The sequence below is a fragment of the Platichthys flesus genome, chromosome 20 (assembly GCF_949316205.1).
Source record: "Platichthys flesus chromosome 20, fPlaFle2.1, whole genome shotgun sequence".
NCBI lineage: Eukaryota > Metazoa > Chordata > Actinopteri > Pleuronectiformes > Pleuronectidae > Platichthys > Platichthys flesus.
In genome coordinates this window covers 16,339,319-16,461,831 of record NC_084964.1, presented here as the reverse complement: position 1 = coordinate 16,461,831, position 122,513 = coordinate 16,339,319, and the positions used below count along the sequence as shown (strand labels likewise).

The following is a 122,513-nucleotide window of genomic DNA, read 5'->3' as shown; positions in this document are numbered from 1 at the left end:
TGAGTGCAAATATGTATTTTGACAGTGCAGATAAAGACCTATACAAATGTAAAGGTCGGAACGTTATGTAACGTTTCACAACACATGCTGCTGTTTTCTTACTGCACATTTTCTTTGTTCTCAGCGAGGCTGGAGTTAACTTTGTCCCTATACAATGTTCACGTGTGGCAACTTTTATTGAACATTATTTGTGGAAATATCATCAAAACTCTAAACCCCACCCATAAACTGTTCGGGCTGCTGTCATCTGGCCGACGGTACCGCAGCATCCGGGCCCGCACCACCAGGCTCAGAGACAGTTTCATCCCCCAGGCCATGCGACTGTTAAACTCCTCCACTCTGTCATAATTCCACTAACTCTTTACCTTAGCATATTTGCACTATTGCACATATTTGCAGTATTTATTTTGTCTTTAGGTATATCTATATTTAATATATAACTATATTTCATTTTCTATAAAAGGCATTGTTACAAGAGAGCCTGTGACCCAAGCATTTCATTGCCAGCGACTGCTTAATGTAATTATTGTGCATATGACAATAAACTCTTGAATCTTGAATCGAGAAGATTCTTGAACAACAGAAACAACTAAATAACATACAAACAAATGCAGATTAATGCATAACTATACTTCTGCTGTCCTGGGAGTTAATAGCGTAAGTAGATGTCAGCTTCATGATCACGGAATAAAATAGGGGGCCAGATAAGAAGTGACTTTATGGAGGATGCTAAATGTAACATTTACTTATTTACTTAACTCTTGAGCTGACTCCTTATCATTAGTCACATATACCATAAACAAATCTGAAGCCTCTTATACTTAACAGGTTAAGTATAAGAGGCTTAAGTAAACTTAACTGCTTACACAGTAAAGTAAAAGCATACACACCTACGAAGTTCATATCTGCTGCTTGAGACGAGAATCAGTGATGATGTGAGGATGTAAATCTGTTAAACAAGTCGATTGAGTTAGAGTCAGTTACCTGCCGCAGTCTGTGGAAAACTTTCGTGAGGAGAGAATCTCAATGAGGTGGGTTGGTGAAAGAGTAAATAAGTGAGGGCTTGAGATCATGATGTACGATCAGAGAAGGAAGTTAAAATTAGACACAAATGTCATTTTGGTTTTGTTAAGATGATGAATTTGTTGGTTTTTCCTTACGTCTCGTGCTGACACTTGAATCCAAGTGGAATGGGGAGCGCCTTAACCCGTTCTGTTGTAGCTGATGTGAAACAATCTGTTGAGTTCCTCCATTGATCAATTATTTGTTTAGTATTTAAAACACTGGGGAATCGTGAAGCATTGATATCATCGGGGTCCAAGGGAATGTCGTGAAATTTCTTTTTTTCCTTGGCTGTCTGACCCAGATTGACTTTTTCAGCGACAAGAAAAAAAAGCAACAGGCGTCAGAAAATCCGAACCCTGCTTATTGCTGCAGTTATTTTTATCTGTTGTGTCTGTAAATCCACAGTAATGTGCGTTCTTGTGGCTTTACATTTTCTCTTGAAAGCTGCCAAGTGTGGGTTTTCATACCTTGAGCAAATTGTCTGTTGTATACTCGTTAGAGGACAGATTTTATACTACCGAGGGCGTCACTGTGCTGCAGGACTGTGAATCTAGAAAGCAGTGGTGGGATATAACAAAGTTCATTTATTCATGTATCTTTACTTAAGTATATTTGTTTTCAGGCACTTTTTCCCACTTAAATCAGCAAATATCTGTACGTTCTTACAGTGTACTGTTACATGAACGTATTGAAAGAAAATATATGTTATTAACATAATCAATAGTGTGTGTGTGTGTGGGGGGGGGGGTTGTTCCACTGATCAAATAAGAGCAGACAGGTCACATTAGACCGAGCAGCATCACTGCAAGTTACTCTCACTTCCAATACTTACAGTATATTTAAGTACCTACTGTGTAAATGAGAGGTTGATCAAACGGTTTTAAACTTAGGAGAAAGAAAGTGGAGTTTTTGAGGGAGTCCATCAAGATTTCCTTCGCAGCATCATGGGAAAAAGAAGACAAACAGACCCTCAGTTATTTTAAATGAACAGAAATTGACATGTAGCCCCATCTACTGGTACGACTCTGTATTGCTTCACCAACATTTGATTTACTGTACATTAAAGCTTTTTTTAAAGCTTCTGTGGACTTAAATCCCATTTGACAAACAGCACTATTCAAATATACATATGGGTGTGTGTGTGTGTGCGCATCAGCATCACAAAAAATCAAATGAAGCAGAAAAGTGACTTTTGCTTTATCCAGTATCAAGCTGAGATGAGACACACATCCAGTCCCGTTTCTCAGAGAAACACAAATACTGTGGGGGTTAATATCCGGCTCCAGTTTGGCTTCACCTCAGCAGAGGCCTTGAATTTCACTTGTAGCACACTCTATCCGGCCTTTTCTTTCATTCCCCCGATCGCTCTCCTTCGCCTGACGTTGGTGAAGAGCAGTGCGAAGTTGACGATGTACGTGGACACGCAGACCATGCAGAAGTCCCCCAGGACGAAGGCGAGAATGGACGCCAGGTAGAGAGAGCCGGCCACCGACACCCAGGAGAAGAAGACCAGCAACTTTGCAGCCTTCCTGGACAGTGACAGACCTGCAATGAAGACAGACACCCAGGACTTCAGACAATCGATAAAAAGACACAGTGGCAATTCAAGGAAACACAGCAGAATCTATCACTGATAAGCTTAACTGATAAGCAATCAAATCGTATGTTGTGCTTATACCTTACATTTACTTTGACCCAATTTACAGTCATCTGGACCTTTGTGTCACAAGCGGAGCTACAGACGATCATTCACACCTTTATTCTCATCCTCAATGAATCATCTATGGAGCCTCTTGATTGTCCAGGCCAGTCGCAACTCGCTGCTTCTACCACACATCCGTTTAAAAAACTACAGGCAACTGGGCTTTGTAAGTTTTGGCCCCGTTATTATTGAATACTCTTCCCATAGATTTGCATTCGCCAGTAACTGGAAACCCAATTATTCACACTGATTTGTTTGTCTCACCGTTTACGTTTCTTTGAATCCTTGTGTTTTTGTTGTCTTTCTGAAAAGCACTATGTGACGTTGGTCGGGGAAAAGTGCTTTATTTAACTAACTAACTTACGTACTTTACTTTCTAAATTTACTTTTAATTTACTTACTTTATTTACCAACTTACCTTGCCTTATTTAATACTTTACTTACTAACTTACTTGACTTTCTAACTTTACTCACATCTCTTTAAGGGCCGGTCATGGTTCATAGAAAGGCTGGAATGTAAACAGTATCTTCCCGAAAAGCACTGAGCTATAATCAGCTGAAGATGATGACAGACTAACCGAGGCCCATCTGCAGAGTGTAGAATATGATGCCGAGCAAACTGTTGGGCTGGTTCAGAGGGCTGTCCTGGGCCACGAAGAACTGGACCAAACCAAAACCACGTCCCCATCTGCCAAAAACAAAACAAAAGGACACACATGACAGGGGTGGTGAAAGGATAGCCCGGCTGCATTCCACTATATAATTCAGAGATTATAATTATTGTCGTAAGGAAAAGTCCAGGGAAAATCACTCGGTTGTCTCACTGTGTGCAACAGTGGCTGAGGAATGTAGCACGTGGCACCGAAATGAATGGGACTGGAAGAATGCACATTTCACAGTTTACAGGCAAACGTTAGAAGCATGAATGACCCAATGCAGGAGAGAGACGAGCTCGAGGTGTGCTGCTGCTGCTGCACCACAGGCTCGCACCAGTAGAACCTAAAGAGAACCAGCACAGGGGTGAACAACCTACCTGGAGGTGAAGACTTTGGAGCAGCTCACCGACTCCCCCAGGTCACACATCGCTCTGTAGGCTGGGTTCGACTCTTTGGACACCTCGACGTGGAGCGCGTAAACTGACAGAGCCAAACCGAAGACGCACAGGAAGACGCGCACTTTCCTCTCCCACCGCGGCATCTCACCGGCCATGTTTAAAACCACACGAGTCTGCAGAAGAGTTAGATCAATCTCAAATGAGTTTTTGCTGCTGCAGAGTTTTTCTTTCCAGCTCTTCTACAGGGGACGTGTTGGAGGCCAGATTCTCTCTTCTGATTGGTTGGGGGAATTTTTGCAGCTGCTTCTCATTGGACAGCTGGGTGCCGATGTTGGACAGCCAGGATGAGGGGGTGTGTACTGTGTGTTTACTGTGGACTTCAGTCTCTGGGGCCTCTAAGGACATGGAACATAACACTACAGGTTTAAGCATCTGCAGTCTTTAGTTAAAAATACTGTAATTATAATAAATTAAACCATAGGACCCAGTAGTAACATGTATATGACCAGTGGTAGATGAACTAACTCACATTAATCATCAAGTTTTCAGTTAAGTATTGTTGGTGTTTGATACATGTCACACAAGAAGAAAATAGGGGTTATGTCGTTCCAGGAGAAAGATATGATACAATATGAATGAATATGAAATATGTGCTATATATTAAGTACTTGTTGGACATGATATTGCAGTATTGTTTTAGCAGGATTTTAACAATTGAAGAAGAAGTTTAACTACTTTATACAACTGACCTATGTTGGAGATTATACCCCCAACTGCACCAAAGTTTTGATGCATTTCATCTGGTTGTATTTACTGTACTTAATTACTCGAGTATATTCTTACATACTATGAATATTTGCACTCCCCCCCTTCTGATGTCCATCCACAAATCCATCTATCTATCTATAACTCAGTCTTATTGATACAGAAATTAGAGTAGTTATAAAATAAATAAATAAAATATATGTTAGCAAAGTATCTGAATTGTACTATTCACTTATATGTATATCTATCCATCTATCTTTTAGTGGTAGTAGTATTGGTGGTTATTCTCCTACCTATGTAAGTATTATACAAATAAAACAAGTTAAGTATTTCAATGAAACAGTTTTTCTTTGTATTATTCTTCCAATTCTTCTTTCTCTATATACAGATATAAGTAGTTATTTGAGTATTATTGACAGTAGAAGTGGTTAATGTTATACACTGTAATTATATTAGTGTAGGTCCGTTATACAAAGATCTTTAAGTGTTACAGTTTTTGTCTGATAAACCTCTGGCTCCTCCTCAACTAAATAACTTCTGGAAAATTGCGTCATCACGTCCCATAAAAAAAAAAACACCAAAAAACAGAGAGCCTACTATTCAGAGCGACGCCCCGCCCTCCACCACGTCCTCTGCTCCCATTGGACAGGCTCTTGTAGGTGCTCTCATCTCTTTGGTCCGCCGCCCGTCACTCAAACACGACGCGGAAGTGCAGCGCGGAGGAGGCGGCGGACAATAACAAGAGAAACCAGCTCTACCACGGGATCGCGAACACACTTACACGTGTTGTGGTTACTTCACATGGTGGACCGGTGCTCGGTTACTCACAGGCTCGTCTCCGGGATGTCGCAGTCCGGTTCATGACCGAGAAGGAGCCGGTTCAACGCTCCTGGGCTGAGCTGCAGGTAAGCAGCCTACGCCCCTGCGTCAAAGAGCGGGTGAGGTATCATGGAGTCAGTGGGTGTCCCTGGAAAAAGGTAGCAGCGGCTCAAAGACAGCTCGTCCCGGGTTGGTTCTCTGTTCACCGCCGCTGTGTCGTAGACTGGTGTCCGGACCGGGAGCCACAGGTTTCGGTCCCTTGTCATCCAGGCCTAACGGGTCAGGTCCCGGCTTGTCACTGTCCCACCACCTTCTGCTAATACATAGAATAACCGTTAAATAGCTGCACATTCACCTGCTGTGAAGTTTAAATCTACTGTACACCTGTGTAACTCAGGTATCAGGGAATCCTGGGGGCCTCACTGTGGGGTTAAACTCAGGTATCAGGGGCTCCTGGGGACCTCACTGTGGAGATAAACTCAAGTGTCAGGGGCTCTTGGGGGCCTCAACGTGATGTTAAACTCAGGTATCAGTAGATCTGAAGTGGCTTCCGAGGGCCTAACTGTAGAGTTAAATGTAGGTATAATCGTAAGTGGCTTTTGGGGGCCTCACTGTGGAGTTTGGCTCAGGTATCAGCAGATCTAAACTCAGGTACTAGTAATCCTGAAGAGGCTCCTGGGGGCCTCACTGTTGAGTTTGGCGCAGGTACCAGTTATCCTTAAGAGGCTCCTGGGGGCCTCACTGTGGAGTTTGGCGCAGGTACCAGTAATCCTGAAGTGGCTCCTGGGGGCCTCACTGTGAAGTCTAGTAAACTGACACCAATGAACAACTCTCATGTTGTTGTTTTTCATTCTTTACAGAAAATGTCGACCAAGGAGGACGGTGAAGGTAAGAACGGTCAACCTGTGGCCATGTCGCCCGAAAGAATGTCCACCGACAAAAGCAGAGGAAACCAGAACGAGTGCAGAGTCGAGGCGACGGGTGAAACCACAGAGACCAGCACATCAGCAAAAAACCTGGCCCTGCTCAAAGCTCACTCCCTGGATGTGAAGTTCGACGTCGGAGAGGAGTATGACGTCATAGAAACCATCGGCACAGGGGCCTATGGAGTCGTGTCATCTGCCAGGAGACGGGACACTGGTAGGGCTGATTTACTGAAGAAGAAAAAAAAATCTAGTTTTGATTTTACCACCATTCTCAGTGATGAATGAGGAAGTCCTTTTGATTATTTCTTGAATCATGTTTGCATTACACAGGCCAGCAGGTGGCGATAAAGAAGATCTCCAATGCTTTTGAAGTGGTGACGAATGCCAAGCGCACTTTGCGAGAGCTCAAGATTCTGAAGCACTTCAAACATGACAACATTATCGCCATCAAAGACATCCTGCAGCCGAACCTCCCTCACTCTGCCTTCAAGTCTGTGTATGTGTACAAACACAAAAACACACATGCCTCAGACCAAAAAAGTCTGTAAATTCATTCATATCAAGCTGACCTGATTTAAAATAATTAATTTACCCATCAAGCTGAGGATTCAGTAATATAGATTTATAAAAAAAATACACAAATATATTTCAAAAATGTGGATGTGAAATAATTAGCGGAGAACAAAACCCGTTCTCCAGTGTATATTTGACATTATTGTATTGGTGGGAATTGTACTAAGAATGTTATGTAACTGGGAGACATCATATTTCAGGTGTAAGACGGTTATATTTATTTAAACTTGTATTAAAGGAGTATTTATAGGTTTTAAGATAGTTCATCAATCATTTTATGGAGCAATAGCATCAGAGGATAATAATTCCACATAAAACCGATATGTTTATGTGTCCCAAGTTCACCTCAGTACATCAAAATGACCTCGCTTCCTGAGTATTGAGTGACCCCCTTTCTAAAGCTCATCTCTTTTCCATTTCCCATGTCCACAGGTACGTGGTGCTGGACCTCATGGAGAGCGACTTGCACCAGATCATACACTCTGCCCAATCGCTCACCCCGGAGCACACACGCTACTTTCTGTACCAGCTACTGCGTGGCCTTAAGTATGTGCACTCAGCCAACGTCATCCACCGTGACCTCAAACCCTCCAACCTGTTGGTGAACGAGAACTGTGAGCTGAAAATCGGAGACTTCGGCATGGCAAGGGGTCTCAGTTCGCACCCCGAGGAGTGTCATTCCTTCATGACTGAATACGTGGCGACGAGATGGTATCGTGCTCCTGAACTCCTGCTGTCTCTGAATCACTATACTTTGGCCATTGACTTGTGGTCGGTGGGCTGCATCTTTGCAGAAATGTTGGGGCGTAAGCAGATTTTTCCTGGGAAGCACTACGTCCATCAGCTGCAGCTCATTCTGTCTGTGTTAGGCACTCCTCCGGAGGGTTTAATCGGTGCTATCAGGGCCGACAGAGTACGCTCCTACGTTCAGAGTCTTCCAACGAGGTTGGCCGTGCCTTTGGCCAAGCTCTATCCACAGGCTGAACCGGAGGCCTTGGACCTGCTGGCGGCCATGTTGCGCTTTGACCCTCGTGAACGAATAAGTGTGACACAAGCGCTGGAGCATCCTTACCTGGCCAAGTACCACGACCCAGATGACGAGCCGATCTGTGTGCCGGCTTTCGACTTTGAATTCGACAACCTCCAAATGAACAAGGAGCAGATCAAAGAGGCGATTCTGATGGAGATCCAGGACTTTCATAAAAACAAAAAAATCACCCGTCAGAGACTGCAGTTCAGGCCTCTGGTCAGGGTGAATGGCGGAGCTGCAGCGCAGAGCAGCAACCAGTCTAACGCTCAGGCTTCCACCGTCACCAAATCAGCATTGGTTCCCATGGCACAGCACTCACAAGTAGCACAGATACAACAGCAGCAAATGAGAGAAGTGGAATCTCATCAGCAACAAGACCACACACCAGCAAAAGGGAACTATGCATTTACAAATGACATGCAGACCTTTAATAAGCCCACATCACTCCTAGAGGTTACTCCACCTCGTGTGACCCATAATTTGCCTCTGCTCTCTAAAAATGAGAGTGGCCCAGTTGATGTGGACATGCCCAGTGCCAACTCAGACTGCAGTCAGCTGGAGACCATAGATTTAACAACACCAGTGTCTAGTCAGGAGGCCCCCTCAGAAACAATGAGAGACAGTGAGGCACAGGAGCAGCTCACCAGCAGTCAAGCTCCCCTGACTCAACCCATCCAGAGCCAGTCCATGACCCAGGTTCCCACCAGTGTTCCTGCAACACCAGCACAGACCATGACACCCCTACCCACCACTGTGCCTTCCCTTTCCCTGTCTGTGGCACAAGCCCAGTCACTGTCTCAGTCCCTCTCACAGTCACTGACCAAGAACGCCAGGCCTCCTCCTGGTGCAGGAGAGGGAACCAGAAAAGAAGGAGCCATTTCGGAGGATACTAAAGCTGCACTCAAAGCAGCTTTATTGAAATCCGCTCTCAGAAATAAATGCAGGGGTGGTAAGTGTATCGTCCTCAGTGTATTAAGTTTTTAAATGTACACCGTTAAAATGTCATGCTTACACTTAATTTGTTGTCTTCATCACAGATGGAGGTATGTCTTTGCTGGATGCTGGTGGCGGAGGTATATTGTCCTCCCTGTCATCTGTTCAGGACTCGCGTCGGCCTGTCACAGCCCAAGAGCGTCAACGAGAAAGAGAGGAGAAGAGAAAGAAGAGGCAGGAACGAGCCAGAGAGAGGGAGAGGAAAGTGAAGGAAAAGGAGAGAAGAGAGGGAAAACAGGGGGACTCTCTGGGCGGGGTTCTACTGAGTGACAACGACAAAAGCCTTTTGCAGCGGTGGACGATGATGATGGACAGCCGCAACGAGAGGGTTGTTGAAAATGACTGTAACTCACACCGGGGCGTGGGGATCGCTGATGGCACTCAAGGAGCTCTGAGCAATAAAACAGACAAGGAGCTGAGGAGGATTTATATTCACAAACAGTTAATCTCTCGAGTTAAACCTAACCAGCCGAGTTTGTTCCAACCACCCAGCAGCCAGCAGGCATCATTACTTTTACCCATGAGCCAGAGGAAACCTCCTGCAGATCTAGTTGTGAGTGGAGGGATAGATATAGCGAGTGTCACTAGCAGCTTCGTTAAAAACAGCACGCTCAAACCCCACAACGAGGGCAATGGACAAAGTGGTTTCAACTGTTTGGGGAATTGGAGCGGGCAGCAATTAGCGACAAGGCCACCTCAACAACCACAACAAAACAGGAAACAGCAGACGCTACCGTCAGGCTTTCCTCAGCCGCAGCTCCAACCACAAAGCCAAACCGACCCTCAACCTCAGCTGCTCCCGCTGGAGAGTTTTTTGACTAAGGCTCCAACTCTGACCAGCAGAGAGACAAATGGGAATGTGGACATCAGAGGCCAAAATAACCTCAACTCCCACCCGACTACAAGGGCTGGGCCGATGGAGAAGCTGTGTCCCACCGCGGGAGAGAAATCGGGGACACAGCCGACAAACCCTCTCTGTGGGGCTTTAGGGGTCCCGTCACAGCCTCATCCCAGCTTAGGATTCACTGATACAGGACAACATGGACCCTCCATTGCCCCTGACATCCACACAGTAACACTGCAACTGTCAAAGTCCCAGGTTTGTGATATATTTTTGTGTTTTCCAAAGAGACGATCAGTGTAGTATGTATTAACTGAACTGAAAAAAACATTTTCTTCTACATACATTTATTGATATACGCCTTAGATGTCACAATTTTCTTTTGCCTTGACCGGATCTGAGGGATACGAAGTTCTTCTGACCTAATATTGTACCTGTTGTCCTGTCAGGTGGAAGACATCCTACCCCCGGTGTTCTCAGTCACCCCTAAAGGTAGCGGCGCTGGGTACGGCGTGGGCTTCGACCTGGACGACCTTCTCAACCAGTCTCTCACAGACCTGCAACACTGTGACCGGGACAGGTGAGGTCTTACTTGTTTCCTAATGTGAACAGCACCAGTGTCAAGCTGCACTGTGAATAACTGCTAAAAGTCTCAAACCAGCGAGTGAAAAACATTTAGTTCTACAATGAATATACTTTTGAATGATCAGAAGGGCCACTCTTAATGCTTTCTACATTCTCCTCCATCAGCTACGATTCGGCTCCCCTCTCGGCCTCCCTCTTATCTGATTGGAGCGAGGTGCACCGCATGACTCCGGCTGATCTGGAATCACTGCAGCAGGAGTTGCAGCTCGGCTCTCCCATGATCCTCTCTGATACCATTCCCCCTGACGCCTGATTTTCCTTTTCCTTTAATCTGAAAAGATGAATTTTGGATTTGTGTAGAAGTTATTTACTTTTTGAGCATGAAAACCGTAAATGAAGACTTATCAAATTAATTTAAACACGTCTTTTTAAATTTATTTCATCGTTACTACCAAGCTGTTTTTTTACCATTTTGACAAGCTGTCTGTTCTTTGTAATAAAGAAAACTTTCATGTTTCTGAATATTTGATGAACTTCAGACCATTTTAAAACTACCTTCATTTCAATCAAGAAAACATTCAAAAGGGCTGTGCACACAAATTGTTTTATTCTTTTTCGTAATACATAATCGAAGGGAAACATTTACAGGTGAGAGCAGAAGATGATTTCGTACAGTAACGGCTTAGAGGTTAAAAGAGCACTGATGATTTCAACAATCAAATTAACAATTTATTTCAAATATAGAACACATAATTTATTTAGCTATTTTTTCTGATTTAAAATACAAACCTATCAAAGCTACTTAGACTCAAATATGAATCAGTTTCATTACAAAAAATGTTTAGGACACTCAATATTAAATATGGCTCCATGTGCACATCACATTAGGTGAACTATTCAGGATCACTTTGGACATAAGTCATACATTTACGATGGACCTGGTTTACATTCTTCCTCCCTGGGTTTATTTCTGAAGCAGGATCAGTAGAGCGGACAGGCAGCTGACCACGATGGCAGCCCTCCCACACCAGTTCTGATCCGCTCGGCCGTACAGCCTGATCTCTGGTATCGTGTTGCTGATGAAGCTCGTGTAGCTGGTCATTCTGGTGTACACCCCTGGCTTATTTCGATGAGCACAGCCCAGTCCAAAGCTCACCACCCCGGCCTGCACCCATGTTCCATTTATCATTCGGCATACTAGAGGCCCTCCTGAGTCACCCTGGAAACAAACAACATACACATTCAACTTTCGCCACTGGGAGGTATCAAAGTTCTCAAAAGGAATGTCCTTACACACTAGACCGTGAATGGCTGCAGAAAGGCAACAATCCAGGTTATTGTCAAAGCACGTTCTTGTATTCGCTCATCTAAACATGCCTTGTGAACGTCAACACGGCAGCAAGAACAGTTGATCCAACAGTACCTGGCAGGAGTCCTTGCCGCCCTCCTGGTATCCAGCGCAGATCATGTCATACAGGATGTCCACCTGGTCCGATGGGTTCGTCTGGTACATGCTCTGACATGAATCCTGAGAGATGATTGGCACCTGCACGTCCTGCAGAGTCCCGACTCCTGACAGAGGGACTGAGGGGGACACAAGGCCAGATGGAGAATGAACAACAAAGTGAGTACGAGCCTCTTAAATGTCTGCAGCAGGAACAGGTGGCAGGAAAGCTTTGTTCTACTAATAGCAAGGCTAAATGGGCATGTTAAAGGTTTAAATCTTTTATGATAAAGGGTTGGAATGGGTCTTTGTCTAGAAATAACCAGGGTATCAATGCAAAGGACACACTTACATACATGTTACTGTGATCAAATGCATCAAATCTAATCTTTAGTCATTCTGCAGGAAAACTGTTGAACAAAGCAAAGAGATTTTCAGGGTTAGGGGCTGGTATGTCCTTGACTGGCCGAGACACCTGATCTCAGTCCTACTGAGCAGCATTCCACCTGGTGAAGACCACACTGACGGCAGAGAGACCCCACAACAAGACACAAAGACTGCTGGTGGGTGTGGGTCAGAGACTTTTAAAAGGATTTTACACATAATGTTAAATTGAATGAGCATATGATGATAATTACTATGAACCCAGAAGTGGGTGCAGAGGTCAACGAATTATACAATGAAAAAGGAGATCAGGAAAAATAATGAATGTTCAAACCAAATTTACGCCCTTGACACCAGTTTTCCAGATAAACAAAACAGATATTTGTGAACTGTTGAAACGTTGGACTGCTTGATAAAATAATGTAAAGAATCCAGGATGTGCTACCGTCGTCCCTGGTGTGCCCCCAGCCGCTGACGGAGCACATCATGCCACTCGGGAACAGCGTGTTTGATGTCGGCAAACAGACGGGACGAATGTGATCCGACCAGGTCAACGGGCTGCTCAGCTGCACCAGCGCCACGTCCTTCCCGTTGTTAGGGTCGCTGTAACCGGATGGGATCACCACCCGTCTCACGCGGCGCGATAACTCGTTCTGGTTATAGCCATTCAGCTGGTACCGGCCAGCGTAGATGATGTAAGAGCTCACGTCCGAGGGACTGAAAGGAGAAGAAGAGGAACATTGAACAGAACCTGCTAGATTGGACATTAAGGGGACTTTGAATGTTGATGTTTGTCATATGCACTTCTTACTGACGCCATTGCTGTGTCTGTTTATCAGCAGGACTATGCAATAAAACAATTGAACCATTTTTTCCTGACGTGGAATTGATTTATAAAAGATTTGGGGATTTTAGTGGATTTTTGAGACCAATATCTATGAGTGTGTACAATTTGATGGGACTTTATTGAATTTAATGTAATGGTTGAGAATGGCGGAGGCATGCGCTCTACTGTGTGACATTTTAGTTTAGCTCCTCAGATACTCATCTGGTACGAATGAGATGAATCACCTGTAAATGATTAACATAATTTTTGATTCCTCACAGTCAGTTTGTGTGTGCATACACTTGATAAATATTATACGTGGAGAAACGAATTATGCAAACGGGATCGATTTAGAGTTTAACGTGATGAAGTCAGTTTCCTGATTATGCACATTTCAAACATTCTCCTCGAATAAGTAGACTTTCCTTGAGGGGCTTTCTGCAGTGGCCCCTGCCAGGATTCAGACAAAGTGATTCAGACGGCTCGATAAAGAAGAAGACAGCCTGTGTGTAACTTCTCTTACTTGGGGAAACAATGCGCGGCTGATAGGACCCAGTTCTCCGTGATGATGGAGCCTCCGCAGATATGACCATCACCCTCTGTCTGGAAGCCGAGGGGAGAGAGGGAGTGAGTCACTGCAGCATCACAGGCAAAAGCCTCTCTCAGCAAGTTGGTATTCATCAACAAAACCCTGACTAACCCACTCAGAGAGCTAGCCACAGGCAGAAGTAATACTAGAGCTAGGCAATAAGACTATCAATAATCACAATGACGAAATGGAACACATCCACGCACTACCAAACACAAAACCTCTGAATTTGATTTAAATAGAATGTTTTTGCTGTTTAACTTGAGCAAAAACATGTCAAAATATTCAATTTACATCAAGAAGAAGCAGCAAATGATCAGATATGAGAATCTGGAGCTACTCAACTTTTCAGCTTGGAAAAATGACTGATGGTTGATTATTTGTCTGTCAATCATCTCAGTGGTTTTTCAATTAATGGATTCAGCTCAGCTTCTTAAATCAGATGTTTGCGATGGCGCACATGACAGAACCCTAGAAGACCAAGCCCTATTTGGTCCGTGGAGCTGTTTTTACACTTATTACGGTTATTTAGCTTTGAATCTGTATTTATATTTGGCTTCAATACTCTGCCTCGGTTGCTTGTGTCTTTCAATTACCTTATTCTTAAAAATATTTGTATTGTCAATATCTCCAAGAGCACATACGTCATTACAGTGACAGCTTGGTATTAGTTCTGGTGGCTGGACTTCCATCTCACCGCAGTGAACTTACTTTTAACTTTTATTGTTCTTATGCTCTTGTGTTTTGAATGTTCCGTGTGATACTGGCTGCATGAATTTCCCTCGGGATCCATAAAGTATCCATCTATCAATCTAGTGTTCTGTCAATCGTCTTATTATTACCAAGCATTTATTTTGATCTTTTAAAAACTTAAAGGAAATACCATTATTATATGTAAATTGTTACGTTGATGTACTTTTGGGCCACAAGTTCCAACTGTATAGCACCAAATCATAAAATGCATTATCTCAAGACCTTAAAATGAAAGAGAAACCCCAGATTGAGTGAGCAGAGTAAAATGGGTGAAGAGAGGGGAGATAAGAGAGAGAGATAGATAAGAGAGAAAGAGAGAGAGAGATAAGAGAGATTAAGAACACAGGAACAGTTGTGCACCATCACGTTTTAGCTCTGACAGACTAGTTGTTAGAATGAAAACAAACAGGAGTGATGATTGTGAAATGACGAGCTGTTTAACATCAGACTGTTGTTGATATTAATGAAAGTGGATCTGAAACACGAAGGTCAGAAACGGCATCAACACATTCAGGGAAGTGCACATCTTCACAGACCAGAACAGGAAACGAAAGACCCACCTGCACGTCCACCTGCCAGGGCCAAGCCCCATCCTGGGCGTCCATGCCCCCCACGATCCGGTTCTCCGTTAGCGGTGGTCGGCCACATTCTTGGGCGTAGGAGGCCAAAACCCCTGCGTGGAAAACGTAGAGAACATTTCTGAGTCGCTCACGGGGAGGAATTGGGCGGGGGACGACGACGACATGTTTCAGGTGTACGGAGTTAGCTGGGAGAAAGCAGGGGGACAAAGACACGCCAGACAAAGAAGGAGCAGGTGGGTGGAGGGGGGTGGAGGCGACACTCACCTGTTGTGAACCAGAAAATGGCCGAAAACCGGCAATTCGGCGACATTTTGGGACGTTTCGCGGGCACCGAACGTGTCTCGCCTTGTTTTTTTTAAGCGAAGAAGAAGAAAAACAAATCTGAGGGAAGTTTCTTTCTGAAACGTTTCTTCTTCCTCAATCTTCTTCTTCCTCTTCCTGTGTCCAGCTACAGGAACTCAGACCAGCCTCCAGGTGAGTTTCATATATTCTTAACAGATCTCTGTGGTGGGAGTCATCAGATCCATGGCCGCGGACTCGCTCCTGTAACGGATCCGAGTATCATCGTGAAACGGTTTCAGGCGAATTCCTCCCAATTCACTGTCAGCTGACTACCTGTGTGCTCACCGTCGCCCAATCAGAGCTCATGTCCCGCCTCCGCAACGCACCTGAACCAATGGCGTTGAAGAAATGCTGCGGCAGACCAATCAGATCGTCCCCAGGTGAACTAAGGGCTTCAGTCCTCAGTTCACCTAATATATTATATTACTATTACCCATTAATAGTAATATAATATAATATATTGAAATTACATCTGCATAATGGGCACTTATTTTGATACTTTGATACATTTACTGATTATACTCTACACATTATAATTTCCTTTGGAATAGTATGGTTATGGTAGTTTACTGTATTATACACATGACTATACACAGGTTATTTTATTTGAGTTATACTTCACCAGGAGTTATAGTCATATATGGAAATAGAAATGTGATAATATTTTAAGCCCAATAAGATAAATCTTTACCTAAAAGAGTATCTGCTGCTATGGTGAAATTGTTGGATGCATTGCTTTTATAATTGCATATACTTATTTATTTGTTTATTTTATTTATTTTTTACAAATTTGCAGATACATTTGGACATTTCAAAGCTTTATAAAATCAAAAAAAGGTAAAGGCCAGCATATTTTAGGTCTTTGGGATTAAAAAAAAGGAGCCTCTTCACATGTGAATGTTTAGTTTAGTTTAATAATATAATTTATCTCTATACTTTACACATCAGACTTACACTTAACATTTAGATGCAATTTATAGCAATTTATTACCACAAGTGTGACCTGGGTTAAATCATCAAAAGATGCAGTAAGCTTGTATTATGTTCTTCTTGGAAATTATTACTCTGCTGATTTTGTGTCACTTGTCATATCTCAATAACTATAATAGGCCCTGCATGAATTACATTCCCCTCTTTGGGACATGATTGTTGAGGCGTTATTGTAACTTTAACTCAGGGCTTATAGGGAGAAAGGAACACTCACGTCTTCCTTGCTCCTTTTGAAAAATACAAACCAGTCTAACAGGTCCAAACTGGTGGAGAGATGACTGGAACATAGGACAAAGACGGTTAATAACATCTGGGTCAAAACACTCCTTTAAATTGGGTAGGTGTGTATGTACACAGTCATTATGTGTTTTTAATGTTTCCAATGATACATTATTTAAGTGTTGTATATTTGTGACTGGATTGTGATGTGACGTTAACATAACTTGTTGGTTTTTTCAGAGTGTGCCACACATCTGGGCCGTGGTTGTCCTGTTTTTAATGACACCAAAAATGTATCCCTGATGTCTGTCTTTAAAGCTGTTTGTCTGTCTCCCGTTTTCCTCTCTCTTCCTCTTTTCCCTCCCTCCCTCCCTCCATCTCTTCCTCCCACCCTGCCTCCCCGCCCCAGGCAGTGTGTCTAGTTTCACAGAGCAATTGAAGGTGACAGGGACAGAGAGAGAGGGAGAGGGAGGGCGGGACAGAGGGAGGACACATCACAGTATCGCCTGGGGCTACACAACAGCAGAGGAAGAGCAAGAGATGGAGGGACAAAGAGAGAGGAAAGGAGAGACTCACGAAAGTACTCACAGGGAATTCCATAAACAGGTAATGTAGAGATAAAGTTGCACAAAAGCAGTTGAAGAAGTGTGTGCAAGTAAGCAAGTGTGCGTGTGTGTCTGCGTGTGTGTGTGCCACATGCATTTGCCTCCAGGTCAGCTGATATTCACTTTTTACCACTGGCGGCATATTTTCATGCGTGAGGCCCTTACACTCGGCTCCTCTCACTCATAATATATGAACGCATTATAGGATCCAGTCAGTAAGAGCAATTATAATGCACTCCCGTTTGTTTTTATTTTAACGACTTGATGAATATTTGTCATGGCATTGTAACCATGGCGACTGCCTCCACCGCCGCCGCCTCCCCCGCCCTCCCCTCCCAGCCCCGTCCACCGCCCCTTCCCCATCCCCCCTCCAGCGCTGAAAAAGCGAGGGATGGCGAGGGAGGGAAAGAGAGGGAGAGAGAGAGAGGTGACAGGAATGAACTAACAAGATGCACTAAAAAAAAAATGCATGTCCTGGAGCTACATGAATCTTTGCAGTGAAGCACGCGCCGTCACACACACACAACTCAACGCACACACACACACACACAAACACACAGCATTGCACTCAGCACATCGGGATCACATAGGTTAGGCCACATTCCAACAACTGGAACACAATAAGATGTAATCATGATTTCTGAGTAAAGGAAAAAACAAAAGAGTAACCGGCTGGAAAACAGGCAGTGGGAACAGAGGTGTATGTTGTCGAGCTCAGATTTAAATTAACCAAGCGGTTGTGTTACTCAACTTTCCCTTGTGTACTTCATTTTCTTTCCTCCCGTTTCTGTGCTCTTACTGAAAAATGTATTCAAGTGGTACAAATAGGAGATACTTACTTCCAGTTTCCAGCTTCTTTATGCTTAATTTTCACTAGAGAAACACAGCAAGTTTTACTCTACCTCATTTATTAGACATTTACTTGTAGTCATGACGTTGTAGATTTTTATTTTGAATAAAATATATCATGAATTTATAAAATGTGTCATTTAAAAATAAAGACAAGATAAGAAAATCCTTTGTTGATCCCTATGGAGGGAATTCTGGTAGTACAGCAGCCCAAGTACAGAGTAATTACAGATAAAAACAATAGAATAATAATAAAATAGAATAAAAATAGAAGACACAGTGATGATGAAAATACTTTTACATTTAGTAGCTTTAATAATTTCCACTTACAGATATTACAATGACAGATAAACAGTATATTTATGCATCAGAAATAATAATACATTAATACAATATATTTTATTATACCTGCACAATAAGGACTTATTTTCATACTAAGAGTAGATTTGCTGATACATCTATACGTTTATATTGTTAAAATGTTGATTAGTGGCCCCTTACTTGTTAGGGATAGGGTTGAGTATTTCACTAGTATGATTCCTGTGCTTTTACTGTACTTTTACTTCTTCCCTTGCTTTTACTCCTTTTCTTACCTTTGAACTTGTCAAGTCCTTTCCTTTCTCCAAGGCACGTCTCGGAGGAAAGTAACAGAGGAAGGGGGGGGGGGGGGGGTTAGAGAGACAGAGCAACGGGGGCAGCGGAGAAAGAATAGCAGAGTATGAAAGAGAGAGGGAGCGACAGAGAGAAAGGGAGCGCAAAGTCTTGTCAACCGGAAATAAAACAAGCTGGCACCCTCCCCATCCCCAAGCCCCTACACCCACCCCAAAGTCACATACTTCCTCTTCACTCTCTCTGTCTCTCTCTCCTCTGCCTCCCTGCTTCCATCTTCTATCTCTCTCTCCTTCTCTCCCTTCCGCTGCAGAGATATATTTAAACCCCGGTTCTACTCTGCTCTCGCTCTTTGACTCCACAATACATACCGTCATACCTGCGTCATTACCTCACATCAAACCTTGTGTCTTTATTGCCGTGGGTTTCGGTGTGGTGCTCCTCCACTCGGGGGCCATACAGTGCCATTGTTTATTGTCCCCCTAGCTCGAAGCTCAGTGTTTTATAGCAGGAGAACAATACCTCTGTTGTGAGAGGACAATGCTCAGGTGTTCTGAGGAAAGCTGCGACTCCAACTCTGTGAAACAGCCCAACAGGCCACATGTACTGGTGCTGGGGTTTTGTTACATGCATCATTATGAACAGAGGCTGATCTGTAGCTATTAATCAAATTATCAATTAGATGATCAGAAAACAGATCAACCACCAATAATTTGTCAAGCTAAAACATTTCCACTTGCAGCTTCTTATATCTGATAAGTTGCTGTATTTTCTTGATGTAAACTGAATATTTTTGGGTTGTAGACTGATCACCAATAATAGCAAAATGACAAAAACTGTTATTGCTATTTTACAATATCTTAGTTGCTTTTTAAAGACATAGATACAGAGCATTATTTTGTAAAACAATTGAATCAAAAGGGATGAGCTTTGATTCAAAAATTAACATCAAGATATAAATGTTTTCTTTTCATTTTGAGTGTGTAGGTTGAGTGAAGGTTGTGGTTTTAAACTCTTATTTATCTTAATTATGAGAAAAATATGACAAGCACTTAATAAACAACAAAACATTATATAAATCTGAGGTGGATCAATTATGTGTTAGACCATCGCTGTGCTTTCATAATGTAAAAGCAATAAATTATATTGTTATATTGTTATTTAAGAAAATTATATTGCTGTAACTATTGATATTGTTTTGTCTCCCAGCCTTAAGATACTATCCATACCATGGTTTTTAAATTATATAACATCATATAATATGTATTGTAACCTTTACATAGCAAATGTCTGGTAACAAATAAATCCAATGTGTTTCAAAAGCTAAAGATACAGACTGGAAATCTTTTGCGACATCATTTCTTATGTCGTCTTTAATAAATAAACTTTATTATAATTTTAAACCTAATATTGCTGCGTATTACTATCTTGAAATATCTCTTTCTGTCCTCTCGTTTTGTAACGTCTCAGATCTCACTCAAGCAAATAACCAAGTAATGTTTTAATACTACCAATTATTTTAATAGAGAAGTAACTCTTAATAAGATAAGTTTGTTTTATCATGATTTATTTAAACAATAAGAAAAATCCATATGACCATGTGATAGGCCTGATGTTAATGTCTACGTGCGGCTGCAGATTTGGCAGTATTTCACTATCGCGGCACAATGAATGCAGTTCGACAGCAGACGTATGTGATCTTATAAAAGCTTTATCAAAGTTTTAATTGATCTCTCCTGAGCTTGTAAATGAGGATCAGTGGACACAAGTCCTTAGTGTGAACATGACATTTAATCCGATAATCTCAGTTGTCTGGTTGCACGTTTCAGTGTAAAAAAAAAAAGACAAACACACTTGACTGACAATTGTCCTCAATACCGATGAGCAATTTATGGCTAAAATTGAATTCCATCATCTATTTATCATCCACTATCTCTCCATTATCTGGGCTTTTTGCTCGACTCTCTCGGCCTCCCCTCCTCCTCTTGCTGGCATTAAGTTCAAACTTGACACTGATGTTGACTCACTTTGTCACCCCTCGGTGGCTCTCCCTCTCTCTCTCTCTCTCTCTCTCTCTCTCTCTCTCTCTCTCTCTCTCTCTCTCTCTCTCTCTCTCTCCAGCCTCCATCGCTTGGAGGACAAGAGTGCCCGCAGACGCATTTCTCTTCAGAGCACCCCCCCTCCTCCTCTCTCTCCCTCTTTCACTCTCTCTCACCCTGTCTAACTCTCTCCATCTCTTTGCTTTACACACACACAGTATTGTCAACAAAGCTGGAGAACAAGGGAGCAGGGGAATAAAGGTCCACGGAAGAGGAGAGTTACACACAGGACCCCCTGCATCATTTCATCTGGACACCTGGTAAGTTTGCAGAAATTGTGTGTTCAGAGGGGTTTTGTGGGTTTTCGCTCTGAGCTGTAACTTCTTTAATCCTGACTTCCCTGGAGGCTTTGGGATCCACTATGCCACCCACTCTATCATGTATATTTCTGTAATTTAATGAAAAGCAGATGAGTAAATTGTTGTTCAGGGGCTGCATCATCCAAATGAATGAAGTTTGACCTTTGACATTTTGTGCCTAGAGTAGCTAAGATTCGACTCAGTATCGACACATCGTCGTTTTCATTTCTGATTCTGCCTTAAGCTAATTTCAATAAAAAATGTGAATATTAGATAAGCCGTTTTAACGTCAGAATTATAGACACGTTATCAATGTTTATGGATGTACTGCTGCTCTTAGACAGGAAGTTAAACATGGGCTTGGTTGAAAGCTTTTACCCGATTTTTGTGCAAAAAAAAAACGACTGTGTGCGTTTGGATGCGTGAACGTGTGTGTTCATGATGCCAGTTTGTGACTTCATATAAATGCACTGTCTTTTCATGCATACGTGTGTATGTGTGAGTGCAGACTCCGGCTTCCCAGCAAAAATAGGGCTAAAAGCAAGTAGCATGATCAAAGTGGGTTCTAATGTACCTTTGCTCCCCACAGTATACCAGCCTAACAATGTATAACACATACACGGTACGACAGCGCACACATAACTAACTCCATTTCTGTCTGTCATCATGAGGCTAATTCACCACAATGCCGACCATGTGTGAACTCATGCGATATGAACCCCTCCTTCTCCATCTTCTTTTCCCTCCGTCACTCACCACCCCCCCTCTATCCACCCTCTTTTCACAGAGAAGGAGCGTGAGGGCTGAAGGAGGGAGTGAGGAGCCAAAGGTGACAGTAAACAGGAGAGACACGCACAGGACAGCGCAGGACGTCTCGGCTTCTTTTCATGCTGTTTTGGACACTCGTAGCATGTATGAGAAGTTAACCATGCTGAACCTGCAGAGCGGCTCCAACTGGAGCGGGCCCAACAACTGGTACCATGACCCCACTGGAGTTCAGACACAACACAGCACAGGTGAGGGGAAATTTCCACATATGAGTGTTCACACATCCTCACAGAGAAATCAGAAGTAGCCTCTGCACTGTGTCACCAACTTGTTGTCAGCTCACAGTGTTAATCTGCCAATCTGTGACGCGCCATCGGAGGGATTTTTTCCTGGCAATCACACGTCTCTTTTGTCACCTTCCTCTCTGCCAGTGTCTGAGGGCTGTCTGCTGGACACCGAGGGGAGCATGGGGGGAGAGGCCGGGGGTGGAGGAGCGGGCCGAGGGGGAGGAGTACCCGTGGAGCGGGACGAGGGCGAGGAGTCTCAGCTGAGGCTGCAGCTCAAGAGGAAGCTGCAGAGGAACAGGACCAGCTTCACACAGGAGCAGATCGAGGCTCTGGAGAAAGGTCAGGCCAATGCACGCACGCACAGCACTCTCTTCTGCTCTCCAGCCAATGACCCTCCAGAGAGCGGCATGACGCAGCTCGTCCTGACAACACTGTTGTCATTGGACTGTAGCCTTTACTCCTTGTTTAGAGCTTTTTGGTGAATGACAGGAGGCATAAATATGAGAATTCTCAAAGAATCCAGATCTTAATCACGTTTTCTAACTGCTTGGATATTTTAGGACACTTTTGTTTAATCAAACCCTGCGAGGGATCTGGGCTCACTTCCAGATGCATATTTTTCAGAATCCAAACTCTCATGGCCTCTGGCAGCGAGTGCAGCCGAGAGTTGTGATAATGCATCTACGTGGTTACATTATGCAGCGAGATCTGAACCCTCGCACGCTGACATCCACTGAGAGCGATCAGGAAGCCACCCTTGACTGGATATGGCTGCAGCGGGCCCCTGAGCTAAATAAGGACGCAATGTCCGCTGTGCAGCCGAGTGGAAATGTATCAGTGTGGTCACTCCGTGCAAATGACATTAATGAGGTACCCTGACCTCAGTGCATGGCCAAGGCACAATAACAATCATGTGTTGACACAGACGCCAATTATAACCAAGCCAATTAGAACAATTTGTTAGACAGACTTAATTCATCGGGCTGTTGTCTTTGTGCAATATGGATTTATTAAGCTTGTGTTACCAGTGTCACTCGCAACAGAGGTTCTGCGTTCGTATCATATTCTCAGCAATATAAAAAAACATAATTACATTTCCAGCTGCCGTTTTTCATGCAATCACATCTGTTTTAAACAAATCATTAAGTGATTTATAGTTTCTCTGTCGACATGTCATTGACACGTTAAACAAATGCTAAGCATCATGAGTGCCGACAGTTCAATCTGTAAAAGACGTCTCTGTGACTGGACGAGTTCTTCCGAGTGACTCAGACTGTCAGTTAGAAGGAGAGGCCAGCTCTTGTTTCGACTTGTCAACAACAAAAATGTCAGCAGTTTGTCAACTATGAATTAGCTGCCACGATGAGAATTGATACTCTGCTACAGAAAGTCTCTCATACATGAATGTTAAAGCAACTATAGCACGAGGATTTAACTCTCAGTAAGACTCTGTCTGTTATATACTGTGCAATTAGTCGACTGGGGATTTGTTCCACACACAAAATGCAATTCAAGATACTTTTTAATTCAATACGACAAAAGACGACAAGATTAGAACCCTCTCAGGATTTTTCTTCAGTTTAGCTTTAGTCCCTCTCCTTGGAAACGAAGTGCTTAAGCAGCTTCTCAACTTGAATCCTTTCATTTGAACTTTCCGCATGTTCCATAATGGTAAATAATTTATACAAAGTGCAACAGATAAATATTTCAAATATGGTTGTAAGGATACATCTCAGCTTTGTCGGTTTGTATACTCCACTGAAAGATAATTAGTCATGCTGATATTAAGCAGTAATTCCCCAATAGTTCGGGAAATATCAGCACAGGTGATGAGATTAAAGATAATAAATAAGCCATTAGAATTAAAATTTTCAATGTTTCATATTAATATAAAAATGCACAGATGAATCCAAAACCTAATAACACCGGGCAGGATGTGTGATGTGGCGAGCCGCTCTCCAGTCGTCCTGTCAACCCCGATTAAGACTCACACTGTGTGTTTGACGTTAGTTCATATCTTCCACAGAGTTTGAAAGGACACATTACCCAGATGTCTTTGCGAGGGAGAGATTGGCGAACAAGATCGATTTGCCAGAGGCCAGGATACAGGTGGGGAGCATCTCATTCAACCTGTGACAACACACCATCAATCATCTGCTTTCAAAAAGATCTATTCCTGCATGAGAAAAAAAAAAACAGGCCTGACGGGAGTCTTTGATTGACAGGTGTGGTTCTCCAATCGAAGAGCCAAGTGGAGGAGGGAGGAGAAGCTGCGCAACCAAAGGAGGTCAGGGGGCGTGACTTCCTGTTCGCAGAGTCAAGCTCCTCTGACCACTTCCTTCAACACATCTGTCTATCATCATCAGCAGCATGGCAGCAGCTCAGGTAAACAGCTGCTCCCTGCACCTTTAACCGTTAATCTTAATTACACTGACACTACATGTGGTGTCTTCAGATTTATATATCTGGTCACGGACGTGTGTATACTTATTTTATAGTTTATCAGCAAGAACCTCAGATCTCTCCTGCTTGATATTTGCAGCCAGGCAAACTCTCAGAGGTTCTTCATTAGAGATCATCTATATTACAGCATCTCCACAGCGAGATGTTCCCACCACATCCGTGTAAAGGCACAAATATGTGCTTGTGTAAGTGTATGAGTGTGTGTAAGTGTGTGTGCGCGCTCACCATCTCACTCTGTGTGTGTGTTCCTCCCCAGGGTCCATGTTGAGTCAGGCTGAGTCGTCCCTGCCCAGCTACAGCTCCCTGTCAGTTTTCTCATCTGGAGTCCAGGTTAGACTTTCATCCTTCATCAGCACCTTCCAAACTTTTAACAACACACGATGTCACCGCTCAGCAGGAGCGAGTCACAAGCTGCTCTACGTCACGGCTCCAGAATGTACAATAATGAAAATTAATAATAGATTTACTGCAGACATTAATGCTACTACTTGAAATATAAACTAATATTGATAATAGCAATCTTGACAAAATATATAATTTATTGTTCTTCTATCGTAATCTTATCTTTGCTGTTGTCAGATTTCTAATAATATTAATATAGTCACAGGAACTAAAAATAATTAAAATTGCAAAATCACAAAGATGCATAACTTATCTTACTTATAAAAGAAACCATCATTTAATTAATAGACATTTTGTAAAAGGGTTCTTCTAAACTCCAGAATGTCACACCTTGTTTAGGCCCATGAAGCAAATACTGATTTGTTAATATGCGCTATACCGATAAAATATGATTTTGATTAACGATTAAAAACTGCAATTAAAAATGACTTGATATCAACGGAGGAAGAAAAGCCAGAATAAGATTCACGTTAATCAATGAAATAATGTTTCCACATGAGACAATGAATGTGGACGCTCCTGTTGTCCGTTACTCTGATCACTAACAGTACTCTAGCACCCCCGTGTGGTGTAAGTGAGACCATATTGTCACTGGCTTTTACAGCACATTGTGTAACATACCATAATTAACAACATTTCAAGATTCCTACTTGATTTAATGATTTCTTGTGAATGTTAATCTAATCCGAATCTTTCCTCCGCTCCTGTGTTCACTTTCAGTCTATTTCTCCCCAGTCGGCCTCGTCCTACTCCTGCATGTTGCCTCCATCCCCCTCCACCCCGCGCAGCTTTGACTCATCGGCGTACTCCTCCCCTCATCTGCAGACTCCGTCCTCAGCCAACTCCAACACTGGTGAGTGTTTCTGTGGCAGATGTGGGTTTTGTCTGATGGGCCAGACACACTTCATTGTATGTTTCTATCTATCAGTGCTTACGTGGTAAATATGAAACTGGATGACTAACTGTGTTTCTTCTCCTCCGCCCTCTGTCTCTCAGGGCTCATATCGCCTGGTGTCTCAGTGCCGGTCCAGGTCCCAGGAAGTGAGCAGCAGAGCATGAGTCAGAACCTGGGTCAGTACTGGGCCAGATTACAATGAGCGACAGACACTCACTTCCAACAGGCGTAGGAGAAGAAGAAGAAGAAGAAGGAGAAAAGGGGCATGTTAAAAAAAAATAGGAATACAAAATTATGGTGGACACACAAGGGAGCACAGGTCTGAGCTTGTGAGGGGTCTGGACGAGTCGCAGACCCCCAAATGCATTAAATGTTTACAAATTCAGCCGAGAGCAGCTTTGGTTGCACTTGACAGGACTCTGGTATTTGCTTAGTATTATCAGGTGGCACTTTTTGGGGGGATTAGTGTGTTAATCATGGTGGAAGTGTATATTTTTAGGATTAGCTCTATTTGAGAAATAGATTTGAACCCTTCAGAAGTCAAAATAATTTGGCTTTTACAAACTATAACGACAAAAACAAGAAGGGCGGATACCTGCTTGAACTACGAGGAATGGATAACCACCATGAGGAGTCAGTGTTCTTACCATAGAGGGGGCAGGAGACTAATTCAAGGTTTGAATTCTGGTATGTTTCAACCTGATTCCTATGTTTTTAAATGTGGGTGTGTAAATTAATGGTACTTATATAAACTTTTGAAATGAGCACAGTAGATCATCTCTAACGGCAGCTAAGACACCGCGTCTTTACTGAAACATTACACACGTCTCACCCTGTTGATCAAGGGGGGGGGGGGGGGGGGGGGATTTTCTGTCACAATGCTTCATCAACTTCATCAGAATAAGATTCAGCCCTCATAGTTTCTCTCACTTCCTCCTCCGTCTTCCTGCAACAACCCACATCTCAGCAGTCCTGACAGAATAAAAAGGACCTTTAGTTAGAATTTGCTGGACTGTGGCAGTTGACCCATAGGATCACATGATAGCTACTGCCTCCGTGTCAGGGCTGCTAGTGGAGACCATCCAGGTTGAAAAATACCAGAAGTCCCCGGCAAGAGATACTTCCACAAAGTTAATTTTATAAAAGTAAATTTAAAAAGAAACTATGAGTAGAACTGTAGCCTTGAGCGTTGAGATGATCAACATGTGACCAATAAGTATGGACCTATAATAGATAAGGAAGGGATGAGTGGTACTAAGTAAATGCCAGCAGATGTATGTATCATGAGGTGTAACCACAGTTTCTTGTTACTTGAGCAGCTCGATGATATTGTGATAACTTTGCTTGTCCCCCCCCCCCGAGCATAAGCTAGTGTGAAGCTGCTGGGAAGATTTTAGACTTGCATAAGGCAATCACTTTTACTAAAACGTATTAAAAAAAAATTACCATAAAAAAAAAAACTTCCTGCCTATCCTGCCAGCAAAGTTACACTGAGACTGAAACTGCATATTTTTGTACAGACGTCTGTGTATGAGGAAGATTAACCGGACTATCGTCAGATGTTATCAGAGGGAAGAATGTAGCATGTTGTGGACTCGAATCATCCTCCAAGCACAAGTTTCATCTGTCGTGATAAAATAATAGGGACGCACCATATCACTGTTGGATTCAGATGTCGTCTAAAACATAGAAATACTACAGATCATGTACAGGTTTAACAGATTATTACCAAAAACTCCTCTTGTGTTTTTTCTTCTGTCAGAAATATGAGGATGTTTAGTTTCTTTTTTTAATTAGAGACAGTTTTTGGGGCGTTGTACTTATCATGAAGCGTCCTCAGTATTAGCACTAATGAAACATATCCATGAGCCAGTGACAATCAAGCATCGTGAGAGACTGACAATCAAAGCTGTAGGTAGAGGAGATCCAAATGTAAAAAGTAATAACGACAAACTGTGAAATCATTGCCTCACTGTCCATTGAATAGCAATGACTCTATCAACTGTGCATGACCAAAAACAAGCCGCTGTAGACAATCAGCTACTCGCAGAAAGGAATCAAGTATTGTACAAAAAACTGTGACCGTCGTTTGCAGGGTTCTCTGCTCACTTTCCAATATTGTTTTTCGTTGATGCATCTCGGTTTTGATCTCGTATGAAACGTCTTTAAACTCTTATTTATTTGTGTTCTCACTCGTTCACATAAGTCCTTCCGTGTTGTTTCTGTTGTTGTCGCGTGTCGTGTTAGCACTGTATAGCTACCAAGAGTCAACCCTTTTGTGAAGGCCTTGGATCCCTTTAACGAAAAATAAAGCTGTGCGTAATGAAAATAAACCCGTAAAGGTCTTTGTTTGTGTCGTCATGTCATGCTTTACTCCCCGTCCATGTGGTTCAAGGGGAAGAAAGTTCAAATCACATCAACTTAAACTGAATTTTTTAAGTTTGGTCTAATTAAAGCTGCTTCAATCAACAATTCGACATCAAGAATCGATTGATTTGGTTGGATACGTAATTTAAAGAGAAACACAAGCAGAAGGTTTTTTGCTGACTTCAAGAGGTTGAAGTTATGCTTTAAGGCAGAGGTGTGGAAAGATCTTTGAGGGATTAAAGTGCTGCAGACTCACAGTTTCAACTCAAAGATTTTCTGACTGGTGTTACGCTTCTAGACAGAGTGACTCCAAGAAGAAATATCAAATATGTCTGATCATTTCCATCTGGATGAAAAAACAATTTCCTTACAAACATAATTTCTTCCTTGGAAATAAGCATTTCAAAAATATCCATAAACTTTAGACCTCTTTTTAGTTCCATAGATTAGTTTTAACCTCCTATATTCAGAATCAGAATATGTAGATTCTAATTCTATACTAATTCTAGTTTATACACAATAGATACATTATAATATTTAAAAACTAAAGCATAGTTTTGTTGATGTAGCCTCAAAGTCACAAGATTATGAAAGGTCCTTGTGTAATTTGAGTTCATGCACAATCACTGCAGAAAGACCAGTAACATCCTGATGACACAATAATTATTATAGATAATACAAACAGGTATTATGTGATATCTGCAGGTACATGGAAATAATACGAGGCGTGCCTTTAGTGTCTTATTGTATTTTCTGTCAGGTACCTGTAAGAATGCCTCTGTGTGTGTGTGTGTGAGTGTGTGTGTGTGTGTGAGGCAACATGCAGTGTGAAGGTTACTGTAATAACACATGGGAGACAGTGTGTTAAAGCAGTCCCAGTTTGAGTCATTGTGATTAGGGCGCTGAGAAAAGGCACTTTGCAGAAATGGTCCTGGATGACTTCAGCCTGTTGTTGAAGGATGGATGACTGCACGCTGCTCTTTCGCTGACTTTCAATGGACTCTCAGCTGGTGCCTCGGACTGTAAGTCAACACAAATACACACACATGCACACACAAACACACACACAAAGGATTAAGGATTTATCCGAGACACTGATAACGTGAGGTAGCTTTTTATGTGAATGGCTGTTCCACTGATTTACACAGTAGATTTACTGTGATTTACACAGCTCCTTGGGCTGTACAGTATTCAGACTGTGAAAAGAGTTGTGAATAGGGCCTCAACGAGCAGTGGACACTAAACGCTACTTTAAAAGCAAAGAATTATGGGTAAAGCCAGCATCTTTGGAGATTTTTCACACAAAGGACCTAAAGTTTTAGCTCCTGTCTTTTTGTGAGTCCTACAAGAGCCTGATAGAGTATGAAATATAACCAAGATTATAAATCAATCTAGATGTGGTTCCATTTGTTTAGTTTTTAACAAAATTGAAGAGGTGAGCTCTGTTTACCTTTCAGAGGTTGGGTCACCTTAACTGCTTTCTCCTGGTCAGTGCCTTGATGTCACGTTTCAAAACCTGCCTCCTTCGCCCTCTTGCCCCGTCACTGGCCTCATATGTATGGGAAGCACACGAGCTGGCAACCTTGCTCAATCATAATACAGGTGGATTAGGAAATAAAAGAAGATTTTAACCAAATTTTAACTCTGTGCCCTGATGGTGTTGAAGGTGAGCAGGCGGGCCCGGCGCTGTAATCCATGCTTTTGTTGTCGTCCAAACACAGACATTAAATGTGATAAGATGCTGGTTGGATAGTGACACAGTGCGACTGGTTCTCTGCACATACCAAGTCGCTGTATTGACTATCAATATTATGGGTGAGACCTGAGTGCATCAACCTGTCGGAAGTATGTGTGTGTGTGTTCGTGAGAGAGTTTGAGTGTGCATGTGCATTTCTGTGTGTGTGCAATACATGCAATAGTCCCACCCATCATCAGGCAGCATACATCCACACACTTGCAGCTGCAAAGAGGTGGTGTGTATAAAGTCACACTTTTCGGCCATTCTGGGGTCAGTTGTCATCAGTGTCAGCTTTGGCAATTACCTGCAGGAGGTAAGTGTCATTCTTATTTTGCTTATGTAAAAAATGCAAAAATAGCATAAATATATGAAAATATTAAAAGTAGGAATACGCACTACGCACTATTATTGATATTGACTTATGGTCAGATCTGCATGTAGGATAGCGAAGACAAGATGTAGTCTTCAATCTCAGTCTTTTTTTATAAAAAATATATATCAAAACTAAGACTAAATATTGCAGTTTAATAATAATTAACAATGTTGGACAACTTAGGAGGAAATTTAAACTTTATTTCAGTGTATAGTAATACATCTATGGAGGCTCTCAGCCATCTACATCAGGAGGTAACGCACAAGTCACGAGAAGCGAATGAGCCTGAGCCGCAAAACAAGTCTTCTCTGCAGGTCCAGGTCCAACGTGTAGGTGTGTTTTATTTTATAATGAATACAAAATATTATTTGATATTATTTTATTGTAATGATGCAACTTCAGGGGAGTTAAAAGCAGGTCTGACTTGTGTGTGAGTGATCGCAGCAGACAGAAAAACACACAGAAATTTTGCAAGATGTAAGAAGCAGAATTTAGAAGGAATTTTGTGTTTGCAAAATTAAATAATTATGTTCCCTCATGCATATTAATCAAAACAAGACAATACTCTCAGTTACATACACACTTTAAACATCTATCAATATTTAGTTTTATTCAGCATGTGTGTGTGTGTGTGTTAGAGGCATAAATACTTACAAAACAACAGACATGCACTTTACAGAAAGACAGATTTGCAGACACGTGCACATGCACTTACTCATACATACATAACAATAATCTACCTTTAAAAACATGCACATTTGTACAGGATCCATATATGCACACACACAAACACACTTGTATGCAGTGTAGACAGTGTCTATCAGTCTGATCTGAATCTTCCACCCCTTCGCTCAGCTGTGTTTTGGAAATAAATCTCTGTGTTGTGACTGACGATGTCAACATGTCGGTCCAATCTGAGATAAAATGGACACTCTGAGGATAACTTACATAAGACTGCACACATGCACCAACCACAACCTGAACCCATGTAAAAAACAATATTCACTCATTCATTCGGTCTCTCTGCAGCACACAGGAAAGATATTATCACTGTTACTGGTAAAACTGAGTAGTTTGTAACTGGGTCCATTGTGTTTGTTCTCCAGCTGCGTGGAACATTAACACCAACCTTGGTGCAGAGTTTCAGGTGAGGGGAAGATACACACATACACACACAAACACACACACACACACACACACACGCACACGCACACGCACACACACACACACACACACACACACGCACATATTCCCTACTCCAGGCACACGACGTGTGTTGACAGTCCAAACATGCCCGGGACAAACCATCATCCGTTTCCTCACCGGATATCGCAGTGGCTCAGATCCTTGAGCCTGCTGGCTGTTGAGCCAGGACAACCACCATGTTTACCTCATAGACGTTCAGTGTCACCTGGACCTCACCTCTACACGTTCGCCTCATCCACATCCACTTTGATGCTGCCAATAGATGACTGGAGGGATAGTGGCTCCTGTGGTGGAAAATAACACCCAAAATATCATCAGTGTTTGTGTATCGTAGTGAAGCACGAACGTGTTGTTCAATCCGGTCGTTCCTGCACAGAGGATTTCTCTGTAGAACGAGTCTCTTTGTTGAAGTTTGACCCTCAGACCCTCAAAGTTCCCGATGTGGTTCAGTGAATTCTGTTTAAAATCAATTCGCTTTTTTAAAACTTACATTTACCAGAAACCTTTTTTCTATTCAAACAGGCTCATTATTATTATTGTTTTTAGTAGTAGTAGCAATAATATAATTAATAGATAATACCAGTAGATGATCAGCTCAGCATTACAACTATCAATACATCTGAATATTGATAGAAGTCGGAAGGATGTCACATTTATTATGACTTTAAAGTTATGTTTGCAGTTTTTCAAGACTGTTGGAAAAAAATAATTTATTTCAATTTAGGTTCAATTTACTAAATTAGTTAACCCTAACCCTAACTATTTGTATTTAGGATTTCCACGTTTCCTCAGACTAAAAGTAAAAAATTATAAAAATATTTAAATACCTGTTCCCACATTTCACTCACGGTGACAAACCACCTCACTACGGCAAGTTTAGAGAGTTCATTAAATGCTTTCCCTTATTTTCAGTGCTGTATTTAATGTTACAACCTTCATTGTCCACAATTGCATAACTGTTTACTAAACAGAGGTGCTAATCTTTGTTGCTGCACACGTTTGTGATGTCCACTCTCATGTTTCCCATCCAGTTCAAGCGCAAACATGTACAGATGCATCAGAGAACTAGTGAAAAAGTTAATTCTTTCACTGTTGTAGTTAGTTAGTTTAACAGTTTCCTTTTTGAACCTCCACACCAGTAAGAGAGTGAGGCGGTGCTCACAAGCTCTTCACCCATCCCAGAATAAAATGTGAGAGTCGGAAATGGGTGAATTCTGTGACCTTTAAGCTGTTCTGGTGTGAGGTGAAACTTGAATTCACCCTCTTCGACCTCTCTGTTTCGCTGTGCCCCCCCTGTGAAGCCAAAGGAGCCAATGACGGACCAGAAGCAGGAGACCTACTGGCAGGAAACGGGCCGATGGGCGGGCTACGAGGAGACCTTCGACCCTCAGTCTGGGGCGTGGGCGTCCCCGCACATCTCCTACCTCACCTTCAAGAGCCTCATCCAGCTGAGACGCACCATGACCACGGGTCAGTGAAGGAACTCGGTCAACACTCGTGGTTCTTTTTTCACAATTTAATTTTTATCATTACCAGTTGCATCACTGGTGCATCAATAATAGCATCAGATTTTCATGTCAGTGCTCTCTTGCCTGTGACATCCTTCTCTGACTGTATGACACCAAGGGAATCGAACCCTTAAAATGCCATCCTAAGCCTCTCACCCTTCTACAACACTTTCCTTCATCAAGGCGTGACGATCTTCGACTGCGAAGAGCGGACCCTGGCCACCATCGCCGAGAAGATGCTGAACGAAATGGTTAAAAAGAAGGAGATCAGGCCGGGCGACCGGGAGGGCGTGCTGAAGGCTCTGCTCCAAAACCGCAGGTATCCTCCAGGAGACATCACCCGACAGTGACTCAAAACACAAATGACCTACATTTAGGCTTTTAGCTGATGCTGTTTTCTGAAGCTGAGAGGGGGGGACGTGTCAGTAACTCGCCCGGAGAAAGTCGAACGGAGCATGTAGCTATTGTGGAGGTCCAACTTGTAATTATGGTCTGTAACCACCAAACCAGCCTGACTGTCAGTGCTGCACTGAGCTCCAACTTAGCACCAGCTTACTGTGTCCAACAAGAATACATGTCGTCACTGCATAGGATAAAGGCATTTTGTAAAACACACTATGTGAAAGGCAAACGCACAAAGGAGACTCTATAAATCATAACTGTTCATTTGTTCCTTTCTTAGACTGCAGGCTATTTTTTCAAATAGGTGAAACAGGTTTGAAGAACAAGTCTCATGTCAGTCAGCGAAAGATGTAGATTCACCAGCTGCTGATTTGTTATATCATCACCTTCATTGTGGTCAGCCATTCAGTCTTCAGCCTGACATAAAACTCAGCCAATGACTCATGTGGATTTCTCCCCTCAGCCAATCAGACGACCCAGAAAGCCAGGCGCTGACTGATAGGTTGGACCTGCAGAGGTTCTCAGTCATGGAGAGGGTGAGTTCCCTCATGTGATCAAGTTGCTGATATCTTCATCTAGAATCATGACAATGATGAGATGATGGTAAATAGTTTCTCCTGCCATTTTGGGGTTTAGGGTCATTTTCAAGAAGGAGCTCCACTTTAAAAATGTTCTTTTAAAAATGTAAGAATTGGAAAGTCTGGTGTTTGCTCATTCGATCTGTTCACACTGTGTTTCTGCAGAAGGATGAATCTGAACGTGATGAGGTCTCTTTGGTGCTAGTAGGTGAGCCACCGTTTCCATATTTCATTAAAGATATATAGCGAGTGTGTGTTTTTGTAAGCCGATTTCAACCTATGTATTTTTGTTTGTCTAACTCTCTTTGAACCAGGAGCCTTGGACTTTCTGGAGAAGCCCACAGTCACGTTTGTGCGTCTGAAGGAGGCGCTGGAGCTCGACTCGGCCTTGGAGGCCCGGGGGCCAGTACGCTTCATCTTTGTTCTGGTCGGCCCAAACAAGACGGACATGGACTACCACGAGACGGGCCGTGCCATGGCCGCACTGATGGCTGACAAGGTGAGTGAGCGGATCTTTTTGTGTTAATGTTAACTAAACACACACAATAATATAAATGTTGACTTTTAATGGGGCTTGAAACCTGCTGCACTCTTCTCTCCACCTCAGGTGTTCAATCAAGCGGCGTTGAAGGCAAAGAGCGCCCGGGAGCTGACGAATACCGTGGCTGACTTCATGGACTGCAGCATCGTCATCCCCCCCACCGAGATCCAGAACGAAGCCATGCTCAGCTCCATCATCAGCTTTCAGAAGAAGCTGCTTCAGGGCCGGCTCCAGGCCTTCAAGCCCATTCTCCCTCTGGACTCCAAACCTCGCAGGGGTGCTTCCCACAAGAACACAAAACTACCATTTCTGACCTGGAAAACATATAAACAATTATTTGATGGAATAGTTTTTATATAAATGTCCATTATTGCAATTAGATTGTAATTGTTTCCCCACAGTTTCCATCGCTAGCGGGTCTTCGCGCTCAGAAGACCCCCTGTCCCGTACGGGTCGCCCATTTGGAGGGATGATTCGGGACATAAAGAGACGCTACCGGTACTACAAGAGTGACATCACAGATGCTCTCAACTCCCAGGTCCTTGCTGCCATCATTTTCATCTATTTTGCTGCCCTGTCTCCAGCCATCACCTTTGGAGGGCTACTGGGTGTGTGTGTCTGTGTGTGTGTGCTTATATTTGTATTCAAAATGCATGGTTGTTGTGGATCCATATAATTACTCTTTGCCGTCATCTGTCCCACTTCAGCTGATAAGGTGGACAATATGATGGGCGTTCCGGAGCTCCTCATCTCCACCAGCATCCAGGGGATCATCTTCTGCTTTGTTGCTGCTCAGCCCGTCCTGGTCATCGGGTTCTCTGGTCCTCTGTTAGTGTTTGAGGAGGCCTTCTACGCTGTACGTCATAACACTGTGACTAACTCATTAAAATGTGCAAACTATGGCAAATGTCATAGTGGTCAATCATCAACTCATCCCCACATTGCTTCATTCAGTTCTGCAAGTCCCAGGACATTGAGTACATCGTGGGGCGAGTGTGGGTCGGAGTGTGGCTGGTCATCATCGTGGTGATCATTGTGGCCTTTGAGGGCAGCTTCCTGGTGCGATACATCTCACGCTTCACCCAGGAAATCTTCTCCATCCTCATCTCCCTCATCTTCATCTATGAAACTTTTGCCAAGCTGGCGAGGGTAAACCATCCACGTCCATTTCACATGTTTCATCTGTCCAAATTAAATCACAGGGGACTCAGCTTCTAATCCTTCTTCATCTTTTCTCTCCCGACTTCTCTACAGATCTATAAGGCACATCCGCTCATTCTGAATTACGATCATCTGAATTCAACTCTGGAAAACCCCTGGCACCCAAAGGTGGAAGAGACCGTCATCTTTGACAATGCTACCGGCAATACGACTGTCCTCATCCAAACCATTAAGCCGCCTTACCCCAACACAGCTCTGCTCTCCATGTGCCTCATGTTAGGATGTTTCTTTATTGCTTTTTTCCTGCGGCAGTTTAAAAACGGGACATTTCTTCCCGGAAATGTGAGTTTGATATGATTGTGAATTTAAATTTAATTTTAATCTAATCTAATGTTGTTGTTGTCGTTGTTTTTCTGCCACTTATGACGAGACGTTTTTCTTTATTTTAATGTTCCTCATCTGTGGTCTCCAGGTGAGACGTTTGATTGGCGACTTTGGAGTCCCTATCGCCATTTTCCTCATGATTGTCGTGGACTACAACATCGACGATACCTACACTCAGGTTGGGCCTCGCTCTTCCACTTCATGGTCTGAATTCACGCACAATATTAATATGTGGCTTTTTCTGCACAGAAACTAGTGGTTCCCAAAGGTCTGATGGTGTCTAATCCGGCCAAAAGAGGCTGGCTCATCAACCCCTTCGGAGAGCACCAGCCCTTCCCTGTGTGGGTGATGTTTGCGTGCTGCGTCCCGGCCTTGCTCGTCTTCATCCTCATCTTTCTGGAGTCTCAGATCACCACGTGAGTGATTCAAATCTCAATCGCACCGAATACATGCTCAGAAAATGTGACTTTTCCTGCCTCTCACCACAAGCTTGACTCAAATGAGACATCTGTCAACAGTTTGATTGTGAGTAAACCTGAGAGGAAGATGGTCAAGGGCTCCGGGTTCCACTTTGACTTGCTGGTTCTAGTTGGCATGGGAGGGCTCGGTGCGATATTCGGCGTACCGTGGCTCAGCGCCGCCACGGTGCGGTCCGTCACGCACGCCAATGCCCTCACTGTCATGAGCAAAGGACCAAAGCCTGTGATAGAGAAAGCGATGGAGCAGAGGATCAGTGGCATTGTGGTGGCTTTGCTGGTCGGTAGGTGCATTTTAATCCTTCAAAGTAAACTACAGCTGCTTGTTTAGATTTGAGTCTGAGAATATCAGAATGTCATCCCTCATTAAAAGTTAATAGATTATCCTTTATCTACATGTTTCTTTTTATTAAGGTTTGTCTATTCTGATGGAGCCGATCCTGAAGATGATCCCCATGTCGGCCTTGTTTGGGATCTTCCTCTACATGGGAGTCACGTCGCTGAATGGCATCCAGCTGTGGGATCGTATCCTGCTTCTGCTCATCCCGAAGAAATACCACCCGGATGAGCCCTACGCCACCAGAGTAAGAGTCCTGTAACAACATTGTGATTATGGTCCTAACAGTAAAAAGGATTATCATCAAGAGATCTCACCCAAGCCGTTAGAATTTATCCTCTGGGGAACATGAATGCTCTAAAACAGTCTCGTGCAGCTCCATGTCTGCTGCCTTGTTCGTGTAGCTAATGTTTTTTTTATCTTGGACACAGGTGAGCACCGGGCGAATGCACTTGTTCACAGCCATCCAGCTAGTGTGCCTCGCACTGCTCTGGATCGTGAAGTCCAGTCCAGTTTCCCTCGCACTTCCTTTCATACTCATCCTCACCATCCCTCTACGCATGTTTATGACTGGGCGTCTCTTCACCGAAGTGGAAATGAAATGTGTAAGTTGTGTCTCTGCATTCTAAAAACTTAACTGATGAGCCTGAATGTTTATGTGGAATATGTGTTTGTAGTAATGTATCTTCTCCCTGTATCCCAACGCCCTGATTCTTCTGTGCTTCTTGTGTTTCAGCTGGACGCTGATGACGCCAAGGTGACGTTCGAGGAGGAGCCGGGACAGGACGTATACTGTGAATCTCAAATGCCACTGTAGACGTCTTCCATGTCTGCTACCAGAAATCTTTTATTTTAACAAAAATATATTTATTTTATTTATAGTTCAGATGATATAGTGTCCACAATCTATGAGCAAAGACATGTTTTTTTAATTGAAAAATGTAGCTATAATTACCCAGGTAGTGTCAGTATGGAAGACGAGTTGTCAGACCTTCCTGAGAAGTTTTCAACAGTCAGGTGAAATATTTGCATCGCATGTGGTTTGGTCTTTAAGAGCCTTATACAACACTGAAGCTTGAAATATTTGTATGACATTGAAATATCTTTACAAAAAATGGATACATTTTACATGAAGGATTGGGGCAAGGCATTCATACATGAAATAAAATTAATGTAAGTCATGTCAGCACAAAGATTGGTGGAACATGTTGCAATATTAAAGCCAAAATCGTGTGTTTTCTCAGGCAATAGCACATTGAATGTAATGTTTTTGTTGCATTCACTTGTTTGATGTGGATTAAGTCCAAACTCTGAATGCAATACAAGCTAAACATGAAAGTATTTCTATTCCATTAATAAATTGAATTTTTTGTGTGTTGATGAAAATGTACATGTTGCTATTTTCTTGCCATCTCTCTATAAATGAAAAAATAAAAATATAAACTACCTCCAAAAAGACCCATCTTTGTGGATTATAGATTAATTTATTAATTTTCATTTGTTCACAAAACACTTCATTTATGTTTCCTATATTTGTAATTTTTCAGTATCAAGATGAGGCCATGCCATTTATTGTACACACTCCGGCTCAGTAGGTGGCGCCTCTCATCTAAATGTTTCATTTGCCAACAATAACCACGACGAAGAAAAAGAAGCTTGAGCTCATTGGCTGTTAGCTGCTTTTCTCCCGGTGACGCAACCCCTTTCCTCCTCTCTGATTGGTAGCTCTCACAGCAGGGACCCTCCTACCAGAAATGTAACCAACTTTTAAAATAAAACAAAAACACGCTCGAAGCACCTTCACGGTGGTTCTATGCAAAAGACGTGAATGATTCCACGTTTGTTTTTCTTGCCAGAGATCGTAACGGTAACAAGGGAGTTTAGTGAACGTCTTGATTCCCTTCAGGTCGTAGTTTTCTCGTCGGTGACTGAACTTAGCTAGTTAGGCTGGCTAACTCTGTTGCTCTGCACCAGAAACACGTGTTATTGGGAAAATGAATGCAGAAACATCTGGTTGGTATAATTAAATAAACCTGTACACATCTTCACAACATCACAACATCACAACCACCACGCGACTGAGTCAACAGTGACTCTGGACTTGGATTCATTCATGTTCGTCTCCATTCGTGTGTCTCTGCTGACTTCAGGTTGGACCATGGAGAACGTCCAGAGGCTGTTTGTAAAAATGAAAAGCGGGATCCCCAGGACCTACGCTACGTGCTCCTACGTGAAGGGACTGAAGCACGTAGACTGGAACAAGGTGGCCTTCGCTCCTTTCTCTGCGGAAGACTGTGAGCGAAAGTGGAGACTGCTTATGAAGAAGGTGACTCAGGGTTTATATCAACATGTCAGTCAAGAGCTGCTCTGGAGCTTTCTATCATGTTACATAATAAACTCAAACCCATTTTCTAGTTAACAATAGCTTTTCTTTGAGGATTGGATTCATTTGTTTTCAATCAACACAAACATTATCGTGAACTTTATACTTGAGTCTCTGGGTTCAGCCTCATTTCTTTGTGTCATGATTTCACAAGAAGATGGAGACACACCTTTGGGATTCTCCAGCACGTTCAAATTATTACATCACATTGTTTCTCCAAATATTCTACTTTACCAGATCCGAACTGGGCTCAATTTGACATGGAGCATTACAATTAGAGATGTTCTATACCCTTTTTCACTTTCTGATTCTGATGCCTGGCCTTTGCCGAACCCAGGCACCAATCATATAGATGTTTTACTTCTGGGACTTTCCAGCATGAAATATTGCCAACTTGCTGACACTTTAGCTAGCTCTGGCTAAAGCTACACTACCAGAAACGCTAAAACAGTATTGGTCAGTGATAGAGAGGCAACACGCGTTATACGTTATAACTTCAATAGAGTGTAATAATCTATCTGCTGTCTCTCAGATGCGCAAACAGCGGTCCCTCATAGAGCTCATTGTTGAAGCTGAAGACGTCCTGTCAGACCCTGTCCTGAACAGTAAGGTGAGAACAGCATGATGGAGCTCTTTAAAAGGATATAAAATGGCTCTGTGCAAGGTTATATTTTCATTAATAAGACAATGACACTGATAGATGTGAAGGAGTAAGATGTTGCTATTGCAGCCATGAAAAAGAAAAGACAAATTAACAGTGACTGTTTCTGCTGCAGATCCATCCAGACTACCCAACTAGACCCCCCACTTCATTTGTCTTGTTTTATGAGGAGAACTGGGTCAAAATTAAAGAACAGCATCCAGAGCTGAGTCACGCTGAGGTAGTGGCGGCAACGAGCAAGGCGTACATAGAGCTCCCAGATAGCAAAAAGGTACTTTGAGTGGCGGGCCACTGCGGAAACCTTCACATTCAGTGTTGCTTTAACCATTTAACAAGAAGTACTGACCTTTATGCAAATCACAGGCTCTATATTTGAGGAAATACCAGCTTGCTCACCACAAATACAGGGAAAAGACAAAGGAGTTCAGGTAGGAAATGAACACACTAACAATACAGTGTTACAATACACTATGTGATTTGAACTGGAAGGCTCCCACTGTAAATTCACTGTTTTGCTAATTCTTTGTCTTTCAGGGAAACGCATCTCAAGCTTTCAGATATTGTGGACACGAGTAAGCAGGTGACTGTAGATGTAAGTGATCCAAGTCACATGAGGCAGTTCTCTTTGTGAACTGCAGTGAGCTGTTTGTATTGTTTCTGCTTCAACTTCTTACAAGTTTCTAATTCTCACTTGTGTTAAACTTATGTGTGACTTGTCAACAGGGTGAAGATGCAGAAGGTCTGCCGCCCAGGCCTCCTATGTAAGCAACACAGTTAGTTAGTTAATTTCTTTTTTTAAATTCACTAATTCACATTTAACGCACCAAATCGCGCACACTCCTAATTATCATTCCCACTAAACATGCCTGATTTTTTTCTTCATCAAAATCCACAATAATAAGTTGTGTGTGTCATCACAGCACTGTCGATACATGTGTTGTACCCAAATGCCTCAATTGAACACAATACAGGCCACTCCCATTCAGTTTAAATAGGCCGGTCAGGTTTGAAGCGCACCCTCTTCATACCCCACCTGACAAAGAGAGAAAGAGAGGATGCATCACAATTTGTGCCTGGTCGAGGACAAACACAATGGATTTAATTTAGTCTTGCTTTCTTTGGACTTTATTATACTTCTTAATCATCTTTTTGTTCCTTTTGTATTTTCCTGTGTATGTATCTTTAGAAATGGCTATAAGATATTCTGCAAAGAGCAACTGGAGTCCATGGCTGGGGTCTCTAATAGAGACTATATGAAAGTGTGGTCCCAACGTTGGCGGGACTTGACTAAGAGTCAGAAGAAAGAGTACTCTGAACACTGCGCCGAGGTATGAACACACACACACACACACACACACACACACACACACGCAGAGTTTCATAAAGGTGGAAAACAAACTAGTGTGCCACAATTTTCTGATATCAAGATCATCATGGTTGATGTGAGTATTCTGTTCAATCTTAATGCAGTACTTGGTTGATTTCTTTCAGATGAAGAAAACCTATACAATCAAGCTGCATAAATATATAAAGGTGAGTAATTTATAAATTTTAAGAGGCAGCTTCCAACGGACTCTGATGGACTTTTTGTAATGTTGCTGTTTACCTTTCTCAGAACTTGGATGAGGAGGAACAGAATAAGATCCTAACCGAAAATGCCAGGTACATATCTAAAGAGGTGAGAGGTTATTTTGTTGTAATGACGATTAAGCCTTTTTCACTTTGCCTCATATTAACATCAGTTTAGACTCAGTGTTGATGGTGTGTGTGCTCTTCACTTGTGGAAACTACATTGGATCAATCTTCTCTTCTAAGGCTGTTATGAAAAGTGGCGAGTCCAAGGGGACATCTCGGTGAGCAACGTCAGACAACGGTTACGTCACTAGATTCATCACGACTTGCAACAAAATGAATTCTTCAGTTGTCTGTTCTCAGCGGGCTTTACAAGAAGAAACGCCCAAAAGAGAAAGCACCGGGAGACATTATAGGATATTCAAAGGACCTGCAGAAGTGGTTTAAGGTATACAGAATCCATTTTCCATATTATATATCCAAATATTTATAATTTTACATCTCAGCACGTTTGTTGTTTATTTTTCTTTAAATTGTGTCAAATTTTACATTCTGCAGTCATTGACTGCAGCCGAGCAAGAGGAATATCAGGCATCGAACCCAACTGTATGTATTTTAGTAGCTATTTCTTTTACTGTAATAATTTTTCAGTGACCATTTCTTTCAAATTCACAATAAACTTTACATGTACCTGTCTTTGCAGAAATGTCGATACGTCAATGTCAAAAGATCGTCCGTAAGTTGCCTTGTTAATACATCTTGCTTGAAGTTGCTCTTCTAAACTGAAGTAAATGTATTTCACTTAGTAAAGTCATAAATTACCATGTGAGTTATATAATAAATAATTCATAGAATAAAGACATATTGTATATGCTGCACTCAGGATTGAAAAGCTCTCTTCTCAGTCTACATGTATTCTCTCACAGGATTCAGAAGATGAAGACATTGAGGACAGCAGCAGTGATGAAGAAGAGGTCTATCTAGACTGCGATGAGGTTTGAAAACTAAATCATAGTTATATGTTTTGTATTCAGTTTTGCATCTGTGCATCCAGATGGTATAAAATATCAACTCTTGATCCACAGTACATGGGGGAAGAAGAGGAGGGTGACGTCACGTTCGATATGTATTAGATGGTGAGATGGCCAGCAGAGATCTCGCAGACGCACATCAAGTCCAGAGCCGGATTCTGGATTTGATAATATCGACAAGGGCCTCAGTGACAGATTTTGACCTGCATAACTAAATTATGTAACTGTGGCTTACGTGGTGTGTATTCCCAAATAAATTAGTACATTTTATAAGAGAGCAAATCTGTTTATTTAATAATCTGCCAAAGCAATCATGTCAGTGTGTTGGGATTTCTCCAGGTCATGTGAGTGTGAATGGTTAATCGGCCCCTTTGATGGATTTGCAGCCTCTCCAGGCTGTATACCCCCCCCCCCCCTCGCCCAGTGTCAGTTGGGATCGGCTCCAGCAGCCCTACGACCTTTCAAGGACACACAGCATAGATAATGTATGGATGCTATAGAAATGCTGTTTACTAGTGGAAAACATTTGGACTCTAGAGGAGCCTGTAGTACATTTCCTCAGGGATCCCAGGATAATGGATCTAGCCCCTTCAAGGAACATAATACATCTGTGAACAAATGAATTCCACTTTGGAATTCATTTGTTCAATGATTGTATCATTAGTTAAGATGAGTTAAAATGAGATATAGAAAATATTCACCACGGAAAAAATTCTTGTTTATATTATCTGTGAATAATGGGATTATTGAAATGAAATATAGAATGTATGTATAAAAATGAAAAATATTTCATCATCAAACATTAGTTATTTAAGTGAAAAAGCCTTGCTCATTGTGCTGTCGGTCAACAAATGCAAAAAGATACATTTCCAATAAACATTTTTATTTTACTGGGCGTCTATTTTTTACTATGACCTTTGCAGTTAAAGTGGGACTCTGGCTATTATCATCATAACTGCTAAGTGGTGCTGCTATAGGTATAAACACCATCACATCTGTAAGTATCACTTATTACTTCTAGTATACCAACGAGATGGAGATGCTCGCTTTTAAATCTCTGAATGGAGCCGATCCCAAATACATAGCAAACACACATAAAACTGTTATTCACAAGTGCTTAACTAGCTATATTATAAGGTCATACCATTACATACATTTGTATCGTATGTATTATAGTAGTATGTTTCCCCTTTTGAAGTTATTTTTAGTTATTGATATTCTATTCTACTTTTTTTAGTCTTCTTTGACTTAAATTTGTTATACAAATTGTTTACTTTACATGTTGTTCAACTAACTGGTCACAAACCAGTGGCTTGCAGCGGCTCATGGTAGCACTGAGCCGGCGCACAGAGCCAGAAGACCCGGCCCCGCTGCGGAGGAAGAGGGGGGGGAGGAGGAGGAGGAGGAAACCCTCGCTGGAGGAAAAGTCGTCGTGTTGCAATCGATTACTACTGCCTGCTCTCTCTGACGTCAAGATGGACGCCTGCCGAAACAGGTAAATAAACACAATTAGTGGTTTTGCGGGGCCGTGATTGAAGGTTTCCCCGGCACCGAGGCCTTTTATGTCGGGACTCGAACGTCGTTTGTGCGTCTCCTCTCCGCCGCTTCGCTGACGGTTTGTCCGGGGGAGCTGAGAGGCGGAAAGCCGCAGTGCAGCAGCAGCAGCTCCCGGTTCGTGGAACAAACCCTTTAATGATTTCCTCCAAACAACAAGAACTTCCAGGTACAACGCAACACACCGCTTTGTTCCGCCTGTCCTCAGCCCCGGTTCGGTGCGGTACACCGGGGGTTAGCTTGTAGCTTTAGCCGCGGAGCACCCGGTGGTTTGGGAGCAGGAGAACCCGCCGCTCCTCCCCGCTAACCTCTGCTCGTTCTCGGTTCCTCGGGGCTATTCGCAGCCCCGCTCTTTGTTTTCGAGCTCCGGGCTACAGCTGCCTCCATTGAACCCACAAGGAGCCGCCAGCACCGGGGTTGTTAACTGTGTGTGAAGGTGTTAAACAACCACACACAGTTACGTTATGTTATTTTGTGTTATTCGCAGGTTATAACGAGGGAAGCGGCTCCTCTGCAGTGTTCAACGTGCATTTGTGAGTAGCCGCATCGCATTACATGTTGCACCACACACACCCAGACGAACCAGGGATTCTAACTCCTGCGCCGTGTGTTTGCCCCCTGCTGCAGCCCCTGTCCTGCGCTACAGCATGACCACAGCAGCGGTGGCTCATCTCACACTTCTGGCAAATGAAAATGGAGGAGGTTTCAATGTCCAGCCTGGACAACAGCAAGCTGGAGGTACGGTGGAGTCAACAAGGCTGCAGCCCGCTGGCATCTGCTGAGACACAACAGGATGCTGCAGGATGCACACCCAGGGGAGAGGGACACTCAAAAACAAGATGCTTTCTTCTGCTGGAGTCATAACTGAGCTCACCATCTAAATCATGGCTTTCCTTCTTCTTGTCTGAGCCAGATCATTATTTAAGATCTTGTCTAGGATACGTCCAGAGACATCCAGATTGAGGTTAGGTTAATTGAAGACTCAAAATCCCTCGACCTGTCTAGGGTCATCCAGGGTCAGCTTGGATTGGCTCCAGCCCGATTAAACAAGATAAGCTGTATAGATAATGGATGGATGAAATTAAGACTCTGTTATCATACTTCTTAAATTTAGCTCCTGAGAATTAGCCGTCCTCTTGTCATCCTTATTTAAGATCCTAGGTTATATTTGGTAGTTTTTCAGCACTCCTGTTGAGGGCTAAGGACACAAGGATGTCACATTTTCTTAAGCCCCATGCAACAAATTGGGATGTGTATGGGCTGTACCCAAAATAATAGACAGGTTTAGGAGAAACAGATCGGAATTTAGTCATCTTCGAATAAGAGGCTGATTTATTCTCACCAAACAAAGAAAAGACAGTTGTCCTTCTCCTCTGGGCAGACAGCATAAACACAAACACAGATGATCCCTGTATGTGTCCTGGCTTTACTTTACTCGTGTCTCCTTCCTGATTCCTCCCCTGGCAGGGCCTAGCTCAAGACATCCTGTCTGACCTGGTGGAGGATGCATGCCTGGGTCTGTGCTTCGACGTCCACCGGGCCGTCAAGCAGGGTTACTTTTTCCTGGATGACACGGACCAAGAAAGCATGAGGGATTTTGGTGAGCATGAAGTCCTTCTCTCTCTCTTTACCGGAGGAGTAAATCCTCTTTATTTCTCAGCCACCTACACGGAACGTTGTTTTAGCATTATGCCTTCAATTTTCAGAAATCGTGGACCAGCCGGGACTTGACGTGTTTGGCCAGGTATACAACCAGTGGAAAAACAAAGAGTGTGTGTGTCCCAACTGCAGCCGAAGCATCGCCGCGTCCCGCTTCGCCCCGCACCTGGAGAAATGTCTGGGCATGGGACGCAACAGCAGCCGTATAGCCAACCGCAGGTAATGTGAAAGTACATCTCTCCCAACAGCCTACCCGTAAGATATTGCTGTGGATTCCAGTAAAGAATAAAAAAAAAAACGAGACAGGCTCCTGGTAGGTTTGCTTCACTAAACTGGATTCTGGCTGTTTGACGCTGCTTCTTTTGTTCTGTAAGATCAATAAAAAAAAAAAAACTCCTGCTGTGAGCATGAAAATTAAGCTGTGCCAGCTATTAAATAATGCACATAGAAGGTATTCATGTGGAGGAGGTGTAATCACTCTCGCTGCCGTATGTGAATTTGTGCTCCTTTTCCTTACACGTTACAAAATACAAAATAAAGAAATATCTTAGAGATTAATGCAAATGTAGCTCAGATAAAAAGTAGCTTGTATTCATAATAAAACTGTGAGTAAGCCAGTTGTGTGTGTGTGTCGTGTCCTGTTCTTTCCTCTTCTATAGAATAGTCACTGGTAATAACACAAACAACAAATCAGAGAGTGACCAAGAGGACAATGATGATGTCAATGATAATGACTGGTCTTATGGGGCAGAGAAGAAAGGTAATGCACAAACGCAATGGCTGTTAACTGCTGAATGTATGTCACATATATGAAATTACTTTGAATATTCTAAAAATGAATCTTCTATCCCTTTTACAGCTAAGAAAAGGAAATCTGATAAGGTACGTTGCATTTTTTTTACTATAAAAACCATTAAAATTGACACAACAAATTTTATATTAAAAACATTGAGAATATTACTCACTGCATCTAATATTTTTTTTAACCCTTTTTTTCACCTCAGAATCCAAACTCACCCAGAAGATCCAAATCATTCAAGCATAAGAGCAGTAAGTGGACACCACTAAACTTGTTCTTGTAAACAGGTTTACAGTTTGTGTAGTTCAGTGCTTGTCTCTGTTTAGTTTGAATCACACTTTACTTAAGACAATAGTTAAACCCAGGAAATCGAGGCGTGAAAAGACTAAATGCACAATTATGCCTCCATTCTCCTTTTAGAAACATGGGACATGATCTACAAGTTCACACTACATTACTACCAACAGGCTATGATATAATACTTTTGACATTGGATCTTTTCAAACTGCTGATCTCTTCCTGCTCTTTCTCTCCCACAGGCATGATGGGTCCCAGACGTCGGATGGACAACCAGGAGAGTCCGCGCATGCTAATGAAAGATGAGGCATTCCCTCAATAACACACTCAGCCACAAATACACGTTATTTTGCCATCGTGTGTGTGGTGTGTCTGCACGTACTCACACACACTCAAGCACGGAGAGACCAACAACACTTCACCTTTGGTTCTTAATCATGTGATATCAATGGACATTTATGGTGTTTGCTGCTCTGCAGAAGCAGTCCAGACCTCCTACTGTATACTTGACATATTTTATTTTTCTTCCACAAAGTCATTGTACCAACACTCATTTTATTTTTGTTGAGTTATTTTTTTTCTTTTTTCGCTGCAGTCCCAAATAATAAATATCAGCGCACACAATTTGACTGCACAGAAGTAGATTGTGTTGTTAATGCACCCAATGGCCCGAACACAGGGTATGCACAGGGAACACACAATATGTTGTTTCTTAAAACACACATATGATTAAGTGTAGTTAACGTTTCCTCATTCTTTGAAAAAAATACGTCAAAGACAATCTTTGCTAATTGTTTGTCTTTTTAGTTTCACATTCATTGTCAGGTTCGGAGCTCTCCAGTTGAATTGTAACCCAGTATGTGTGGGAGTGTGTTGTGTGTCTGTGTGTGTGTGTGTGTGTGTGTGTGAGAGAGAAATAATGGCTTGTCATTCACCTGTGGAAACTTGTTGAAAGTGTTCAGTAAATGAACCCCTAATTGTACAAGCAGGAATTAACTTCAGAAAGCAGCAGGTTTCTTTTGATTTTTTTTTTTTTTTTCCGGTGGATAGACCGGCTTGTTTTCTAGCATTGAAATGATGTGTTCGTATCATGTGTTTACATTGTAAAGGGCGACATGTATCCTTTTTGTGTGACGTGTTAGTGTAAATATTCCAATAGTTGAATTGCTGCTATCATGGCTCAGTTTGTTTCATCTGTCTAGCATAATAAATGATTTGTTACCTCTCCCATGGTCTTGTGCTGAATTGAACCCTTGCTCTGCTCTGACTGGAGTTTGATGGACGTGACACAATAACCTCAGTGGCTCTGCCCATGTACTTTGACCCACTAACCAACAGGAGGTGCTCTAGATCAAGTGATTGGGTGTGAGTCAACTCGAGTTGTGTGGGTTGCACGAGACAGTAAACACTTAACAGATGGAAAACACAACACGCGGTTAAAACAGTTAGCAGCCAGGGGGCGTCTTCCTACAGTTTTATTTCTGGGTTCTGTTTAAGGTGAGTGTGTGTGTGTGTGTGTGTGTGGACGGAGACGTTCAGCAAAAGGGCTTGAAAACAAAACCGTCATGGCCTGGTTGTTTGCAGGATGTATCGCAATAGCGTTGAACCACATGCTCTGCAAATGGGACATATTACAAAATTCATTCATCTGATATGAATCATGTGATTCTGCTCCTCTGATCAAAAGAATGAGACATGCTTTTACATCTATGAATGATCATTTTGTCAAAACACCTGCGTCTGTCTTTCACGATCTTGTATGATTTGAGTTAACCCTCCTTATACCTAAATTCAGTTATAGCTGCAAACATAAAAAAACACGACCCCATGGCAGAAAACACTATTTACAGTTGCTTGTATTAAGAACAGACTCTGGGCAAACTCAGTAGACAATTCTCCGGGTTTTAGCTGGAAGTCATGTCTGAAAATGCCCTATGAGGCCAAAGGTCAACCCTAGTCCCGGTATAGGCAGTTACCAAAAAAGACCCTGAAAAATCTGCAAATTACAACCTAAAAGTACAATATGATCTAAAGCAGGTCCTGTATTGTTATTGATTCAGGCCTTTTTTAGTTTTAAGACCTACAGGTATACGTTTACAGCATCTTCTTACTCACACAGTGGACATTGCTGCTTAAAGCTGGAGGTATAATAATAATAGCCTAAGTAATAATCATAATTCCTGCACAGGAGTAACTGGTGTGTATCTGCACGATGACGTTTCCATACATGTTCTGTTGCGGACACAGTTCCTATGGAGGGAACGTGGAGGTTACATGGTGTGTGTTCAAACCCTGGAGCAGAGTTGTGGTGTAAACATGAACCCAGCAGTAATTTTCATTTCGCCCCGAGGACACACAAACAGGTCGATCCAGTTGGTTATGGCAGTTTTGTTAATGTGGCTCCAAGTTCCGTGTCGAGTTTGTGAGCGGCCAACACAAAACAGATCACCGTCACCTCGTGGAAACACATGGGAATAGGTTGACTGAGCTCATTCTCATTAGATAACACACACGTTCAATAAAAAGTAAGTCGGGCTGACCTCTGTGTTTTAGTTTGTTCACGCTCAGAGGAGAAACAACCAAGAGAGAGCGAGTAGAACCCAAACCTCCGACACATGTGAATGCAGCACCCAGTGTTGTGTGTGGGTGTGAGTGTGTGTCTGTGGGGGGGCAGTTTGACGCTTTAACTGGGGTTTTTAGTCGCTGTGCTAGTTTGTGGTTATCATGTTTCTTCCGTCATTCACCGGGAACTAGCCGGTAATCTCCCGCCATGTTCTAGTTCAGCGACATCGGGAGGAGGTGACGAGAACCGGCCGCCTTCCAGGTGCCCACGAGCCAGGCAGCAGCAGCAGCAGCAGCAGACCCCGGAACTCGCAGCGACAGCAGCTAACGTTAGCTAGCTTTTTGTGTGACAGGCTGTCCTGCTGTCAAACCAGAAACTCTTCCCGCTGATAGAGTTTGTTTCCCCGCTTTTCTCTCCACGACGTCTCGCCCCCCGCCCTCTGGAGCTTTAAACCACTTCGCACCGCAGTTGCCGTCACTTTTCACCCACTTGTGGAGCCGGGAGATGGCATCGAGGGGAGGCTTCCCTGGTTCCCCGATGAATCCGGGTGTGAACCCCATGAGCGTCGGGCACCCAGCGGGCATGAGGATGACAGGAATGCAGCAGGCTCCGGCGGGATTCCCCCGGAGCATGAGCGGCTCTGCCCACTACCTCCAGGTCGGTCCCCGGGCTCCTTCTATCCGTGTTAAACCTGTTTATGTGACTTTTTTATGACTGTGGTAAGTTGTTAAAACACGCTTTAATGTTTTAAGAGTAAAACAACCTAATACATCTAGTTAAAATAAGTCAAACATATTAAAACAAACATCAGCCTCATCAATCATTAAATATCAAAGTGACTACTTCCGCATTTGATTCTTCCTGTAATCACTCACTGCTTCTAATATTACTATCTTTATTACTTGTTATTGTTATTATTATGATTAGTAGTAGTTGTAGTAATATAAATATAAATTAATATCGATTCTTCACTGTGTCTGAAACATTTGAATTTGATTCAAATTACTACTACAATTTCTTTTTGTGTGTGCGTGTGTGCATGTGTCTAAAAAGTGAGAATCACGTGGCCTCCTGTCAGTTAATGTCGAAAGTAAGTTTTATTAACCCCGCCATCTGTCAGCGCCTCCGCCTGCACGTGCTCCCCCCGGCTTCACCTCCTCCATCTGCGGGTCCTCGTGCTCCGGAGATCACATGCATTATTGTTGTTGTGGTGGTTTTCAGTTGGAGCCATATGGGGTCAGACATATGTTTTTGAATGAGGGGGGGGGGGGGGGGGGGGCACAGTGTGAAAGTGTGCAGCAGAGGAAATTAGCTCAAATGTTTAAAAAGGATCTTTAACATCGCATTCAAACATTGATAAAATATGTATTATAATATCATTAGGTCTGTGAAAAGCATGTACACGTTTTACATAATTGTTACCCTGATATTCTTGATATATTATGAGTTTGAATGATCCAGCAATCTAATTATTGTTGGCCTCAATTTAATTATCTATTAATTATCAATTAAATGGAGTACTAGAAGTACTAGATATAAGTAAGGGGATCTGGAAAGAGAAATTAGATTTGTTCACAGCGATGTGTATTTTTTACAGCACTTCTTCTTATTCTTGTGATTGTGAAATTATAGCATCAACCTCCATCCTTTTGTCTCTAGCGCCAAGGGATGCCCCCCGGCAGGATCGGGGGCCCCATGGGGTCAATGGGGAGCCAGCTGCCTGGTCCCTCCTATGGGAACATGCCCATGCGGCCGGGCATGGGGCCTCCGAGCATGGAAGCCTCGAGGAAGCGGTTCCTTCATCAGCATCAACAACACCAGCAAGAGGCGCTGGGAGGAGGCCACAGACGAGGGTAAACTGGGGAGAAGTGAGAGTGTTTGTGTGAGGGAAGGAGAAGTAAGGGAGAGGAACATTCACCAAGACAGCTTGACGCCAAACCAATGAATAGATATATGGATTTGTTTTCCTAGCTTATTTATATTTCTTTCATTTAAAGAAGGTGCAACATATAGGTCATTTTGTATTACATTTTCAAGTTTCTTAGTACGAGCCCTTAAAATCTACTTGTGGAATTTTCAACCAAATTTTCGTCCTTTTTCATAACTTTGAATACAGAAAACCTAATTGTCTGATTTTGAAGGACTACAACAAACAACTGGTGTAAATCCGCATCTTTATAATATTGTTATTTTGCTATTAATGGTTCCAGAGGATCATGGACAGTTATACAGGATGCTGTAAAGAGGGAAGTGCCATTATGAAACTGGGTGTTTCATATGACCATGTTTGCAACACAATGTGTAATAAACAGGATATTCTGACCTAACGGTTAATAACCTTACCAAGTACAACACCTACAGGAAGGCCTTAAAATTTAAAATCTTACTTTTTTGTTGTACTTTGTGTGCTTGGAAGATTTATTAAATAAATATGATAATTTGTAGGGTAAAATCTATTCAAATTATAGCTCATAGTAAAACAAAAATTCAACCATTGTGTGTTGTGAATGCATATTTTTATACATGTCATCACAGTAGTAACATTGTCCCAGTTATAAATAGAAGAACTGCTATATTTTCCCGCTGTAGTTCATGGACATTAAAACAAAGCTACTCTTTATAGATGTTTTCTGTACTGAACTGTACTGCTGTACTCAGATCAGATCACACGTGGAACGGAGCATCTCATGACTGACATTTGCCTTCAAAGCAGCAGACACACGAGCAGATATTTCTGACTTCAGTGACGCCACGCTCATAGATGTGGCGAGTCATGATGAGAGGCAGCGTTTACAGTTTTTCATGCACAATGATCCTCTTGTTTTAAAGGCTTATTTCATAACAACAGATCTCAGTATAGAAGGATTCACGAGCCACAAGGCTTGAAGCAACATCCTAAATTCTCATTAGAGAGGGGCGAAATTCAATTTAGTCATAATGAGGGGGAACTGTGTGATTTAATTTCAGAAACAAAAGTGCTCTTATGAAGTCGGTAGCGATGATAACTGGGAGCCCGAGGTGCTTGTTCGAGGGAGTTAATGAAGAGACAGCAGTGGCCAAGATTTTCTTATCGCACTTTGAAGTTTTCACAAATTATAATCGAATGAAGTGAATTGGGTCTTTCGGTTAGCCCTGTGTTAGTCTGGTATCTGCCAGTGAGTCAGTAATTGGTCAATGAAGGTCATATTTTAAAGAGGGCTAATGCTAAATGACGCAACAACATTGACAACAGAGTACAGAACGTCCTTCTCTAATTAAATCCAATTATCCTTGGATTTTTTGAAAAAGCTTGTTTTTACCTTGGAAATCCTCACATTTCATATTTTCTGTGTGATTCAGGGCAAAAAGACGTAAAATGGCAGATAAGGTTCTCCCGCAAAGGGTAAGAAGCTTTTCATTTCCTGATTCAAGTGCTGGATGGAACCAGTTTACCTTGAGTTGTCTGTAATTACTTGTAACCTAACATCCTATCACGTTCTATTTAGATTAGAGACCTGGTCCCTGAATCCCAGGCCTACATGGACCTCTTGGCCTTTGAGAGGAAACTGGATCAAACCATTGCCCGGAAGCGCATGGAGATTCAGGAAGCCATCAAGAAGCCAATAATGGTATCTCCTCGTGATAGTGCATTATCAATAAGGACATTTAATAACATGTTTCAGTTAATCTGGTGACACGTGGGCACAGGAGAGGAGCAGTGGGTGTGGATTCATTCCACAGCTAAACACATTCTAAAGCAGCTCCTTTGTCAGAAATAAAACAGAAGAGCAACTGATGTATCCGTTTACAGTGCAGCCAAACAAGTATTTTAATAAAGACGTCAGTCAACAATAATGTGGTCGGCCCACAATAAAAGCCTCTCTGTTTTCCAGCAGCTGAATTTTTGTAATGTGAAGCAGCAGCAGTAGGAACTTTGCATTAACAGTAACTTGATATCGCTTCATGAAAGAGAAAGAGCGAGGCAGGTTTGGGATTATAACAGTGATGCTGGATCATATGCAAGCATCATTTTCAGTGAATCTGTTATGGGTAGAAATTCAGCATATATTGTTTTCTATAACTTATAATCATTTTAAAAGACCCATTTCTGACTGCCGTGTGCAGTTACACAAAATGCCTAGTTGCTAAATGAATCTGATTCAGATTTCTTATAGATCGTTATAATTTGAGAACCACCGTTTTTTACTGGAACTCATGATGCATCTGTTTGTTCCTCTCGCAGCAAAAACGCAAACTCAGGATCTACATTTCCAACACATACACACCCAGCAAGCCCGAGGGCGAGGAGGCTGAGAAGGTGTCGTCCTGGGAGCTGCGAGTGGAGGGAAAGCTTCTGGAGGAAGTATGTGAACAACACGGCCGTTACATATGAATGTTTCTCGCCCTGTTTCACAATTGTCTCCCCGTGGTCTGACTCCCAAGTATTTTGGTCTCTGGTTCTGTGTTTCTGAAAACTTCACAGTCACTCAGCTCTGGTTGGCCCGGGTCCTTGGCTCAACCACGCAACCAGATGTGTGTGTTTGCAGCTCTGCTCGCTCCACCTCACAACTCCTGACATACACACACATGCGCTCACACACACAGACTCATGTTCTTTTTGAGACAAGGAATTGAAACCATTGGCCTCTACATACCAAGAGCTGACATGCCTCCCCTCCCTCCATCAGTTCCAGCACAACTCATTGTGTCGTCTGGGACCACATGAAGGATCCTTTTTTTTTCTTTCTCCCTGTTAATGATTCTCCTCTGGCTCTTTGGGCTAGGCATGCGTAGGAGGGTTTTTTACATGGAGAAACTGAAAAAGAGCCAACGTGAGGGAAGGAGTAAAAGGGGACGTGTTGTGCAAACAGTTTCGCTGGGCAGGGGAGAGGGTGGGGGTGCAACAGCTTTTTCTAGTTGTCTCCAGTTGACAGAGTACAATAATCACATATATGCCTGTATATGCTCTCTTTTCACGCTCTTTTTATGCACTTTGTAATTCTAGACCGGCAAGCAAAAGAGGAAGTTCTCATCTTTCTTCAAGAGCCTGGTGATTGAGCTCGAGAAGGAGCTCTATGGACCCGACAACCACTTAGTAGAGGTATTACAAAATGACACAAGTATTTGATGGCACATAGACACACAAGCTCTGGAGCTCAGATGGAATCAATCAAAATTTGGAGCACTTCCTTTTTGAGCCAGTGTGGGAGAGAGAGCAAGAATTCTTGAATGCCTGTTATTTTAATTAATTCCACAGAAACTATTAAACCAGAACCTTTTGAGAAAACATTTTGATTGTATTTATGCCTGAAAGTCGTTTTGATATTGTTAAGATAACTGTATAAATAGTGGGCTGTTATTTGATAAATGTGATCACAGTGGACAAAACAAAAAAGAAGTCAGTCGATATTTTACTTATTTTATTATTTGTTATATCTAACAGTGGCATAGAATGCCCACCACTCAGGAGACGGATGGATTCCAGGTTAAAAGACCTGGTGATGTGAATGTTAAATGCACCCTACTGCTCATGCTTGACCACCAGGTATGTGCACATGCACCCCCACAGTAACACTAACACACAAACCAGTTATAAGTTACCAGTTGCAACCCTGGCTTGTAGGAGCTGGTCAAACTATTTCCACCTAACTTTGTGTCTGGCCGAATCCCTTCTTTTTTTCTCAGCCCCCCCAGTACAAACTGGATCCACGGCTGGCTCGTCTGCTGGGTGTGCACACGCAGACCCGGGCCAGCATCATGCAAGCCCTCTGGCTCTATATCAAGAACAACAAGCTGCAAGATGGCCATGAGAAGGAGTACATCAACTGCAACCGCTATTTCAGACAAGTACTGCAATATTTTCTTATGTCTATAATAGATGGCACAGTGATGGAGAGACAGGAAACAGGGTTAGAGAGGAGGGGAGTGACGTGAGCCAGCCGGCTTTTTTAATATTTGAGGAGATAAAGGAATAGCAAAACATTACCTTTAACATGTCCGACATTATCTGTCCTCTAAACAAATGTTTTTCAGATCTTCAGTTGTCCTCGCATGAGGTTCGCTGAGATTCCCATGAAACTGGCGGGCCTGCTGCAGCATCCTGACCCCATCATCATCAATCATGTCATTAGGTAAGGGAGTGTGGATCATTATCTCTCTTCCTCTGGGTTTGTTCATGTGTTAGAATGAGGCTGTTAAACGTTGAAGTCAACCTCACTCATGTGTTACTACAGTCCTGCTCAATGTCTGTCTTTCTGTCTGTGTGTCATCTGTGAGCAGTGTGGACCCCACAGATCAGAAGAAGACAGCTTGCTATGACATAGATGTGGAGGTGGACGATCCACTCAAAGGCCAAATGAACAGTTTCTTGTCCTCAACAACCAACCAACAGGAAATTGCTTCTCTGGAGATGAAGGTAAGGGCCACCAGTCAATATCTGATACCTGCATTGTAGAATAATTCTTATAAAGGGGGGAAAGTTTGTTAAAGGTGCATTTACCAATTACTGTACTATGGCTGTGTTCTCTACAGATCCATGAGACCATTGAGTACATTAACCAGCTGAAGACAGAGAGAGACTTTATGCTGAGCTTCAGCAATAATCCACAGGACTTCATCAAGGACTGGCTCAAGTCTCAGAGCAGAGATCTGAAGGTAAACACAAACAGAATAAATAAATACTTATTTGAAAAAAGAGGTTTAATTATCAGTTGGAAGCTAAAACAATATTTAACCAATGAAGCAGTATAATTATATTAAATTAGTTTAATGTCTAGGTTCTTTGCCAGTAATGTTAAAGTGCATGAAAAGGTTATTAGGATGGCTTGTTAGATTAATATAGTATTTGTAGTCATATGTTAGATAATACCTTTCTTATTTAATATCCCCCACTTCTTCACCCTGAAAACTGTTGCTTCATTTGAATTTATTTGACTATGTTATATGTTATACATATATTCATATTATTTTATTTAATATTCCCCACTCCTTCACCCTGTAAACTGCTGCTTCATTTAAATTTGACTTTAATTTGACTATGTTATATGTTATACATATATTCATATTACTTAATTTATTATTCACTTGACTGTGTTATATGTTATATGTTACAATGTTATGTTATGTGTTATGTTACATAGTATGTTATTTTTTTGTCATTTTGTAAAGTCGCCTACTGCGTAGATATTTGCCTGCCCTGTCGTAAGAATTTCACTGCTCCGATGACGCTGTCATTGGTGCATGTGACAATAAACTTTGATTTGATTTGATTTGATTCTTTTTCCACCAGGTGATGACGGATGTGACAGGAAACCCAGAGGAGGAGAGGAAGACGGAGTTCTACGAGGCGCCCTGGGTTCCAGAGGCAGTGGGCAGATACGTTTACTCCAAAGTAAGGAATTACAGAGCCTGATGCATCCCCTGCATGATGAATCATGTTTCATGAGGGTTCAGCTGATTGTTATTGGTTGTAACTGTGCACTGGTCTGAACTGTTACCACTTCTTTGTTGTCAGGTGCAACAGAGGAGACAAGAGCTGGAGCAGGTGCTGGGGATCCGACTCACCTAAATATTCCATATTCCAGAGGAGCCACAGCCAACTTGAGTTCAAACCTCAAATGTTAACCCTTTTCTTGCATTCACATTGGAATCAGCTTCTGAAAGACACAAGCTAATGTTGCAGCTTAAGTGTTCACTATGCATTCCTCACCGACATGATATGAGAAGTGTGAATTTATACATGTTTCTATTGTGTTTGCCATAGATACTCATTTAAAAAGAGAGTTTAAGGGACTAAAGAGGTTAGTTCCATGTCCTTAATAACACGTTTTCCTTGCATTGTCTGTGAGATTGAGCCTTTAAAATACTCTTTGCCTTGATTTGCAGTATATGTTCTTTATGGTACATTATGCTTAGCACATTGTAAGCATCGCTGCTGTTGACGTGGTTTTCACCGTCACTTTGTCGCTCTTTTGAACGGGTTTCTGTTTACTTTCATATATTAAAGCCATAACCTTTAAATAGGAAGAAGACAAAACTGATGTCTGGTAATATCTCAGTAAAGAAGAATTTGCAGGCATGTTTGAATTACTTCATTATAATATATCCATGTATTCAAAAGTATATTTGTAATGTTTTTGATTTTATCCTTAAAATAATCCAGCAGTTCACAAGATGTCTCGAGCCTTAGATAAGAAGCTTTTAAAGCCAATAGTAGTTTTGCAGGTGTTGGTGCTGTTTTATATCAGTGGATGTGTCATTTGAAATGCTTTGTAAGTAACAGGGATTTCCTGGAAAGCTCGACTCTGGGGGAAAATTGAGCTTCTAATTTGTACAAAGACATGATTCTTACTCTGTTGAGCTTTAATTCAGCTGTTGTGAATGTTTACATGCTGTTTTCATTTGTTTTTTTGGGGGTAGGGGGGGTTGCATTGTTTTAATGCCAGAAAGAGGAATGGTGGATGGTCATTTGGGTTTGAGGGTTCCTCCTCTGACATCCACCTCCCAGCAAGCTTAACTGGTGATTGTAGCTTGTCAACTAAACAATGGAACACATTATTGTGTACAGTTCATTTTTTCATGTCTTCACTTTTCATTGAAATGCTATTTTCTTAAGGTTTTATATGAAAATATTTCCAGCGCTTCTCTTGAAACATTCCATGTCAGCAGATACCACTGTGCCTGTTTTGTGTCTAAGGCACTTTTGAGAAATATGTGTACAATGTGCTTTTTTGTACAACCTCTCTGTTTAATGTTTGCATGTTGTGTACCAATCAAATGTCCTTATCTTTTATAAATTTGGAGTGTTTTATACAATAAATATACTTGCAAATGATTGTTATATTGTCCTTCTTTAAGAGTCTATACTCCTATAGTTTAAGACACGTGTTTCTTTGAAATTACACCCATGTGACTGTTAAACAAAATTCAGTTTTCAGGTTCATCTAATGTAATAGTTGGTATTTTTTACCCTAACCCTAACCCTTTTAAATATACTTACATACCGTTAAATATCCATATCATATATATATATACCTATACCTATAACAGTTTATAAATGCATATACAGTATATGTATGCATTTATTTCAATATCTCCTACATAATGTACAAATAGTATATATCCTTGTGGAATCATCCTGGACCTCTCCACTTTACTCAAGAACATTTATCTACAGATAATATTCCTGTGTGTAGTGATTGTGAAAGGTGTATATTATTTAAAAATCCTCTTTATTTAATTTTTAATTTAATCTATTAATCTAATCTGTTTAAGAAAATATCTTACCCTATTTTTATACTTTCATGTGTTCTCTTGTCTACACCATTGGGACTTTCTGCTACAGCAACAAGGGAAGTTCCCCAGCATGGGATCAATACACTACACTCATCTCATCTTTTCTATAATAAAAGACGAAGGCCTCTCCTCATGCTGCACAGCCACAGAGCTGTGAGCATGTCGGTGCAGGTTCAGGAGCTCAAGCGTCTCAGAGAGCAGTAGTTTCAACCGGTACGGCTGCTTCTCACCTGCAGAGGAGCTGAGACACGTCTGCCACACCTCAGACAACCACCAGCCTCCAACTCTCTGCAGTCTCAGCTTGTGCAGTAACACTGGAGGGAATTTACTGATAACTTGCACAATGAATATTTGAGTAAACTCAGCTGTGAAACTCAACAAACTCTCAATAAAGTGAGTGAAACGTGCTTTTTAGAGCCAAAACTTCAGCTGGGACGAAAGGTGTAATGCTAAACCAGGACAACAGGGGGCGTCGTGTGAATTCAGTTCCTCTTCATAGTGACACTCAGCCGGATGCTCCTTTTGTCCAGCGGATGCAGAAAATTCAAGATGGAGGTGGACGGGATCGACCATGTAGGTGCTTTTTCTTTGCCGTTTGGCTCATTTTACTGGTTCATCGTCAGGGAAACGTCGCGACGAAGCGCCGAGGGGAGGATCTAGTTAGAATCGGACGTTAGTGACGATGCTCTGAACTTTTAACTCTCAGTTTACTCAACCACAGTGAACGAGCTGCGTTCAGCCGGTTTGCTGTCTCATTGTAGCTAACCCGGCTAGTTAGCCCGTGCTAGCTCCTCTGAATGACTGGCAGTTGTGTGTCCGCGTCAGCCGCCAATGTATGTTTAAGTTTATAATACACAACGGATACACAACAAAAAAGTACAAATTGTTATCACCTCATTAATAGCGTTACTTTGTTAATGACAGTGACAGTTAGCTTAGGCGAGCTAACGTCAACTAGCGTTAGTTAGCAAATAACCTAGCTGGGTGATATTAGTGTTGTGCGGTTGTTCAGAACTACAGGACTTTGCTGACTGTTAAAATCTTAGTTGTGTCAACACTTGAACTCTGGTATGTTTGTGTGGTTAATGACGTCTGACAGTGTTTCAATAAGGCAATTACATCTGATTAGAGAATTTTCAATACGGATGATATTGACAATTATCACGATAAATGTCACTTTAAAGGTTCTTGCTCCTAAATAGATGCTGTGGTTTTAAACGTATAGCTCCTTACTGTGTTTACACAATGTAACAGGATTATATTGATTTGTATATAACCTATATGCTAATGATGAAAATGACACCGCGGTAATTATCCCTAAATGTGTGTATTAAATCTTGATGCCTATGTTTTAAATTTGATGATTTGTCTCTCTTACAGATGGAGATGGGCGACAGTAAAGGCGGCTCAGGTCTCCGGCAATACTACTTGTCAAAGATAGAAGAGTTACAGGTGAGATGAACTAAATGTGCAAATTTTAAACCGGTAAAATGGCTCCGATTGCTCAACTTTTGGTTTCCTGCAAATGCTGAACCTTTGTTTTCTCGCCAGCTGACGGTCAATGATAAAAGCCAGAATCTCAGACGTCTGCAGGCACAGAGGAATGAGCTCAATGCCAAAGGTATCCTGCAGTCCATTACTGTAACATCAATGTGTTTGAAAATGTATTTTCCGTTTAATGAAGCTCTACTGAAATGTGTTATTAGGTAGAAGGCACTCAGGTTTTTCTCTTTTCTTCATAGTACGTCTCCTTCGGGAGGAGCTGCAGCTGCTGCAGGAGCAGGGATCCTACGTAGGTGAAGTCGTTCGGGTGATGGACAAAAAGAAAGTGCTTGTCAAGGTATTTTGTATTTTTATTTGTATTCGGAGCTCAATCTATATTGAATGACAGTTGACAGTTTACATTAAAATGTATCTTCATGATTTTCAGGTGCATCCAGAAGGAAAATTCGTTGTGGATGTGGACAAGAACATTGACATCAATGATGTAAGTATTATAGTTGTTGTAACTGTGATAATGTTTGCAAGATTAATTTCATGATTGGTATTTACGAGTTCAAGCATTTCATCGCTCCTTTCACTTCTGCTCCAGGTGACTCCCAATTGCCGCGTGGCTCTGCGTAACGACAGCTACACCCTGCACAAGATCCTGCCCAACAAGGTGGACCCTCTGGTGTCCCTCATGATGGTGGAGAAAGTGCCGGACTCCACCTACGAAATGATTGGTGGCCTGGATAAGCAGATCAAAGAAATCAAGGAAGTTATTGAGCTGCCTGTCAAGCACCCAGAGCTGTTTGAGGCTTTAGGCATTGCTCAGCCCAAGGTGGGTGACTGACCAGAGAGCTGATCACACACAAGCACATTTTTTATTTTAATGTACTGATTCTTAAAGAAAAGAGGGATATTTTTTATTTAACAAAGCTCTAGTCTTATGTTGTCTGCATCTGTCAGAGTAAATAAGATTCTGATTACTGACTTTGTGTTTGCAGGGTGTGCTGTTGTACGGCCCCCCAGGTACTGGAAAGACCCTGCTGGCCAGAGCCGTGGCCCACCACACCGACTGTACCTTCATCAGGGTGTCCGGCTCTGAGCTGGTCCAGAAGTTCATCGGAGAAGGTGCTCCCCTCTGTCTTACACTAATCAATTTCACATCCATTATTTTGATTAGAACTTATCAAAAGCATCTGGCCGTCTGTCCTAATTCCTCCCTCTCTTGCCCCAGGTGCCCGTATGGTGCGCGAGCTGTTCGTCATGGCCAGAGAGCACGCCCCCTCCATCATCTTCATGGACGAGATCGACTCCATCGGCTCGTCTCGGCTGGAGGGCGGCTCAGGTGGTGACAGCGAGGTGCAGAGGACAATGTTAGAGCTTCTCAATCAGCTGGACGGCTTTGAGGCAACTAAGAACATTAAGGTATCAAAACACTGTTTCTGGAGCATTCACATATCTGATTATTGTCACAGTACACTTATGTGTATTTCATTAAATGGTTTCTTAAATCAAATATATTTACCTAAATGTAGTTTCAGAGTGTGCAGCCTCAGTACATTATTTCGTTTGGTTACACTTTTTTAGTTGGTACACACTTATTTCTGCTTGGTTATAAAATGTATTAAATATTTATATACAGCTTATAAATGCTAAAAGGAGGTAGAAAAAAACGGATTTGTTCTCAATCGACTTTTTGTTTATACATCTTGACTATTCAAGTACTCCATTAACTTTATCGGTTTGTTTTTGTCTTAATTTGGCTAAAATGCACCCCCTCTGTTCCTGCAGGTCATTATGGCCACCAACCGTATTGACATCCTGGACTCGGCTCTGCTCAGACCAGGCAGAATCGACAGGAAGATCGAGTTCCCCCCTCCCAATGAAGAGGTAGACACTTGCACAGGACTTTTACACAGGTATACGTGCAGTGGGAGGTTTTGTGTCTGAGTAATTTTAAATGTTGCACCATTTTAGGCCCGTCTGGACATCCTGAAGATCCACTCGAGGAAGATGAACCTGACCCGTGGCATTAACCTGAGGAAGATCGCAGAACTGATGCCTGGAGCCTCTGGTGCTGAGGTTAAGGTGAGTTGCTGCAGTGAATGGTGGCAGTCTGGTGTGAAATGAGGTCGTACACAATTTTAATTTCCTTCTTGTTTGCTCGTCAGGGTGTTTGCACAGAGGCGGGTATGTACGCTCTGAGAGAGAGGAGAGTTCACGTCACCCAGGAGGACTTTGAGATGGCTGTGGCAAAGGTTAGTAGAATAAACTCTCCTTTCCTGAATAGAAATACTCTAATCCTGCACCTACTTTTTAATTATTTTATCCTTTTCTTACACAATTAACCTTTCTACCTCTACCTGCCTATTGACCCTGCTCTCCCCTCTCGTCCCCAGGTGATGCAGAAAGACAGTGAGAAGAACATGTCGATCAAGAAACTGTGGAAGTAAAGGGCCTTCTGTAGTTCTTGCACACGACGCAACAACACATGTATATTTTTCTTCTTTTTCGTTTATGGTTTGTAATTGTTGAGTCATTCTAAAGTAAATGGTTTCCCCAAATAATCCTGGATGGATCGTGAGTTTTTTCCCCCTCAGTTTTCTATAAATAGAGTTGCCAACAGAAAACATCTTCACCAAACTTGTTTAATTCAGTCACATCAGGTAACAGCACAGTTCAACGTGTTCAATATGGCACTTCACATTATAGCTGCTACAATAGACGTTTTGGGTCTTGGAACACACAACAGCAGATTCTTGCTTTAGGAACTTTGTCCTGCATGCATGTGCTTCCTGCCTGTCGGAGCTGATCTACTGCCACTGTACAACATAGATATACAGTATATTCACCTGCACTGTACCTGCAGTGATCAATCTAATCAAAACCACAAGATGTTCATACTGATGAAAGAAAACAGCTTTCAGAGATCGCTGATGTTCGGTTATGACTCAGCTCATTAACCTGTATCTGTGGAATGGTTATGGCAGCAGACGCTGGATCGCTGCAGCACTCTGATCCTCAGGCAGTTTTCCAAACTCGCAGTGTTTCACGGTTTGAATATGAAGCAGCCGGCCGTAGCTGAGCAGACTAGCTCCTGACCCAGGACACAGGCACCCACTGAGGCTCCATCTGCACCCTCTCCAGTACGACCTGGAGCTCTGCTAAGGCACTGACTGGGTCCTCTTTCACCAAAACATAGTCCATCCAATGGCCGTAGCTCTCTTCCATCTCCTCCGCCGACTGCTTTAATTCCTGTTTATCGTCCTACTCAGCAAGAGGAGAGAGACGTAGATTCAGAGCAGCTTTTAAAATGATACCACCTTCTTCAGAGCATATTCTTTGATGTAAGGCTGCAGTCAATGTTACCAAGTGTTCTGTGAGCAGTGTTTCTATGTGACTCACCGTTAAGCCCAAGCTGAGAGAGGAACAGGAGCCGAGCGGTTTCCTTTGACTGTCATGGACGCGAGGTCGCACAAAGACTACGTACGGTTTGAAGTCAGCAGCACGGAGAGTCTTCAGGGCCTGAAAGTGAGGGAGGAACAAAAGACCCAATGATTCTAGCAGAATTTGAGATACTACATCTACTGTACAGTTAAAACGTTGTGTTTTTGGTTTACTCAGCTAATAAAACCATAGTGAACAAAATCTTTAAACATTGACTGTGCATTCAAACCATAGACAATATAAACATGGACAAGACGTCTCCACTTCCTCCCAATATCTAGAAATGCCATAATATCCTAGATTTGCATTTGGAGGAGGAGTCTGTGCTGTAGCCATCATAGGAAGAAGCTGTGGCATTTACTTTTACTTTCTAGTTTGATCTGGTTTATGGTTTGGCTTCACCTCGGAGGAGCTGTCATGTCCGACCATCTTTACTTTCAGTCTGATTCAAACCAGAGGTGTGGAAAAAAAGCCAATAACATTTCACAATGACAGTGACACTTTTTTAATAGAGATACAATGAGCTGCTGTAAACTCAGGGTATGAGACAAGCTATGATCCTGACAACTGAGGGGATGAGACACTTAAAAATAATATTCCACATTATATACACAGATTTTTCTCTCCAGTACTTTTTGAGCGATTGGTCTGACCTCTGGTTGCACGTCCACCAAACAGACTTTGTTTTGATCCAAAACTCTATGGATGGATTCCAAACTGGTGCCGTACAAATTATCTTTGTACTCCCCGTATTCAATAAACCTGCAGAAACAATAAAGAACAATTTGGTAACGAGTAATTACATATCCTTGAGGGCTTGTTAATCAGTTTCTCTGCTTGAGCGGCTTAATTGTTAAATATAAAAAACAAACCATTTGGTTTATTTTCTTTTTTTTAATTCTGTGTCTGACACTTACTTGCCGCTCTGGATGTCGGCCTCGAACGCTGCTTTCGAATTGAAGTGGTACTCCACTCCTTCTCTCTCGTGACCCTTCCTGGCTCGAGTGGTGTCTCGTGTTGGAACACAGGCAGGAGGACATTGTGGGGGGGGAAGATGATTACTCAACATGTGTGTGTTTGAGTGCACATTATTAAGTAACGTGCAAATCGGTATGGTTTCATATCCTCGCATTCATACTCACGAGGCACGGCCAGACCGTAGCGTCGAGGATTCTCAGCTATCACCTTCTGTTTGAGTTCGGAGAGCCGAGCTCCCAGGGAACCTGTGAGCAGACGAGTGACAGGAGAGACTTGTGTAGTGTGGTCACGTGCCAGGAATATACCTACAGCCACATTAACAATATATCACTGAACTCCACATCAGCAGACCCACCTATCAGTACTATGAGGCGCGGCCTGTCACCGGGGCGGGGCAGGTATTGTGTCACTTCTTCATAAATCAGGAAATCGGTGTGATTGGCCTCTGGAGTGTGAGCTTCACTGGCGGATCCATGGCGCTCTTTCCGGTGGCGGAGGCTCCTGCGCAGGCTGGCTGTGGTCACACACGCACAGAGGTAAGATGGACAAACATCTGGACACACGCTCGTCTTACACACAATTCAAGAAACATGTCACACTCCCTGATAAATAAAAATGAAATCCTGAGCCATAGAAAACACAACACAGCAACTGAACACCACCAGAAGAAATCAGTAAGTGTACCTGAGTAAAAATCCCATGAGAAAGCCTGGCCACAGAGGGCAGGGGCGGCCTTACTCTTGGGAGAGACTACAGCTTTTATCATTAGACCATTTATTCAACCAGCCTTTGTAAAGACGACGTGAAGCCATGCATGCTGCCTCTGACTCTTCACCAAACACAAGCCAAGCAGCTTGAGCACGTAGCGTGAGGAAGAGCGTGTGGAGCACAATGAGATCAATGAGATGACACTGTGAGCAGCTCGGTGGTTTTTAGCGTCGTGCACGAAAAGTCGCTGCCACAAGTGTCCTTTGAGCTTCGTGGCGACAATAGTACGGTGGCCCAGAGAGCTCAACACACTGCAATTTCAGAAAACAACTTTTGAAGGAAGTCTGAAGGAACGCCACAAAGCATTGAACTACAGCCAGGTTCATCACTGTTTTAGGTCCCCTGGAAATATTTCTGTTGTTGTTTTGACAATTTGCAGTGTGTTTCTGTTTTTGCGGGTGTGTTTTAAAATTGAAGAAGTTGTCTTAATTATAGCTGATAAATGTTTTACTGTTTGGTGGAGGTATACAACCATGGATTTGGTCAAAGCTGTAGCACTAACATTAAACAAGGAATGACTTAAATGTGCACCTTACTGAATAAGTAACTGTGCATGGATGTTGGACATATAGCTGTTCCCTCTGTAGCCTCTTTATGGCCCCTGATCCTGGACCTGCCACTGAACGCAGCCATTTGCAGTACAGACAAACTGAACTGAACAATATCCTGAAAGACGGATCTGAAATGAAGCTGCTGTGCATCAGATTAAATCTGCATGATTGAAAAATGATGCAAAGATGAGGTAAAGGTCAAACTGGCTGTGGCAGCGGTTTCCAGTCATTTTAAGCCTGATGATTAACAAACTGCTGAGATTGGAACTGGGCTGAGAGGACGACCTGGCTCAGATCAGCTGTGGTGAAAAAACTCTCTTTGCATGATGGATGTTTCTTTTGAACCCTGACTCTCAAAAACCAAACCCATAGCGAAGGACAACAACAACAACAACAACACCTAAGGTATGGTTTGCAGCTTCTAAAAGAAGGGATGGGTTAGCACACACAGAGATGCGATGCGGCAGTGATCAGTAGAAACTCACTGATTGTGCCTCCTCACCTATTTCCTTTCCATTCAGAGAACCCTCACTGCCACAGTCTTCTGTGGGACGGCAAGCAGGAAGAGAAGACAGGGTAAGAGCGGGGAGGGACAGGTCCACGTGGAGGGAAATCACATGTCAGGACACAGCAGGTTAGGACTCAGATTGACAAGGGGGGGGGGGGGCAACAAAAAAAGCAAAGTACAGCGACAAAATAAAGTTCACAAAAATCGATGAGTTTGGGAAACTGCATCCACAAAAACATGAGCTACTTTCAGACATGAACTGAACTAAAGACATTTTCCTGAATTTCCTTAAAAATTGAATGTGTGACGGTTCCAGTTTCTCTAATGTGACGATTTGCAGATTTTCTTTGCATCATGCGGTTATAAGCTTTTTATCTGTCGGGGGAAGATGTGTCTTCAGCCGCTTTCACACATGCACTGAGCTCCAGAACATTTCCCTGATATTTTCCGGAGCGGCCTTACACAAGAAAGCCGTTTCCTTCAGATATTTTCCCAGTAGCCACCTGGTCACATGTCCTGAAAATGTCCAAGTGAGCCCATGTGAGAAAACAGCAGAGAAATGTCCCTTTCATGTCTGAGAACAGCGAAGTGGTCGGACCGGAGACGTCTCGTTCACGTACCTCTGTCAGTACGATCATCTGAGGGCAGCGATGCAAGGGACAACACACAGAGTCACTGTGTTACAGAACATTACAGCCACGGTTCTGTGTTCTCATGGTTATGACGTAAACAGTCTCAAATTTGATTATAAAATGTTCCAAATGTCACATCTGATTTTAATCTCTACATTAAAATCCCTTACAAAGTTATCCAATGTTACTTATATGTTAGTTAAAGAGTCTATACAAAATAAAGGCCATTGCACTACAGAAATGTTTTGCATTCACTTGAGATGAGAGCTTTAGTTTGTAAAAGTTAGAGACACAAGAAAAGAACTTGGACGTTACCACCGTCCGTCGTTTTTCAGACCACTTTGTTTCATTTAACTTTTTTAAAAATTGGATTAAGGATTGAAAACGATGGATTAGGGTTGTTTTATTTTAGATTAACATCAGATCCCCTGTTCTCCTACATAATCTCTCTTTCTGTGTCTCCTTACTGAGAGTAGATGTGACCTGCATCATGAGCTGTATCTGTGGATCTAAGCTTCTCGTACATATAAGGTCAGAGGAGTTCATCGTGATTAAAGGGCTGAAGCAAGGCTCACATGTCGAAGGTTTCAGGGACACAGGAGACGGAAAGGAACCCATTTTCATTCTGTATCTGAGACGCCTGAGAAGAAGAAAATAAAAAGATTCATTATTGATCTGATGAAAGGTGAGAAGTTAGTTATTTGACGGATGATTTGATGAAGGCTACCTCTCCTGGAACTGTGAGGAGGGGATGAGGGCGGCACGCAGGTTACAGTCGCCCACTCTCTTGGCCTGCCACCAGGTGGCGTCCTCGTGGCTCACCACCTGAAGAATGTCTCCCCTCTGAAAAGGAAGTCCTGCCTCTTGACACGGTGTGGCCCTGTCCTCGAAGGGAGTGTAGTCAAACAGAGCCCGAAGGTAGACCTGCAGGAGTAGTGGGACCTTTTTCTTTAACTTTTTAAAGCCATAACATCTCCTCAAAAGTGAGGCCAAATCATCTTAATCGCCCCCTGGTGGCTGGCTGTAGTATATGTCACTAACCAAGGCAAATTACTTATTTTATAGAAAAATTTGCTGCATTTTTGTATAACAGAAGGAGGTAAAGCATCATCATCTATCGTTAAATTAAAGCTATTGAGTTCCCAAAGAAAGATATGATGTGTAGGTGAGTTTCAAAGAAGATTCTTGGTTTGGCTGTTGATGCTAAGCTAACTGACAACTGGCTGCATTCTTCTAATGAATGCAATCGATGGGTGCACATCTTCTGATATAAAAACATGAAGGTAGTCAAAGATAGCTACAAACACCACCATGCGGTCGTATGACTCCACCAACCAGTGCTGTTTCAGCTTAAAGGTTTTTGGAGAATCATATGAGGTCACTGTGACCTTTGACCTCTGAAATCGAATCAGTTAATACGTGAGTTTAAGTGAACATTTCTACTGAATTTGAACTAATTCCCTCAAGTCGTTCTTGAAATATCGGGTTCACAACGATTGAGTGGTCACAGAACTTTGACATTTTCCTTTAGTATATTGAATCACAAAGTCCTCACCCTGCTTTCCCTCAGTTCGTCTTCCTCTGCAACAGCTGGGATGATTTTGAGCGTGATGGAGCCTTGTGACTGCGACTGGTGAGAAACATCACAGCAGCTCCGTCATCCACAGGAATCCTCAGAGTCTGAACTATAGTACGACGCTACGTGGAAAAGTATTTGGTGTATTTTGATCTTTTACCAGAATCTGACTTATTTCATCCGGCCTCTTGTGGGTTATCAGGTTCCCGTTGACCTCGCGAAGCTCGTCCCCGACGTGCACCAGACCTGGAAACACACACACACACACACACACACACACACACACACACACACACACACACACACACACACACACACACACACACACACACACACACACACACACACACACACACACACACACACACACACACACACACACACACACACACACACACACACACACACACACACACCAAACAAAAGGAGAATCCCAGTGTGTTTATTAAAGTTATTTTTTAAAGTTAATAGCTCTTGTTTGTTATCTCAAAATATGCAATCTCGTGGTCCTAATCTCAGGGATTTGATCTCTTTTGACAGTTCATGTGGTTACACAACGTAATCCCCCCAACTTCTCTGTCAGTGGTGACAAAGAGTTTCACACGCTCAGCAGGAGTCAGATTGTTTCCTCACGGCACTCTGCTGCTGCAGTCAGAATCGTATTCACCGTCTTATTCAGAGAGAGCAAAGGAAGAACACATCTGACTCTTGAGTCGTGATGTTTGACGTCATTGATCGTCTCACCGCTGCGGTCGGCTGCTCCTCCCCTCATGATTCTGGCCACGATCACGGCCCCCGTCGCATCGTCTCTCCGAATCGTCGCTCCCTGGGAGAAAAGAGGACAGATCAGATTTCCAAACACTAATCTTCAGTCCACTGCGCCGACACAATCCTCGGACAGGCCAGAGAGAGGTGGCTGGAACAGACAATATCCTGCTAAGAGTAAATACACAATCTCTTGTGCGGGTGGAGTTGTTGATACTCGTCTATGTTTGTGCTGGTAATTGTGTGGTTGAATCCCTCATTATGTATGTTTGTTGCTGTTTAGTCTCTGACAACACAAATCTATAAAAGGTCTCATGCTGTCACGTCTTCAGCTCTGAGGAGACTCTCACCAGAGGCTCCTTGTTCTTCACCAGCCGGACGATCTTCACCGACTCCTCATCCAGGTCATCATCCAGATCCTCCGGCAGCGGCGGCAGCACCGGGTCAAAGTTCTTCTGGGCCACCGTGTCGTGAGCTGACAGCATGGCCTGCATGAACAATCCAGCCACACATGCAAAGATTTAAAATAGCCTGATTGACGATGCTCATAAAGAAAGAGAGAAAAAAAAAAAAGCTTAAGCAAAACTCACAAACAATTCAAAAAAGGAGGAATAACATCTTCACTGGCTACTCTTAGCAATGAGTGTTCAGATTGCAGAGCCATCACTTCTCCTCACTGCCCAGAAACCCCAAAAACTTGAGCATATTCACATACCAGGGGCAGTTAGGACGTGTTGGGGCAGGAGGCTCTGATAGACCCGATGCTGCGGTTATTTAATAGATGATCAACTTAGAGCAAAATCAGGGGCAACTCAGGACTGACGGGTTTGAGAGGCGATGGCATTTAAGATATCGAGCCCCAGACGGAAAGAGAGTCGGGCACCTTGAGGTGAGGCGTGCTCAGCAGGAGAAGCAGCTCCCTCTCGTCCTCCTCCAGGGGGCCGTTCTGGAGCTCCTCAGCCACCTGATGATGAGGAAAATCACTGACATTTTAAAACAAATCCCACATCTCCTAATGAGTTACTTTAGAAAGGTGTGTTAGTGTTTAATCACAATACTATTTAATATTCAGATAGGGTTCAGAATGCACCTACGTCCTCTGCCAGACAGGAGGCGCTGTGCAGGACTGGAGTGGGGTTCTGTTTCTCGTAGAGCTTCAGTTTTTCATGGATCTGTGACGGAGCAACAAACATCAGCAACGTCCAGTATTTTCCTTATTAGGTAACATTTATGTTTATTATTATTCATTTACACTTTAAAAATCTACTCTTTTAAGTTTTGGGTAGAATGTTCTGTTAATGTTGCTGCTCTAGGTTCTTTGCTGCACAATAAATCACAAACACCACATATGTCAAAAGTCCCATTTCCTCCGATAGAGTACATCAGCTTTACCGTCATGAGGTAACCGAGGCTCTTCTCACTGAAGACGTCTTTGAGGAAGTGGAGGTCATCTTTGTGTTTGGCGCCCGGGTGGAGCTGAGAGGTGAGCAGGGCCAGGGTCTCATGCAGCCCTGCAGTCAATCAACAGTGTGTTGTGTTCAAGGACACACAAAAGGGGGCTGCACTCGATGCTGACAAGAAGCTTTGCTATTATTACAAATGCAGTAATAAAGAAGATGCATCGATTCACAGCGGATTAAAGCAGGGCGATAAAACGAAGGCAGTTATCAAATTATAATTAGCATAATATATATATTGATTTACTGCTTATGCAAGAAAAGAAAATTAATTTAGCTCAGGTTTTGGTTGTGACACCATTTAGGAACAGGTATAGGAAACTTCATGAAATATTATCTAAACTCCAGTGATGTTTGTTTGATATTTAAGCATGTGCATGATTTATAAGGTGAGCATAAAGCATCAGAGAGAATGAAGAAGTAGTTTGAGCGTATGTTCAGCTGTACCTTTGCTTGTAGACACGATGGGCATGGCTTCAATCATTCAGAGGAGGGTGCAGAGGGGGGAGAACAGGGAAGGGGGGAGGAAGGCCTCTTTAACTCTCTTCTCTTCTCGTTGGCCTCCGAGGAAAATCACCAGCACAACTGGGGATAGAAAAAAAACACCCACACTTACTTACCCTCAGGAATATGGTTTGTTTTTGCAAAGAAGAAGAGTTTTATTAGCAATCTACTGTGGGATTAAATCTGAGACACATATTTCTGCAGATATTTAAAAAAAGATACAAACTGGAAAGACGATAGATGCTAATTGATGCTAATAAAGAGAAGAAACCTCTATGACAAACTAGAGGTGAGGAAAAAAAACATCATCCATCTCCTTTAATAATTCCTCCTTCCAAATTAATATAAAATGTAAATACATTCAAAAAGAGCCACAACCTGACAGTGATGAATCAACCCATTACTGCGCTGATGGAATAATTAATAGCTGCTCTCATTACTGAGTCTCCCGGTGTTAATTTCACTTCATAACGAGCGGCCGTCCAACGAGAGGAGACGGAGACGGAGACAGAGACCGACCACTTTCCTCCTGTAGCATCCTTCAGATCGGCTGTCACCCTGGCACCGTCATACCGGTAGTAATGCCTTCCTTTGTGTAAAACTCTAGAGTCTCGTTGATGATGCCTTTCATTATCGCCCTGTTGTTGTGTCACATTGAAGCATGTGGCCTCACATCATTTACATTAACTCAGCACAGCATTACATCATTATGAGTCTCTGAATAAGAGTTTTAAAGCAAACGCAGAATCTGAAATCATAACTGTCCAACTAGTGTGGGTTCTGCCAGTATAAAGTTGCTGGGTGCACTGGTTAGATCATCGTCCACATTCTTAATTAACAGCTGCACATGGCCGCTTGCTGAATACCTGCTCTAACCCTGAACCAGTGACGAGTGGCTGTGTAGGTGGCTCGAGGGGCCGAGACCCCAGCACCAGCACTCGTCTGTGGGAGGGTCGCAGCGATAAGATGCCAGTTGAACCCACAGCAGCACGTACGTGTGTGTGTGTGTGTGTGTGTGTGGGCTTGATCTGAAAACTCATGCCCAGGCTGAGGGGCATTCATGAGAGCAGTTATTCATCACATCCAATTTCCCCAGCAAAACAGCATTAACTCTATCGAGGTACACGGAGCAGAGCCGGATTAAGGTTGTTTGAAATCCACGATTAAATCCAGTCAAAGGTCCAGAACACGCCAGCATTAGTTAAACAGAACAGTCGGGGGGGGCTGTGTTTTTACTTCAGTGATGTGATGTAGCTACACCGTCACTGCAAAGCTTCAGAGAGGAAAGCTCCTCAATCAACTCTCGCCAACAATAAAATGATATCAATATAATCCAATTTCAAAATACGATCAAGGGCCGATCATGGTTGTAGTCAGAAAGAGCTCAGGCTGCCTGTTTAAATGACAAAACATCCATGAAGTCAATTATCATGTCGTCCATCTTTACCTACAATCTATAGCTGTGTCTGAATTCGGACGCCCTTGGAAGTTGCATTTGAAGACAGAGGTGTGATTAGGTCCAACTTAAAACCAACAAGAAACAGCTAGTTCCAAAAATTGAGGTTTTGTGTGTTTTTCTGCTGCAACTTAGTAAACACACACAGCACTGCTGGAGCACGACATGACCTTTGACCTCTCCCTGTGAGCGACCCCTTAATCGGGCATTGATCATAAATCCCCCAGATTGATTCTGTCTAATGCTGCCCCGTCATCGGGATGTAAAACAAAATCCATTCTGCACATTATCAGACACACACACTCTGCAGAGCTGGTTTATAACTGGACGAACCAGCGGCTAATATCTATGTTTGTTTCTCTGTCAGTGGAACGACCATGAACCTCAGTGGACAAACAGATTAACAGCAAAGGAAAGCTACTTTAAAATGACTTTAAAAAAGAAGTTTGAATTGTCATAACAAAGGCTGGGTCGGGAATCAGCGAGAGCACAAATCTACCGACAAATCCCATATCATGTCTTTAGAGTAGATTAGTTTGATCCAGATAAAACTGCACATTTATTTTCCCGGAAATCACTTCTTCTCCGCCGCTGGCTCCAAAACAGCAGCTGCACTTTATCGTCCCTGTTTTAAAAGCAGTCATTTACCGATTTTGTATCGTTACAATTTGGAAATAATTCATGCAGTCAAGCGGCGGCGTGTGATGAATGCAAGGCTTCAGTTTCGAGTGGGTTTTAATCATTTGTGTTCTTTTCCTGTTATGACTCAAACTAGATGATGAAAGATTTTTTTGTTTTTTATCACTGTGCGTATTTGCGTTTCAAATCTGAGTCAGTAACATACAAACATACGCTAAATCTGGATATCGGAAGCAGTCTACTATAACAATGAATTGATATGTAGCCTCTATTTATGTTGGGGAGGTGATAAACTTCATTTTCCTGGTGTTCAAAGGAAAAATCGGTTTTAGTTTTGCAGCCTCACAAACCATCCCCCGGTGTGTGTCTCCCTGCCGTCATTCAACCGCGCTCTCCTCTGCACACTTTCCAAGTTGCTGACCTTTCCCTCCATCTCCTCTTGCCCTCCATCAGACTCTCTCTCTCTAATCACAAGAGGCTGAGCGCAGATTAAACATCCTTCTGGGCCCCCCCTCCTCCCTCTCCTCCCTCTCTCACTCAGCGACTCTTCGGTCTAAATACTTGAGGTTCCCAGCGGCCATATGGTGGTATTAAGCGGCTCCCTTGATTTGAGACGGCATTTGTCGCGGCTGTGTGCATCACAGAGGATTTCAGTGAACACAATGGTGCCGATAAGAAAGAGCTGGTGGATTAGAAGAGAGACTGAAGAGCAGCGAGGACGGAGCGGAGCTGAGGAGCGAGCTCAGGTCTTTTCAGCGTCGCCTCTACATAAACGAACAGACTGATATTTCTTAACTCCATGAAGCCCGACGCAATTAAATGATTAGATTGTTGGTAAAAAAAATCAAATAGGAACTATTTTAATTACTGATTTATCGTGTTGAGTAATCTATAAAGAAATTTAAATATGCAAAGGTTCCAGTTTCTCCTTATTAGCAGATTATTCTCTAGATCATTAAATGAATTAAGGTAGTTAAACTTTCCATATTGTCCATGACGTCTCTCTGCCTCTTCCTCGTTTATCCTCCCAACACCTGAGGATCGTGACCAAATTATTCAGCTACAGACAAGCACGGGACCTTATACACGAACCTTATGTCGCTGTCCACGCTACACACGCTACACACACACACACACACACACACACACACACACACACACACACACACACACACACACACACACACACACACACACACACACACACACACACACACACACACACACACACTGCACACACCCTGCACCTGTTTACCAGACTCATTTGCTGTTGGACGGGTCCCGAGGGGAGACTGAGAGGGGTGAGGTCGCCATCACGCTGCTGACGCCATCTGCCCACCACTCTGTGGGTATATGTGCGTGTGTGTGTCTGTGCGTGTGTGTGTCTGTGTGTGTGTGTGTGTTTGTGATGCCACCCCCATGGCTGATCTGACATGTTTGGATATGACAGATTTCATTCCAATATCCGCATGAAAATAAATGAGAAGTTGCCTGCTGTACATTTTGCCGCAGAATTACAGTCTAATCCTGTAGCAACTCCACAAAAGATTTGTGTCCCTCAATCCAAATATCAACAGCTTTCCCTTCCCTGTGAGAATTATAAACTACAGCACGTTTCAAATAGGATGATTTGGTCTTTAAAAGACGTTTGTTCAACAAAAAGTCAGATTAGAAGTAGAATGGCAGTCAGTGTCCCCTTATGAAACCACATTTAAACTCACTACATCCAGGTTTTGACTCTGGATAAAACGTTGAGATGTTGACGAAACTTGGATCGAGCCCCTGATCAAGATTCGCAGTAAAATCCCTGATCCAAGTTTCATGCTAATCTGTAATCCAGCAGTTTGTGTTTGATCAAACTGTCAGACACAACGCAGCAAAACCCGACGTCTCTCCACAAGTCTTTCAGCAGCCAAACAGGTTCGAGGGTCAGAAGAGGACGTTGACATGTTGGCTGATAACGAGCCATTGTGTCTGGTCCACAGCCAAACTTTGACTGATGTGAACTCCCACTGAGCCCACAGGGGTCGGAGTAAGTGCATCGAGCCACAGGGAGGACGAGGGGACATGGCTGGGCGATGGATTACGAGACAACGGGATGCTGAGGGGGAAACAAACAAGCACACGCCCACTCGACAAGAGGAAGACACCCGGACTGAAAGACACAAGTCTTCATGTCGTTTCTTTACAGCTATTTTTGCCTGAAGACATTTGGTTCCACATTCATGTAGTTTTGTCTCTTTGTCTTTGTGTTTCATCTCTTTAGACACTATTAACGTCTCTGTATTGCCATGTTTCATCCATGTGGTCTCTTTGCATCTCTCTGTGGTCTCTTTGCATCTCTCTGTGGTCTCTGCATCTATCTGTGGTCTCTTTGCATCTCTCTGTGGTCTCTTTGCATCTCTCTGTGGTCTCTTTGCATCTCTCTGTGGTCTCTTTGCATCTCTCTGTGGTCACCTTGCGTCTCTCTGTGGTCTCTGCATCTATCTGTGGTCTCTTTGCATCTCTCTGTGGTCTCTTTGCATCTCTCTGTGGTCTCTTTGCATGTCTCTGTGGTCACCTTGCGTCTCTCTGTGGTCTCTTTGTGTCTGTCTCTGGTCATATTGCATCTTTCTGTGGTCTCTTTGCATCTATCTGTGGTCTCTTTGCATCTCTCTGTGGTCTCTTTGCATCTCTCTGTGGTCTCTTTGCATCTATCTGTGGTCTCTGCATCTATCTGTGGTCTCTTTGCATCTCTCTGTTGTCTCTTTGCATCTCTCTGTGGTCTCTTTGCATCTCTCTGTGGTCTCTTTGCATCTCTCTGTGGTCACCTTGCGTCTCTCTGTGGTCTCTGCATCTATCTGTGGTCTCTTTGCATCTCTCTGTGGTCTCTTTGCATCTCTCTGTGGTCTCTTTGCATGTCTCTGTGGTCTCTTTGCATGTCTCTGTGGTCACCTTGCGTCTCTCTGTGGTCTCTTTGTGTCTGTCTCTGGTCATATTGCATCTTTCTGTGGTCTCTTTGCATCTATCTGTGGTCTCTTTGCATCTCTCTGTGGTCTCTTTGCATCTCTCTGTGGTCTCTTTGCATCTATCTGTGGTCTCTGCATCTATCTGTGGTCTCTTTGCATCTCTCTGTGGTCTCTTTGCATCTCTCTGTGGTCTCTTTGCATGTCTCTGTGGTCACCTTGCTTCTCTCTGTGGTCTCTTTGTGTCTGTCTCTGGTCATATTGCATCTTTCTGTGGTCTCTTTGCATCTCTCTGTGGTCTCTTTGCATCTCTCTGTGGTCTCTTTGCATCTCTCTGTGGTCTCTTTGCATCTATCTGTGGTCTCTTTGCATCTATCTGTGGTCTCTTTGCATCTATCTGTGGTCTCTTTGCATCTCTCTGTGGTCTCTTTGCATCTCTCTGTGGTCTCTTTGCATCTTTCTGTGGTCTCTTTGCATCAATCTGTGGTCTCTTTGCGTCTCTCTGTGGTCTCTTTGCATCTCTCTGTGGTCTCTTTGCATCTTTCTGTGGTCTCTTTGCATCAATCTGTGGTCTCTTTGCGTCTCTCTGTGGTCTCTTTGCATCTCTCTCTGGTCTCTTTGCGTCTCTCTGTGGTCTCTTTGCAACTCTCTGCAGTTGTTTTGTGTCTCTTTGAGCCATTTTTGCATCTCTCTGCTGTCTTTTTGCATCTTGCATCAAACCAACAGCATCAAGAAATAACGACAAACCACCTGCCTACAAACAAGGTCCTCTTCCTAATCAGTGCATCGGTTTCACTCACAGAAGTCAATCATTAAAGCAACCTGTTACTAAAAACGAGTCTGGAGTGTCCCTCTGTCTTCTGGCTGGGTTTAAACACACGTTATCCCTGGAGTCTGTGTTGAGTAGAACTACAGTGCGTGACCCTGACCTTCAGCCTTCGAGGAGGCTGCTCCTCCTCGGAGCCTCAGAACCATGAAACAGAGCCTGTGCTGTCCTGCAGAGAAGCGTGACCGAGCTGCAGACCTGTCCTGTCAACCCACCGCTCACTGAGGTCACCAGCCACTGAGCTGTATTTATACCGATCAGCCTCCCCCTTTTATTTACTACATTAATTCAGTATTTAATGAGCCCATACGGTGTAGAAGACTGTGCACGACCACATGCCTCCTCCTCCTCTATCTGTCATTAATATGCAGAACAGTCACATGGAAACAAAAAGCCTTAGAAACACAAAGCAGAACAAGTCTGGTTCTTGGTCGACTCATCCTGCAGTTTATATGTCATCCAACGAACAACAGACAGATGCACAATCAAAGGGTAAAAACATATTTATTCTAGTTTAACTTGCAGGAATAAATCAATTGAGAAAATAGTTTCTCATAATTTTCCTGTTGATCCACCGATCGTTGCTGTTCTAATCCAGAAGGATTTTCTGTTAAATCTCAATATCCAGAAACCTGTCCACCAAACACAAGAAGTTTCATCTGTATGACAAAACCGAATGTGGCTTCACCTCAGACTCACACATCTCCCTTTTCCTATGATGATTGGAACCCACACAGTGTGTAAGATGCTGCACATCAACACACACCCTCTGTCCCAGTGTGATGTTGTGTTGTTGTTGGTCACATGCAAACCTTCATTCACATGTCAGTGATCCACATGGGTTAAACACACGTGGAAACAAAAAGCCTGAGCTACACGTGGATCCTGCACAAGACTGATGGAGAGTAAACACACACACACAGAAACACACACAGACACACAGACACACACACACACCCATAGACACACACAGACACACACAGAAGGACCATCAACACCCTCACCTTGTGGAGACTCCTCTTGTGTTTCCCTCTGTTGTCTACAGACCAGAGACTCAACCCTCCTCTCTCTCTCTCTCTCTCTCTCTCTCTCTCTCTCTCTCTCTCTCTCTCTTTCCTCTTTTCTCTCCTCTTTTATTTTCTCTGTGTTCAGCTTTTATTCCTCCGCTCAGTCCAGTCTCTTTATATTTTATCTATCTGTTTATTTATCTATCTATCGCTCAGTGAACCTCCCCTTCCCCCTCTGTCAGTCAGCTCTCTCCCTCTTTCTCGCTTTCTCTTCCTCCGTGTTGCCTTCAAGTGCTGCTCCTAAAACTGGACTTCTTGTATTTACACAGTACCTTTAACAAAGCGATTTTTAAAAGTCATATCATCGTTGTATTTTATGATATATATTTGTATCTTTTATTTTACACTGTTCTATCTATTTTGTTTGTATTCTTTTTCGTCTTCAACCCATTTTTATTTTTTCATAAAGATTTATCCCTTTTGCCTCTATTTATCCTTTCACTTCCTTAGTTCTGCTCTTATTCTTCTTTTGCTTGAAATTGTTTCAAACTGTGTTTTATTATTTGATTCGTTGTTCTCAATTTAGTCTTTGTCTTTTTGTTGTTGTTTAATGTGTGTGTATTCATCCCACCTGGTGTATCTGTAGTCAAGATTTTCATAAATTACGCTGAATTTGATTTATCACTCGTGTGTGGACGTCAGGTTTGAATATGGTCTTAGTCAGTTGTCGGATGAAGAAAAAGTTCTATCGCCAGGTTATTAAATAAATACATTTGTCATTTTAAATTTTTTGTCCTCAGTCAACCAAAAAATTAATTTCACCACAAATTAGAAGTCCAGAATTAATTTTCTGTCTTGAATAAAGGATTCCCAATAAACAAGTGGTTTCCTGCTCATTGAAGAATCGTGTAGAAATCCATTGTTGGATGACTCCTGTGATTTCCGACAGTCCCTGAACGCTTCACGGTGAGCACACATGCTGCAGGCTGCACGCCCCCTGGACCCGCCCCTCTCAAATCCATCCATCCCTCTTCACCTCCTCCCTCTGCATGTGGTGTGTGTGTCTGTGTGTGTGTATGTGTGTGTGTGTCTGTGTGTGTATGTGTGTGTGTGTCTGTGTGTGTGTGTGTGTGTGTTTCAGGGCACGGTGAAGTGCATGTTCTGGCTGATGGTCATGAAAGGCCTTGTTGAGTGCAATAAAAACTGTGTATCACGAACACACTGGTCACAGCTCTCTATCTGTTGTTTCCATGTCCTTCTGACACTTGTTTGCTTTCCTTGTCTCCTCGTCTTCTTTCTGTCGTCTCCTTGCTGGCTGGCCTAGTTGTTCCCTCCTCAGGGGGACGGCTGAAATGTACAGCCGCAGCATCGTCACTGTTTCAAGTGTGTCTCTGTGTGATTAGATGAACGATGAGGCAGCCTTTGCTAAGTGGCTCAGATTCAGAAGCTGCGGATCAGGGTCCCCTCAGTGGATTACACCGGTGGGATCGTGTGATGTCAGATCAACTCCCCGGGATACGTGTGCACCTGCCCGACATCCCATCAGGACAGAGAGCTCGGATGTTTGTTTAATCAAATGAAGTGTTCAAGCCTCAGGAGGTTAATCTGATCCAAAGGGCACCAACTCTGGAACTTTAGAGTCAACTCTCATTACATTTACAGTCCGGTCATTATACTGTCACTCAACAGAAACACACACACACACAGTGACGATAGTGGCAGTTTTAATATTCAAATTAACGACAATCAAAATTTAGAAAAAGATACAAAAACAAACGTAATCATAGAAACAGCATTTACAGGTTTTTAGTCACTTTATCACCTTCGCCAAGGAGGCCTTGTTTTCATCTGCGTGTTTGTTTGTTTGTTTTCTTTTTTGTTTGTCAGCAGGATTACACAAAAAAACACCCAACCGATTCCCATGACATGAAGTCTTCGGTGTGGAACATTACTCAAAGAAGAAGCTGCGAGATAAAAGTTTGAACATGTTTTTGTTTTCCTTTCTCAAAGAATAATTGAAAGACCTGGATAAAAACAAATCTGGCATATTTAGGGGACTGATATAAATGTTTTTCTGCGAATCCAAATAGAAAAAATTAAAATCATGAGGGGTCTGTTGGGACTTGGCGGAGGAATAAAGGAGTCTCATATTAGTCACATTAAGATCATGGCTACGATTGGTATTTGTTACACATATAACTCCAATGAAATCAAAGTTAAGTTGATACAAAATAAGATTTACTTTCACAAACAATCTTGAGTTGTTCCAGGTCTGTCAGAGTTTGAAATGTGTGGCTTGTTGAACCGAGTTATTTCAACAATGAGGTTCTGGTCTTGAAACGTGCTCCAGTCTCTGGTGTAGACGTCAAACATCGTAGTCAGGAGCAAACGCTTGTTCCTGTTGGAAAGATCACAGTGATTAACAAAAACAGAAAACTACAGACAATCATGAACAAGGCCTCACAGATGTCCTGCGCAAAACACTGGAGAAACTAAAGCCACAGACTCAGGAAATCATTCTGCCGACTGTCATCAGACTTTTCCACTCATCCACCTCGGCTCCGGCCTGTTATCACTGAACTGGACTGAAATCATCAAGTGCAAAGGTTTTTAAATATACTGTGTTTATATTCTGCACCTTATTTAACTGTGTCAGGGATGTTTAACTCTGTGTGTTGTATTGTGTACTTTCCTTACTGTGCGGCTGCGATTTAGAAATGAAAGTCCCAAAAAACAATCATAAATAAAATGATGATATAATACATTTGTAATTTAATAAACAGTAATTAAAACTCTTTGCTTATCGTGGCTCTGCACTCACCGTGAACATGGGATTTCTGAAAGATACAGAACTGTCTTCTCCGGTGGATTCAAACTGCGAAGAAAAGAATAAATGAAATATCTAATTTAAGACCTTGAATTGAATATTTTTAATATTCAGGGTATGTAATAACGTTTTTGTAACGTGTCCATGGTTACCTGTACACTTGAAGCTGCAGGTTGTGCAGATGTGACGTTGATGTCCTCGTTCTCTGAGCCGTATGCTGGGTTCTCAAACATCTCCTGAAGGGAACACAAAGAAAAACGATTCACAGGAGTTTAAACTAATATCAGACTAAACGAGGAACATCACAGAAAAAAACTTTCAGGGATTTTGTCTGATACGATTTTATATCCTCTGCAATTTCTTCACTGTGGTTTGATATCGTAGAATCACTTGAGTTGTGAGATGTGAAAGACGTTACTTTAGATATTTTTTATTGACAGGTTTGAGTTAAGCATGAAAGAGGGAGAGAGAGAGTGGGGAAGACACGCAGCAAAGGGCTGGGTCGGAATCAAACCTGTGGCCACTGTACGGGGAAATCGAGCCTCCGCACATGGGCCCCTGAAAACATTGAGTGTGTGTGAAACAACGCACCTTGCCGTCCACAGCAGGTTCCCTTTCAGTCCTCGTGGGCTCATTCACAACATGAACTTCTTCCATAAACAACGGATTTTCAATGTTCTCCTGAGGAAGGAAACACACGACTCAACAAACCTGAATTTGTCCAGATAATAAACTACTTCTTTAGTGATGTGATAAAAGAGAAGCAGCAAGATGAGTAACTTCTATTTATTGACCTTGTCTGTCCCGCCCGGAGCGGAGGAGACCTTCGCTGCTCTGCTGGAGGCGACTTCCTGTCCAGCTACATACGCCGGGTTCTCAAAATTATTCCTTTCCGTGTCCAACATGGACATAGAAGGAACCTGTCGTCAGAGAACAACAAGTAAATACTTCAATAAGTCGTTAAAAAAATCAGAGTGTATCGCTGTCAGTCGATGAAAGGGTTTGACCTGAATGGCTGTGGAATCCATCATGGTGTCACTGTCCTCCGTTGGCGCCGCATTTCGAGTTGCACCTTTCCTGGAAATCATCAACACACAAGCAGTAAGTCATTGAGCTGTATTGTAACATATCATATATGTTTACACTGAACTAGAGCGATTAAGTTCAGGTACATTAGCTTTTAGTCTCACTTTGTTCTTGTGAAAAACTGTGGACGAGTCACTTAGGATATAAAGAATGATCAGATATTTAGTTCCTGGCTGGAATAAACATCTATTGTCTCTTTTCTCATCTAGCTCCATCTCACCTGAAATTTGCCAGAGTGGGAATAGATGGCATACTGGGCATGGAGGGCATGGAGGGCATGGAGGGCATACTGGGCATACTGGGCATGGAGGGCAAGTTGCTTCGCAGGCTGTCAAGCAGGTTGGATTTCTTCCTGGCAGCGTAGACCAGAGCAACGAGCACAAGCACAATCACGACCGTCACTCCGAGGGCGATTCCAACTGAGACAGAGGAACAGGGCAGGCTCAGTAAAAACAAGATCAAGTTTACCAGTTACTAAATGACTTTATGTGATATCTGATTTATTTGTGGCTAAAAAAAATCAAACCTACGTGTGGATGTGACCACGTTGTATATGTTTGTCTGACAGTATTCTCCACTCCAGTCTGGAGGACATCTGTCAATTAGAAAACACACTTACAGTAACTGTGAAGTCTTCATTTTAAATCAGATCGTAAAAAACAAAACGCTCTTACTTGCACAGAGCCTTGTTGTCATCAAAGTAGCAGGTGCCTCCGTTTCGACACTGACATGGCGGCGGCATGGTGGGTGGGGGGTCAAATCCTGAAAGTTTTGATAATAACCAATAATATTTAATATTTCTACTGTGGCAGAAAAGTATAAGGCATGATTAAAGGGGATCTATTGTCCCCTTCTGCCATCTTTCTACAGTAGCCCAGATTGGACAAACCAACCCCTGTGAGGGACTTTTCCATTGCTGGAAATGGAGGGGTGATGATTCAGATGGCTGCAATACACCACCTCACCACTAGAAATCCCCTGAATCCTCCACACTGAACCTCTGACAAATTTAAAAAATGAAAGACTTGTTTATATGTTTGTTTGTTTGTTTACCAGCATCACATTCGGTGTTGCTGCCCGTGATGAGGCTGGTTCCCTCAGGGCAGGCACACGTGTAGCCTCCCGGTCGCAGCAAACACAAGTGGCTGCAGGTTCCCTTACACGGATTCTTCACTGCAGAGCAAAGAAAACACAGATGGACAAATTAATAATCTGGATAAAAAGACCAAATGCAAAGAGGATTTAATCAGTGTGACATATGAACGAAAAGCACCATATGCACATTATTCTAATTCAGTGCAGTTTGTGTAAATACTGCGCTGTGGGTGAGTGTGCGGCTTACTGTCTATGGAGTTGTATCTCTGCTGCTGGTACACAGAGACCTGGGTCAGCCAGGGTCCGGCAGTGAGCAGCTTGGTCTTCGCACCGCGGCCAAACTTGTCCTGTCGGAAGACCTCGCCTTTCTCCTGCGTGCTCCAGTAGACATGGTCCTCGAACACACTCACACTGAACGGGTTCCTCACATCTACACAGGGGTCGTCAGAAAAAAGCTCGGTGAACAGGATCCCCCATGGAAAAAGAAGCCTAGTTACCATTTCAAATATATTTCTCCTCTTAGCAGAATCACATTCATCATCTCATGTCAGGCTTCTTTGATGTCCTTCCTAACCCTCACCTATGTAGACAGACGTTCTACGTTCCTCTCCGGACGGCAGAACCGACTCGATGCGGCTTTCCTTAGAGTCGGACCAGTAGATTCTGTCGCCGTTTGCGTAGTCGATTGACAAGCCGGTGGGCCAACCCAGGCCGTCCGCCACGAGGACCTTCCGCTCCTGGCCGTCCAGCCAAGAACACTCAATCTTGGCTGCTTCCCCGCGGTCTGCCCAGTACAACATCCTGCAGAAACACAGCAGCGATTACAGTCGGGTCTTAGATCGTCTAAAATTAGCTGCTAAATGCTGTAACATCTGATGTCATGTAGAATTTACACGGGAGGCGAAAGGGATATCCAAGAGATTAAATTAGATGTATTATGTCAATCTGCACATATTGAGTATACACATTTAATCAATGAATTACAGCAATCTGTAAAACTGTTCCTTAAAGCCAGGAGTGGAAGCTCGCTGGTCTTACCCCAGTCGTGGGTTGATGGCCACAGCCGATGGGTGACCTAGCTCAGTTTTCACAAGGTGCTTCCTGTAGCGTCCATCCAACATGGCCACCTCTAACCTCTTCAACCTGGAGTCTGCCCAGTACAGGTTTCTAGAACGAGAAAAAATACACACGTCTATCTTAAGAAGCTTCATTTTAACAGATGTATAAACACGATGTGCACTGTACTGCAAAACGAACCTGCCCACCCAGTCCACGGCGATGCCATCTGGTCTGGTGATGTATTTGATGCCGAGGTCGACAGCAGCAGCCATGTTGTTACCGCCGTCATCCACAGAAGGGAGGTAGGCTCTCCTGATGGCTCCGGCCTCAGAGTCCTTACTGGCCACCGTGAAGTAAACCACACCTGAGGAAGCACCACAACGTCACCAAACAAGATTCATGATTCATTACAGGTGTGCTTCAAAGACAGGGGCATGTGTGTGTTTGTGTGTGTGTCTCACTGAGTCCAGTGTTGTTGTGGTCCCAGTCGTAGTCCAGAGCCATGATGCGCTCTTCTTCTCGGAGGTAGTCATGGTAGGCCTCCGTCTGGAGGTTGAACCTCCGGATACGAATGTTCTCCGGTAGAAGCAGCAGGGGAGTCGCTCCTGAATGGAACACAGATATATATATAGTACATAAAAAGCACAACCCACTGGTTTGTGAGTTGCTGTTTGAAAAGTTTGAGTTTGATATTTTCTCTGTAGTGACTTGAAACCAGAGATTTAAAACATATACTCCTTTGAAAAATATTTACTGTCCTCAGATCAAATGAGAACTACAGCCATTATCTCATAGTCTAGATATACAGCCGTCTACTTAGACTCAATTAGCCTTTTTCTCACCTTCAGCCTCGCACATGTTGCCGTCGCCCACTCTCCTGTATCCAGACGCACACTCACAGTCGTAGCCACCTTTAGTGTTCTTACAGACCTGAGGGCACGTGCCAAACACCTCACACTCATCGATGTCTGCAAGAGGAAACTTCTGGTTATGTTTGTTCTCCTCTGCAGATCTGACTGAGGTGGTTCCACAGTTTTGCCCAATGGATCTTTAACTGGAATAACTGGTGTTTAGAGAAGTTTTGACAATGCGGTGCAGTCGTGTGTGTGTGTGTGTGTGTGTGTGTGTGTGTGTGTGTGTGTGCGTGTACCCAGGCAGGTGTAGGTGCTGTCCGGGTCCACTCTGTATCCAGGTCGGCAGGAGCAGATGAAGCCGGTGCCGTTCAGGTTGGTGCACTCGTGCTGGCACAGTTTCTCCTCACAGTTCCGATCGAGGCCAAAATCTGAAGCCAGACGACACATTTAAAAACCACTTCTGTCTGGAGCCAGATTCAAGACGTGTTTACTGCGTTTACATGGACAGAATAATTCACCCGCTGAGCATCATCTAATAATCTGTTTCAAGTGATTTGTTTCAGTGTGTCTTCATAATACAAACAAATATGATTCTGTCTTCATACAAAGTGGCATTAAAAGCAAAATGCTATCGGAAATACAGGATCTTGTAAATCTGAGCTTTGGATAAAAGGTTCTCACAATCACATCCATTCAAATGAATCAAAATACAAAGTGCATAATAATTATGATAATTAAAAGATCCTGACTCATGATTATGAGATGCTGAGTCATAATCAGGCCACAATCCAGACACAGAGAAACTGAGAACAACACATTTTTCTTTTGAGTGCAACACGTTTCCATACAATAAACAAATGGGGAAATCTTTTTCTTGCCATTAAACAAACACTTTACTGTTTATGGTGAAGGCAACGTGCTGTTGTGATCTTGAAATTAGATCCATTAATATTTTGATATGGTCAAATGCAGTAATCGATCTTTTTGAATGAGAGGGAATATCTGTATCTGATTTATGGTCTTTCAACAATATTTAGGGTTGGAGGTTAAATACACAATATTGAATGTTGAATTTGTTTTTGTTGTTGCTCTACTTACTGCAGCCCAGCTCATCTGTGCGGTCCCCACAGTTGTCGTTGTGGTCACATACGTACTGCAGAGCCACACAGTTTCCATTGGTGCATTTAAACTCTTCCAGTGTGCAGGGGGCGCGCGTGGGCTCACGGCCTGAGAGGGACACAATTAGAGAAAGTCATCAAATGCAGGAAGGGTTGAGTGGGTGTAATGTGGAAACACTAATCTAAGATTGAGTTTAGAGCTTTGCCTATAGTTTCACTCTTCGACCTCCATCTGTCAAATAAACGATAAAAGAGAAAGTGTGAATGACAACGACCTGAAGGCGTCTCCACTCTGTCTTTACTGGCTCCTGCTTAGAAAACAAATGGATTAGAATGTCCCCCTCTGCTCTGAATTTACCTGTATAATCTCCTCTCAAAATAATTTGCTGATTGATGTTTAAGCTGATTGTGTAACAATTCCATACAACAGACTATTTGCTCATCCCTGGTATGCGTCAGGATTTGTGCCCTGTGCTGACACTGATGCCATTTGGGAATTTCCCGTGTCACTGTCCCTCAGTGAGGCTTTAGCGTTGTTCTGACTAATCCCCCGCTGAGCCCACGTGTCTCAATTTAATACAAATCTGATTATGTTCAGTTTAAAAAGGAAGAAAACATAAACACAAACCTGATCTAATCTAAATAGTGGCACATTGTACAACTCACTACATATATTGTAGATTGCTAGTGTCTTTGTTTCTGCTTCTTTCCTTTATTTGTATTTTGTCTTCAACTTTTTTTTTCCTGTACACAAGACCTGCTTTATGTTTTGAATTGTTTGCTTTGTTAAGCCGTGCATTAGCATCCGCTCACCTCTTTAAGTTTACTGAGAGCTGCTGAAAGAAATTCCTTATGTTCTCATATGTTTGTCTAGTAAAGTTGATTCTGATTCATATTTGTTAAGCTGTTTAATTTGGAAACAACTAATGTGCTTTTTGACATGACGACCTTTGAACGCCTCAGTGATAAAATCTTTGAAACAGCACAACAGTGTAGTTCTGCTCCATATTAAGAAAAGTTATTTGATTAATGAAGATTTACTGGCACAGGAGCAACATCACTAGTAGAACAGTCCTGACTACAGGTTGTGATGAGGGAGTGAGTGAGGGAGTCGTACAGATTTCTTCATTCTCGTCGCTGCCGTCTCCACAGTCGTCCTTCTGGTTGCACAGCCGGCCAGAGTAGATACAATAGCCGTTGGCACAGCGGAACCTGGACGGCATCTCACAGGTGATGTTCACTGGTCAGACAAACACAATTCTGAGTTGAGACTAATCTCTGAGGGGATAGAATATAACATGCTGTTATTTTCTCACAACAACCTAGTTGAGTTAATTATAAAGATGATTTATCGGGGGAAGCAGTTACAAAGCTGAAGAAAGAAAAAACAATCTGTTTGAATTCTATAAAACCTCTTAATATTTTCTCTATCCTCATGTTTAATTTAATTAGTTCGAATTATGGTCGGAACTGTATCGTGGTTGAATGGATCAATGACGTTGAAATACAAAAATAATACAAATACAAACTTTCCACAGGACTTTGACGTATAAAGTTAAACAAACTGAATCTCACAGCACAAACTCAGCTGTTCGTCGGAGCGGTCCCCGCAGTCGTCGAGGCCGTCACACACCCAGCCCTGGCTCACACACAGACTGTTGGCACACTGGAACTGGCTCAGGGGACACCAACGGCCCCCTGGGTAACGAGTAGCTGTCGGGGGAGGGGGGGGTGGGGGATGTGGTTAATAACTTCAGTCAACTTTTCTTCAGTGACTTTTTCAACAATCTGTGAATTTGTTTTCAGGTTGACATCTCGATAAGATGATCAGGTAATACTGTTTGCTTTCTAGGTGCTTGTGCTCTTCTTCAGCATAAATAAGATATCCAGAGTTTCCCCCTTAAACAATTCAAGACTCTGGACATGTGAAGATGCACAGAAGCTCATTAGAAGAGCACTGTAATGCTGCGGCCATTAGTTTCCATGTTGTTTACTCACGACAGCTGGTCTCGTCCGACAGGTCCTGACAGTCAGCCCGGCCATCGCACTGCAGCACAGCGGGGACACAGTGACCCGAGTCACACTGGAATAAACCTGGACGACAGGTCTGCAGCTCTGGAAGAGAGCCAGGACGTTAACATAGGTGTGTGTGTGTGTGTGTGTGTTGTGTATGACACAAGCTGTTTACTTGTGTGCTGCATCACGCTCACCACAGTCCCGTTCGTCCGAGTTGTCCCCACAGTCATTGTCATGGTCACACACCCAGTTCCCAGGGATGCACTGTGCGTCGTCACATCGGAACTCGCTCTCAGAGCAGGGCCTTGGCTCTGTGGACAGTCACAGAGACACGTGTGTCTTCAGAGTCACACTCAAACTCACAAAGACATGACCAACAGTGGGGTAACTGGCCAGTATACAGTGCTAAGTTTTTTTTAAACTCAAATTAACAAAGAAAACCTGATGAAATTAGTTTTGTGACTCAGGTGGACATCTGTGTTTGTTAGGATCGAGGTGCCAAGATGAAAATGTCCCACTCACGGCAGTTCCTCTCGTCCGAGCCGTCACCACAGTCATTGCTGCCGTCGCACTGCCAGCGGACGGGAACACAGCGGTGGTTGTCACACCGGAAATCTCCCAGAGGATCACAGGTCACCTCCTCTGTTAGAGAGACAAGGTCAGAAAAATGACGTCATTTTGTTTCAGGAGCTTCAGTATCAGTGTTTTCTGTGAGGGAGAGGATTTGTGCATCATATTTCTCCTTTAGTGGAGTCTTTGTCCCAACATAAACAACCTGCCCCCACTGACCGCAGCCCTGCTCATCGCTGTTGTCGATGCAGTCGTTGGTGCCGTCGCAGCGGGCCCACTGAGGAATGCAGCGGTAGTTTGTCTTGCAGGAGAACTCAGTGTCTGGGTCACACTTGTAGTCGGGGCCCCCTGAGTGGAGGAACAGAGGCAGAGACGTGAGGACAGAGGTGAGACCGGTGAGCCAGACACAGAAGATGATGACAAAATGCTACTGAAACATAGGAGCTGGGGATTTATGAGGGAGAGCAAGAGAAGACAATGAGCCGAAGGAAGACGGATGAGGGTGGATATGATAAATAGCTTGCTTCACTACAGTTTAGAAAAGACTAAAAGCAAGTTTCCCAGAGTTTACACAGATGATCTATCATAGAAAAACAGATGAATCTAAACTGTCTGAATTTGGCTCTGTTCACTGGCATCATCAGTTTAGGCGCCGTTTCTTATTTTTGTCGAAAACATCACTCCTCTCTCCAAGCCTACGTGGAATCATCAGGTTATATTGGCATTAATGGCAGACCCCTAGCGTCCCACTTACTGCAGGTTTCGTACGGTTCATCAGATGCGTCTCCGCAGTCGTCCTGGGCGTCGCACACGTAGCTGGACGGCAGGCAGCGCCCGTTGGCACACTGGAACTCTCCCGGTCCACAGGTTTTCTGGGCACAAGTCTCTGCGTCCTCGTCGCTGCCGTCCGAACAGTCATCCACTCCATCACATTGCCAGGACACAGGGATGCACTTCTTGTTTTTACACTGGAACTGGTTTTCCTGGCACCGGTGGTCACCTACAGAGAAAGACTGAAGCTTCACCAGTGTTGATGGCTTCTGCTCACGAGGCCAAAGCATTAATACTTAGAATTTATGAGGTCTGCGTGAACCATCATCTTACTGCAGAGAGCAGCGTCCTCGTCTGAGCTGTCGGGGCAGTCCGAGTGGCCGTCGCAGATGAACCCGGGGTAGGTGCAGTTACCGTCTTGACACTGAAATTGGCCAATAGGGCAGAGGCGGGGGGTGCAGGTCTGAGGTTCATCTGAACCATCACCGCAATCAGACTGGCCGTCGCACTTCCACCATATGGGCACACACCTAAAAACAACAAAAGCAGGTAAGTTAATACAAAATAAATCGGAGCAAATGTTTTTCTTCATCTATATCATGGTTCACCTCTCATTGTCTCCACAGCGGAACTGGGTGCTGCTGCAGTCAGCGACGCACTGGATCTTGAATCCCACCATGAGGCTGGTGAAGTGATCGGGACACTCACAGGAAGCTTGTTGCCCACCGGGTGCGATCAGACACAGATGACTGCACGTCAGGTGATGGGAGGAGCAGGGGTTTTCACCTTGGAAGTGAAATAAGTAAAAATGAAGTGACCACCAATAAAATCTTTAGGAATAAAAACATGCACAGTTGTAATTGTCATACTTCGAGGCTGCCTGTAGGGGTGGTAGACATGAATGTCGTAGGGTTGATGTGTGTTGTTCCCCATGACTGTGCGCTGCTCGCCGGTGTACTTGTGCGCCTTCTCCACAGTGTGTGTGTTCCGGTCAGTCCAGTAGACCCAGTCCTCAAACAGGGAAACGGCAAAGACATGAGGAAGAGTACCGCCAAAGGCCCGGTGTCGGTTCTGGCCGTCCATATCTGCAAAGCTGAAGGTGGACACAGTAAGCGGTTGGTGCACGGTGGAGAAATTCAAGCTCCAGATATTCAGATCTATATATGGACTCACTCCAGGAAATTAAGGTGTGAATCAGCAAAGAAGATCTTGTTGGTGGTGTAGTCGATGGTCAGCGCGTTGGGCCACTCCAGCTTAGTAGTGATGATGGCGCTGCTGTTGCTTCCGTCCATGCCAACTCTGCCGATATAAGCTTCATCCCCCCAATCGGTCCAGTACAGCCATCTGAGAAACAAAGGCCATGATATTTACAGTGCTTCCCTGGATCAGCATGGACAATGTGGGATGACATAGTATGACGACAAGTTAACGCGATATCAACTGTTGTGTGCGTTTGTGTCTGTGTGTGTATGTGTGTGTTCGTACCCATGTTTAGGGTTAACGGCTACAGCCCGAGGTCGGCTGATCGTGTAAGTGGAATTTCCATCCGTGAACTGCCCTTCAAGCAGCCTCTTTCGGTAACGCCCATCCAGCTCCATGACATGAAGTGAGCTGTAATAACCATCCACCCAGTACAACTTCCTGCAGGAGACAGAGAATGTTTCCATCAACATCCCTGTAGCGTTGTTTCAGTCATTGTAAACAACAAGAACAATCTTTAACATTTAAGTTTCTCCCACTTCACACACCTGCCCACCCAGTCCAGCGCGAGGCCTTCGGCTCCTCTAACGTCGTCTTCCGTCACTGTCTCCCTGTCGGTCCCGTCAAAGCGCATCCTCTCAATCTTTCCTGTCCCTGCATCCAGCCAATAAAGCCTCTTCTCATAGTGATCGAAATCTAACGCCACCGCATTCGACAGCCCCTGCAGGACTATGCTCAGTTGTGACCCATCCGTGGTCATATTGCGGATGTAGTAGCGATTACTGTACAACAGGTAGGGGGCAACGCCGCTGTTCTGGCGACAGGTGCGACCATCTGCCTCTCGGATGTACCCTGGGGCACATTTGCAGTGGTACGAGCCAAAAGAGTTCTCACAGATCTGGCTGCAGACGGCAGGTGTACTAAGACACTCGTTGAGGTCCTCGCAAGCTTTGCCGTCTGGCATGAGTTGGTAGCCGGGGTTGCAGGAGCAGAAGTAACCGGTGACGGTGTCGGTGCAGACCTGGGCACACTGGTGGACTGAAGGGTTTCTGCACTCGTTGACTCCTGATTAGAACAAGGAAGTGCAGAAAACCACAGGAGGCAAATTGATATAGATACACAACAAATGATGTATGAGTGTACAATAATCTTTCAGATTAAAACTAACCTATACAAGTCAAACGTTAATAATAACTCTCTATCTCTCTCACCACAGCCTTTTTCGTCGCTGTTGTCCTGGCAGTCCTTCTCTCCGTTGCACACCTTGTGGTTGTCGATACACTCGCCCGAGTTGCACAGGTAGTTTTGGGGAGCACAGGTGGGCTGTGGCGTGATGCACAAGCTGTCCTCTTCATCGGAGCCGTCGGTACAGTCGCTCTCGCCATCGCAGGTGAAGGAGGCGGAGATGCACGCTCCATTGCCACAGGTGAACTGACTGGTCTTGCATGTGTCGTAAGTACAGCCCAACTCATCGCTACCGTCCCCGCAGTCGTTCACACGGTCACAGCTGGAGAGGAGGAGAAAAAATCCACTCAGTGACAAGAGAATAAGTTCCCAGACCGGTAAAGAAATCTTTTATTTAGGATTTTATCAATTCACACACAAATCCTACTTACTGGAAGGGAAGAAAGATGCAAAGTCCATTGGAGCAGGCGAACTCGTCCAAGTGGCAGGTCCGATTGGGGCAGTTCTGGAGCTCATCCGCCGAATTGGCACAATCTTTCTCCCCATCACACAGAAAGCTTAAGGGCACACAGCGTGGGTTGCCGGGATGCCAGGTTGGGCAGGTGAACTGGTCAGAACTGCAGGTACGTTGTCCTGCAGGGGACAGAGAGAGAGAATGAGAAGGGTCTTTGGGGAATAGAGGATTTACATGCGTTAAACCCACATTTAAAAAACTCAAATGATTTACTCTAATTTCAAAGCTAGCTTCTTACAAATCAAACTAAATACACAGATCACCAACCCTACCATCACAAATAATTCTCTAAATTCGATCTCACCACATTGTAGCTCAAAAGCCTCATCACTGTTGTCCCAACAGTCACTGTTGCCATCACAGACCAATGACTGGGGGATGCAGTTTCCATCGGTACAAGTGAACTGGCCGGGATTGCATGTCCTAATCTGGCCCTCTGCAAAGGAGCAGACAACAAACAGGCAATTCTCAAGAGGCAGTAAGTGATAGACTCTGAAAATATGATGTAACACTGGTTTCATTCCTGCATTTAAAATTCTGTAAAACACATCTAAATAGTTTTGATTCAGCTCGATATGTTTAATGTATGTTCCTGACATGTTAACTAATAGTGACAAGAGAGACAAAACAAATGAGTCCTGTCAAACTACCAAGACTAAGAATATGTTCTTTTTAATGAATTTTGAACTCACCACAACCTGGAGGTTCATCTGTCCCATCAACGCAGTCTCTGGTAAAGTCACACACCCAAGCCTGAGGGATACACTTGCCTGCATCGCAGCGGAACTGGTCAGGAGAGCATGTGCGACCCGCTGCAGTACAGTAACACATATGTGCAGTTTAGTAGATTTAGACTCAGTTTGGTAAAGCATGAGCTTCTCACGGCAGCAAAAGCAATCCTGGGTGTTTCAACTTGCCACAGAACAAAGGATTCTCATCGCTGTTGTCTCCACAGTCGTTGTAGCTGTCACACAGACTTCCAGGGTAAAGGCAGATGTTGGTTGAGTCACACTTCACCTGACCAGCAGGACACGTTCTGTCAGCTGAGGAGGGCCGGGGAGGACAACAGGGTCCGGGTCAGATATATAGATACAGTATTCATCCTTGTTATTTAGTAACATAGAGTCACGGGTGGAAGCTGCCAACTGCAACCATAAAATTCAACTATCTGCTTTTGAGAAACGCTTTGCTTCAACTCAAGTTACTGAGGAAAGGTAGATGGCTATTCATGCATGAGGTGACTTCAGAGCAGAATGACTTAAAAACCTGTATTCCAATCTTGCTGTTGTAACTAATTCTACTATAACCGATTCCTCAGTGAGTTACTTGATCCCTTGATCGGCCTGATCACTACTCACGGCAGTTGATTTCGTCAGAGGTGGCATTGTCCCTGCAGTCGTTGCTACCGTCACAGACAAATGCTGCGCTGATGCAGCGTCCGTTGCCACAGGTGAACTCGGTGGTGGGGTTACACGTGGGGAAAGGGCAGCCCCTCTCATCACTGTTGTCCCCACAGTCATCTGTGTAGTCACAGGCGTAGCTGAGCGGCAGACAGCGGCCATTGTCGCAGGTGAAGTCTGTTGCTGAGCAGGTGTGGAAAGCTGCACAGGAGGAAACGACAGAGAGGCTACATCTATCCGTCTAATCAACGCTGCCATGCTGTTCAAGGTTAGATTAAAGTTCCTTTCTTACCACACACTCTCTGCAGCTCGTCCGAGTCATCGTGGCAGTCGTTGAAGCCGTCGCACTTCCATTTAGATGAGATGCAGTCCCCGTTGAGGCAGGTGAACTGCTCTGGCTTACATCGTGTCCCTGTGTCTTTGATACAGTCTTTGCCGTTGTTGGCGAGGTACCAGTTTCCCTGATGAGGACACTGGCACTCTGGACCCAGTGGACCTGCAGGAGAGGTGAGGGAATTTAATACCATGAACTTCAGGAGAAATTCATGGAACATAGATAGAATTATATTTTGTAGATCTTTATGTGTCTTTTCATTGTTTAGGATGGTCAGAGTTCAGTATGGCAAGAAGGCTTTACGTATCTTAAATTGAGCATAGATTAGCCTCTAGTGCGCTATATCTTCCTGGTTTCCTACCACCCAGGTTGTCTCTTACCAGGAACACAGACATGACTGCAGCCTCCGTTGAACTGCTGACAGGAGCTGGAGCAGCTCTCCTGCTTGAATGCAGTATAAACATGGATGTCGTTTGGCCGGTACTGCAGGTCCTGGGCCAGCACTGTAAAGCCAGAGCCATCTTCCTTTCCAGCCCTGAAGACGCCTCTCTCAGTCCAGTCAGTCCAGAAAATGTCCTGCTGGAAGACAGTCAAGGCGTACGGGTATTGGACGCCCTGCAAGATCACTTGTCGGTTCTCACCAGTTAGAGTAGACCGCTCTATCTTGTCTCTGTGGGAAGCACAAAGGGAGGAGAGAAGTTGACAAAGATAAATCTGAGCTGTATGGATTCTGCTGCAGCAAAGTATTTATAAAAGACTGGACATACAATGAAGAGTCTGCCCAGTAGAGCATCCTTTCTTTGTAATCCAGAGACAGGCCATTCGGTGTAGTCAGGCTGCTGTTGATGATATCGGTACGGAAGTTTCCACCCAGTGTGGCCCTCTCGATCTTCGCTGGGACGCCCCAGTCAGTCCAGTAGAGGTAACTAGGCAGAAAGAGAGCCCATACTTTAATGATGCTAACTAACCAGTCTGTGGATATTTGCATGTGATATAATGATCGGTTGCTTTTACCCATAGCAGGGGTCGACAACGATGCCTCTGGGACGATTTGAATGGGCGATGATGGAGCGGTTCATCCCGTCCACTCCAATGGACTGGACATTACGTGTATAGTAGTCAGTAAAGTAGAGGCGCTTGTTGACCCAGTCATAGGCCACTCCCTCAGGATCATCCAAATCTGTGCAATATAACACAGAGGTGAGGATACAGTAATAATTAGAGACAAAACGAGATATGGATCTAAAACAGACTGGTTGAGAGAGAACAATGTAAATGCAATGACAAGCTATGCTGTACTCACTTGTAGCTATATAGACAGGAGGGCTGGTGATGGATGTTGTAGTGACGTAGCCAATCCTGCTTTGTCCGATCCCCAAATACTGGGTGAAGAAAATCCGCTTCTCCTTGAAGTCATAATCCAGCGCCATCGTGTTGTAGCCGGAGTTCACCGCTGGATAGGGAGTGCTGTGGTCCGCAGGGTCTAACCTCAGGCTACTCAGTGTGTAGTCTGTGGTGAAAATGAGAAACTCATCCAGGCCATAACCACACGTTACCCCGTTAGTAAGGAGCGACCCATGCGCGCAGTCACATTTGGGTTTCTCCTGGCCCGGGATGGCAAAGCAGAGCTGCTGGCAGCGTCCGTTATCTTCTCCACATGGGTTAAAGTCGACCAGGTTGGCAGATGTGGGCTGGACATGAGCATCAAATATGGCGACGTCCATCAGCCCATCAAGACTGTCTCGTATGACCTGGTTACGATGCAAATAATAATGTTATTTATTCAGTAACACAGGAATAGAACATTAACAACAATAGTTTTAATTGTCCTGAATTGACTCATAATGCCAAGTGTGTCACTCTTGTTATATCCTACTTCATTACTTTTTAGATATGGACACAACTGTTACAATACTTTTTTTAAGACTAATTTGAATCTTACCTCCGGCTGGTCAGTATTGGCTGGGTCCTTACTGGCCTGGAACAGCTTCCCCAGCTTCTTATCCACCCACAGCATATGGTTTCCAAATAAAGCCAAGCCTGTGGGAGATGGATAACGACTCCCGTACCTGACAATCTGCCTCTGTGTCCCGTCTGTGTCCATGCGCGAGATCATATCAAGAACATCATCTGTCCAATAGAGAAAGTTGCTCGTGTAATCTACAGTTAGGCCGCGAGGTGAAGCCAGGCTCTCTGATGCCAGCACCGTGCGGTTGGTGCCATCCAGCAGAGCTCGCTCAATTTTAGGTGTTTGGCCGCCATCTACCCAGAAGAGGTAGCGGAGCTTGGGGCTGACGGCCAGGTCACGGGGTTGATCCTCGGAGGACTTGAGAAGAATCTTTCTGTAGGTGGTGTTGATGGCAAGTACTTCCAGGAAGGTTTCGCTGTCAAAGGCGTTGGTAAAGTATAGGTTACCTGAAGGAGTGAAAGGCCAAGAGGGAATGAAGAGAACGTTAATATCAGCAGCTTAGGTGACTGACTGGGTCAAATATGTTTATTTTTTAGGGAAATTAAGACACGTTATTATTTTTTTTGCTCCTAAGATAATGGATGAATAAAGGGATGGTTGGATGGATGAGTCGCTTCATACCTGCAATCCAATCTATTGCGAGGCCCTGAATGCCTCTTTTTCCAACGCCTGAGGTGATGACACTGCTGTATCCGTCTCCATCAGTTTTTGTTTTAAAGATCCCTCTGTACGAGGTGGAGGTGGAGTTGTCAGTCCAGAAAATAGAGCCAGATTCAATATGGAGGTCCAGTTTGTCCTTAGTGGAGTAGGAAGCTTCAAAAGAGGAAAAATACTAGTTGTAGTAACTGATTATTTTGTAATAACAGACAATATGCAGGAAGCAGAATTATAACATGAAGTAAACACACATCCACCGACAGGAACCATTGCCTCCGAGTGGTCCGAGCTGTTTATGTGGAAGCCACGGATGAAGTTGGGGCTGGAAACGATGGCGAAGGATTCATACTGTTCGCAGCGGGAGCCATCTTGTGAGGGGATAAAGCCTGTGGTGCAGGCACAGGTCTTCTGATTGTCTGGTTTGGGAAGACAGAGGTGAGGACAGCCCCCGTTGTTGGAGCTGCAGGCATTGGTGGTCCCTGCTGAGTCTGAGTGGAGGATAAAAGACAAAGTTGGACCGGCAAACAGCGCTCAAATACACCATATCTGACTTTATCCTAATCCTGTTCTTATCATTTTTTTGGTACGTGGGGAGAAAATCCTCTATTATCTATTATTACCTATTATTATCTAAACTCAGCAAAATTGGATTTATTTTCTGCAACATTTGATGAAACAATAGTTTTGTCTCTCTCCCTAAAATTTAGAGTTTATTGTTCTTATCATTTCTATTTTAGTGAATATGTGTTGTCAATTTATTTTGCATCAGCATGTGTGAAGGGGATTTAAAAGTATGAGTATGAAAAGTATGAGTTTCTTTAATTACCAGTGTCTTATCAATGAATTTAGAAGACAGGGAAATCTCCCAAACTTCAAGAACGGAAGCTTGTTTCTAATTTTGATTAAAGTAAAGTAATCTTCCATTTTTTTTAATGATCTATGAGGACTGTAAATGCCATATGAACATAAGTGGCCCTGTTGTGTGGTGTCCTTGAAGAGGACACTAAGATCATGCTCACTCCCTCACAGGCAGTCTGGCAGTAATAACCTGTTGCATAATAAATAAGCATTAAGGATGAAAATCACAAGGACAGACAACAACGACTGAATGAAATATCTGTAAATCCCGCACCGTCTCTGGCGTGCACTTTGAGAGCACGCAGACCGGACATGCCACTCCTCATCACCACCATGTTGGCACCGGTGTCCTTGTCCACCCTCTCAATGACCTCGAAGTCCAGGTCTGTGTAGTAGAGGTGGTTCTGGTAGACCGTCAGCCCCCAGGGATGGGACAGACCACTGACCACCGTCACCCGGGTCACTCCGTCCATGGTGCCACTTTCGATCTGGGCCAAAAGAAAGGAGGTTGCTGAATGTATTTGAATCAAGTCCAAGGTAAATATAGACATCGACATCATCAATAAAACACAGCTAACACTAAAACGTCCAGTATGTGTACACACCACCCCAGAGCCTGCTACACCCCAGTACAGTTTTCTGACAGAGACGTCAGCAGAGATGAATCCTATGTTCGCCAAGTTGCCCGTGTAGAGGTTCCTGACATTTCCTCCGTCCATGTCCGAGCTGCCAACCTTAGGGGGAACGCCACTGTCCGACCCCTTGTCTGTCCAAAACAATTTCCTGCAGGGACAAGATTGGAGAGTCTAAATACGAGAAACAACTGAACATCATCATTTACACAGTTGTAAAAAAGAGAAGTGTTTGCGCCCATGCTAGTTAATTGAAATAAGACAACAAATAGCTTTTTATAGTTAGTTTTCTCAGTGGACAGATGCTTTACCCCCGGGCTGGATCCAAGGCTATTCCAATGGGTTCTCCCACGCCCTCAGGTTTGCCATTGGAGGTGATGAGGGTCTTCCTATAGTGCTGGTTCCCATCGACACGGATTACCTAAGTGAATTTGTAAGCTTTGTTTATTTACTTGCACAATGAAAAATTGAAACAGAAATCAAGAGACAGAAATTTAATAAAATATAACATGTACATTTAAATAAACATAATAGATAAATACAAATATTTTTATTTAGTCCAACCTTGACGTTATGAGGATAGTTTCTGCAACAAAGGGCTCTGGTCTTGTCTCAGAAAGTGCTTACCTCAATGGTTTTAACAGTGGGATTGGTGTAATACATTATTCGGCTTATCCAATCAAAAGCCAGACCAGATGGTGAGCCCATGAAAGCAGCTGGCGCAAACTCCGACCTGTTGGTACCACTGGTTTGCACTCGCCAAATAGAACCCTGATATCAGAGCAAAATCAGACACAGTTATCAAAGCCATCCTCAAAGCTCCAGAAACAAGTGTTTTAATTTAAGCCCCCCACTTACAGTGCCCTGCACCCAGTAGACAAACTGCTCCTGGTCGTCAAAGTCGATGTCCTGCCCCTGGCTGATGCCTGAAACCGGGGCCATTGCATTGTTTGAGGGGTCAGCGGGGTCCAGAGGGACTCCAAAAATCACTGAGTCTCTCACCACCATCAAGAAGGGAGTGTTATCTAGAGCAGAAAAGGACAACACGAGATGAGAGGAAGACAATTCTCACACAAAGGGATCTCAAGCTGTTTAGAGTCTATAACAGACTCATCATCATTGATTCAGAAGTCTCCATTCAGACGTCTTCATAATATACAGCGTAGACACTCACCTTTGATACATGTGCGTCGATCAGCGTCCAGCTTCCAGCCCGACTGACAGTGGCAGGTGTAGTACCTGGGTCTCAGGGCCGACAGCAGGCACAGCTGAGTGCACATGTGTTCTCTGCATGGGTTGAGGGCTGAATACAAAATCACATTGTCACCTTCAATTCCTACTTTTAGATTTGTATCTGTGTATGATTAGGTGCAGCTCACAATTAAGACTTAGTTTAGTTGGGATTAGCACAACATTTAAATACAATGAAGAAAACTACAAGAAAGTAAATTAGATTTGCTTCTTAATGAAAATTACCACTGGGTTGTTTGTTGGGATGGTCCATCACGATGCCCATTGGTTGGAAGACATCATTCATCAGAGTGGTGATGTTGCCACCGTGGAACTTGTTGGTTCTCATCACTTTGCTGGTGTAGCGCTCGGACCAGTAGACGCTGTCCTCGAAGATGGTCATGCCGTGCGGGTGCTGGAGAACCTGGAGCGAGGGGGGGGGATGCAAAGTATAAATGTAAAGTATAAAGCTATACATTTTTTCACTACTTTGATTTATCATTTAATTTTGATTAATGATTTGTCACCGACTTGTTAATCTTCCTAAAAAACGTAATAGAACTAAACCCACCAGGTCACTCGCCAAGACCTGTTGGCGGTTGTTGCCATCATAGTCACAGTAGTCAATATATTTGAGGTAGGCGTCTGCAAAGTAGACCCTGCGTGTGGTGTAGTCCAGGGCCAGGCCGTTGGGCCAGTAGAGCTTCGTTCTGACGATGACTCGTCTCATGGATCCGTCCATGTCGGCCCTCTCAATCCTGGGATTCTGACCCCAGTCTGACCAGAACATCAGGTTGGTGCTGGGAGGAATGAGAGTTTAATACTCAAGAGAGTTGAAAGACACGATTTCATGGATTAATCTGAAAGTTCAAAGTCGTGTTTTACTAGTTGCGAGGGTCCAGAACTAGTCCCCGGGGGCTGGTGACGTTCTTAGTGAGGAGGACTTTGCGGAAGCGACCATCCAGAGTGGACACCTCAATGTTCTCCATGACAGAGTCGGTCCAATAAAGGTTCCGACCCACCCAGTCCACAGCTATACTCTCTGGCACCATTAAACCAGTGGAGAATACCTGGAAAAACAGACATATTTAATCCCGTTCATGAGACTAGTCTCACAGTTTTAAATGAATCCATCTGTGTGATCATTTCTCTTACTTCCTGTCTGTCGGTGCCATTCTGGTTGGAACGCCATATCTTCTTCTGTGAAGCATCTGCCCAGTAGATTTTGGAGGTCACGCGATCAAAGTCTACGGTCACTATGCTTGAACCGCTGACCACTGGATGCAGCAGGGGTGGTCTCAGATAGATGCGGTTGGTGATTATCTGGCTACGCTTAGCAACCAGGAGTATAGCTGCTAGCTGGTCTAAAAGCAGAAAAATATAATGTTTCACACCAGAATCATATCTCACTGCTGTGTTTGCATTTAGCATATAACTGTATTAGTGTATTACTATGTTATCACTTATTTTAACTTCCTGTTTATGCTGCATTTATTGAATTGTGACGCTTGCTGTTTACCGGCAGCTTTGCAGGTGCGTCCATCGGGCTCAAGGAGGTAACCATCCGAGCAGTAGCACCGGAAGCTCCCTCTCTCGTTGTAGCACTGCTGGCTGCAGAAACCAGGGATCAGACACTCGTTGATGTCCTCACAGGTCTTGGAGTCGTTGAGTTGAAGTCCTGAAGGACACGTGCACTGAGCCCCAAAAGGTCCTTGGACACAGTCATGACTGCAGCCCCCGTTGTTCAGCACACAATCATCTTGGTCTTCATGAACGGACATAACATTGAGTTAGTGAGGAACAAGCTGCATTTATTGTTAGCGACTTTTGCTTTTATTTGATTTCTGTCAATTAAGTGTCACATTCTGCCACCTTCATGAAGTTCTTATTTTTTGTTTTGAAAGATATCCTTTGTGATTATGTTGAAGTGACTGAAAGACATATCGCACGATAATGCAAGACAGAAAACTCACTGCAGATTGGTGACTCGTCTGCTCCGTTGGGACAGTCCCTCTGTCCGTTGCACACCTTGTCCAAGTCTATGCACGCCAGGTCAGTGGGGCACTGCCACTGGCCGGATGGACAACTGAAAGGAGGAGTGGGGCAGTTCTGTTCATCGCTCATGTCCCGACAGTCATTGTCACCATCGCACAGCCAAATTGTCGGGATGCACATTTTGTTGGTGCACTGGAAGTTGCTGGATCCGCAAGTGGTAGGTGGGCAGGAGTTGTGTTCGTCTGATCCGTCCTCACAGTCTGGATGTCCGTCACACTCCCACTCGCCTGGTACACAGAACCCATCGGCCTGGCACTGGAACTCATCGTTGTGGCAGAGGCCTGGTCCTCGAGTGGCTGTCGGGTCCAAAGACATTTTAAATGATTGAAACTGCAGTGAAACATTTCAGTGATTTACAGAAACAGAAATCTGAAAAACAAGAGAGAGGTGTAATATGTATTCGATTGCATTGATTCACATGAATCACGTTACAAACCAATAAAATTAAAGTAAAAGGTCATTGTTAATAATAATGGTAATAATGGAAATAAATCAGAATGTCAAGTGGTGCAATCTTTCATGATCGTTTTTTTAAATATATAGTCAAAGTCTGTGTTGTCAGCTTACGACAGTCTCGCTCATCCGAATGGTCCCTGCAGTCAAACACCCCATCACACTGATATATCGTATTGACACACTGGTCCCCGCTGGCACAGGCAAACTCAAAGGAGGCACAGGAAAACTCTTAAAATGAAGAAGAAGGAAAGAAGAGGGAAAAGATAAGTAAAGACAAAGATATCTCTGTTAGACATAAACAATCGACATAAACTGTGACGTTATAGTTATTCCTATACCACAGTTTTTCTCATCAGATCCATCAAAGCAGTCCTGGTCCCCATCGCAGACGTAGGAGTTGAAGATACAGCGGTGGTCGGGGCACAGGAAGTAAGTTGGGGGGCATGTAGTGATGGTTGAATCTGCCAATCACAGATATAACAGCGATTTTTCAGTATCTTTAAAAACGTGTAGAATAACATGAAGTGCAATCTCATAAAGTCTGAAATGATAATGGGCTGACGGCCGCAGACTTACTGCAGCCTCGTTCATCAGAGCCGTCGCCACAGTCGTTGTCACCGTCACACAGCCACAGTTTAGAAATACACCTGCTGTTATCGCAGGTGAAGAAGTCGGCTGTGCAGGTGGTGGGAAGATGAGTGGGACAGTTATTCTCATCAGAACCATCGCCGCAGTCATCCATGCCGTCACAACGCCAACCGGTGAGGATGCAGTGCTTATTGTTGCAGGTGAATGCTTGTGGAGAGCAGGTCGCTCCTGGTAAAGACATAAGAGGCAGGTACTTGGATTAATACATTTGTCTTTACTCAATAATTCTCCTAATCCTCATAGGGTTTTTGAGAGATCCACCTGTATCTGTGCAGTTGGCCTCATCACTCTTATCTATGCAGTCGAAGACCCCATCACAGCGGTAGGAGTTGGGCCGGCAACGTCCTTCGTCACACTCGAAGGAGTTGTCCCCACAGATGTTGTCGGGTGGGATGACGGAATCGTCCTTGATGCAGTCCCTCTGGTTGGCCTGGAGTTTCATGCCGTATGGACAGCCGCACACTCGATTGAAGGAGGGGGTTGGGAAACAGAAGTGGCTGCACCGCCCGTTGGCCACCACATTGCACCGGCTGGTTAACGCTGTCGGGAGGATGATGGAGAGGGTCAGTGGGTTTTCATAGATTACGATATCTACCTGCTCAACTAAGGCCCTGGACCTGCAGTCATTGTTTGACACATGCAATATGAATATGATCTTTTTTATTAATTCTCTCCCCGCTTAACAGCTGTCATACCCTCTTGATCCAGTTCGTGTTCCCAGTTATCTAACCTGTCACAGTTCTGGCCTTTACCTAACCTCAGTTACTGTAGGGAGGGAGTGTTGGACTCCAGTGTGTGAACTTACTGCTGTGAAGGTCGGCTGTGTAGGCCTTAACATTCATGATCCCAGTGACTCCTTGTCTGATCATGATGTTTCCGCCTCCATCCCTCTTCCTCATCTCGAATATTCCTCTGGTCCGTGTGTCAGACACGTACAGGTAATCTATGTTGAAAATAGATGGAGAAGACAGTGGTATAAAGGAACTGAGAAAATGATACACTTTCACAAAATATAATAAATGTTTGTGAGCTGTAATAAAGTCATTTCAGAAAGTGCACAATAAGTGGAATATGCATTTCATTATCTTCCCGCTGTGTGAACATGTGTTGTTTGTTAAAAGTAGAAGAACGACTTTTGTAATAAAGTTTAGGTTTTACTTTGACAAAAGCAGCAGCATATGAGGAGAGAGTGAGGAACCAACCTGAGTAAATAGTCAGAGAGAAGGGTTGAGTGATCTGGCCGATATTGGTAAACACCTGTCTGTCATAGCCTTGGATGCTAATGTGACCAATCTGGTCCAAGAGGGAATCCACCCAGTACACCCTGTCCATCCTGTCGAAGACCAGTCACAAGCAATTCATCAGTTCATTTAAAGGGAGGGTCCATTCAAAATTCATTATAATATTTCTTGCTCTAAATCATTTGCAGGAATCGATCAGTGTTTCACTCTGAATCTTACACGTAGTCCACAGAGAGCCCGTATGGCCATCCCAGTGTCGTGTTGACCAGAGGAACAGCATTGCTGCCGTCAGTGAAGCCCCTCATGATGACCGCTGGACGGTACCAGTCAGACCAGAACAAGTAGCTGTCAACATGTGAGGGGACACGTTGGACGACAGATTTGTTTATCTCAATGTACTTATGTGCAACCATTAAAAGACTGAAATGTATATACGCCTGATAACTTTGAGCACTCACCCAGCACTAGGATGCACTGCGATTCCCTTCGGGTTCCTCAGGCCCGTCACAATGTCTCGTCTGGACTTGTCTTTGACATTGAGGGCCACCACCGTCTTGTAAGAGCTTGTGGTCCAAAACAAAACATTGGAGGTCCAGTCATAAGCCATGGCATCAACTACTCCCACTCTGTAGCCTGTCAAAATCTGTTGGACTGACAATGCACAAAGAAAATCACCACAGTGAGATGGGTCCTAAAGGATGATGATAACAATGTGTAGCTTTTAGCATTGTGTGGTTTAAGCATTGGTGTTTCATTACATATATGCCGCAAAAACTCACCAGTCCCGTTGAGGTTTGACTTATAGATAAGTCCCTTGGACCTGTCATTGTAGAAAATTGCCTCCTCTTTGCCGTCGAACTCGACAGCAGAACCAGAGAAGGAACTCCCAAGCCCGTGGAGAGGCAGGATGACGTCCTCCTGGAGGGAAATGTTCAGTGGGATTCCCCGCACCGCAAGAGAGGTGGCCACCAGCAAGTAGTCCTTCACCTCTGTTTGAAGGAGGGACAGTGGTGACTGGCAGGGAATCAGACTCTCTGAATGTGATCATATGTACGACCCCTGCAGGTTTTACTGTTTCTTGTAAATAAATTGTTGATTTGAGATCATATTTGAGAAGGAAAGATATTATATAACACTGTACATTATTGTTTAAACCAAAAGAAGCCTTACTAAAGCAGGTGTGACGGTCTGGCTGAAGGTCATACCCGTGGCGACATTTGCAGCGGAAGCCAAGTCCCTCATTGTCGGAGCGGTGAGTCAAGACACAAATGTGCTGACAGCCGCCGTTGTGTTTGCCACATGGGTTCATCACTGCAAGACACGACAGGTGTGGTCATTTCAGTGAACAGTGAAGAAGAAAGACCTTTCAGGTGAGAGGTGCACTTCCTCACCAACAGGTTGCAGGACAGGGTGAGAGACAACAACATGACCCGGCTTCTGCGCGGTCCGATAGAGAAGTGAAGGGTTGCTGCCGTTGAACCGGTTGGCTCTCACCACACCCATCTTGGTCCAGTCAGTGAAGAACACGTGGTCTTCAAACACAGCAATTCCAAAAGGATGCGGAGCCTGGGTTCCACCATTAAGGACAATTTTCCTGGAAACAGCAACACCAGAGAATGGCCATCGAGCAGAATACAACATGGACGCAATGTTTCTGAAAGTTACTTCCTCAAATCTTCAACCTTTACCTGTCCAGCCCACTGTAGGTGACAGTCTCCACGGTGTCAAAGTGGCTGTCAGACCAGTAGACCCTCCGATTGACGATATCCAGAGTAATTCCTGTCGGAGTGCCGAGTCTAATCTTCACCAGCTCCAAGCGATTACTGCCATCCATGAAGGCACGTTCCAGCTTCACCTGCTCAGTGCTGGTGCCCTTGTCTGTGAAGAACATGTAGCTGCAGACAAAGAACAGACATGAAATGATGCTACACAATGCCAGTAAAAATCTCTGACGATAATAAGTAATACATTAATCAGATTCATTTGACATCTGCATTTCTAAGCTGATTCTAAGCTGATACCAAGACTAAAAGCTTTTAAACTCACCCCACTGTGGGGTCCAGGGCGAGTCCATGTGGCGTGTGCAGGTTTTCAGCCACCAGTGTGACCCGATTGTCTCCATCGTAGTCACACATGTCGATACGCTCCACCATGGCCTCTAGGACATAGAGTTTGAAGTTGATCCAGTCCACAGCGAGGTTCTGGACATTATTGACCGAGACTGCCAGAACCTCCTTGATGTTTCCCCCATTATAGTTGGTAGAATACACCTAAAAGAAAGAAAGAGTTTGGAATGAGTCTCAGAGGATCTCGGTCTTGCTTCAACAGGACGTTTTTTGTCGAGAACACTACTTATAACTGCTACATTTCAGTATACCTTTTCGGTATAAGTGTCACTCCAGAAAATAATGTCACTGCGCGAATGGTAGGCCACGCCCACAGCATAACCTTTGCCCTGAGACGGCACCAGAGTTCTGACGAGGCGTCCGTGGATATCTGCCATCATCACTTCTCCCCCGTTTGTGAAAATGAGCTGTGGTAGTCCAGCTGGAAAACACACACACTAGACTTCAGCGGTGAATTCGTTTTTTTAGTAAAGGTACATAAACACACAGAAAACCCACTTGTGTTATTGTTAAACATGAGAAAAATTTAACTTTTAGTAAATGCATTTGTGCGCTTGTACAACACATCAGGGTTTACATGTTAGCGTCTTCTTAAATATGTCACGTACTATCTTTACTCAATCGATAGCAGCAGCACAAAGATATTGTATAAACTCTGTACCTGATATATTGGCTTTGCAGATATGACCCTGCTCCAGGAAGTATCCACCGGCGCAGCTACAGTGATGTGTCCCAGGACGATCTTCACAAAGCTGGTCACAGATCCCCCAGATCTGACAGTCGTTATAGTCTGGGCAATAGAAACAGGCATAGGGTGAGGATTATCAAAACGTTATTTGGACATTAAAATAAAGATGGTGATTTTAGTTTCTTGAGCAAGGGAACGTATTCAATGTTTATGAAGCTTTTCTAAAACTGCGTGAGCTCTTGTTATCTGAGAATCGACTGCGACCGATGACACAGAAACTGTAGATAAATATGAAAAAGAAACGTACCGACACAGGAACGACTGTCATTGGCTACAACGAAACCATCAGGGCAGTAGCAAGCGCCTCCCTCAGGAGATGGGTGGCAGAAGAACTCACAGCTCAGGGTGGAGCAGCGATCAAGGCCTGTGTGTGAAATGTGAGCATCCTAGTTAAATTGAGGTCAGATCCCTTCAGGTTTCTACTGTGATCATTATCATGGCAGAACATTATCAGAACCACCTGACAGCCACCAGTAAATGATCGTGTTAAGTCAGGTGTGAGGGCGGCGATAAGGAAGGAAAGGTTATAATTACTGTCTGGACAGCTGACATCCAACAAACATGGGTATTATACGGCCATAACGTCTAAACCCGTGCTCCTGCATTTATAGTCCTATCAAAGTGAGGCACGTGCAGCAGCCTACGTTCGACTACATCTCTTTTTACAACAACAGTTAATTCAGCTCATTTGAATTCAGTCCTCCTGGTTTCCTCTGATCAGGTCTTTTTAACAGTCAGCGTAAAGACTAAAGAGAAATGAAAATAGTCACACATGGCAGCAGTATTATGTGAAGAAGTGTGACTTACTGCAGGTTTTCTGTGCGGTGGAGTTGTTCTCGTCTGTTCCTCCGGGACAGTCGGGTTTGCCGTCGCACACTTTGCCCACTGGTACACATTCTGTAGAGCCCGGGCATCCCCACTCACCAGGGTAACAGTCTCGAGAGTTGCTGTCTGAAAACCCCAGTAACACTTGTGATTATGATTTCTTAAAAATTTCCACGGGCTACTTTTTAATTGATGCCAAAAAAAAAGGTTTCTAGCCTTTGAGGAGTTGATTCGAAACAATTGTCCAAACTGCTCCAAGTATTTTGTTTGTGTTTATTTCTTTCTATTTTCGATTAATTTTTCATTTGTGCAATGCTGTAAATAAATCTTCATGTTGTACCAAATGTTCCTGTTCTAGGTAATAGTTCACCCTCAAGGACAAGTTCTCTCACCACATCCTTTCTCATCACTGTAGTCCCCACAGTCGTTGAACTTGTCGCACACCCACTTCTGAGGAATACAGCGACCGCTGGAACACGTGAACTCGTTGCCGCTGCAGCTCGGATACGCTGATGAAGGAAGTCACATTTACTCGTGTTTAATTCTTAACCATCTCCTTCAATCCGTCAATCTAACGTTAAAGGTCCAGTGTGTACGATTTAGGTGATTTGTCAGAAATTAAATATTAAACAGTCCTGGTGATGTTTTCACTGGTGTGTTTCATCTAAATTGTACAAATTAATGTTTATTTTTACATACTTCATGTTTACATCAGGAGCTGGTCCTCTCTACAGAGACATGCAACATGCAACTTCACCACTAGATGTCACTACATTCTACACACTGAACCTTTAAAGTAACGTAAAGTTCATTCATTCATTTTAAGCTGTAAATTATACATATATCAACAGAATAGTAAATTCCGGTTTAGCATTATCAATACTAACTTTAATGTTTGGATCACAGTTTGGGCTTTTCATGAGGAAACTTCATCAGTTCATCACTGATACGTCTTATGGGTTGTAGCACATTTATTTCAATTGATTGTTAACTGTAGAAATCAAAAAAGGCCTGTACATTGTCTGTCGGGTCGGGTCGTCATCCTTACCACAGTCTTGTTCATCACTGTTGTCCCCACAGTCGTCCCAGTGGTCACATACAAAGGACATTGGAATACAGTAGCCATTTGAACACTGATACTGGTGGATGGGGCAGTGCTGAGTCGCTGAAAACCAACAGAGTGAAGACATTTACAAACAACCTGTCAGTTATTGAAACCCACTGGAAATCAAACTGGATCTCACTAGCTCAACTAAAGCAACCTCAATTTGTACGAATAGCTTAGATAACCCTGAACAGAACATGGCCCACAACTTGATCAAATTTAAAATCAAATTACGCTTCATTAATTTGACTAATAAACTTCCAAATGAGTCTATAATAAATTATCTTTATGTAATGTCTACAGTTCAAACTTGCAGCAATTTATTGGGGGGAATCCGGAGATGTATAAATCTGGGTTAAGTAATTTTTGTCAGTCATTGTCTCAGTGCACCTCAACCGTAATTTCATAAACTATAACACTTTTGTTTGGGATAGGAAGTAATGCAGAATAGATCATTTTTTATCAGCTCTAATTCCATCAAGCTCAACTCACTGCAGTTGAATTCATCAGAGCCGTCTCGACAGTCCTGCCGTCCGTTGCAGTGCTGAGAGTTGCTATAACAGGCCCCGTTAGCACAAGTCTTCTCAGTGCAAGGAGGGTAGTCTGCACAAAAAACAAACATATTTTAATACCAACATAATGGTTCTTATTGAACAAGAGGTCTTCAACAACAAGATATTAGAGGAATGAAAAAGCATGTCCAGTATGTACGGTTCAGTGTGTTCAGTTCCCAGTAGAAGTCTTACTGCAGCTGTTCTCATCAGAGTTGTCCACACAGTCCTTCACGTGGTCACATCTGTAGCTAACTGGGATACACTGGCCCTCCTGGCATGTGAACTGGTCCGAGCTGCAGGTCCTTCCCCCTAAACCAAGAGCATATGAGTGGGGATGGTTTAGAGAAATGCTATGATGCAGGAAAATTATACTTTCAGTTAACAGAATGAGTACAGGCCAGATTCTCGATTCTCTAATATAGGTTCATTTGTTTGTCTTTCTGAAATGGAAAGCAATTAACAAAAACAAACGAGGATATAAAAACAGTAAAACCTTGACCCACAAGGTTGTTTTTTTTTTATAAACCACGAAAAGGACGTATCTCGTTAAGTTTGGCCCCATTTTTTCTTCTGTTTTGGTTAACATTTGATTACAGGCCTGTAAATAAAGTTTAAATTGAACTCAATGAATATCCTATAGCTTCAGTTTCAAACTGGGATGATGTGCCCACCTAGTGGTTGAACTCTTGTTCACTATGGTTGCCTGTAAACTTGTGCTCATATATGCACAGAGTTTATCATCAGGATTTTTAGATCACAGGTATGTTAACAGTCAGCATCAATCAATCAGCGTACCACAGCTTCTTTGTTCGTCCGAGCCATCGGTGCAGTCCTCCTCTCCATCGCAGACAAATCCCAATGAGATGCATTCACCACTTGTCACACATTTGAATTGCTGTGAGGTGCACGACGGACTTGCTGCCAACAGAACAATTGAAAAGTTTCCCCTTTATCAGTCACATAATCTGGTGGATATCCAAAATCCCCGAAACACTGGATTCTCATAAACGATTTGCTTGGTGGCCACTGTGCATGCTTTCAACGACTGGTTGTAATACTCACGACAGTTTAGCTCATCCGAGTCGTCTCTGCAGTCTTTGGTTCCATCACACCTCCAGGCTACGTTTATACACTGTCCACTGCTGCACTGAAACTCAGCGCTTCCACAGCTTCCTGCAGAAATCACACGCAGTGGCAAAAAGTCACCATTTATGTTTGAATTGGTGTTATGTGCTCTTGTCCTGGTTCAACATCGTCCAAAATGCTTTCAAATGTGTGATGTCCCTTGGGTGAAAAGAAAGAATATTTTACTGTTTCCTTGACAAATGAGTTACTATCTTTATGAGAGATGCAGCTTTTTAAACCTCAAATCATGTGATTTGAGGTTTAAAGGGTAGTTAATTCTTCACCTTGAAAGAAGAGTCCACCCTTTGACCTGAGAGAATTCAGGAAATCATATGAGACAGATTATTGTGGACAGTTAGGACCCAATAAAAAAATGTAATTCTTACCACCACATGAAAACTTTGAGATGACTACAAAGTAATGCTAAACTCCAATGGCATTATTACAGGATATTCATCACTATGCCAAGATAGTTTAGGAGGCAGAGGGTTACCTTGTAAACAATATCTTTACATCACATGTCAGTAAATTGATTCGAAAGTTAAAAGTAATTAAGATAATCAATAATTCTAAGATTTAGTTTCATCAGACTTGTTAAAACTCTTTTGAGAGTAAATCTCTGAAACGTTTCTGTGCAGCCCAAAATATTAAAGGGAACAATCAAAGGTTAATTCCATTTAAACTAATTTTAGTAAAATTGGAAAAAGTCCCACAAATTATAATCTTCTACTTGCAATATTTTTCATTTGCATCCTAACAGATTGGACATTAGAAAATGTTTTGTTTGAAGGTCAACACGTACCTTGAGAAAGGTGGATTCCTTGGGACAGCAGTAGAAAAGACAGAAGATGAAGACCATCAAAGGCCATCGTTCAATAATCAACCGTCCTCCTCTCTTCTCTGGTGTTCAGGAGTTTGTTTAATATAAAGTGTGTCCACTCAATCTAAATCTGCATCCTTAATCCAGAGGAGCAGGAGCAGGACTGTGCCTGTGGGATTGAGATGTCGTATGACCTGGAGGAAACAGCAGACCAACAATGTGACATGGGAGTAATTTGGCTTTTTATGGCTTTCTGCTTTTACATAAACTTCATCTAAGATTAACTTTTTGTTGTTGGTATGTTGTCTACATCAGCAAGAAAAAGTAACTACTCATTTTTGTGTAACAGTGAGGCAAGTAGTTAACATCTCTTTAGTTAAATCCCGGGGATAAAACAGACTTTAGTGCTTTTTACTTTATTTATACATCCACATACAAAATAAAGGTTCATTTTAACACATATGCCATGATGTATTTACTTCATTACATGAATTCCTCATCAAATGTGATCATGAGGGATTTTCACCAGCCCTTCATTGGATTTTCACAAGAACACAAATTATAACTGATGATTTTATAGTTATATATAGCGTAGAGTATGGAGGGATATACAAATCTATACATATGAAGTTCATTATGGCCACAAATATGGTACCAGGGTGTGTGTGGTACATATTTAATGAATTGTAACCATAAAAACCTGTGATAGATAGATATCCTGTGTAGCTGTACACAGAGAAGGTTGTAGTGGACAATATTAGTCAGCCACATAGGTATCTTTATAAAAGCATCAGGTTTTGAATGCATTAAAAGCATTTGCATTATGGGAAGTGTGAGTAAGACTTTATTATCAAAAAAGTGTGCAACATTACAATGTCATATTGACACTTATTAAATGACTTGCAGCCTCTGCTGGCTTCTTTATTGTGCGTTTACAATGTGTGACCTTAAACGTTGCTTAATCGGTTTATTGTGCAGAAGAAACGAGAGCTAGTACTTCGCAAGAAATGGTCACGGTTGTTACTGAAAGAATTAAGCGAAAAATGTATCACAAACTGCTTTTGGCAATTTGCTGGACTAGTGAAGGCCTGTTGAAAAGTCTTGTACTCTTCACAAAACTAAAAGCTGAAGCTAAGACAGTTAATATGTGGATCTGCTCTGTCGGGGGCCACAGCAACGGCTCATCAGATCATATGTTAAATTCCTGCAGCACAGATCATTGATTCCTGGAACTCATGTTTTTAGCTGGTTGAGATATTAGAGAGTCCTCAGTTTTGTAAAATAAGAGAATCTATAGAGATTCTATGTAAATAATGATCATACTTTTTAATACATACTGTTTTTGTTTCTGCTTCTTCTAATGTCCTGTATACAAATGCTTTATACATTGGTGAGACCCAAATGTTATATTGTTTGTGTCAGTAAAATAACTCAAATAACCAGGCACCCTGTTTCTGTTGTTGCGTGTTAATGAAGGAATGACGTTGGTAAAATTGCAGATCAACGATTATTTTAACTTTTTTTTTTCAAATGCCATTAAAAGACTCAACCCAACATATTTGTCCCCCGTGAGGTTCCTAAATCCTGTGGACACACAAACCCTTATGTAGTGCATTATTGTGTATTATTTGTCAGCCTTGTATCATTTGCAAAAAGTGTTAGACTTTGGCTCCCTCTAGTGGTGAAACCAAAAAAGACACCGTCTTGGGAACAGCAGAGCTTTTGAATATTGAATTTACCTTCTTGCTTTAACTACCATTTGTTTAAATCAAATATATCCTGGGTAAACAGGAATTATTTGTTTATTTTAGTATAACTGTCAACCTTTAACGCGTAACGTTAAACCGGCAAAAGGACTCGTTAGTATTTCTTCAGGTAAAGAATGTGTGAGACAACAAAAGAAGTGGGAATCCCTTTATTTCAAAGTAATGTTAAATCTATGTACACATTTTGTGGTTTAGATACTTTTAAAAATCATTTTATGGTTAAATGAAATGAAATATCATAAGGATATAATGATTTACAAAGGAAAAATAAATATTACTTCTAAATATCGCTTTTTAATTCATATAATTGAGATCACTCAGTCATGAATATATGTTACAAAATAGAACATAAATCTATTTCAATGTCGTAAACATCTTACACAAATTATGTTGAAATATGTGAAGGGTTAGGGTTAGAACTCAAAGGTTTTATTGGAACGAAAGAAAACTTGTCTCAAAAAATAACATTTGCAAAGAAACTATACTCAGTACAAACCCACAAAAATACAAAACAATTATTTGTAAACTCATTGGCAACAGGAGAGATTAGCTGCTCATAAACAGCTCCTAATTTAAAAGTATCCACTTCTGGTCCAATGTCATTTCAGTTAGATGATGTTGAAAAGGAAATAGTTTAATCGGCTCATAGTAAATAATATTGAGAAACATTTAAAAAGATCGTTGATGTTTCTCACACCCCAAATTTTCATAGAAGATTAGTTCGAGGACAGAGAGGAATGATTCATGACAGCTTATGATTGGTCAGAAGAAGGTCTCGATCTGGGTAAATGTCATGAACCTTTTGGGTTCGTCATCCTTTCTACCTTTGCTGGTAGTAAGGATTGTTCTGGCCCTGGTTCGAAGCGTACGGGTTGCTCTGAGGTCGACTCTGGGCGTATGGGTTGCTCTGTGGACGTGCAGGTGTAGGTGCATAGAGGTTGCTCTGTGGACGTGCAGGTGTAGGTGCATAGAGGTTGCTCTGTGGACGTGCAGGTGCAGGTGCATAGAGGTTGCTCTGGGGTCTTGTGTATGAGTTCATGTCATCTTCGTCGTCGTACAGCCGCTAATGAAAAGAACATTATTCTTATGAGTGAATTGTAAAATCAAGCGTGTACAGTATATCTTTGGTCTTCTCTTATTGCATTTGGTGCAGATCCAAATAAAAATCTGGATCTAGTGAATCTAAATGTGGTTTCATTTGGTTCTCTCTCTCCATCCTTCAAGAAAATTGCTACAAACCGTTCATACTTTACCCAAACTACCCTCCCCCATCACCATGCTCACCGAGTTACTGCCCATAGGGACCAGGTTTTGCCGGCTGTTGCTAGGTGTCATCTCCAGGTTGGTCCTGCGGTCCCAGTTGCTGTTGGTTGTTGCTCGTGGGATCTTGGGCACCCCAGCACCTTCATAGCCTGACCCATGATGTGAGGGCATCTGGCTGTTAGCGTAGCTGCCGTTACCATTAGCCATTGGTGACTTGGCAGGAAAGTGACTGACATAAGGTTTCCCGATGTCTTCATGTTTGCTCTTCTTCTTGGAGGATCTACCAAGATTTAAAAAAGGGCATATATCATTGTCTACTATCACTGTTATCACATGAATGTCTTTCAGTCTGTATTGACCATTTAGTTAACTGGGTTTTTCCTCAACTCAAATTATTCACACAATGTGTTAATGTATAAAATAAAGTGACGCACATTGAAAATGACTTGCTACCATGTCAGCGTTAAACAAAGGTTCATAATTAACCCGGTTAAATAAAGGTTAATGTGTAACGCGAGTGAGACAAGGGCATGACGGAGGCATAAATGATTGAAGGGGAGTGAGAGAGTGCACAGATAAGAGCCTCACCTCAGTGCCAGGATGGGCAGAAGGATGAGTGTGATGAGCAGCAGGCCCCCGAGCACCGAGCCAACGATAACCAGTGCCAGCTTCCAGTCTAATAAAACACAGTGAGATGGACAGTTATGAAATCGAAATCGAGGACAGGAACCATGAAGGGTCGTGCAAATGTTCGCAGGTATCCCAAAAAATAATGTGACTCCAGATTAAGTGTCTTGAGTGAATTGGACCTGACGGCAGACGCTTGTCAGGAGAAACAACAACTGGTGATGGGGAGTTAGAGAGAAGTGAGGTTAAAGGAGACATATGATGCCTTCACATTTTTTCTCTCAGCTCGTGTTCTATAGGTTTTTGTTCATGTAAAAGGTCTGAAAAGGTAAAAAAGTGCAGAGTCTGTGGTCCAGAGTAAAACGTTGATACTTCTCCATCATCATGATGTCATCAGGGGGCTATTGTGTTCAGATGTGTTACAAACATGACAAGCAGGTTGTGTTATTTTGCATATTTGTAATCAAGATTACTGAAACATCTGATTTTCGTAAGTGTGTTCAACTTCATTGAATTCAAGGGGATTATTGTGCCTTGTCATTGTTATGTAATTGTTGTTGTTGTTGTTTTTGCCCTCATTGTCTAATACATACTGTATACTCACGTTCTTTGCAGTTCAAACCAGAATAACCAAAATTGCAGCTGAAAGATAAGAAGAATGGTTTATTTAATGCATCTATGCAAACATGGATATGGGTAGGTAGGTAGGTAGGTAGGTAGGAAGGTAGGAAGGAAGGTAGGTAGGCAGGCAGGAAGGAAGGTAGGAAGGAAGGAAGGAAGGAAGGTAGGTAGGTAGTTGGGATGGAATAGAGAGTTGGAGAAAAATATGCTGGTAGATGGAAAGTGTGACATTTTCAGAATGTGTTATGTCATTTTTAGAACTTACGCTTCACAAGAGCTAGAACCCACTGCATACTGCCCATCGGGACAAGCTGCAAATATATAGAAATGAGTAGATTAGATTATTCTCTCTCTCTCTCTCTCTCTCTCTCTGTCTCTCTCTCTCTCTCTCTCTCAATGTCCTTACCAATGCACATTGTGTCACTGAAGTTCGTCTTGACGTAGGTTTCCGTACAGTTACAATAAAATCTTCCATCTACTGTAGAGCAAGTGGTAGTCAACTCATCACAGGGTTCCGCAGCGCATAAATCGGTCTCTTTATTGATAGGAAACACAAAAAGATTCTTCCTCAGCAAACCTTACTCAAGTGAGTGCAAAAATACACAAAAATAAGAAATAACAACATGATATGAAGTGAGGACAGAAATGTACAGTATGCTGTGACCCAGTTGAGAAATCCCATTAATGCATCAAGTGCATTTCTAACCCTGAAACAAATACATTTGGTATTTCTAAAACAGTGTGTCAAATCTATTTGTCCACAATGCACCTCCTCATGTTACGGCTGAGCACTGAACAGCACTATCCAACAGGCCACTAAATAAACAAGGTGTAGTTGTTTGAACATTAAAGCAACAGAGAGTTTTGAGTTTCACAGGGCAACCGTCAAATCTGGGAATAAACACGGTTTCCATGTAGGACAGAATGAATCCAAACTGTTCAAACCTTTCCGGGGGTGCACTACTTGCAGACACATCAAACTTGATAACGATCAGACGAACATACTAGATTCATGTCATTAACTTACCTTTGAAAGCTCCACCTGCCAGTAGGCAACCTTCACATTGAACAGCATCTTTCACCACACTTGTAACTTCACTTGTTGTGATGGTAGAACTCGCGCTGAAGATGATCTCTATTGATGCATTGACCCCGCCATTTCTCACTGATCCAACTCTGCTCGGTGAAGACCTCCTGCATGGACACAAATCCCACTTACTGACGAATGTATTCTGCAATTATTGGGCGCAATATACTGTTAAATGTACTGTAAGAAGTATGTTTCTAGATAGATGGACAAAACCATTGGTGAATAGCATTGTCATTGGGAGAATTACTGGAGTGAGAGCACTAGAACATCAGAGAACCCATCCTTGTCTGGATTGAATCGCTTTGACACCTGTGTGGAAGAAAGGAAATACATGTTTTAGGTCTTACTGGGAATACACAGCCACTTTAATAAATCCAATGTACTCTTTATGTATTTTTTCTCCATACAGCTGGCATTCTGTACTGGCTCTAATGACTACTGCACCACATGATCACAATGAGCCACAAAGAGCTGTTTGTCTCGAAGATGGACTTAAATAAATTAAAAGCATCAGAGGGTAGATGCACACTGTGCGTGTGCTCTATATACATGTATCTCAGTCAATGACGAATGTGTGTATGTACAAAATAACTCAACAATGCATGGTGAGCAAGGTGATAAAGGGAATTAAAACATACAAGCGACAGGCACACATTGTGTTCCCAGCCCTAGCTCTTAAAAATATCAGCAGAGCAACACCAAGATAGGAGATTAACCGATTGATTACCTCATTAGTAATACTTTGTGCAGCTTCTTTAAATTCGGGTGATTGAGTGTTTTCAAAGCTTTCCTTATAGGTTAATTTCGGCAGGGAAAGTTGTCCAGGGAAAACTTTGGCTGAAACAGAAAAAAACATGTATGAAACATATGCATGTTTTTCATGTCATAACCGTATATTTAAAACAACAGTTCCACATTCCATTGTGGAGAAATGCAGCTTCGGTCCAAGATGCCCTGAGCAGTTAATTGCCGTCTGCGTTTTTATTCAGTCTCTTTCGCATAGCTTGACAACTTCGTGGTTGTGGTTTGCGACCACTTACTTACCTTTCACACAAACTTGGCTGTCATAATTGTAGTTATCACCGGTCGAGCACAAGCAGACAAAGGTTTGATTGGCACGCACTGCACAGGTGCTTCCTCGGCCACATGGGTTCGGTTGACAAGGATCTTAAAAGTCAAAGGAAAACACAAACAGCATTGTGAGAACTCCCAAACCAACGAATGCTGGGGTCCAGAGAAAAGGGTCAGATGGGATACTGGTGTATTTGACTGTAGGCTCTTTAGCTCAGGCAACTAGTGTTTGTGTTGAAGTCTGAACCATCGTAAGATAAACCAACCAAACCTGGTTCTGCTGTTGGAGGTACTGGCGTTGAACCTGTTGCTGCTGTTGGAGCTACTGACGTTGAACCTGGTGCTGCTGTTGGAGCTACTGACGTTGAACCTGTTGCTGCTGTTGGAGCTACTGACGTTGAACCTGTTGCTGCTGTTGGAGCTACTGACGTTGAACCTGGTGCTGCTGTTGGAGCTACTGACGTTGAACCTGGTGCTGCTGTTGGAGCTACTGACGTTGAACCTGGTGCTGCTGTTGGAGCTACTGACGTTGAACCTGGTGCTGCTGTTGGAGCTACTGACGTTGAACCTGGTGCTGCTGTTGGAGCTACTGACGTTGAAACTGGTGCTTCTGTTGGAGCTACTGACGTTGAACCTGGTGCTGCTGTTGGAGCTACTGACGTTGAAACTGGTGCTGCTGTTGGAGCTACTGACGTTGAAACTGGTGCTTCTGTTGGAGCTACTGACGTTGAACCTGGTGCATCCGTTACATCAACTGCAGCTGCTGTTGTCAAAATAGGCACAATCAAAATAAATAACAAGGAAAATTAACTCTACTACAACATCCATCATGTCAGTTTAACTGGTCTCCACATCTGGCAACCAAGAATCACAATCAAAGTCTTTTACTTAAAGGAAACACAAAATACATATACCTATACATACATAAATAGAATACACATTGTTACATGTATGTTCATTTTATTTTCTCAAATTTAATGAAGATACAAGACAAGGGGAAAATAAGGTATTTAATTCAAATTAGGTCAATTCATATGTACCCCACAAAAAAAAAACTTTATTCAAAGCAAATTTTGAACTTGCCCATTTCAGTTGCAATAACCATTATAGACTAACTTGGTTGGAATATCTTTCACTAGGAAGGCAGGATAAGAGGGTCATCAGGTAAGGTCAGATCGTCTGCATTTACACACTAGTTAAATATTTACATTTGTTAGTGTGTGCACCAACAATCGCTGTGAGGACAAACGCGTTTATTGTGACTGTTGAATAAGTCAATGTCTGGATTTTGACCAAGTTTGGAAATTAAAAAAAGAAGGGCGGTAAAAGGAAGAGACCGAACTTGTTAGAAAAACTTCTAACAGGCAAAAAAGCATTGGACACCACAGCTTGGGTTTAGTCTTGATCAACAGCAAATATATATAATAATATATGATAATAAAATATAACATTATTATAAGGGAGACAGATGAAAGGCTTGTACAAGAGGTTGTTCATCACTGGTATCTTTAAATTTCATTTAAATCTTTAAAAAGATTGGATTTGTTCAATAATTCTCCCTCAATTATAGGAACTACTCTACGACTGATACACATATCCAAGATAATCTGAGCCTCACCCCATATATCAGAAATATATAAACGTAGTAAGACTTTAAGGAGGATTATAAGTTTTAAAATCTTGGGTAACTTACCAAGACAGCCCACAACGAACCACAGAACCAAAAACAAGTGGTATTTTCCAGCCATTGGAAAAAGTAAAATTCACCTCAAATTCAGAAAGCCAGAGAGGGTTGTGCGTGCAAGAGGCTTGGGTGTCCAACAACCTGAAACGATGAGGGCTCACATGTCCTCCACCGGCAGTTTTAATCATTTGCCACTCCTCTGAGGGTGGGACTCTGTGCCAAGGTGCATTTCCTTACCAGAACAGAAGAGTCCGGCGCCCAGTTTCCTTGATTCTATGATATGTATCTATTGATCACTTGTTAAAAACACGCATCTGTCTACGTTAGTATGTTATTCACAGTGACCGGAATATTTGTCACGGATATAAAAGTGAAAGAAGGGTAAAAAAATATATAATCGGCTAAACAATGCATTTGTTTCATCACGTTGAGAACTTCAGGTAACTTCTACAAAAGTATAAACCATGGGCGGATCGAGGGATAACTAATGAATATTTCTGACAACAAATATTTGACAATTTGTTAAGAATGTCTTTTTGAAGGAAACAATGAGCTTAATGAAGGAACAATGACGTGTGGTATATGGATGTTGGACATGTAACTGGCTCCTCTGTGGGAAGTCTGGCCCGTTTTGGCCCCTGATTGAGAAAAATCCACTGACACTGGCATGAACACAAACAAAGTATGTGGTTGAATAACACTTTTCTTTGTGACTGGTCATCTCAGCACAAAAATTATGTTTTTCGTCATAGCTAAACTGACAGTAACTCTGGACTATGATCCCGTCCTGAAATTGTTTTATTGTGGATTTCTTCATATAAATGTAGAGCGAGAGAGAATCTTTGTATAATTTGAGTAGGAAGCCATGTTTCCTGAAAGCACATTTGGTCTAAAACCAACACACACACACAGGAGAGAAGAAGAAGAAGAGGAGCTATGGCGTCTGCTAAGATAAGAATATATAAATACGTAGGCAATGTTCTGGACTTGTAATGTGCCCGGGTCAAACCATATCAAGAGCAAAGGTCACCTCAAGTCCAAACTGTGTTCTTTCCACCACCTGACAGCTGGAGAGATACCAGTGCAGTGCAAATAGATTCCTGACAGATGTTATTTCCTTTGTACAATATAAAACCCATCACACTGGCTTTCTGCATATCGGAAAATGTAATTTATGTGTGCATAAAATCCTGCCTCACTGCTTGTCTTTAACATCACTGTTCAGGCTCCTTGTTGGATAAACAGCCCCGTGTCTAAGGAACGTCTCAGCCTCAGACCTTATAGGTGACTGATGGAGGCAGGCATGAAGACGAGGAGCATAGACGACATTCCCTGACAATCTTTTAATGAATTTATGGCAGCTCCAGTATTCGTCACAAAACGACAGTGTCAACACATCACTATAGACCTGTGGACAAAAAGTCTGGAAACGGTGCTTCAGAAAGTTGCTCAGCCCGCTGACAACAGTGTTATCGTGAGAAAGGCTGCCAATAAAACAGGGTGGGATGAAGGAAAAGGTGACCTTTGATTTGAGACGTCTTAAGAGTTGACCCGATGCAATCTGCGTGTAAACAGTAAAACGGCTAAAGAGAAGAAAAGAAAAGGAAAGCGTGGATGTTTGGAAATGTGGAATAACAAGGTGTCACTTTTAAAACAGAACTCTGAACTCATTTCTAAAAAGAATTTTCAACGTTGAATGACAACTAAGCTAATCCTCCCAACCTCCACATGAAAATCATACGGCTAAACTCTTGCGACACAGTATCAGCGTCATTGTGGGTACAGATGGAAAAATTACTCAAACAATAAAAGCAGGTATATTTTAACTGAAGGTGAAGTAACACAACAAACACAGGTTTGGTAATGAGGGAAAAATGTGTTCAAACAAACGCTGGATTGGAGCCTGCTGCCATTTCTCTAATATTGGACCAAATGATTTATCTTAAATGTTTAGTTAACATCAGTAAAAGGCCTTACAGGTTAGAGACAAATACATTTCTCTTTTTTGTGGACCATCTTCGACAGACTTGGGGAAAATAAATTTGAATTTACAGAATTTACAAATTTAAATATTTAAAGACAAAAGTGGAAAAGTCAGAAATCTTCCTTTATGGAAGATTAGATGATGTTGTAATGTGATGATCATTATCAGCTGGTGCTTTGCCCATTGTAAACCTGCCTGTTTGGAATGGGCTGTTTGTATTGTCTGGGCTAAGGCTCCAGAATTAACCCTTGTCATTAATGAGTCCTACGCAATATGCTGCCACTCTTTATTGTTTGTGGGCAGGAGGTTTTGGGCAGAGATTTTTATGAACCGTCCACCATAGACGAGTTTCAATTCTCTGTGTTCCTCCAGGTTTGTCTCTGATGAAGATTTAATAGTCTATGTTTTTCATCAAATGTCATCGTTTGTGTGAGGTCTGTGTGAATGTTGCTAAAAACATCCATAATTACACGTATTGACCTGTGCTTGTTCAGCAAACAAACTATAATAAAAAACATTTTTAAATGTAAATCTCATTTTAGAACTGTATTATAGTTTTATTACATTTGTTACTCAGGTCAATCAATGTTCTCTTCCTGCAAACAGAGATAGCTCAGCTACATTTCTAACTGGCAGGTTTTATGGACATGTTGCTATGAGGAGTGTCAACAGAGGTGTGATCGGAAAAAAACATTTACTGCCTTTGCTTCGTTTCACCAACTCTTTAAGTCCAACAGTCACTTAACATTTATTGCCATCCTCAGCCCCACCCAGCCGGCGGTTCCCAGTAGCGACAGGTTGCGATTAGACTCAGGAAGTTAGGTTTGTGAAGTGGGTGGAGGGGCACTGACACATGTCACTCCAGATCTATGACTGCATAATTTCCATAGTGGCCCCTCGCTCCCTGCCGGCTTCACTTCCCTGTCTCCGTTCATTTGTATGTTTAACACTTTGTCTATGGTTGAGGGAGTTACGTAAGAGCCACTCAAATAAGACAGGAAACCAAATTATGTGATCCATATTTAGTGTTGCCTTTGATAAACAGCGTCATTATTGGACAGTCCCGCAAAAGCCCAGATTTTCCCTGTTGTGTTTCACGTCCAATGTCAAAGTTTCGACATTCTGCCTCTTTACAAAAGCTGATTACGGCTGAGGTCAGGGT

General features: G+C 43.0%; 12 protein-coding genes across 17 annotated transcripts; 7 read left to right on the top strand and 5 right to left on the bottom strand.

The window, feature by feature from the left end:
* Positions 1-2,243: 2,243 nt before the first annotated feature.
* Positions 2,244-4,082, bottom strand: vkorc1 (vitamin K epoxide reductase complex, subunit 1). The gene is made up of 3 exons (XM_062378831.1): positions 3,801-4,082; positions 3,346-3,455; positions 2,244-2,610 (listed from the first exon to the last, which is right to left on the bottom strand). The coding sequence occupies exons 1-3, from the start codon at positions 3,974-3,976 to the stop codon at positions 2,399-2,401; spliced, it is 498 nt and encodes a 165-aa protein (XP_062234815.1). The 5' UTR covers positions 3,977-4,082; the 3' UTR covers positions 2,244-2,398.
* A 1,212-nt stretch (positions 4,083-5,294) lies between these two features.
* mapk7 (mitogen-activated protein kinase 7) lies at positions 5,295-10,866 on the top strand. Its single transcript, XM_062378827.1, has 7 exons — positions 5,295-5,491; positions 6,266-6,545; positions 6,662-6,827; positions 7,337-8,883; positions 8,972-10,026; positions 10,218-10,348; positions 10,519-10,866. Exons 1-7 carry the CDS (start codon positions 5,447-5,449, stop codon positions 10,664-10,666), a joined length of 3,372 nt encoding a protein of 1,123 aa, XP_062234811.1. The 5' UTR covers positions 5,295-5,446; the 3' UTR covers positions 10,667-10,866.
* Positions 10,867-10,938: 72 nt separating this feature from the next.
* On the bottom strand, positions 10,939-15,512 carry zgc:92313 (uncharacterized protein LOC436869 homolog). The gene is made up of 6 exons (XM_062378828.1): positions 15,195-15,512; positions 14,910-15,022; positions 13,531-13,610; positions 12,627-12,898; positions 11,777-11,937; positions 10,939-11,572 (listed from the first exon to the last, which is right to left on the bottom strand). The coding sequence occupies exons 1-6, from the start codon at positions 15,238-15,240 to the stop codon at positions 11,318-11,320; spliced, it is 927 nt and encodes a 308-aa protein (XP_062234812.1). The 5' UTR covers positions 15,241-15,512; the 3' UTR covers positions 10,939-11,317.
* A 5,198-nt stretch (positions 15,513-20,710) lies between these two features.
* Positions 20,711-26,587, top strand: pax10 (paired box 10). Of its 2 annotated transcripts, none has more exons than XM_062378830.1 (8): positions 20,711-20,903; positions 21,730-21,958; positions 22,142-22,336; positions 24,024-24,106; positions 24,223-24,382; positions 24,717-24,790; positions 25,598-25,715; positions 25,859-26,587. In XM_062378830.1, the coding sequence occupies exons 2-8, from the start codon at positions 21,853-21,855 to the stop codon at positions 25,957-25,959; spliced, it is 837 nt and encodes a 278-aa protein (XP_062234814.1). In that variant the 5' UTR covers positions 20,711-20,903; positions 21,730-21,852; the 3' UTR covers positions 25,960-26,587. The 2 variants fall into 2 exon arrangements, with proteins under 2 accessions (XP_062234814.1, XP_062234813.1); XM_062378829.1 differs by having other exon boundaries at positions 25,583-25,715.
* Positions 26,588-30,009: 3,422 nt separating this feature from the next.
* Positions 30,010-38,260, top strand: slc4a1b (solute carrier family 4 member 1b (Diego blood group)). 2 transcript variants are annotated; one of them, XM_062379002.1, is made up of 18 exons: positions 30,010-30,175; positions 31,342-31,382; positions 32,749-32,911; positions 33,133-33,268; positions 33,815-33,887; positions 34,095-34,137; positions 34,244-34,428; positions 34,537-34,747; positions 34,872-35,078; positions 35,178-35,326; positions 35,425-35,619; positions 35,725-35,973; positions 36,104-36,193; positions 36,265-36,431; positions 36,534-36,775; positions 36,906-37,075; positions 37,260-37,433; positions 37,565-38,260. In XM_062379002.1, the coding sequence occupies exons 3-18, from the start codon at positions 32,755-32,757 to the stop codon at positions 37,643-37,645; spliced, it is 2,529 nt and encodes an 842-aa protein (XP_062234986.1). In that variant the 5' UTR covers positions 30,010-30,175; positions 31,342-31,382; positions 32,749-32,754; the 3' UTR covers positions 37,646-38,260. The 2 variants fall into 2 exon arrangements, with proteins under 2 accessions (XP_062234986.1, XP_062234985.1); XM_062379001.1 differs by having other exon boundaries at positions 32,743-32,911.
* A 323-nt stretch (positions 38,261-38,583) lies between these two features.
* Positions 38,584-42,748, top strand: LOC133975709 (nucleolar transcription factor 1-like). Its single transcript, XM_062413674.1, has 16 exons — positions 38,584-38,841; positions 38,979-39,154; positions 39,744-39,821; positions 39,988-40,143; positions 40,236-40,300; positions 40,407-40,464; positions 40,596-40,633; positions 41,059-41,200; positions 41,364-41,405; positions 41,488-41,550; positions 41,688-41,725; positions 41,808-41,892; positions 42,003-42,050; positions 42,148-42,180; positions 42,371-42,439; positions 42,530-42,748. The coding sequence occupies exons 1-16, from the start codon at positions 38,823-38,825 to the stop codon at positions 42,575-42,577; spliced, it is 1,158 nt and encodes a 385-aa protein (XP_062269658.1). The 5' UTR covers positions 38,584-38,822; the 3' UTR covers positions 42,578-42,748.
* A 1,085-nt stretch (positions 42,749-43,833) lies between these two features.
* Positions 43,834-48,009, top strand: atxn7l3b (ataxin 7 like 3b). 3 transcript variants are annotated; one of them, XM_062414059.1, is made up of 9 exons: positions 43,834-43,970; positions 44,517-44,562; positions 44,657-44,767; positions 45,497-45,629; positions 45,736-45,907; positions 46,348-46,448; positions 46,548-46,570; positions 46,693-46,738; positions 47,027-48,009. In XM_062414059.1, exons 3-9 carry the CDS (start codon positions 44,717-44,719, stop codon positions 47,104-47,106), a joined length of 606 nt encoding a protein of 201 aa, XP_062270043.1. In that variant the 5' UTR covers positions 43,834-43,970; positions 44,517-44,562; positions 44,657-44,716; the 3' UTR covers positions 47,107-48,009. The 3 variants fall into 3 exon arrangements, with proteins under 3 accessions (XP_062270043.1, XP_062270044.1, XP_062270045.1); XM_062414060.1 differs by lacking the exon at positions 43,834-43,970 and adding an exon at positions 43,987-44,198; XM_062414061.1 differs by lacking the exon at positions 43,834-43,970 and adding an exon at positions 43,988-44,146.
* A 1,367-nt stretch (positions 48,010-49,376) lies between these two features.
* smarcd2 (SWI/SNF related, matrix associated, actin dependent regulator of chromatin, subfamily d, member 2) lies at positions 49,377-58,159 on the top strand. The gene is made up of 13 exons (XM_062414058.1): positions 49,377-50,004; positions 51,007-51,200; positions 52,687-52,729; positions 52,833-52,955; positions 53,570-53,689; positions 54,332-54,427; positions 54,770-54,871; positions 55,012-55,173; positions 55,360-55,457; positions 55,606-55,741; positions 55,858-55,980; positions 56,615-56,716; positions 56,840-58,159. The coding sequence occupies exons 1-13, from the start codon at positions 49,852-49,854 to the stop codon at positions 56,891-56,893; spliced, it is 1,506 nt and encodes a 501-aa protein (XP_062270042.1). The 5' UTR covers positions 49,377-49,851; the 3' UTR covers positions 56,894-58,159.
* Positions 58,160-59,051: 892 nt separating this feature from the next.
* Positions 59,052-62,675, top strand: psmc5 (proteasome 26S subunit, ATPase 5). The gene is made up of 12 exons (XM_062414367.1): positions 59,052-59,193; positions 60,001-60,072; positions 60,172-60,241; positions 60,363-60,460; positions 60,551-60,607; positions 60,713-60,943; positions 61,110-61,236; positions 61,343-61,533; positions 61,900-61,998; positions 62,086-62,196; positions 62,280-62,366; positions 62,508-62,675. Exons 1-12 carry the CDS (start codon positions 59,134-59,136, stop codon positions 62,559-62,561), a joined length of 1,257 nt encoding a protein of 418 aa, XP_062270351.1. The 5' UTR covers positions 59,052-59,133; the 3' UTR covers positions 62,562-62,675.
* Positions 62,676-62,747: 72 nt separating this feature from the next.
* Positions 62,748-78,354, bottom strand: mpp3b (MAGUK p55 scaffold protein 3b). Of its 2 annotated transcripts, XM_062414365.1 has the most exons (20): positions 78,165-78,354; positions 71,238-71,375; positions 70,726-70,844; positions 70,428-70,505; positions 70,217-70,297; positions 69,684-69,821; positions 69,313-69,394; positions 68,729-68,814; positions 68,548-68,622; positions 67,720-67,916; positions 67,568-67,632; positions 66,981-66,998; positions 66,355-66,396; positions 65,218-65,283; positions 64,889-65,047; positions 64,698-64,778; positions 64,473-64,566; positions 64,209-64,317; positions 63,514-63,633; positions 62,748-63,375 (listed from the first exon to the last, which is right to left on the bottom strand). In XM_062414365.1, the coding sequence occupies exons 2-20, from the start codon at positions 71,272-71,274 to the stop codon at positions 63,199-63,201; spliced, it is 1,824 nt and encodes a 607-aa protein (XP_062270349.1). In that variant the 5' UTR covers positions 71,275-71,375; positions 78,165-78,354; the 3' UTR covers positions 62,748-63,198. The 2 variants fall into 2 exon arrangements, with proteins under 2 accessions (XP_062270349.1, XP_062270350.1); XM_062414366.1 differs by lacking the exon at positions 65,218-65,283 and having other exon boundaries at positions 78,165-78,352.
* A 1,549-nt stretch (positions 78,355-79,903) lies between these two features.
* lrp2b (low density lipoprotein receptor-related protein 2b) lies at positions 79,904-111,294 on the bottom strand. The gene is made up of 81 exons (XM_062414304.1): positions 111,228-111,294; positions 110,363-110,473; positions 110,096-110,218; positions 109,493-109,609; positions 109,239-109,349; positions 108,690-108,806; positions 108,034-108,150; positions 107,624-107,767; positions 107,064-107,180; positions 106,730-106,858; positions 106,320-106,489; positions 105,989-106,212; positions 105,631-105,837; positions 105,334-105,536; positions 105,113-105,253; positions 104,722-104,931; positions 104,401-104,593; positions 104,162-104,287; positions 103,904-104,034; positions 103,507-103,644; positions 102,963-103,241; positions 102,630-102,869; positions 102,392-102,514; positions 102,165-102,281; positions 101,516-101,893; positions 101,062-101,307; positions 100,698-100,906; positions 100,428-100,612; positions 100,114-100,342; positions 99,789-99,966; positions 99,487-99,615; positions 99,171-99,337; positions 98,940-99,083; positions 98,624-98,733; positions 98,286-98,463; positions 97,955-98,168; positions 97,074-97,310; positions 96,787-96,978; positions 96,139-96,611; positions 95,500-95,947; positions 95,211-95,376; positions 94,964-95,122; positions 94,577-94,866; positions 94,155-94,358; positions 93,821-94,063; positions 93,380-93,505; positions 93,155-93,274; positions 92,767-92,898; positions 92,380-92,581; positions 91,975-92,270; positions 91,312-91,828; positions 91,049-91,204; positions 90,737-90,907; positions 90,433-90,656; positions 90,172-90,349; positions 89,897-90,093; positions 89,547-89,792; positions 89,012-89,140; positions 88,745-88,864; positions 88,417-88,533; positions 88,205-88,321; positions 87,782-87,919; positions 87,324-87,446; positions 86,187-86,315; positions 85,385-85,516; positions 85,077-85,202; positions 84,696-84,839; positions 84,433-84,598; positions 84,214-84,342; positions 83,756-83,976; positions 83,423-83,605; positions 83,134-83,253; positions 82,755-82,842; positions 82,611-82,675; positions 82,301-82,499; positions 82,002-82,071; positions 81,789-81,914; positions 81,586-81,675; positions 81,147-81,230; positions 80,989-81,042; positions 79,904-80,565 (listed from the first exon to the last, which is right to left on the bottom strand). The coding sequence occupies exons 1-81, from the start codon at positions 111,292-111,294 to the stop codon at positions 80,533-80,535; spliced, it is 13,902 nt and encodes a 4,633-aa protein (XP_062270288.1). The 3' UTR covers positions 79,904-80,532.
* A 1,851-nt stretch (positions 111,295-113,145) lies between these two features.
* On the bottom strand, positions 113,146-119,512 carry muc13b (mucin 13b, cell surface associated). Its single transcript, XM_062378711.1, has 12 exons — positions 119,377-119,512; positions 117,955-118,446; positions 117,657-117,779; positions 117,340-117,449; positions 116,860-116,921; positions 116,550-116,716; positions 115,929-116,057; positions 115,788-115,833; positions 115,506-115,543; positions 114,863-114,950; positions 114,296-114,554; positions 113,146-114,074 (listed from the first exon to the last, which is right to left on the bottom strand). Exons 1-12 carry the CDS (start codon positions 119,429-119,431, stop codon positions 113,832-113,834), a joined length of 1,812 nt encoding a protein of 603 aa, XP_062234695.1. The 5' UTR covers positions 119,432-119,512; the 3' UTR covers positions 113,146-113,831.
* Positions 119,513-122,513: the final 3,001 nt, after the last annotated feature.

What these genes read in the sequence shown, in the direction of transcription:
- vkorc1 (XM_062378831.1), bottom strand. Translation starts at nt 3,976, where the DNA reads ATGGCCGGTGAGATGCCGCGGTGGGAGAGGAAAGTGCGCGTCTTCCTG. An exon ending in TCCAAAGTCTTCACCTCCAG is followed by an intron (nt 3,456 to 3,800) that starts GTAGGTTGTTCA and finishes TGTTTTTGGCAG; the next exon opens with ATGGGGACGTGGTTTTGGTT. An exon ending in CACTCTGCAGATGGGCCTCG is followed by an intron (nt 2,611 to 3,345) that starts GTTAGTCTGTCA and finishes TCTTCATTGCAG; the next exon opens with GTCTGTCACTGTCCAGGAAG.
- mapk7 (XM_062378827.1), top strand. Translation starts at nt 5,447, where the DNA reads ATGACCGAGAAGGAGCCGGTTCAACGCTCCTGGGCTGAGCTGCAG. An exon ending in TGCCAGGAGACGGGACACTG is followed by an intron (nt 6,546 to 6,661) that starts GTAGGGCTGATT and finishes TGCATTACACAG; the next exon opens with GCCAGCAGGTGGCGATAAAG. An exon ending in TGCAACTGTCAAAGTCCCAG is followed by an intron (nt 10,027 to 10,217) that starts GTTTGTGATATA and finishes TTGTCCTGTCAG; the next exon opens with GTGGAAGACATCCTACCCCC.
- zgc:92313 (XM_062378828.1), bottom strand. Translation starts at nt 15,240, where the DNA reads ATGTCGCCGAATTGCCGGTTTTCGGCCATTTTCTGGTTCACAACAG. An exon ending in CCTGGCAGGTGGACGTGCAG is followed by an intron (nt 13,611 to 14,909) that starts GTGGGTCTTTCG and finishes CTCGGCTTCCAG; the next exon opens with ACAGAGGGTGATGGTCATAT. An exon ending in GGGGCACACCAGGGACGACG is followed by an intron (nt 11,938 to 12,626) that starts GTAGCACATCCT and finishes TGTCCCCCTCAG; the next exon opens with TCCCTCTGTCAGGAGTCGGG.
- pax10 (XM_062378829.1), top strand. Translation starts at nt 21,853, where the DNA reads ATGTATGAGAAGTTAACCATGCTGAACCTGCAGAGCGGCTCCAACTGG. An exon ending in TCAGACACAACACAGCACAG is followed by an intron (nt 21,959 to 22,141) that starts GTGAGGGGAAAT and finishes CCTCTCTGCCAG; the next exon opens with TGTCTGAGGGCTGTCTGCTG. An exon ending in GCAGCATGGCAGCAGCTCAG is followed by an intron (nt 24,383 to 24,716) that starts GTAAACAGCTGC and finishes GTTCCTCCCCAG; the next exon opens with GGTCCATGTTGAGTCAGGCT.
- slc4a1b (XM_062379002.1), top strand. Translation starts at nt 32,755, where the DNA reads ATGACGGACCAGAAGCAGGAGACCTACTGGCAGGAAACGGGCCGATGG. An exon ending in GGACTCCAAACCTCGCAGGG is followed by an intron (nt 34,748 to 34,871) that starts GTGCTTCCCACA and finishes GTTTCCCCACAG; the next exon opens with TTTCCATCGCTAGCGGGTCT. An exon ending in GGACATTTCTTCCCGGAAAT is followed by an intron (nt 35,974 to 36,103) that starts GTGAGTTTGATA and finishes TGTGGTCTCCAG; the next exon opens with GTGAGACGTTTGATTGGCGA.
- LOC133975709 (XM_062413674.1), top strand. An exon ending in AGCTCCCAGATAGCAAAAAG is followed by an intron (nt 40,144 to 40,235) that starts GTACTTTGAGTG and finishes TGCAAATCACAG; the next exon opens with GCTCTATATTTGAGGAAATA. An exon ending in ATCAGGCATCGAACCCAACT is followed by an intron (nt 42,051 to 42,147) that starts GTATGTATTTTA and finishes CTGTCTTTGCAG; the next exon opens with AAATGTCGATACGTCAATGT.
- atxn7l3b (XM_062414059.1), top strand. Translation starts at nt 44,717, where the DNA reads ATGAAAATGGAGGAGGTTTCAATGTCCAGCCTGGACAACAGCAAGCTG. An exon ending in TGGACAACAGCAAGCTGGAG is followed by an intron (nt 44,768 to 45,496) that starts GTACGGTGGAGT and finishes CTCCCCTGGCAG; the next exon opens with GGCCTAGCTCAAGACATCCT. An exon ending in ATCATTCAAGCATAAGAGCA is followed by an intron (nt 46,739 to 47,026) that starts GTAAGTGGACAC and finishes TCTCTCCCACAG; the next exon opens with GCATGATGGGTCCCAGACGT.
- smarcd2 (XM_062414058.1), top strand. Translation starts at nt 49,852, where the DNA reads ATGGCATCGAGGGGAGGCTTCCCTGGTTCCCCGATGAATCCGGGTGTG. An exon ending in GCTCTGCCCACTACCTCCAG is followed by an intron (nt 50,005 to 51,006) that starts GTCGGTCCCCGG and finishes TTTTGTCTCTAG; the next exon opens with CGCCAAGGGATGCCCCCCGG. An exon ending in CCGACAACCACTTAGTAGAG is followed by an intron (nt 54,428 to 54,769) that starts GTATTACAAAAT and finishes TATATCTAACAG; the next exon opens with TGGCATAGAATGCCCACCAC.
- psmc5 (XM_062414367.1), top strand. Translation starts at nt 59,134, where the DNA reads ATGCTCCTTTTGTCCAGCGGATGCAGAAAATTCAAGATGGAGGTGGAC. An exon ending in AGGCAACTAAGAACATTAAG is followed by an intron (nt 61,534 to 61,899) that starts GTATCAAAACAC and finishes CTGTTCCTGCAG; the next exon opens with GTCATTATGGCCACCAACCG. An exon ending in CCTCTGGTGCTGAGGTTAAG is followed by an intron (nt 62,197 to 62,279) that starts GTGAGTTGCTGC and finishes TTTGCTCGTCAG; the next exon opens with GGTGTTTGCACAGAGGCGGG.
- mpp3b (XM_062414365.1), bottom strand. Translation starts at nt 71,274, where the DNA reads ATGATTGAAGCCATGCCCATCGTGTCTACAAGCAAAG. An exon ending in TGAGCACGCCTCACCTCAAG is followed by an intron (nt 69,822 to 70,216) that starts GTGCCCGACTCT and finishes TTGTTCATGCAG; the next exon opens with GCCATGCTGTCAGCTCACGA. An exon ending in TCCTCACAGTTCCAGGAGAG is followed by an intron (nt 67,633 to 67,719) that starts GTAGCCTTCATC and finishes TCTTCTTCTCAG; the next exon opens with GCGTCTCAGATACAGAATGA.
- lrp2b (XM_062414304.1), bottom strand. Translation starts at nt 111,294, where the DNA reads ATGGCCTTTGATGGTCTTCATCTTCTGTCTTTTCTACTGCTGTCCCAA. An exon ending in CGAGGACGCTGCTCTCTGCA is followed by an intron (nt 89,793 to 89,896) that starts GTAAGATGATGG and finishes CTTTCTCTGTAG; the next exon opens with GTGACCACCGGTGCCAGGAA. An exon ending in CACAGATGAGCTGGGCTGCA is followed by an intron (nt 85,517 to 86,186) that starts GTAAGTAGAGCA and finishes GTCTGGCTTCAG; the next exon opens with ATTTTGGCCTCGATCGGAAC.
- muc13b (XM_062378711.1), bottom strand. Translation starts at nt 119,431, where the DNA reads ATGGCTGGAAAATACCACTTGTTTTTGGTTCTGTGGTTCGTTGTGGGC. An exon ending in CACAAAGTATTACTAATGAG is followed by an intron (nt 116,922 to 117,339) that starts GTAATCAATCGG and finishes TCTTCCACACAG; the next exon opens with GTGTCAAAGCGATTCAATCC. An exon ending in GGCAGGTGGAGCTTTCAAAG is followed by an intron (nt 116,058 to 116,549) that starts GTAAGTTAATGA and finishes CTATCAATAAAG; the next exon opens with AGACCGATTTATGCGCTGCG.